This window comes from Malaclemys terrapin, chromosome 1, assembly GCF_027887155.1.
Source record: "Malaclemys terrapin pileata isolate rMalTer1 chromosome 1, rMalTer1.hap1, whole genome shotgun sequence".
Taxonomy (NCBI): Eukaryota; Metazoa; Chordata; order Testudines; family Emydidae; genus Malaclemys; species Malaclemys terrapin.
Window position 1 is genome coordinate 238,970,466 of NC_071505.1, and position 144,179 is coordinate 239,114,644.

General features: G+C 43.3%; 2 protein-coding genes and 1 long non-coding RNA gene across 5 annotated transcripts; 2 read left to right on the forward strand and 1 right to left on the reverse strand.

The window, feature by feature from the left end:
• The first annotated feature begins 7,539 nt into the window (after nt 1-7,539).
• C1H2orf49 (chromosome 1 C2orf49 homolog) lies at nt 7,540-24,771 on the forward strand. The gene is made up of 4 exons (XM_054010410.1): nt 7,540-7,668; nt 9,492-9,658; nt 14,477-14,846; nt 23,165-24,771. Exons 1-4 carry the CDS (start codon nt 7,543-7,545, stop codon nt 23,219-23,221), a joined length of 720 nt encoding a protein of 239 aa, XP_053866385.1. The 5' UTR covers nt 7,540-7,542; the 3' UTR covers nt 23,222-24,771.
• A 9,111-nt stretch (nt 24,772-33,882) lies between these two features.
• Nucleotides 33,883-87,006, reverse strand: FHL2 (four and a half LIM domains 2). 3 transcript variants are annotated; one of them, XM_054010439.1, is made up of 7 exons: nt 86,898-86,993; nt 70,804-70,924; nt 54,140-54,316; nt 41,136-41,310; nt 38,083-38,252; nt 36,698-36,884; nt 33,883-34,779 (listed from the first exon to the last, which is right to left on the reverse strand). In XM_054010439.1, the coding sequence occupies exons 3-7, from the start codon at nt 54,293-54,295 to the stop codon at nt 34,628-34,630; spliced, it is 840 nt and encodes a 279-aa protein (XP_053866414.1). In that variant the 5' UTR covers nt 54,296-54,316; nt 70,804-70,924; nt 86,898-86,993; the 3' UTR covers nt 33,883-34,627. The 3 variants fall into 3 exon arrangements, with proteins under 3 accessions (XP_053866414.1, XP_053866396.1, XP_053866404.1); XM_054010421.1 differs by lacking the exon at nt 70,804-70,924 and having other exon boundaries at nt 86,898-87,006; XM_054010429.1 differs by lacking the exons at nt 70,804-70,924; nt 86,898-86,993 and adding an exon at nt 67,662-67,850.
• A 13,779-nt stretch (nt 87,007-100,785) lies between these two features.
• LOC128830672 (uncharacterized) lies at nt 100,786-107,034 on the forward strand. The gene is made up of 3 exons (XR_008443641.1): nt 100,786-101,078; nt 102,778-102,884; nt 106,353-107,034. It is a non-coding gene; the product is annotated as an uncharacterized LOC128830672 (long non-coding RNA).
• The last annotated feature ends 37,145 nt before the right edge of the window (nt 107,035-144,179 follow it).

Genomic DNA, 144,179 nt, shown 5'->3' on the forward strand with positions numbered 1-144,179 from the left:
CCTTAGAAATTTATTTCCCAAACCTGGGAGCCTTCCTGAGGATGCTACAAACAGACTCAGAATCATGACTGCTATAACACTACAGGGGCATGTGACCAGATCACCTGGTACTAGACTCCATCTTGGAATACCCAGTGTTTTTCCACTGAAAGACATGGGAACCAAGCTTGGAGACAAGGGGTTCCCACCATATGCAAAAGCTATTTAAGGCAGGAGAGTGACATCATCATGGTTCTTCACTGACTCCCCACCCAAAGAGACTCCTGGAAACACCTGAGAAACAAGGACTGGACCCAGGCTAGAGGGATTTCTAGGCCAGGCTAGAGGGATTTCTAGGGTTTTAAGCCGCAAGCAAGTGCAGTTTGCCCTTTAAGAGCCTGCAGCCAGCTTAAATCATCATTTAGGGTGAGAATTTGCTACTCATATCCAATCTCTTTAGTATATTAATTTTAGATTGCGTTTTTGTTTATTTGCTAGGTAACCTGCTTCGATCTGTTTGCTATTCCTTATAATCACTTAAGATCTATCTTTTGTAGTTAATCAATTCATTTTTGCTTTATCACAAACCAGTGCATGGAAGTTATAACTTGGGGTAAAAAGCTGTTGTATATTTCCTCTCCACATGGAGGGATGGGGGCGATTTTTATGAGCTTACGCTATACAGTTCCCTGTGCAGCGCAAGATGGTATAATTTTGGGTTTACACTCCAAAGGAGGGTGCATGCCTAGGTGGCTGGGAAGTTCCTTAGCTGAAGCCTTCCCATGCAGAGCTGATCATATCATCTGTATGTTTCTGCAGCTGGGTATGTCCCTGCCTGTATGTGTGCTGGTGAAGGTGCAGACTGGAGCCTGGAAGAGGTCTTGGCAGGCTGGTCACAGCAGTACAATGTAAAGGGAATCCAAGCTAGTAGGTTAGGTGGGCTCAGTGGTACCCCAGTTCCAGGTGGCACCCATCACATACCCATTTTTAGTATTTTCCATATTGATATATATGGTGTAGGGACCACCCTTCCTGACAGTCACACTAAAAGCTAATTACACCTGCCTACTGAGAGTGTCAACTCCACTTCTGGATTGGTCAGAAAAGGTTGCTTAAAAATGACGTGAGGTACAGCCCCTGTCAGGATTAAACTTAAAATAGGCAGAATATTTCACTGTTTTGACTGTCAGCCTGGCCAGAATACAATTATACTAAATAGCAACATTTAACATAGTGATATAAACTGAAAAATAACTCTTCACCACACCACTATTATTTTTGTAGGTTTTGCTATGCAAGTAGGCATAGCAGTGGCTGTATTATTGCTCTCTATGGACTACTTAATATATTATGATGAAGTATTCCTGTATATGTTCTTCCCCATTGTGCATTGCATCTTTGTGCTTAAGATGTTCATTCACTACATATAATTAGGCCTGACAGTTCAGCTTCAGTCCACTTTATTTCCCAAATGTTAGAGGACAGAAAACTGTACCCTCCCACTATCTGTACATATTTGGAGCATGTTTGTGTGACATACTTGTTCTTCCACAGCTAGAGAAGATAAGTTCCTTTTCAGAAATATGTCTTTACCTTCTCCATAACCGAATATCCATTTTTCATATCAGGACCTCTATCCCCACATCCCCAACTAGTTGAGATCTAGCCAGGAAACTCCTCTCCCATTTAGCAATTTGGAAAGGGAAAGGGGGTTGAGATCATAGGCACTGACTCCGTGGGTGCTCCGGGGCTGGAACACCCATGGGGAAAAATTAGTGAGTGCTCTGCACCCATTGGCAGCCAAGCTCCCTGCCCCCCCCCCGCCCCATCTCACCTCACCTCCTCCTCCGCCTCCTCCCCTGAGTGCGCCACGTCCCAGCTCCTCTGCCTACCTCCCAGTTCTTGCCACTGCCAAACAGCTGTAGCAAGTTCCAGGAGGGAGCGGGGAGGAGTGGGAACATGGCGCGCTCAGGGGAGGAGGCGGGGCTGGAGTGGGGATTTGGGGAAGGAGTTGAATGGGGCAGGGAGGGGGCAGAATTGGGGCAGGGACTTTGGGGAAGGGGTTGGAATGAGGACTGCAGGGGGCAGGGCAGGGGTGGAGTCGGGGTGGGACTGGGGGCAGAGGCGGATTAAGCACCCACCGACACCATTAAAATTGGCACCTATGGTTGAAATCCATATGTTGAAAAGCCCTGCTGCAATGCACTATTGTCACTTGCATATGCAACAATATGAGTTATCAAACACATAAAGATATAATTTGTGATTCAAGAGAAGTATTGATAATAAATATGGTAATATAAACTGAAAGGACCTAATGGGTCTACACTATTCCTTATTTTGTTTTTTAATATATTAAAATACTCTGAAGTTTAAACTTTTTTACACTAGGAACCGAAGGTACTTTGACAAATGCCTGGAAAGATTGGTTTGATTTCACTTAGTGTGTAGGTAGGAGAAATACAAACAGTGACTTAAAAGAATATGGTATCTATCTTAAGGTTTGATAAAACACAGCAAACTTATTTAAAATGGTTACAAATACAGTGAAAGATATTTGGTATTTTTATAAGTAACAAATACTTAATATGTAAATGTTATGTGTCCTTTCTTAGACCCTGATTCTGCAAACATTTATGCACGTGCTTCATTTTGCTACTATAATTCCACTGATTTAAATGAGACTACTCACAGAGTTAAGCACATGCATAAGTGTTAGAAGTAGGATCTTAAAATGGTACATGGATGCAACTGCAAAGAAGGAATGACTTCTAATATTTGAGAAGTGCCTATCTCATTTATTATTGTTTATATAATACCAAAGATGAGCATGGTGTTTACAATATAAAGATGGATTCGTTGACCTAAAGGACATACACAAGATTTCCATTCAGCTACAGTGGTAACATGGGCTGCTAGAAAGTTTTAGAAATGACTGTATGAGTCCATAATGGTCAGACACCAGTAACCAGTAAAACTAAGCCCCGAGATCGTTATTATCTTGTCCAAGATGTTAGCACTGTAGCATGAGAATTGGTCTTTTATTCTTTTTCTTGTGTTATGTACACCACTGCCCTCTGCTGGATACACTGTGTCAGACCACATATCTATTCAAGTGACATCATCATAGGACCTAATCACATCAGCCATACCATCAGGGGCTCGTTCACCTGCACATCTACCAATGTGATATATGCCATCATGTGCCAGCAATGCCCCACTGCCATGTACATTGGCCAAACCGGACAGTCTCTACGCAAAAGAATTAATGGACACAAATCTGACATCAGGAATCATAATACTCAAAAACCAGTGGGAGAACACTTTAACCTGTTTGGCCATTCAATGACAGACCTGCGGGTGGCTATCTTACAACAGAAATACTTCAAAAACAGACTCCAACGAGAGACTGCTGAGCTGGAATTGATATGTAAACTAGATACAATCAACTCTGGATTGAATAAAGACTGGGAATGGCTGAGCCATTACAAACATTGAATCTATCGGCCCTTGTAAGTATTCTCACACTTCTTATCAAACTGTCTGTACTGGGCTATCTTGATTATCACTTCAAAAGTTTTTTTTTTTCTCTTACTTAATTGGCCTCTCAGAGTTGGTAAGACAACTCCCACCTGTTCATGCTCTCTGTATGTGTGTATATATATCTCCTCAATATATATTTCACTCTATATGCATCCGAAGAAGTGGGCTGTAGTCCACGAAAGCTTATGCTCTAATAAATTTGTTAGTCTCTAAGGTGCCACAAGTACTCCTGTTCTTTTTGCGGATACAGACTAACACGGCTGCTACTCTGAAATGTGTCAGACCTGTTCAATTGTTTGTACAGTAGAACCTCAAAGCAAGCACAGAAACAGTTTCTTTACTTTGTTAAATCTTTTTTTAAACTTGTTTTTACTAGTTTACATTTAACTCAGTACTGTTCAGCACAGTATTTGCTTTTTTTTTTTTTGGTCTCTGCTGTTTGCGTACTTCTAGTTCCAAATGAGCTACGTGGTTGACCTGTCAGTTCTAAACTCTGAGGTTCTACTCTAAATGACAACAGACACAGAGTATCTTGTATGCAGTGTAGTTTACTCCTCGGAGAATTATGCAATCAAAAATTAAACATTCTTTGCACAATATTTTATTTGTCAAAATAATACAATATAATCATGCCAGTTTCAATTATTTTGATAATTTATTTCAAAATACCTGTCAGCAAGTACCGTATATACTCATTCATAAGCCAAATTTTTTTTAGTAAAAAAGGGAGGCATGAGAGAAGGGGGTCGGCTTATGAACGGGTATAGAGAGGGAGAGGTGGGACACAGCCCCTCCCCCCAACAGAGGGAGCAAGGAGAGGCAGCACAGCCAGCAGAGACAGAAGGGAAGAGGCAGGGCCAGAGTCTCTCCGCTTCTGGCCACGCTGCTCTCCCCCCAGCCTCCAAAGCAGCTGCAGCTCTGAGGCTGGCAGGCTGTGGCCGTGCTGCCCAGTCCCGCCTGCTGGAGTATGCTGCGGCCGCACCGCTTGGCCCTGCCCTCCAGAGCACGCTGTGGCCGTGTCGCCCAGTCTGGCCCGCCGGAGCAGGCTGCGCCCGTGCTGCCCAGCCTGCCGGAGCAGCTCCAGCCAGGCCAGAGACATCCTCACCCTGCCCACCCCAGCTAAGGTGGAAAGGGATGGGTTTGGGAGAGTGTGAGGGGCGTGGGCTAGGGGTGGGGTCATGTGGGGGGTGATCCCTGACCCCCAGCTTCTCCCCCCCCCCCAAATTTTCCCACCAGTTGCTGTCCCGGACCATCAGGGTAACCCGCTGGCAGGCCGGGACACTTTGTTTACTTAGGTTTACATCCATGCCTGCGAACACTCAAGGTAAACAAACCATCTCGGCCCGCCAGCGTGATGGCCCGGGAGCCAAAGTTTGCCGACCCCTGAATTATAGGGTCAGCTTATGAATGGGTCATAAAAAAATTCCATTTTTACTTATCCATCTTGGGGGGGTCAGCTTATAAACAAACCGGCTTATGATTGAGCATATACGGTATGTCTAACAATACAGGAAACAAAAAAATTCAGGAAATGTTTTTTGACAAATAGATTACTTATTAGGCATATTAATACCGGCAGATCACCTGCAGAAACACTGCCGAATCCGCATGACCAGCAGACCGCCCACAGGCGTGCCGCCGAAGGCCGCCTGACTGCCGTGCTTGGGGTGGCAAAAAACATAGAGCCGCCCCTGAATAGAAATCAAGGGTAGATGCTAAGTGTATTTGTCTGTTTACCTATATCTTGTTAGAAGTTTAACAATGTAACCAGATTAGCTTGTAGATGCTAATTCCCTTTCATGTCTTAATTGCCTTATATTATGCACGCACATGGTTCTGTTAACCTTAAGATCGAATATGTAAGATACTACAGGAAACTAATAATATTATCTATGTTGTCTTCAGCTTAACTATCTATGCTATAATGAAGTACTGACTAATCAGCTTTATGTGAATGAGTGCAACTAGTTTACCTGTGTATGCATAGGAAATAGAAGATTAGCTTGAAAGCAATGATCCACTGACAATCTACACTGTCTATTCTTCCTGGGGGGAAGGTCCTGCTTTGACAAGAGACTTCTCAGCTTGCTAGAGAGCTATAAAGGGCCTGATCCTGCCATCTCTAGTCTGCTTAAACTTTGAACAGGGAAAGTATAAGTCATAAGATGGAGATCTTCCAAATAATTATTTGGAATATCCTGGAAAATGCATGGAAAAACTTTAACAAACATTACATCTAAGCTGCCTTTGGATTTGGACCTGAATCCAGAAAGACTTTTATGAATCATCTCTGCTATGAAACTGTCCTGAGGACTTGACACATATTGGTATGTATATTGATCTTTTAACCATTTGCAACTGTCATTCTTTTTCCTTTTATTATTAAACCTTTAATTTTAGTTACTAAAGTACTGGCATCAGCATAATTATTGGGTAAGAACTGAGACTCATATTGGCCTGGGGCTAAGTGTCCGATCCTTTGGGATTGATGAACCTCACATATGATGAATCAGGTTTTCAGTAACCCCTCACTATATTAGATTAAGCGTAAGTTTCATGGGCTACAGTAGGGCAAGGCTGGCGGGGAGGCTGGCTGGGGCTGGGTCCCTGCACTTCCGCCACCCTGCTGCACTCCTCAGGGGTGGGAAGAGGTGGGGCTGGAGCGGAGCAGGGGCAGGAAGAGGCGGGGCTGAGGCAGGACGGAGGTGGGGGGCCTGGGGAAGGGGCAGGGCAGGGGCTGGAGCAGCAAGCAGCTGCACAGGACACCAGGAAATTTGCGTATGGGTAAGGACAGCCCTGACTATAATGATAGTTGAGTACTGGAATAGGCTTCGAAGGGAGGTTGCGGAATCCCCTTCATTGGATGATTTTAAGACCAGACTGTACAAACACCTGTCAACGATGATCTAGATTTACTTCAAGGAGTCCGCTGGCACCTTAAAGACTAACAGATTTATTTGGGCATAAGCTTTTGTGGGTAAAAAACCTCACTTCTTCAGACCCACTTACTGAAGAAGTGGGTTTTTTACCCACAAAAGCCTATGCCCAAATAAATCTGTTAGTCTTTAAGGTGCCACCAGACTCATTGTTTTTGTGGATACAGACTAAAACAGCTACCCCTCTGATACTTCTGTTTACTTTCTCCTGACTCTGCTCAGGGGGCTGAATGTGATCACTAAGTCCCTTTCAGCGCTGCATTTCTATGATTCTGTGATCCTCTGCTTAAAATTAAGAACAGGGTCAGCTCTAGGCACCAGCGAAGGAAGCAGGTGCTTGGGGCGGCCAATGGAAAGGGGCGGCATGTCCGGGTCTTTGGTGGCAATTCGGCGGCGCGTCCCTCAGTCCCTCTCTTCCTCTTAGAGCTGCCGCTGAAGTGCCGCCAAAGAGGCAGAGAGGGATCGAAGGACCCGCCGCCAAATTGCTGCAGAATGGAGCAGCACGATTGAACTGCCGCCCAAGTGTCACCGATGGTGGCTTCCCCCCCGCTTCGCTGCTTGGGGCAGCGAAAAAGCTGGAGCCGGCCCTGATTAAGAATGTGCTTAAATACTTTACTAGCTAGCAATTAAAGTAGGTAGCGCCCTGCAGGATCCTGTTCCATGGGGGGCGGGGGGTGCTGCTGCAAGGCATTAATGCTGTGGACAGCTACAGGCAGCACAACACCCCAGCAAGGCAGCACAACACCCCTACAAGGCAGCTCCGATGCGCCTCGTGGGCGACTCAAGTGAAGCTCAGCGGAGCGGAGCTCAGCCCCAGCGGCGCGCAGGGCAGGGGTGGGAGTTCTGGCGCTTCGCGCACTGGGGCAACGCTCGCGTGAAGCAGGCGCGGCGAGCTGAGCGCGCGGCCCCACCCCCGGCTGAAGCCGCCTTTTTTGGAACGTGTAACGCTCACTCACGCGCCTCCCGGCGCCGGCCTGGGCGGGGTTTGACATGCCTCCCCTCAGTCCGTATTGCGTCACTTCCTGCTCACGCACCACCCTGCAGCATTGTGGGAGCGGCAACGGGAAGGAATCGGCGCGGGAAAATGGCGGCGCGGGGAGGAGGCGGGGGCGCAGTAAGGGAGGGCGGCGGCGGCAGGCGGATGGACTCGGACCTGTTGCTGCACCCGGAGCTGCTGTCGCAGGAGTTCCTGCGGCTCACCCTGGAGCAGGTGCGGCCGGGGGGGGACCCCCCTCACCAAGCCCCAGAGAGGCCGCGGGGCGCCCGGCACCGCCTGGGGTCCCTGGGCCAGGAGAGCGGAGTTGGAAGATCCCTGCCCGGGCAGTGAGTCTCTCCCCGGGAGCCATCCGGCCCCGCGCGGCCCGGGTCCTGCCGCGTGCCAGCCTGAGCCGGGCTCGGTGCCGGCGCAGGGGCAGCGCAGAGAGCCGGGGAGGTCGCTGCTGTAACCCAGCTCCTGTCCCTGCTCTGGTTGTACCCGTGCCTGTTCGAGCCCGTTTCACGCGGATCGATGCTTCCCTGTGAAACGGTCTTTGAAAATAGCAGGCCGGCGCTGGAGAGGCGCTGGCCTCCTCCACGCCAGGATAGAGTCAGCTTCCATTATAGCGCTTTATTTTAGCAACGCCTTGTCGCTTCGGTTTGGATAACTTGTTCGCCTTGAAAGCTGGCAGATTTGCCAGAAAGTAAAAGAACATTTGCACGAAGTTAAAAGGGAATTCGTCAAACTGTTGGGTTATTTTAAACCTACATTATTAAAATGCCCTGATCTGACAGTAACTTTAAATACATTTATTAATATACATTGTTGCTGACAGTTTGAGTTCACCTCCTGCTCTAGCAGCAAAGAGTCCTGTGGCACCTTATAGACTAACAGACATATTGGAGCATGAGCTTTCGTGGGTGAATGCCCACTTCGTCGGATGCATGTCCTCAGGATTTTTTGCTGCTTTTACAGATCCAGACTAACACGGCTATCCCTCTGATACTTGCCCTCCTACTCTAGTTGATGTCATAGTGGTTTATTTGTCATCAGTTTAACTGGAAATATGATTTAGTACTGTTATCTTTAACTTGTTAAATCTTACCTGTGTGAGTAGTTACCTTGAATTTTAATATGCTCTCACGTATAGAGTTACAGGCATAAAAGTTTACAGATTCAAGGCCCATATGTGTGGGAGGGTATGTTTTCTTCTCTTGGCCCTGGTCTACACTGGGAGAGAGGGAGGTCAACCTTAGATACACAACTTCAGCTACACGAATAGCATAGCCGAAAGTCGGCATATCTTAGGTCGACTTACCTGGCCGTGAGGACGATGGCGAGTTGACTGCTACCGCTCCCCCATCGATTCCGCTTCTGCCTCTCACGAGCTGGAGTTCCGAAGTCGCCGGGGAGCGTGTTCAAGGATCAATTTATCTGTATCTAGACGAGACGCGATAAATTGATCCCCAATATATCGATCTCCAACCAAGGGCAGTGAAGACCTGCTCTTGGTTGGTTGTATCTTAGAAAATCGGCATTCGACTATAGATAGCTAATGGAGATCTGCCTTCTGCTCAGATGGTAGAAGCTTGTGTTTTGGAAGCTGGGGAATCAGGACTCCAGATCTAGGGACTTGATAGACCACCTGTGTGTGATTTTTATGAAGAGATCGTAGCTTCTCTGCAGATAAGGTGGAAAACCCATTAAAGTTGGTTTGATCCCTTCTGTGATTCAGAGAAATCTTCATAATTTAAAATGTTTTGCATTGAGTTTAATTGAACTAGAATGTGCTCTGAGAATTATTTAAACCCATTTTTTCAGATGAGCTAACAAGGGCTGTGATCCTGCTGTTGGGTCCATGCAGGTACATCCTTATACCTGCGTGGAGTCTCACGAATGTATGTATTGATCTGCAGTGTTCTGTAAATCACCTATTTCATTACTTGTTTAAAATGTTAGTTACGTTAAATTAACTGTTAAAAAAGTGAAGTGCCATTAAAGTTATTTGTGTTTGAAAGTTTCTCCTGTTAATAGTGGCTATGTTCCTTTTCCCACAGAAGAACATACTAGTTGAAAATAATGCAAAGCTCGACAAAGATGGCCTCACTAATCTCTATGTTCAACATGCCATACCATTGCCTCAGCGGGACTTACCCAAAAGTAGATGGGGGAAAATGATGGAAAAGAAAAGGGAGCTAAATGAAACAAAAAATGAGAGTAAAAGGTAATTCAGTTGTGCTTGTAACTCCTGGATAGCCGTTGGCACATTTTGGAAAACATAATTAGGTTGATCTTTTTCTAATCAGTTCATAAAATGTGTAAATTACAGTTTTTGTACATGTTGCTAGTACTTTCAGGGGATGCTGTGTGAGATATCAGAATGTATTCCCATAATGGTGACCCAGAAGGGGAAGAAGTTCAATTGTAGCAATAGAACGCTGATGATAATAATACCTAGTTCTTATACAGTGCTTTTCATCAGTAGATCTCAAAGCATCTTGCAAAGGAGGTAAGCATCATTATCCTCATTTTACAGACAGAGCTAGATAAGGGATGAAAAGCTTAGCACTTGTCATTGTTAATAGTAACAGTTAATGACAAGTAATAATAGTAACATTACTATTACTAATTGTAGTTGTTAGTTACTATTAACATGTCTCAAAAATCAATATCAAGGCATAATATAATTATCCGACTGTGTATGATATAGGGTATGTCTATACAGAGACTATATTATTTTACAGAGACTATATACATGTAGGTACATTGCTGTAGCTGTGCTGGCATAACACTGTTGTGTTGGTGCAGCATTGATGGAGGGGGTTTTTCCATCAGCAGAGGAATACCACTTCCCTGAGCAATGGTAGTTACGTTGACAAAAGCATTCTTTCATTGATGTAGCTTCATCTACATTGGTTGTTAGTTCAACATAGTTATACCAGTCAGGGGTGTGGATTTTTCATACCCCCTGTCTAATGTAGCTGTGTTGACCAGATTTTTAAACAGTAGACCAGGCCATAGTAATTTATGCTTGCTTGTGTGCTAGGAATTGAGTAAGGGGCATTGGCACCAGTCTGCAACAAAAGTGTGTTTATTGTACCTGCCAGTAATTCAATACCAATTTTTTAGTTAAATGGCTCTTCTCTCATATAAGGCCTTAAACTCAATTTTGATCAGAAAATAAAGTGGTCTGAAAACTTTATTTTATTTGTATTTAGTTCCACACTATGGTCCAAATTCTGTAATGCGATGTTCATGGAAAGATCTCTATATCCATGTCAAATCCCTGTGATTTTAAAGGGTTTCCCTCTGCTTCACATTAAAGGTTCAGGGCCTCAGTTTCTGACAGCTTTATGTGAGTGTATTAGATGTATTCATAAAGAAACTATCTAGCTGTCTGTCTGTATTTATGCACTCCACAGTACTTCAGCCAGTGAGCAGACATAAGCCTGCGATAACTGATCTCATACATCAGCAGCGTTTTGAAATAGCTGAACAGGAATTGAGTTTTTGGTACAGGCATGCAGATGAGCAACCAAGAAATCTATATTTCTTAAGAATTCCTGTACCCAATTTTACACTACATATAGATCTCATACTTGAGCAGAGTTTGCGTTTGCACATTAGAAATAATTATGCTGGTACAAATAAAACTTGTTTATAGTTAAACACATTTTATGATAAAAAGTAATGAATATATGGAGACCAAAGAATAGAAATAGGCCCATTTAGACAGCCACTTTGTGTTTTTTGTAAGGGTTGCATTAAGATTATTTTATTGGTGTTTAATATATTGTATGTTGAAAGTGCCAATTACAGTTTAAGTGCTTCCTACTGAATAGCCCAGGGGTGGGCAAACTACAGCCCACGGGCCCAATCCAGCCCCTCAGGGCTTTGGATCCGGCCCACGGGATTGCCCCCCGTGGCGCCATGCGCCACTCTGCAGAAGCGGCTGGCACCACTTCCCTGCAGCCCCCGGGTGGGGGGGCAGAGGGCTCCGTGCATTGCCCATGTCTCCAGGCATCGCCCCCCGCAGCTCCCATTTGGCCTGGAACAGGGAACCACAGCCAATGGGAGCTTCAGGGGATGTACCTGGAGGTGCAGCAAGGGCAACGCACGCGGAGCCCTCTGCCCACCCTACACCCCTCCTGTACCCCTGCCCTGAGCCTCCTCCTGCATCCCAACCCCCTTCCCTGAGCCCCCTCATACACTCGGCACCCCTCCTCTGCCCCAATCCTTTGCCCTGAGTCCCTTCCTGCACACTGCACCACCTCCCACACCCCGCACTCCCTTACGCACCCCAACCCCCTGCCCCGGCCCTGCATACAATTTCCCCACCCAGATGTGGCCCTCGGCCCAAAAAGTTTGCCCATCCCTGGATTAGCCACTATTAGGCAACTTCAAGACTTTTCAGTAGTTAATCTGCTGTTCATATTCAATGCTTAAAAAATAATTTTGTCTAGCTAGTATTTTATTGGGTTATCTTTTTACTGCCAGCATTCATGATGCACACAGTGTGGAGAGGGTAGGAGACAGGCTGCTGAAGGCTTTTTAAAGTTCTAGACTTACAGCAGTTTTGGTAAGCAAAACTAAAACGGACATAGAGAAACTTGAGTTATTGTAACACCCTAGTGAGATGAATCAAAGTAGTTCGCACACCTTTTAGGAGTGTATACTGTCCCCTCCATGGCTGTTGATGACCTTTTAGTAGAACCAATATGGTTCTTCTCTGCATGAGATGGAGCAGAATTTGGGGAGCTTCATAACCATCCTCTGTGTACTGTAGAGTTCAACTCCCCCAGGCTGCCTGAGTGTTGCTGGGAAGAAGGGTTTTGTGAGTGTGGGGAATTAATCTACCGGTTATACCCCGTAACACAGTATGGAAGCTGCTTCAGTGATAAAGCTGTGTTGCTGCCAAAGAGTAGCTTGCCTGCTGTGGAGTTTGGAGTGAAGGATTCTTGTATCATCCTGCCAGACCTTGAAGAACTCCCCAGAGCACAGCACAACTGTCTAGACTGTGTGCTGGGGCTCGGAGTTGGGTCTTAGACAGTTTATACCTCTCTGTTGTTTCAGGATATCTGTCTGCAGGCTCAGGAAGACAACACTACATCAGTTTGCATTTTGTTCACATTCAGCAGGTAATCTTCACAACTTTAAAGATTACAAATTGAATTGTTTTTGAATGGAAACTGAAATTCTGTAGAAACAGAGTTCCCTGATTGCCAGGAGAAGTTTCCTGCTTTAGTGGCTTCCTTAGGAATATGTTATTTATAAGATATCAGTCTGTCATTTGTGATAACAAAGGTGCTGTTACTCCTCAAAAATACAACATGAGTGATCCCCACAATAATAAATACCAAATATCCTACCTAAACATATATGTAGCTCCTGAGTGTCAGTATCCACAACATGGAGTATTTAAAGAGCAATTCTTAACTAAGGAATATCTGCTACATCTTTAGGCATGTTAAGGAAGGAGACTGAAACAGATAGTATAGCTTTATATTGTGGTATATTGGGAGTGGACATTGAAGATAACTGTTATGGAGTGCATTCAAGATTAGGGTGCTGTTGTCAGGAATAAAAGTTGTAAGGAAAAATCCAAAGTGAGTGGTAGAGATTAACTCACTTCATTTGTGTGTGTGTGTAGGTTGCTTTTATTAGGCTCTTTAAGTATTTTGCTCATTTAAGTGTTAAATTAATGGATTCATTAAGCACAATTGCTGTATAATAAAAGGCAAACCTGATGGCCAGCTTTGATGCACTGTCAGTTAATGTTGTCTTGTGAGCATGGATGCATGTGCACTCTTCAACTATTGTTCCTTTCATTTTTAAAGAAACGTTGGTAAGTGCTATCATCCAGCAGATCTCTGGAATTACTTTTATTTTTGCATTTAAAGGCTACCAGCAACTCCATGTTTAGTGGCTGTTCTAATGATGTTGTAATTGAATCATATGGGTGTCATGACGTAGTTATTAAACATGTATGGTATTAAATATGTAAAGTATATTGATTATTTACATTTAAATAATCATGTATATCTAAACCACTCATGTGTATAGCCACCTCAGTGGTACTTGTTATAAAGTAACACTTTATTTGAACAACTTCTGTGGAGTATATCACAAATATAAGGTATTGTCACAAATGAAAAATCAGCAAACTGAATGGTTGACACTGAATTAATTTCATTAATTTACAGATATTCAGGTTTCCTGGTGATTGTCTTATCCATGTCCCTGAGGTTTAGAATTCTTTTAGTCCTTACTTCAGTATGTGTAAAAGGATAGTTATGTTAAAATCATATGTAAACTTTTTTTGCCACTTAGACTGTTTGTTTGCCTTTTGAATTATCTTTTGGATCTACACAATTTTACAGTGTTCCTCTATTTATAAATAAAATATTTAATTAGCCTGACCTGATTGCATGTAGATTGAAAAGCATGAGCAGTTCCAACAAAAAATAAATTAGACCCACTATTTTGGCTCAGGAACAACTTATTTTGGAAATAGGGATTTATTTATTTATGTTTGTTTTTATTTTTTTGTGAAATATTTTCACTAATAGTCTGTCTAGCCCCTATTTGGGCTTTCTCACCGTAAGAATCATGAACAAATGCAGATGTTAGGAGCAGTGATTTTTATAAAATTTCAAACTGTCAGTGAATCTTAACTTAAATGAAAAAGGCAATTCACAGCTCCTCAAATATTTGCCTTATATCTGGAATAAACTGTATCTGTTCTGATACAGTCGAATCCTAAAATAACTGTAAAGAACAATATTAAGGCTCTGCTAAATTTGACAGTTGTATTGTTTGGAATGAGTTTAAATTGGCTAGCTTGATATTTTTGAAGCAATTGCTTTAATTTAAATTGGAATGAGTAGAACAGTTTAAGGAAAACTACATTGACAAATATTGCCAGGTTGGGCTAGATTAATTTTTTGAATTGTCTATTTACATTGCTTATATCTTGAGTTACTAACGGAACTCTTGATAATCTAGTTTGTATTTCTGAGAACTTTAAAACTTGTATTTTCAGTGTTACAACTGTGGAAGGCTTACGGAAACGGCCACTAATTGTATTTGATGGCAGTTCAACAAGTACAAGTATAAAAGTGAAAAAGACAGAAAACGGAGCTACTGATCGCCTAAAACCTCCTCCAGCTGGAATCACTGCCGATACTTTTAGGAGATTATCTGTTCCTTCAAACGCCTCAACACACATTTCAGCCTCCAGTTTATCACAGGAGGTTAAACTGGAAACTAGGAAGAATGAGGCTAAACAGAACAGTGTTCCAGTGACTAATAGCATATTGGCTAATCTGAAGGTGCCACCTTTGACCCCTGTAGCAGGAGCTGCTGTTGTGAAATTAAAGAGAGCAGCTCCAAAAGAAGAATCTGAATCAGCGGTATGTATGTTTACACCACTGTATAGTTTTTTGCACATCTTTTCCTTGAGCCTATGAAGGAGCAGGTAGGTCCTCAGATCCCTATATTGAGAATCCTTTTATAACATTATAACTGTTATATTTTAGTTTTATCTTGAAAGTCATTTTATATAATGATTTGGTATATGCTTTACTGTAGTACGTGCAGTATGGTTGGTAGTATGCAAACACATAGCAAGAGACAGTGATTCCCCTGAAAAGTTTATAGTGTAAAGAAACCAAACAGCCAGAAGGTGGGAGGATAAACAGAGGTGCAGAGAGATGAAGTGACTTGCCTAAAATTGCATAAGAGCTGGGATTAGAACTCTGGTCTCTTGATTCCCTGTCCTGTATCTTATCCATTAGACTGCCCTCTCAGTAAAATACTAATTCTTTAGCACTCATCACTCATGTTAATAACTAGTGTTGCAGAATCACCTAAGAGTCCCAGTCATGGACCAGGATCCCATTGTCTGGGTACCGTTCAAACAAAACAAAATGATGATTCTTGTCCCAAAGATCTTACAGTCTAAGTACAAGACATGAGACACAGGTGATTAGATGAATGAGCACAAGGCAACGATGAGATAATACTGTTCAGTATAATAGTCAGCTCTCTCAGCACATCAGCTGTCTAACTGTTATCAAGTTGCTTTTGTAGGCATTGTTACCCAAGGTTTTCAGAATCCAAAGCTGTGGATTAACTGTTTCACTCCAGGTGGTCTCAGGAATAAATCAATGGGAACACAATGCTTCCGTCCTATGAAAGATTGATACAAGGAAGTGTGCTCTTATCTAAAACAATTATTTATTAGATTTAAGCGTGCACACACACGAGCAATACGTTTAGGACATCCGAAATAATTACCTAAAATCTGAGATGGTATTGAGTAATTAGCAGCAGGTCAGCAATGGCTGGTCGCTTCCCTGCCGGGGAGTATGGTGTCAGGAAAAAGTCTCTCAGGATAGCTTCAGCAAACTGCTCCAGAGTACGCTTTAAATCTAGTCTTTTTATAACTAAATTTTTACAGAACACATAGCTCATAACGACCCCCAGTGGGTCATTACTTTCTCTAATTTCAGTCAACTAGTCATCAACAAAACATTCCTAGCAATCTTAGCCATAATAAACTTCTATATCAAAGGCACCCAAGCTCAAAGTCTTCATCCACTTATTTTCTTTCAGACTTATAATTTGTTGAATCTTTTCCCCCTCCTCCTATTCTGATTAGCAGAAACTGCAAGCCTGCAGCTAGTATTTGACCTTCTCTCAAAAGCCTTCCTTGTCCAAATAAACCCTTAACTATGTGGTGTTCTATTTTATTAATTCATGGTGACTGAATGCACACAATATGGCTGCAATTAGTTTGATCAAAATCTGGTGTAACAGACCCCTCAATTCCGGGGTAACAGCATCACAGCAAAGAAGAAGGGATTTGAAGGAGTACAATGAGGTGGTTTTATGGATGTTGGGGAGCTCCTCGTGCATGAGGAGCAGCATGGGAGAAAGCATGAAGATGCTTGAAAACTTAACAAGTGGGCAGTCAAGGTTGGTGTCATTGGCAGAGCAGAGGCAGGAGTTAGCGTTGCAATAGCGTATGAGAGATGATAGGTTGGGGAACAGGGTGTGAAGGGCCTTGACATACGTGTCTTCACTTTCATGTTTGGTGCACTGGAGAAGTAGGACCCAGTGCAGTGATACAAAGAGAGGTTTCAAGTGACAAGCTGAGGAAGTGATCTTTGCAGCAGCATTTTGAGTGGCTATGAATGGGGCAAGAGAAAAGGCCACTCAAGAAAAGGATGTTGCAGGAATCAAGACACACATTGTTGAGGGTCTGGATGAGAATTATAGCTGTGTGGAGGGAGAAGAGGCTATATTTTTAGAGATGTTGTGTAGTACGCTTCGGCAGCACATATACTAGAATTGGCAAGATGAGGACCTAGAGAAGGCAATGCTCAAGATAATACTCAGGTTACAAGGGTTGAGTGACAGGGGAAGAGGGTCGTATTGTCCACAGTGATTGAGGAGGAGGATGGCAGGAGGGTTTGAGAAGGAAAAGACCAAGAACTTAAGTTTGGACTGGGGGAGGGGGGCAGGCATATTCGAGTGTTGTAAGCATAGAGATAGATGCTAGTGAATTTGTATACAAATAAGATTACCCAAGGACAAGGTATAAAGGGAGAAGAGGAAGGGACCACGGATGGGACCCTGTGAAACCCCCACAGAAAATTTGAGAGTGGATAAGGAGGATCCTGCAAATGACACACTGAAGAAGAGAGGTAGAAGAAGAACCAGGAGAGGACTGAGTCCCAAAAACTGAGGGAGGGCAAGATCTTGAGAAGATAAGCATAGGCAACAGTGCTGAAGGTAGCCAACAGGTAGAGGCAGATGGAATGCTGGTTCTAAGCATTGACCAAAAAGCGATCATTAGAATCTTTGAGAACTGGTGCAGTGGAGCACAAAGGGCAGAAACTAGAATGAAAAGAGTACTTTACATCTATTTTTTTAGAGCACTATTGTGAGGTAGGTATAGCTTATGTAACTTTTATCCCAAAAGAACCTAATTTAAATCCTTTGAGATAAGGGCCAACATACAGGGATATTGGCTGACATCAAAGAATTACTTACCACTCTAATGTGACTACATTTGGGTGAAACAGCAACGTTTCATGGGAGTTCAGGGAAGGAATGAAAAAAAATAATCTCAGATTTGAAGTGCAGAAGGAATTTTAGGTAGGCAGAATGTAATTACTGAATTAAAATGTTCTCAGGAAGCCACTTCTCTACTCTTAAATAATGCTAATCTCTTAGGGATACGTGTTTACTTTTCAGTCTGGGTGTGTGATTCCCAGCTCGAGGAGACATACATTCGCTCTGATTGAGCCAGTGCGCTAAAAACAGAATGTAGCTGAGTGAGAGGGGCTAGTTGCCCCAAGTACGTGCCTGTGGTCTCTGACGCTGCTGTGGCTACATTCTATTTGTAGTGTGTTAAGTCATTCAGAGTTAGCGTGACTGTCTCCTTGTGCTGAGAATCTCACTCCCAACTCAGAGATTAGATTTAGCCTTAAAGCAATTTTCATCCACTTAGCTAAAAAAATCTTTCTAATGGGAGGCCAAATAGAATTGGGCATCTCCATTTTACAGATGGGGAAGTTGATTTCTGTGGAAAATGCCATGTAATTTCTGAGTGCTCAGGTACTCATTTGTATGTTTTTAATCTCAAAGGCAGCTCTTCCAGCAACACTTCAAAGCCATGCTTAAGCACTAGATCAATACTGACCCAGCAGGAAGAGTACCACCTATTGAAAACATCACTAAACTACTGCAGTGTTCTTTAGAGATCTTTTAGATACTGCCCATGTCCAAACTTAAGTGGTTTTGGAATTTGTTTGGTTCACAGCACAAAGGTGCTGTATGGTATGTCTACAGGTTTTGTTCACCTATTAAATATTTAATAGAGCTGTCCATTAATTGCAGTTAATTCACACGATTAACTCAAAAAATTAATCACCGTTTTAATCGCACTGTTAAATAGAATACCAATTGAAATGTATTAAATATTTGCGGATGTTTTTCTACATTTTCAAATATATTGATTTCTATTACAACGCAGAATACAAAGTGTACACTGCTCACTTTATAATATTTTTATTACAAATATTTGCACTGTAAAAATTATAAACAAAAAAAATAGTATTTTTCAATTCACCTTATACAATACGGTAATGCAATCTCTTTATTATGAAAGTGCAACTTACAAATGTAGATTTTTAGTTTTATTTTTTTGGTTACATAACTGCACTCAAAACCAAAACTTCAGAGCCTACAAGTCCACTCATTCCTACTTCGTGTTCAGCCAATCACTAATACAAACAAGTTTGTTTACATTTAAGGGAGATAATGCTGCCGGCTTCTTATTTACAATGTCACGTGAAAGTGAGAACAGGCATTCGCCATGGCACTTTTGTAGCCAGCCTTGCAAGGTATTTACGTGCTAGATTCGCTAAATATTCGAGTGCCTCTTCATGCTTCGGCCACCATTCCGGAGGACATGCTTCCATGCTAATGACACTTGTTAAAAAAAAAATACATTAATTAAATTTATGACTGAACTCCTTGGGGAAGAATAGTATGTCTCCTGCTCTGATTTACCTGCATTCTGCCATATATTTCATGTTATAGCCGTCCAGGATGATGACCCAACACATATTCGTTTTAAGAACACTTTGCAGATTTGACAGAACAGAAAGAAGGCATCAATATGAGATTTCTAAATATAGCTATAGTACTCGAACCAAGGTTTAAGAATCTGAAGTGCCTTCCAAAATCTGAGAGGGACGAGGTGTGGAGCATGCTTTCAGAAGTCTTAAAAGAGCAAAACACTGATGTGGAAACTACAGGACCCGAACCACCAACAAAGAAAATCAACCTTCTTCTGGAGGCATCTGACTCAGATGATGAAAGTGAGCATGTGTCTGTCTGCTCTGCTTTCAATTGTTATTAAGCAGAACCCCTCGTTAGCATGGATGCATGTCCTCTAGAATGGTGGTTGAAGCATGAAAGGGCATATGAATCTTTAGGGCATCTGGCACGTAAATAGCTTGCAACGCTGGCTACAACAGTGCCATATGAACACCTGTTCTCACTTTCAGGTGACATTGTAAACAAGCAGGCAGCATTATCTCCTGCAAATGTAAACAGACTTGTTTATCTGAGTGACTGAACAAGTAGGACGGAGTGGACTTGTAGGCTCTAAAGCAGGCCTGCACAACATGCGGCCCGGGGGCCACATGCGGCCCGCGTGGGCTCATTGTGCCGCCCGCGGGGGTTGAGTAGATGGGCTCACTGTGCGGCCCGTGGGCGGAGGGGGGGGTGAGTAGACAAGCGGTGGGTGAGGGAGGGGGGCTGAGTAGGTGAGCGGGCAGTGGCAGGGAATGAGTAGGCGATCCGGGAGGGTGGAGGGCTGAGGAGGCGAGTGGGCGGGCAGTGGCGGGGGGTGAGTAGGAGAGCCGGGGCAAGGGAGCTGAGGAGGCGAGTGGTGAGTCGGTTGCTGACCTGTTCTACTGATCTGGTCTTGCTTCCATCCCCTCTCCCAGGGCCGGCTCCAGGCACCAGCAAAACAAGCAGGTGCTTGGGGTGGCACATTTCTAGGGGCGGCATTCTGGCGCCGGCCATCATAGATGCCGACTCCGGGGCATGGGAAAAAAGTGCCCTCGCTGCCCCAGCTCGCCTCCGCTCCGCCTCCATCCGCTCCCCTGAGCGCGCCGCCACCACTCCGCTTCTTCTCCCTCCCTACCAGGCTTGCTGCGCGCGAAACAGCTGTTTTGCGCAGCAAGGCTGGGAGGGAGGAGAAGCCAAGCGGCGGGGCGCTCAGGGGAGGCGGCGGAGGTGAGCTGGAGCGGGGAGTGGTTCCTCTACCCCCCCCGTTACTTCCTGCACCCCCCCCACCTTAGCTCACCTCCGCTCCGCCTACTCCCCTGAACGCTCTGCTGCTCCGCTTCTCCGCTCTCCCTCGCCTGAGAGGGACGGGGGAGAAGCAGAGCGGCAACATGCCCGGGGGAGCAGGCGGAGTGGAGGTGAGCTAGGGCGGGACGTCACGGGGGGCCCATAGGAAGCAATGGGGGCGAGAAATGCAGCACGCCAGGGGAGGAGGAGGTGCTGGGGATTTGGGGAAGGGGTTCAGAAGGGGTGGAGTTGGGGTGGGGCCAGGGGCACGAAAAAGAAAGGGGAGGCGGCCAAAAATTATTTTGCTTGGGGCGGCAAAAATCCTAGAGCTGGCCCTGCCCTCTCCAAGCGTTGCAGCTGTCCAGAGGTGCCTGCCTTCCACGCCTTCCTCATTCACACCTCATTCATTCAACAGGGCAATCGATTACAAAGTGGGGGGGAAGATCTTCTTCTACTTCTAGCAAAAAGACATTTTTCTTTTACCTTAATTATACTACCTTAAGGGCCGCTATAACATATTACCGAAGTTCAATACTGCTGTTTCGGTGGGGCGGCGCTGGGGAAGAGGGTTTAATTCCGTGGAGCAGATGGCGCGCGGAGGGGGGGGAGGGAGTTCGGCGGCGCTGGGGAGGTTGTTTCCGTGGGGTGGGCGGTGCTGGGGGGGGGTGTTGTGTTTTGGGGGGCTGGGTGGTGCTGGGGGAGGGGGGGGTTGGCAGCGCTTGGGGGGTTTCGGCCCTCAGTTGTTTTCTTTGGAGTAATATGGCCCTCGCCGCTTTACGAGTTGTGCAGGCCTGCTCTAAAGTTTTCCATTGTTTTATTTTTGAATGCAGTTATTTTTGTACATAATTCTACATTTGTAAGTTTAACTTTCATGATAAAGAGATTGTATTACAGTATTTGTATGAGGTGAATTGAAAATATTTCTTTTGTTTTTATAGCACAAATATTTGTAATCAAAAATAAATATGAAGTGAGCATTGTACACTTTGTTCTGTGTTGTAATTGAAATCAATATATTTGAAAATGTAGAAAACATCCACAAATATTTAAATAAATGGTATTCTATTATTTAACAGTGCAATTAATTGTGATTAATTTTTTTAAATCAGTTGGCAGCCCTAATTTAAATAAGTTTATGTTCAGAATTGATTACCGTTGACATCCTTGAAATCAAAATCTTTACTGCATCTTATATTATTTTGTAGCCTAACAAAAATAATTTAGGTCCCAGTTTAGCAAGATACAGTTAAGCATGCGCTTAAATTTAAACATGAGACATCGGTGTGAGTATTCATGCTTAAAGTTAGTTATACCTTTAAGTATCTTGCTGAATCAGGCAGAAAGGAATGAGCAAATGGTTTAATTAACGTTACTATTCATTAATCAGTGGCTTCAGAGTTCCTAGAAGAAAAGTATAAAATATGAGTTAATATTGCTTGGTCCCTGGATTTGCACGTTCTGCCAATACAGCCCAAATTCCTCCTGCAATTTTAATTTGGTAATACTGTTTACTTCCTGTCCTAAACTCTTTGGTAGTGTTGGTTGTACGGGAAGTGATTCCTGTGTGCATATTTGAAGGATGGTATCTAAATGGAAGATCAATCTTAATTGATCATTTTAAGAGGGGTGTATTTTCTTTTGAATAAGTGACTTCCTGTTTTGGTGCACAGGTTGTTGGTTATGAGCAGACTTTTTTTCCATAATTAAAGAAAACCATGTACATAATAAGGTAGTAAAGAATCTTTACCCTACGAGACACATTGTCGGTGGGAATGTTACTGTGCAGCATTAAACTAGCAAAACAGTTTTAACATTGGTCCTTGTTGAGACTTAGTGGCAGATTGTTCCACTAGTACGAAACTCAGCAGACTTCTTGCATAGTGGCGCTCGCCATTTCAGGCGTGCTGCTACTTGTTTTTAAGAACCACTCATGGTGTTAATTTGTAAAGTGTCTGGTCTGTGTCCTGATTACCTTAAAGACCATCTCTCTTTGCAACTTCCCAGTGGCTGAGATTAGCTCAATTGCTGCTCACAATACCCAGATTTGCACTCTCAAAGTTTGGTGTCAGCGTCTGTGTTGAACTGTACTTGTCTGGATCCTGCTCCCCTATTTGGTCTGCCAGAGCTGGTTTGACCTTCAGAGTATGGTGCAAAGTCCATCTGTTTATCCAGGCGTTTGCCTGTCTAACCAACTGGAGACTGTTTCGTGGTTCCTTCTTATTTTTGATGACTGTTAGAGATTGATTTGGAGGTTGTCTACTTGCTGCCAATTCTTATGAACTTTTTATTTTTAAATTTGCAAGTGCACACAGAGGCTTAAGCAATGTGTTCCTCATTTATACGTGGTAGTGTAAAGAAATACTTTTTTTTTTCTCTAGTTGTAATTTTTCAGCAGTTTTATGCAGGTAGTCTAATTGTTTTTAGAACAGCAGCATTTTTAAGATTCTTTAATTTTTAAAAATTAGATTTAATTATATTGGATTTTTAAGAGTAGATTATATTCCTGTATTTGCTTTAAAACATTCTTCATGGATCAGACTTTAGACTAAAGTTCTTATGTGGATGTATTTCTAAATTACTCATGTTTTCCTAGTGAGAGGGATACTTTTGGTAAACCTGCTCACCACAACAAAAAATGGATGAGTTTGCCTTTATAGTTCTCCTGCTTCCTTTTTACTTTCTGGGTAAGCCTGACATTTTAACTTCCTCCAGAAGATGGCATCAGGAAGTTACTATAATGATGCATATAGTGCTAAAGTGCTCAGCTAACCCTCTCTGGATATTGTACGATAATTACTAAATACTGTCTAGTGCAGCACATCTAATATTAGTTGTATACTTTCTTCTATTCCAGAATGACCTAAAACCTACAGAAGCAAAGAAGAAAATCCAGCATGTAACATGGCCATGAATTAGTGGGGGTCCTGGAAATGTAAATATATCATTCCTGTAGTTCAGAACAGTTGAAGTACATTTCTCTTTAAAGTATACAGGGATTCACATTGTTGTGGAGTTTTCTTAAATTTGAAAGTTCCCTAATATAAAGCTGGAATCATAGTCTCACCAATCACCTTAAAAGTGTCTATCTTCTTGCATTGAGACCCTTCCAAAGGTGGTGTTCTTACAAGATACTAAAAAACCTGCTTTTGAATTTTCAAGTATACTGTAGTTCATCTCCTGTGTGTCTCTACAAAAAACCTTTGTGGGCTTAAAAATGTTCATATTTTATGCTATACAGCTAAATTCAGTTTAGTAGGTCATGTCCTACCTAAATACCCAACGCAATTCTTGAAGTTCCAGGTGGTATGAAAGATTGTGCATCCAAACCCTGTTTGGGTTTCAGAATCTAGTTAAACAATATAGTATAAAATCATCCCATTGACAGATTTTATTCTAGAGAAAAAAATATTTTTGTTATACAGAACAAAACTACAGACTTGTATTTGTATTTAAAATACAAATACAAGTTAGTAATAACACATGAACTATATAACATTCTTGCTTCAAATTGAAGCTTCTATAGTCATTTGAGATAAAAAAATGCACATGGAAGCACATTATTAGAATCTATATTCAGTATGAATCTGAGGAAAAATAATAAATGGATTAGTGCAATGTTCTTATATACACACATCTGTATACGTGTGTGCAGCAAGTTTCTTTTGTTATCCCAGTTATAATAATGCTTGTTAAAATAAAGTGGGAAATCCTAGAATGTGGGCCAACACTCTCCTCTCATCAACATGTAAAGAAGCAACAATCACTGCACTGGGTTAGAATAGTATACTCTTAACAATGTCTAGCCTCTTCCCTACCTGTGACAGTTTTAAAATAAGATTGTTGGTTTTTCTTTGAATCCCAGTGGATTTCATTTGGATTATTACTTGTGTGGTGTAACACACTGGATCTGGTCCTATGTCCATTAAAATCAATGGCAAAACTATTGATTTTGGTGGTTAAGTGGGCCTGATCCTGCACCTACTTTGGGTGTATATGGTAAATAGTAAAGCTTCTATATGCAAAAACTAATATGAAATTTGTATTCCTCCCATATGAAAGCCTGTCACCACTGAATTTAAACATGCAGGAAATCCTTTTTCTGGCTTTAAGCCAGTTGAAAATGCTGTCAGCAGCGATCTGAAAGCTTACTTAGAATTTTTTAAAATGTATATGTATTGAAAATATGAACAGTAGTCTACGTCGGATATGGCTGAGACAGGAGTTTCCCATTCATTATTGTGGAATCAAAGGCACTTCTGAATGCTGTAAAATAGTAAGAATGATGTGTGTTGTTTTTTTTCTAAATATTGTGTGCTTGTCTCCTTTTACTAAACACTAAAACCTCTGTGCAGGTTTTACACTTCAGTACAGAAAAGTTTCACATGTTAATGTACATTTTGTATGTAAAGAGTGGTCTTTTAAGTAGTTTTATCCTATTTAAATAAACTGAATTAAAAGTAATCTTTGCAGTAGTATAGATCTATTTTGTAATGTAATTAAACCTGTTCAATTGAAATAGTGATGTTGAAGTGTACTCAAAGTCACTGAGACTACTCCTTAAAGTTAAGTATGTGCATAAGTGTTTGCAATATTGCGGTTGTAATTTTGGTAAATGTTACACCTTTTTTACTAAATCATCCCATAAACCTAATTTAATTTTAGAAACCTGTCACAATAATTATTGTGATATCTTACTCAGGATAACCAGAATTGTGAGCCACCATGTTACCACTCTGCCTCAGGAAGAGTGAGCGTTGCTGCTGCTGAGCTATGTTTCAGCTCCCTGACACACCAGCTTGACAAGCTTGACACACCTGCCTTGCCAACAAATGCTTCAAAACTCTGCCAGTCCAAACCTTGCGTTGAAGGTAACGGTCAGTGAACCCAAGTTCTCTGGAGATGTCCTCCTGCAGTGTTCAGTCCCTCTCAGTGGACACTCACAGAAGTTGTTTGTTGCCTTCAAAGAGACAGAGCACACATCAGTGTTACAATAGCTGAAGACTTACACTTCACTTCAGTATAACAGCACTGAGATAGTTTTGTAACAAAACAATAAGTTTATTAACAAAGAGCATAGGTTTGAATGATTTCAAGCAAGAGTTGGAGATATGAAAGGTAGGTTACAAACAAAACACGCTTTCTAGTGACTAAAATAACTTCAGAAAGTTAGTCTTTGTCTAAGCAGGTTTCCCACCTATAGCCAGTTCCCAGAGACATCAGCCCCCTTAGCTGAAGGGATCCACTTTTCTCAGATTTCAAGAGGTCTGGCTTCTTGTGTGATGGATGCCAAAATGGCTTTCTGTTTCTGCTTATATTTCCCAAAGGCCATTGTCTGTTTTAAGAGCCTGGAGGTACAGCCTCCATCCCCAGTTGTGATGGTTAAATGGTCCTCTCCCTCACATGATATTTTGATGGCTTTATTTATCTTGTATATAAATATACTTTCCATTGTTTTTGGCCTGGCTTTGCTCAATTTACATTGGAGACACATCATAGTCCAGCAAGCGAAACAATATTCCTTTGTCTCGGACAGGTTGGGCTTATGCACTGCTTGCAAAACACATTTTAAGAATATTTCCAGCACATACCTATAAGTTTTTATACACCACCCATCCATGCATCATGCAATAATATTAATGACCAGCATGTTACCAGTTTGCATACAATACCTGCGTGACTCCTTTTATATACAGATTATGATAGCAATAAGTTTGTCCATGTAAGGCACACTTTCTAGCTATTCCCTAATTAGAGCTCCTTGAATATAAATTGTTTGCTCTTGGAAGAAAGATTATGCAGTCTAGGAAATTATTTGAAAGGCAGATGTTTTCCAAATATTTGAGATGCATACATTTTCAAACAAAATATTACATTAAAAGGAATAAATTGGCAAGACCGTTAAAACTAACTTTTTTCATATTAGTGTCATTTTCAAAATTTTTAACTATTTTATTATCATATATATGTACATTTTACAAACCACCGCAATATTTAAAATAGCTTAAAGAATGAAAGTGATCGACAAATATCTTTAACCAAATACCCAGCTCTATAGAAGAAATATACCAATGACAGATAGCTGCAGTTATTTGTTCAAGTATCCCTTCCTGCAGTCTCTATGGTTCTGTGATAAGAGGTCATATTTACATAAAGATTGTTTTTTGTTAAGGCCAGAGGGCACCATTAAACACCTCTACCCGGACATAATGCTGTCCTTGGGAGCCAAAAAATCTTACCGCGTTACAGGTGAAACCACATTACAACTAACTTGCTTTGATCCGCTGGAGTGTGCAGCCGCGCCTCCCCCCGATTGTGCTTTACCGTGTTATATCGGGTCGCGTTATATCAGGGTAGAGGTGTATCTGGTTTGACGACCTCAACTATGCTTCAGGGAAGAACTGGCTTTGTGTACCTTGGGTGATGCTAGATTTTAAGTTGAGTCTTCTCCCCTCCCTCCCTCCCTGATTGTGTATCTCGAAGTAAGTATAGATCACTGCATGTTTAATCTGAACAGCATTTTTTAAATGTTTAATTTTACGCAGATGAATTTTCTGAAATTTCCCCCACAAAATAAATGGCCACATGTCTGCATGCTACTCATTTAAAAAGCAAATCAAAGAACATCAGGGGGTTTGTTTTGTTTTTAACTATACAAGATAATGGAAAAACTCTAGGCCAGATCTAGCTTTTTCACTGCTCACAGTAAAATCTGGAGAGAAGGGAGTTTAGGGAAGAAAAATCTTCAAGATTCCCCTTGCAAAATTTTCCATTCTGTCTTGGCTTCAGTTTTGGCTCCTTGAGGGATAAGTCAAGGGGATTCATAGAAGGCTAGGGTAGTGCCTCCATACTTGTTTTGGGAAACCAGCATTCTCGTCTGCTTTCTTGAAACTATATTGCTAAGGCAGTTCCTGTCCGTGGCTGTTCAGAGGCTTCATTCATCACCCTTTTTAAAATGGGTTCTTTAGGGCTTGCCCTCTCCTACATCTATATATCCTAACTCACAAAGGGGGCTGCAGAAGTCACTGCTCTCTTCCCTTCTGTACAGGGCAGGGGAGATTTGGACATGAATTCCAGGTTTTCATTTGATCCGGTTATGCCTGGTCCAGCTCTCTGCTGTAGAAATGAGCTTCACTGCTGTATCTTGGTTCACCTTCAGAATTTTTCATCCAGATGTTGATTGCTTTTTGCAGCAGTAGCTTCTGATGCACACCTAATTTGCAAAGTTTAATAACTGCAAAAATAATTCTAATAAAATCACTTGTGTTATTGGAAGTGAGACAGTAATTCCACGTCCGTGTAATAATCTAAGAATACTGAGAGATGATACCTTTTATGAAAAATGTGAGAGCTGATCAGTGAGAGGAAGTTAATGTATATTGGGTTATAAGACTTTCCTGTATGAATGCATTGTTCTAGCTCAGGGGTAGGCAACCTATGGCACGCGTGCCGAAGATGGCACACAAGCTGATTTTCAGTGGCACTCTCACTGCCTGGGTCCTGGCCACTAGTCTGGGGGGCTCTGCATTTTAATTTAATTTTAGATGAAGCTTCTTAAATAAGGATTTTAAAATGTTTACTTTACATACAATAGTTTAGTTATATATTATAGACTTATAGAAAGAGACCTTCTAAAAACGTTAAAATGTATTACTGGCACGCAAAACCTTAAATTAGAGTGAATAAATGAAGACTCGGCACCCCACTTCTGATAGGTTGCCAAACCCTGTTCTAGCTTAATAGGGGGCTGTGAGGGAAAATAAGCAAGGAAGCAACACAGGCTCCTGACAAGCAACCTCCAAACCAACCTTGAGGGGCAGTTACAAGCTGGTGGGAGAAAAGATTGTCTCCAGCCAAAATACAAGCCTTGTTTTGCCAGGGTGGGATCCCGGAGATCAAAAGAACAATTAAAAAGCCCTTTCTGGGGGGTCCGTTTGCAGGGGGACAGGTTGACACAGAAAGAGGCTCTGCAGAAGACGCTGAAAGATTTGGGTCTTTCCCCAGATCCAGGAAACGGTAAGTCTTAGGGAAAGGCAGATGTGCCTATAGGCTGGTTCATTGTTTTTTAAGATGTTTTTTCTCTGAAATGCTGTTCTAAATAAAAACTACTTTTCTTTAAGAATGCTGTTTGTTTCACTGGTTGCCACTGCTATTACTCCTGTAGGGAACAGGTATGCAGGGAACTGAGCCTCTGTCACACCTGCTGAGGTAATTGCTGTTAGCACCTGTAACTACAGCCCAAGGCTTGGTCTGAGAGTGAGAGAATCATGTGATTCCACCTAAAGAGACAGATGATGGTTTAAGACCTGAGAGAAGGGGATGCACTCGAAGTGACTAGGAGGGGTCAAAGGTATGGTTAACCGGGTAACTGTGACAGTGACTTCTGGGTTATTCTATATTGTGCACAACATAGATACCTGGTGTACTAGTTGGTTTTTCAGGTCCTCACCTATTTTTAAAAAAAAATTATTTTAAAGAACACTGGGAAGAAGTTCAGGTCCCAAGCGTGACCTCTTTAAAACTATTGTTTGATCCCAGATACATTGCCAAGCTAGCATGAAATTAGAAAAACATTGACAGGACATCACATATAAAATGATGTTTTATGTTCTCCTGGCTATTTTTTTATCAAACACTGTTTCTAGAGTTGTGCTGACATTGTGAAGGTTACTGGTACACGATGATGATGAATATATTGGGGTTTTGTTTTTTTTAAAGTTAAATTTGAAATTTTGGCCTGTCTCCCCAAACCCACCTGGTAGATGTCTTGAAGAGATTGCTAGGGAGCTATGCCCTGCAGTGTGCAGGATCTATGGTAATCTGTGTGTAGCTCTTTGCCTTGACCCTTTCCACTCTGGTTCTGCTGCATGCAGGACATTCCAGAGCCTTTCCTTAGAGGGCTAATTCCTGCAGTCAGAAGCTCAGCAAATGGGAAAAAACCAATTGATCAGGTTATAGCTTCCTGTAGGAGGCACTCAGGAAAGAAAAGCTACAGGAGGCTCCCATCTTGGAATATCCTGAGGAAGAACGCCTTTGTGTGGTTTGACAATGCTTTTTTTTCAGAAGTATAAGAGGAATTTCTTATTCACTGTGATTCAACTTTTAACTAGAATTAAACCTAAAGTAACAGTATTTCATAAGAAAATTACACTTTATTTTCTGCTTCCACATTTAGTTTTTGAGTACTGTTATTTCTGAGTTTGTTTTAAATGAAGGAATTAATTTTGTGTGGAAGGTAGAAGAACATAATTACAGTTCATTTGAGGGTCACATGATGCCCAAATAGTTTGCCGAGAGCATAACAAAGGGCATGTGCAACAATTATAGTAGAATCAAAATGGACTACATTAGGACTTCAAAAATCCATTGGCTTCAGAGTAATAGCTGAAGGGTGAGAGAGGTTTCCAACATACAACTTACAAGCATGTTTTTCTCTCAGTCTTAGTGCACCAGCTTGCACTGCTGATGACATCACATGAACTCTGCTGGAGCATGAAATTGGCCTGTCAGAACTTTTCAGTGTATTGTACAGTTTTTCAAAATTTAATTTTCTGACCTTGCACTGAATGATGTAAAGGTAAAACAGATCTAGGATACTAGAAAACAGCACTTACTTTTACTCCTGAGGCCACCTGTGTGCTTTAGCAGACAAATTCAATTCTAAATATACTGCTTCTCATTGTTGGGCCAACCAGCATACTAATCTAAAACTGATGGATTTAAACAACAAACATGACAAACAGGGTAGGTGAATCTGACTTTAATTCTCTGTGGATGACCAGTTTGGAAGTCTGTTTCATGCCTAAATGAGTGGAATTTGGTCTATACCCCAAGTACCCTTTGAAACTGGCTTGATATCTTAGGAATCCCATAGAACTTCTATGGACCAGCAGTGAAGAGATTAATTTGGCCTGGCTACAACCTGCTCATTGGGGTTTTCAGCATATAACTTGCAACATTATTATTTTCTAATCTTTATTCCCAATATAACCAAGAACTTGACATTGCTCCTTAAAATAAAAATGAACTTTTCTGGTAATCAACAACATGGAAACATTTGGAAGGTTTAGAGTGGCCCAAGGGTTGGCAACCTTTCAGAAGTGGTGTGCCGAGTCTTCATTTTTTCACTCTAATTTAAGGTTTTGTGTGCCAGTTATACATTTAAACATTTTTAGAAGGTCTCTTTCTATAAGTCTACATACAACAATAGTTTAGTTATATATTATAAAGTAAAAAAGGTTTTTAAAATGGTTAAGAAGCTTCATTTACAATTAAATTAAAATGCAGAGCCCCCCTGGACGAGTGGCCAGGACCCGGGCAGTCTGAGTGCCACTGAAAATCAGCTCACATGCCGCCTTCGGCATGCGTGCCATAGGTTGCCTACCCCTGGACTAGCTGATAGTACCCTGTCGTATATGGGAACAATCTTGTCAACAGATGTCTCAGATGCAAACATGGATACAGAAACCAAGTGACGTATTCTGAAAGTATGTAGAAAAAGTATATCATCTGAGCTTAAGGTTTCCATACATCCAGGCATACAGTTCAAGGACAACTGCTACTGTATTTTGGAATAATTTATTTACAGTGGTTAGAATATCACTTTTCTGGCATGCTGCTTGGAGAGCCTCCTGAATGCAATCAGTACCATGATCAGATACCATGGTGATAGATGCAGTATAAGGACCTAGGTGGGTAGTATTGTATATGTTAAGTGCATTTTTGCTCACATAGAAAGTGATGATAAAAATGATAGTGTTCACTTATCTGATATTGTAAAACCAAAATTGTTTGGGACTGGATGGCTTTTTTTTAATCTTCATTAAATAATGTGATTGTGCAAACAGAACTGTGAACTAATTGTATATATGAGAGTTACCTGCACAAACTGCATTGCTATACTAATTTTAGTTTTTAAAGGAGATTCATTGCAGGTAATAAGTAACCCATGTTGGGTACAAAGATTTCCAAAGTTGCTTTTTCTCTCTTTATTCTGAAAGCTGATTTGCATCCGTAACTATGACAGGGAAATTCTTCTATTTTGAAAGTACGTCAGGTATAATTAACTGACTGATCTTCTCCAACTCCTGCTGAATACAAATTACTTCCATCTGGAAAGTGCATAAAGAGGGTATTCACTGTCTGACATGGCCATCATCCTTGAAGTTTGTGCCAGGAGTCTCCTTCAATGGATTGTTTTTCATGATATTATTCCACTGCCAGCACATTCTATCACCCACAATTTTCTCTGTAGCAAATCTAAACTAGAAATGGTGCCAGACGAAAAGGTGTTGGACATGAATACACGTGTTGCAATAGTAGCTATGCAAAGTTAAAATTAACATTTGTCATGGCAGGTATGTTACTTTGTGACTTCTGTACAAATAAATCTCTCATGTGTTCTCTTGAGCTCTTAAATTGTTTGAGTTTAGACCTAGAAATAATTATGTAAATTACAAATAAACAACATGACTGGATTAAAGTCATGCCTTCCCTGGTGAGGCTAAACCACCCCAAAAAATTCATATACCAGTCAACAGTTAAAGTCCATTCATGAATACATTTTGAGATGTTAATTTGTTTTTTCTCTAGCAGTAATGTTCATTACACATTCATACCACTTGTAGCAGAGTGAGTGGCCTGTTCAGAAGTTGTCTTGTACCGAGCAAGCACAGTAACTAAACTGAAATATTTGTAGGTAACATGAAGACTTTGGAAGGTATGACTGAATAAAATACAAGCTTGATAAATTGGAGAAACTGGCTGATATCATTGAAGTAAGATTAAATACAAAGACAAAGAGATTAATCTCTGAGGAATAATCAAATTCACAAATATGGCATAGAAAAATTGATAGGTAGATGATAAAAATAGCTGTAGAGACAGCTCTCCCATTTTATAAAACCATTGTATAAACTTCAGGGATGTAAATATTATCTCAGTGTTACAGGTGGGGAAATGGAGCTATGAATTGAATTACCCAGTGCTGCATGCACAGACTCAGAAAAGTCGCTATTCCTCAGCTCTAATTTCAGTCCATGAAACCACACCAGTAATAACAGAAGGATCTGTAGAGCCCTGCAAATCTGCTTTATAGCTGTGGACCATGTTTGCGGATTGGATGCAGATACAGATTTTGTATCCGTGCAGAGCTCTAAGGGGCTGAAGGCAAAAAATAATGGAAACAGTGTCAGCAATGGTATATAAAAAAAAATTAAATTAGGTTGTACTTAAAAAGTAATATGTAAAACAAGCCAAGTAACTATTACACTGTATCCAGCTCTGGGTGAGGTTGCAGCAGACAACTGCATTTAGCTGTGAGAACTATATTAACAAAAAAAAAAAAAAATGGAGAGGGGAGAGGGAAGGACAAATTATATTTTTCAGTGTTAACTAGGCTCCTACTGTGTGCAATTCTGGTCTCCCATGTTTTAGAATGGATTCTTAAACTGGGGGGTTGGGACCCCTCAGGCTGTTGCAAGGTTATTACATGTGGGGGGGAGGTCGCGAGCTGTCAGCTTCCACTCCAAACCCTGCTTTGCATCCAGCATTTATAATGGTGTTAAATATATAAACAAGTGTTTTGAATTTATAAGGGGGGTCGCACTCAGAGGCTTGCTACGTGAAAGGGGTCACCAGTAAAAAAAGTTTGAGAACCACTGTTTTAGAAAGATGAATTAAAACTGAATAGGGGTAGGGAAGGGCTACTAGGATGATCAGAGGAATGGAAAAGTAACCTTATGAGAGGAGACTCGAGCTCGGCTTGTTTAACCTAACCAAAAGAAGGCTGAGGAGAGAGATGATTATTCTCTATAAATACATCAGAGGGATAAATACTAGGGAGGGGGAGGAGTTATTTAAGTTAAGCACCAGTGTTGACACAAGAACAAATGGATATAAACTGGCCATCAAAAAGTTTAGTCTTGAAACTAGATGAAGGTTTCTAACCAATAAAGGAGTAAAGTTCTGGAACAGCCTAACTGACTTCAAGACTGAGCCTGATAAGTTTATGGAAGGTATGATCTGATGAGACTGCCTACTGTGGCATGTGGCCCATCTGTGACTGCTAGTAGCAAATATCTCCAATAGTTGGTGATCAGACACATTTTTTCTCTCCAATTGCTGTGTTTTACCCATAAAATCACACAATGTTTTGGACATGGTCAGCATTTTTATATAAGGCCATATGGATTCTAAATTGACCAACTACCTCAAATTGTAGTTGATGTTAAAACTTTATTTTCAGAAGAATACTTTTTACCAGTTTTTAAATACAGCAATTGAGCATACATTAATTATTGTAGTGGGTGATATTTCTTTGGTCTTTTTGCACATTTTAGTTACTATTCATTTCTGTTTGGAATCAATGGGAGATTACCTGCTATTTTGGTGCGTCCATTTGAGGATAATTATCAGAACCTTGCAAATTCAGTATTACCGGTACTTTGGGGAAGTGGGTTGTATTTATATGGTTTATGTTGTATTTTTTTAAACTTTGGAAGCGTTCTACACACACTGTACTTTAGAAAATGTTGACACATTAAAAGTAATAAAAAAATCAAAATCACAAAAAAATTGTATTTATTAAATGATTTTATTATTTTAAGAAATACACTATGCAGTGTAGTTTCAATTGATACAACAGAATTTGTATTTCACACAATGATCATCTAGTCATGCAATAAAATATTTGTTACAGAACACTCCCGCTTAAATGATTGATTAATCATTTTTTCCTAGTTAAGGCATGGCACAGATCGTTTAACACTGATACACATGCTACATTCTCATCTTTCTACACACTTGACAGCACACTGCAATTACACATTCCAAGAACACTAGGCTTGAATTCCTGGCCTATTGAAGTCAAATGGAGTTTTGCCATTTACTTCAGTGGGTCAAGATTTCACCCTGAATCTCTATCTATGAAGTTATAGCACATAGTCATTGTAATCCTTCAAACATATCACTCTCTTAAAGACTAAGGTTTGTAAATTCAAATATTAGGTGAAGAAAAGAAAATGTCAATAACAGTCAAAACATTTCATATATCAAGTCTTGCACTTATCTTGATTAACTGTGTAAATTCTTAACCATCAACAACCCATCTAGAGATTCTGAGATCATTTGTTGCCCCCCTCCCAATCCGCCTTTGGATTTAGACAGTCTGGAGGAAAAAAAGGTTACGTGGTGTGAACGGTACTGAGAAACACAGAAGAGTAAAGTCTTCATATGGTTGACTAAAGCTAGTACACAACATCGCATGTTTCAAAAAATATGTATTGCAAGCACAACTCTGCTTTCCTCCTTGTTTTAAACTTTAAATATCTTTCCCACACTCGGGGCAAAGGATGTCATCCCTTTCTGTGAGGAAGCCGCGGCCCACTAATGAAAGAGAACACTTCTTACAGTTAAAGCAGTCATTATGCCACTGCCGTTCTTCAAAGGAGATATACTTGGTTCCTCCGAGTCCTATTTAAAAACCAAAAGTAATAAGGAAAAACAATAGAGTACCAGTCATCAGGTGGCTTAGTGTAAGAAAGCTATTTGGGGACTCCTACTGATATCGGATATAAGGCAATGAAAGACACTTTGTGACAGAGAATTCCATTCCTGCTTTGTTTTAGTCTAATTTTGCCATCCTTACATGTGGTGAGTAGTATCCTAGGGATTATCTACAATTAAAACACTACAGCTGCACTTCTGTAGAGCTTCAGTGTAGACACTTCCTTTGTCAACGGGAGGGGTTGTCCCATTGGCGTAGATAATCCACCTCCCAGAGAGGCAATAGCTAGATGAATGGAAGAATTCTTCTATTGACCTAGTGCTGTCTACATGGGGATTTAGGTCAGCTTAACTATGTCACTCAAGGGTGTGGATTTTTCACATCCCTGAATGGCATTGCTGGTTTGATGTAATTTTCTAGCATAGAGCAGCCTTTAATCTTCATGCTACTCAGTGTGAATAGGAACTGGACCTTAAGTGATGAACTTGAGCCTTAACTGATGGATTTGACAGAGAAATGGGCTATAATGTACACCAAGGAGTCAGAACAGAGAGGAAAGATACGGGTTAAAGAAATAAGATAACATGGTTATTCAGTACAGGGATACATATGTCTTGAAAGATTAGGGTCTTTAAAAAAAAAAATTTAATGTTAACTTGCTCAATTGTGAAGGTAACATTGCAGAACTGGGATTGAGTGACCTGAGTAGAGCAAAGGCAATGGTTTGATAGTTTTGAGGAGGGTGTGTCAAGAAAGTGGAAGCATGCGAAGAAAGTGCAAAAATATTTGAGAGAGAGAGGTGAAGGGGCCATTGAGGATGGCCTCATTGGTGAAGCAGAAGTTTGGAGGAAGGTGAAAGGGGACAAGGGCCCAGATTTCAATATGAGTTATGTGTTGCAAGAACAAGCTGTTTGAACCTGTTGCCGAGGGGCAGTACAGTCCCAGCCAGTGAAGAGACTGAAAGGATGTGTGCAACGTGGTTGAATTGACAAGTGAGAGATGATTTTGGCAAGAGTATTTTGGACAGTTGGGAGGGAAGTAGGGTGATCAGACAGCAAATGTGAAAAAGCAGGACAGGGGTGGGGGGTAATAGGAGCCTATATAAGAAAAAGACCCAAAAATTGGGATATCTGATCACTCTAGAGCGAAGTGAAGTTAGTATCAAAAAGCTCAAAGGGGGAGATTGCAGCATAAAGATAGACAGAAAATGTTGAATTTCCATGATGACAAAGAAGTGCTAAGTGTGCCATCCAAAGTGGACTATTACTAATGGCAGGAGAGGTGTAAGCAGACAGGCAATGAGTTGTGGCTCAGAACCTCAGTCTTGGACTGTATAACTCGCATGTCTAAAGCACTGATCACCTCACTTGGAGGGTGATATTTTTATGCTTAGTCATACAGCACTATATAATTGTTCTCTTTAATATTTTTATATTGAAGGGCAGTGCCTCAAAGCCTTGTGATTTCTAAGCACCTATCTTGAAAATCAGGAAAACCCCATTGCAGTCAAATATGAGACATAATTAAATGTACTTTCTATTGGGAGGGAAACTATTGTTGGTGAATACAGTAGTGTCTCAGAAATAAAAGTAGGTTGAATACCATATGGGGTATGTATGTTATACGGTATGCATAGCTGTTTTAGGATATGTCTACATGTTCCCTGGAAATCAAATGAAAAGGAGAAAAATTCAAAGTAAGGACTCATTCCAATTTTTCCAAGACTCCAAAGATTGCACAAATAAAAGTGCTCAAATTCAGGATATGATATGACTGGGATATTTGTTGGGTCTCTTAAATTAACCTGACCACTGCATTTCTAACAAATATTTTTAAAATTAATTGCTTCTACATTTCTGAAGATCATGGTAGTAAGACACCTACCACTGATGGGGTTGGTGCATCCAGCACACTTTTTGGCATAGAGATTGCAGAAGCAGCTGAGGCAATATGCAAACTCATCCCGGGAGGTAAAGCGCTGTCCAGACAACTGCTTCTTGCATCCAGTACAAACAAAGCACTCCTTGTGCCAGGGCTGCTCCCGGTAAGTTACACCTCCTGTAGTGATAGCCTGTGGTTTGTGGGGTTTTTTTTTTTCAAGAATAAAAGAGGTTTTGTGAGGTCACCTTCTTACTGAGGATGACTTCTTTTTAAAACCAGGAATAACATTGATGCTTACTGGCAGGAACTGACCTTGAGAGGGAAGCCTTGGTTTGGGATTGTCGTGCCCAATTATGCAAAGTCTCATCTTTAAACAACTCATTTGCTCCCTTTTCATCTTGTAATCTTGCTCAAAATTGTCCTCTTTGTATATAAAACCCTTACACCATCCTGGTTCATTACCATGTTTTCCTCTACTCCTTTCCTTGTGCTCACCTCAGCATTGGCCTCCTTTCCATGCTCTCACATAATCCCATCCCAGGTGGTGAAATAATTTATCTCTGCAGCTTCTGCTGTCTGAAACAGCCTCCTTTTATTTTTCCTCCTCATCAACAGACCATTTAATTTCAAATCTCTGCTGAAAATGTATCTCTTCTCCTTTGCTTGCATTTCTTTGACCCAGTCCCGGACATCCATCACATAACGAGTCATTCAAACCATCCCACTGAAGTCAGTGATACTAAATTATGTTAGCAAGGAATCAGCCACAAGACTCTGAGTTGCAGGATCAAGTCATTCATTTATTTCTTCCTCTGATATTTTTTAATTCTAATTCACTAAGAATGATGGTGTATGAATTATAGGAAATATGTTGTGCAAATAATTGACCTGATCCTGCAAACGCCTGTGACCTATAACTGAGTAATGACTTCAGAAATGTTGATTTCAGAAAATATATGCTATAAACATGGCAACTCTTTCTTTTTTCCTCTTGATCTTTATGGCTGGAATTTCCAAAAGGACTCAGCATTAGCCTAACTCAACTCCTGTTTAAGTCAATGAGAAAATATTATTGATTTCAGTGGGAGCTGGGTTGGATCACTGCTGAGTGCTTTAATTTGAAAATTTCATGCTGCATGCCTTTCCCACACTCAGAGCTAAAGATGTCATCCCCTTGTAGGAAACATCTCATGGTAATAAGCATTGAGCTTGTTAATAAGGGTTTGCAGGATTGCACCCTAAAGTTGTACTGCATATCCTAAGGTCAGTTGATTTTATCATTGTTTTCATAACAATTTATCTCACACACAGAAAAACAAAAAACCCTCCACCAATTTAGTAGGTATGACAAATTTGTAAATTTGAGATACATAAATTAAGAATAATACCTTCTTACACTGGACACACTGCATGGCAAACTGCTTTTCATAGCAGGGTACGCAGAAGTTTTGATTATCTTTGGGGATGAAGCTCTTTGTTCCAATTGGTTGTTGACAACGATGGCAGATAAAGCAGGTCTCATGCCAGCTATTGCCCTTATACTCCATCTTGCGTGTACCTGTCATGAGATCAAAGCACAAAATGAAGTCCTTCATGCTGACAATTATAGCAGTTTTAACCATTGTAGTTTTGAATTGGTTCTACTGATGGCTAGAACCTGTGTAGTGATTAGTTAGCATAGCAAGGAGTTGGGTGTTGTTCATAGAGGAAGTTTCCAGAGTGTGCGAGTTATTGTAAGGAGAGAGGAGTAGCTACAGAAAGCCTCAGGCTTCCTTCAGATGGCACTGTGAGAATTCATTCATTAGGAATTCTTGTGAAATCTGCAGTATTAGCCTTACCTTCGCTCTGTTCCACACCTTTTATTAAAGTCCTACAGTTATTTCTTCATTTAGTTTCTGCTTTGTGTTTGTGCCTCAGATACAAGCACAAGGACGAGTCTGATGGAAATGCCAGTTATGTTAGTCCCTGACCCTTTTACATAAGAACAGTCGTACTGGGTCAGACCAAAGGTCCATCTAGCCCAGTATCCTGTCTACCGACAGTGGCCAATGCCGGGTGCCCCAGAGGGAATGAACAGAACAGGTAATCATCGAGTGATCCATCCCAGTGCCCATTCCCAGCTTCTGGCAAACAGAGGCTAGGGACACCATCCCTGCCCATCCTGGTTAATAGCCATTGATGGACCTATCCTCCATGAATTTATCTAGTTCTTTTTTGAAGCCTGTTATAGTCTTGGCCTTCACAACATCCTCTTGCTAGGAGTTCCACAGGTTGACTGTGCGTTGTGTGAAGAAATACTTCCTTTTATTTGTTTTAATCTTGTTGCCTATTAATTTCATTTGGTGACCCCTAGTTCTTGTGTAATGAGAAGGAGTAAATAACACTTCCTTATTTACTTTCTCCACATCAGTCATGATTTTATAGACCTCAATCATATCCCCCCTTAGCCGTCTCTTTTCCAAGCTGAAACGTCCCAGTCTTATTAATCGCTCCTCATACAGAATCTGTTCTATACCCCCAATAATTTTTGTTGCCCTTTTCTGAACCTTTTCCAATTCCAATATATCTTTTTTGAACCACATCGACCACATCTGCAGGAGGTACAGGAGGGGCTCTGGGTTTGCGGAGGCTCAGGGCAGGGGCAGAGGTTGGGGAGCAGGAGGGGGTCAGGGCAGGGGCAGCGCACCGAGCCCCGTGGCCCCCCTGCCTAGAAGCCAGACCCACTGCTGGCTGCTTCCGGGGCATTGCGTGGTATTGGAAAAGGTAGGCACTAGCCTGCCTTGGCTGGGCAGCACCACCGACAGGACTTTTAACGTCCCGGTCAGTGGTGCTGACCAGAGTGATCCAGTGCCTTACATGCCGTGACCGACTTGAACTTTGAAAAACACTGGTGTAGAGCAGCCTGATTACCAAGTGTGATGATGGCTTTAGTTGCATACATTAGGCAGGGATGTGGTTGCAAAATGTTTGGTTAATTGATTTCCTGTCTGGATTGTAAGCTTAAAATAAATGGAGCACACCAAACACTAGGAGATGACTAAATTAAAATAATGTTCATGAACACTCCGTCTCACAATTAAAAATGACACAATTAGCTATACTTCTCAACTAATAAAACACAAGTAATGTATCTATACCCCTGAAAAGGGGAAAGAGAGTGCAAATGTGGAACCCTGAGCAATTTTGGCCATCTGCTTTTAAACACATTTGCATGATTTCTATTTATACATCCTATTTTATATCCCAAGCCCCTGCAATTTTTATGTCACGGCCTGTGAGGCACCCATGCCAATTTTTACATGGTTGACATGAAAGTGCCAATTCAGAAAGGATTCAGCTGGAATAACATCATATCACTGATCATTACCAGGCGGGTATATGGATTCCTGAATTTTAAGAGTAAAAACTGTTTTCATTATCTATTTCTAGACCCAGCCCCAACCTCTGGCCTTTTAAGCCTTCAAATTGTTATGGAATGCTATGGCACTGTAAACTACAGAGCACGTTTCAATGGTCTGTTACCATATACCCAAGTTTTAGGCTGTTGAGAGGCAGCTATTTCTTGGATAGCCGAGCTTGAAAGGGAAACGGTTCTATCTTTTCAGATTCAGTACTCAACAGCACTTTGGAGGTAGCCTGGCTGCTTTTTTCACATTTTGTTAAAAAGCTAAACTGGGAGCATTTAGCTCCCAATTTAGCTATTTAAGTAAAAAGTTAAACTTTAAAAGCACCCTGTTGCTCTTCAAATGGTAGCAGCCAGTCAAGATGGTGTACAAGAAAGAAAGACAAAACTAGACAGACACGGTGTATAAGAATTTTGTCTGTCCAGGCTGCATAAAACTTTCATATATAGTGTACAAATTGATTATGGCACGATGTGAATGCTTATCAAAAATGGAATTAAAAATAGAACTGAACTTACTTTTCCCTCTTTCTTTGTATTAATCCATCTCATTTGTATAATGGATGTGTGGAGATCTATTATGTGAATTAGGTGATCTGGATAACTTAAAACATAGGTTATAACATCCCCAACTGGCCCATCAGATTATGAATTAGGATATTCAGTATTGTAAAGATGTTTGTTACAAGGGATGCTGGGGTTAGTTTTGATATTTGACCCAGCCTTTATTTTTTGGTCTCATCCAGTTTCCTGCCATTGCCGCAATCTTGGCATTTGGACACCTTCCTCTCTCCCGCTGTTTCCCAGTGGCACATAGTTTAATTTCCTGAGGACTGAAATGCTTTAGTATAACTAAAGTATTTGAGCTTAATATAGGGGCATCGGGATGAAAATGAATAGCCTGTGATATACAGAAAATGGTTCCTTCTGGCCTTTAAACCATATAAAATGAAATGAAGTTGAGAGACTGTCAATTACTTCAGTGGGCTTTGGGGCAGGCCTTTAAAGTACAGACAAATGAAAGTGGTATATCCTAACCTGGCATGATAGTCTTCTTGCACTCATTGCATTTGGAAGAGTATTCATTGGAATAGCATTCAGTACAAAGTAGATGCTCCTCTTTTGCAGCAAAAGGTTTGTCCACCAATGAGTTCTTGCATTGGAAGCAGTGGAAACAGGTTTCATGCCAGTGCCGGTCCTTGTAGGACAGATCCTGTAGAAATCCAAAACCACAGAATAAACAGAATGAATAATTTGCACAATTGTAAATTGGGAGACTATCCACGTGTAAGCAGAGTCAGAATGAGCTCTACCCTAAGATCTGGTGGTGAGCTGTGGAAAAGGACTTCAGAGGCTGATCTCATTTGCATGGGCACACCCACCCACCCACTGTTTGCCCAAATAGTCACTTTGTCTGCTATGGGATCCCCAGTCTCTTTGTTATTGGAGCAGGAGTAATAAAGTAGTGTTATCCTGGTTATTTGAATCAAGGACAGTAGAACTGTACTTGGCATTTTATGATGGAGGAACTCGCCCTCAACTAAGTAGCACTCGCTAGGCAAGGGACATGGGTTCCAAAGCCCAGTGAATTGAGAGAGGCTGGGGATAGGTATATGTATCTGGTAGTATGGGCTCTCTGGACCTCTTAATGGTGTAGTTAGGAGTCTTGTTAGGTGCTGCAGAGCTGACATCACTGATTACTAGGTCTAAGCATTAGACATACTTTAGGCTAGTGGTTCTGAGTGTGCTAGTACTGAGGGCCCCCTACTAACAGCTGAAATCACTGAGAGCTGTGTTAAATAGGGGAAGGGCCTGAAGACAAGTTGATGAGTGGCTAGCAGGATGGCTTGCAGAGAGGAGCAGCCAGCAGGATGGCTGGTGGAGTGATGCGGCTGGCGATTAAGACTACAGCAGAACCCCGCGGAGAGGCGTGGCAATTGGCTGTTGACCTGAGCAGAGGAGCACGTAAGGTGCCCCCATATCTCCCCCTCCTTCCACTCAGTCTGGGTGGTGAACTCTGCAGATGAACTTCTGAACTCTGGGGTTGCACTGACCAAGGACACAAACTGTGGGTGGGGTGACTGTTGGGTTGCTGGACTTAAGACCCTGAGTGGGAAAAGGACACTGACAAGCTTACTTGGGGGTGGGTCTTTTGCTCATAGTTTGTGTTATGAATCCTGTTTGTCATGTTTCCCCACATAATGCCACATTGTTTCCCTCCTTTATTAAGAGGTTTTTGCTACACTCAGACTCTGTGCTTGCACGAGGGGAAGTATTGCCTCCTGGGGCGGCAGTATGTAATTGTCCCAGGTCACTGGATGGGGGCTCAAGCCGGTTTTCCATTGTGTTATTGAAAAGGGACCCCTAGATACTGAACCTGGCCCTTGTTGTTGCTAACTCTGATGGGCAGAAGGGTTACACAAAGATATAAATAAATATAAATATAAATATAATGGAGATATCCCATCTCCTAGAACTGGAAGGGACCTTGAAAGGTCATTGAGTCCAGCCCCCTGCCTTCACTAGCAGGACCAAGTACTGATTTTGCCCCAGATCCCCAAGTGGCCCCCTCAAGGATTGAACTCACAACCCTGGGTTTAGCAGGCCAATGCTCAAACCACTGAGCTATCCCTCCCCCCAAGTCTGAATCACATATCCAAGTCTGAATCACATAGCCAGGTTTTGAGGCTTATTCATACAGCTCAGGAAAACAAATTGTCCTGCTTGACGATGAACTGATTTGCTGTGGTTACTCAAAAAGGCAAAAGACAATTCTATCTCCTTTACAATAGGCTTTAAACAAAACCCCAAAAGCAATGTAACCTTTGCTTTTTGTAATACCACAGAGAAACAAGTAGTCTCATTTATGTATTTCCCCTAACAATTAAATCATTAACAGAAATATAATAAATTTTCGACCTCCTTCTTGGCCATTGCTGTCTTCTAGGTCGTTCCCCCTTAACATGGGTCTTGGCAGACATCTCTGTTCCACATTCATCTCTGGTATTAATTCCATTTGTTAATGGTTTTACACTAAGGATTGAACTGGCCATGTATCTCTCCATTTTTTAAGACTAGCTTTAGTTCAGTTTTACTTAGATGCTAAATATGGGTCAGAACTGTCACTACCACTTTGCTGCTACTTACGTTGCTGCTTTGCCATGGGCACCCCAAATAGATGTGATGTCACATAATTTCTGTAGGTGCCACTCTAGAACTGTCTGATACTAGGATTGGCATCACAGTTCCAAACAATATTTCTTCCACTGAAATGTCAGTGCTGAAAATGATTTTAAAGGACTGTTCTTTTAGGAATGATTAAAAACCCACGTCCACTGTAACTCCCAAAGTCTTTGGTGTTTCAGACAAAACCCAGATCCAAACCATCCTGATTTTACAAAATAAATCTCAACTAAAAGGGTTTTTGGGAAAAAATAAAAGAAAAAAGAAGACCGCAACCCATTGCATTTTTGCATAGGTTGAATAATCCGAAATATTTGACTTACCCAAGGGCCTCTTAAATGTATAGGTTCTCAGAGTTTGCATTGATTCCTGTATCATGAAAAGGCAATTTTTAAAACACACTGGAAAAACTAACCTTTCACTTTCCATTTAAAAACTTACCTATAATTTGGACAAACTGCTTGCACTAAATTATATTTGTGAACAGAAGAGAGAAGAATGAACCAAGGAATGTCAGCATTTTACTATCATCAGTGAGACAGATCATTAACAGTGGCACAGTGAGAAAATCTTGTTTGAATACCTGCCCTGCTCACCTCAACTCCCTCAAAATCTCTTTTCAAGTAGTAATTGAGGATGTTCTTGTTGTTCCTACTCTGAGGTCACACAAAGTGTAATACCCATAGAGGTTCCTATTTCACTGTTTTCAAAGAGTTATTCATACCACTTGCTCTGTCCACGTCAGACACAACCTTCTGAAAGAAACCAGTTTCTGATCCTTAAATATCAGATTTTCTAACATAAAAATGAAAAAAAAAAAAACCTCTTTTGTTGAAGAGATTGATATTTACATTTATTTCTTGAAAGGAAGTTGAACAACTTAATCATGATCTCCAAGGAATAATATTTTTCCTGGAAAAGTGCAACCTAGAGCCAACAGAGAGCTTTCCAAAATGTGAAATTTCATTGGTGGAAAATGGAATGACTGCAAATCTATTTTCTTTATTGTTGTCTTTTGTGAAACTGGAGGCATTTTTAAACTTAGGAAACCACCTCTTTTTTTTTTTTTTTTTGCTGTGTTCTTCAAAATATTTTTTACCTCCAAAGTTGGTAAAGTGGGTATCTGTTAACTGCTTTTTTTTTTTTTTCCTTTTTGCTTATATAATCCTCACCAAAAATGTAACTTGCACTTTTTAAAGTTGGAAATAATGAAGCCTATTGTAACGGGTTGGATCACAGAAACCCCCTTGGGAGCTGCCACCTGACGTACCAAGACTACCCCTGCTTCTGTTTTCCCTGCCAGCTCAGGACTCCAGGACCCTGTCTTGCTGAGCCAGACACTCCTGTCTGCTCCAACACAGATCCAGGATCTGAATAACTTGCCCCAAAGCTGCAAGTTTACCTGAAAACAGCTCACAGAAGTGTGCTTGTCTCTAGCACTCAGATGCCCAACTCCCAATGGGGTCTAAACACAAATAAACCCGTTTTACCCTGTATAAAGCTTATACAGGGTAAACTCATAAATTGTTCGCCCTCTATAACACTGATAGAGAGGTATGCACAGCTGTTTGCTCCCCCAGGTATTAATACATACTCTGAGTTAATTACTAAGTAGAAAGTGATTTTATTAAATACAGATAGTAGGATTAAAGTGGTTCCAAGTAGTAACAGACAGAACAAAGTAAGTCACCAAGCAAAATAAAATAAAATGCGCAAATCTATGTCTAATCAAACTGAACACAGATAATCTCACCCTCAGAGATGCTTCAGTAAGTTTTTTCTCAGACTGGACACCTTCCAGGCCTGGGCACAATTCTTTCCCCTGGTACAGCTCTTGTTCCAGCTCAGGTGATAGCTAGGGGATTCTTCATGATGGCTCCTCTGTCCCTCTGTTCTCTTCCACCCCTTTATATATCTTTTGCATGAGGCGGGAACCCTTTGTCCCTCTGGGTTTCCACCCCCCACCCCCACTGGAAAAGCACCCAGGTTAAAGATGGATTCCAGTTCAGGTGACATGATCACATGTCACTGCAAGACTTCGTTACCCACTTGCCGGCACACACACATACAGGGAAGACTAACAGGTAAACACAGCCATCTACAGACAATGGTCCTGGTTAATAGGAGTCATCAAGATTCCAAACCACCATTAATGGCCCACACTTTGCATAATTACAATAGGCCCTCAGAGTTATATTTCATATTTCTAGTTTCAGATACAAGAGTGATACATTTATACAAATCGGATGATCACACTCAGTAGATTATAAGCTTTATAATGATACCTTACAAGAGACCTTTTGCATGAAGCATATTCCAGTTACATTATATTCACTTCTTATTATGTTTTTTTAAAACCATATAGACTGCACAACGTCACACCTATGCCTTTCCCTTTTCTTTAACAATGAAATGTTTTTTGTCCAGAAACCTCTAGAGTCATCAAAGCTAACCAAAGCTAGGTTAAATCTTGAAGTGTAATGTAGACATATTGACTTTGCGAAATTGCTGTGCTGCGGTTGAGTTGCATGTGCAATGGTGACTTGAAGCCAAATTATGTCCTACCACTGGACCAGTCTCCAGTGCAAGCTAGAGCACCTCAGACCTCCTCTAATTTGCATTGGCTGCTCACAACTGCGAGGAGTTGTTCCAGCAGCAGCAGGGATCATGGCTATAAAGACACTCGATCCATCCTCTCTACATGTATGAGGTCAGGAGGGAGTGACATAAAGCCATTATCATGGTAGAATGACATCCAAGGATCCCCCAGCATTAGAAAGCATCCTCAAGAGACTGGTTAAGCTGGCTTCATAGCAGCTTTGTGCAACCAGAGTGGAGCAAAGCAGCCCGAGTGCAGATAAGGATCTGGCCCAACGTATCCATTGACCCTGATTTTTAAACCAGTATTATGGGTGCAACTTTCGAGGCTGTTTTTGAAAATGTATGTTTTAGCTTGTGCCAACTGATGTACAGGTGAGAGATTCTGTTATCCTATTGATATGGGAAGCAAGCACAGGTGAGAAATGTAGAAGGGTTACCTTAGATGGATCATGGGTCTCTGACCAAAGTAAGGAAGTTGAAACTGTGTGTGTGTGTGTGTGTACACATGCACATTTGTTTATGGTATGAATGTTCTATAGCCTACACAAAGAAAGAGTGCTCTAGACAAATCTCAGGGATATGTGTTACTGGTTAAAGCAGAGGGGGGGAATTGCATCCTTCTGCAGAGCTTTAAAAAAGCCTGTAGCAGAATCTACAGGAAAAATATTTAGCACTTAAGTAAGTTACTTTTCTTCTGAGCTCAAAAAATAATTTCCCTCCCCTAGCTAGTTTCATTTGATGATTAAAAACCCCCTAATTTAATAAACTTGTATGAATTAGAAACAGGATGGGGGGGATGCTTCTCAGCCTGATCTTTCTACAAAGGTCAATCCTGTATTACATAATATTGTCCTCAAAGCAAACTTCTCCAAATCAAACCTTCTTAAGTGAGGGTGAGATTGTATTTTTTCCATAATTCTTCCATAATTTACACATTCAGGATACAATATATTTTTCCTCTTCTGTGATATAACTGTAGGTGAATAACTTTTTTTAAAAACTGAACAGAACCATAAGATTAGAGTTACCAAGTTTTATAAGCATAAATCCCTTATTGCCCTGAAACAGTATTGTTTTTTAGTTAGGCTTTACTACTCAAGCCATTGTGTTTTCCACTGAACTTGGTCTCCTCAGAGACCACAATAGGAAGAAGGAGATTAGAGAGGTTATGAACAGGAAAGTAACCAAATATATTTGTGTTCATGAATTAGTGAAAACATCAGCATTTTTACTAGAAACAATGTTCTCCTTAGAATCTAAGGCAGGAAGAGTAGGATACAATTTCAAAGTGTGTAAATTTTTGGGGTGCAGGTCCTGTGACTGATTGATGCACTGTGAAAACCAGTGCTTAGAAAATGTACAGGTGAAGGTCCTTGGTGTCTCTTCCTCCTCACAACACAACACAGGATATCAGACAAGTCAGATTTTCAGTGCCAAAGCAAAATAAGAATTGCAGCTCAGCAAAGGATTGAGATTTAATTAAAGTGTTGTTAAGATAACCTTCCTGTTCCATATATTACTGGTGGCTCCATTTTCTGTTTGCAGTGCATATTTAAGATTGACCCTTTTGATTATTTTTTGGCCCATATGCTGCTACAGTAGCCTCCCACAACAATCCTCTTTTAATTTTTTTCTCAAATTTTGCAAAAACAGATTTTTTCATTCCTTTATATGTTGCCTTATGGTATGCATTAGAAAGGTGAGTTGTTGTGGGTATTTCCTGTATTGGTGATGTTCTCTGTGCCAAAGAGACTGCAAAGAAACTATTTTTAAAAAAATTGAAAAAAGTGCTGAAATCAACTCAAAAGTCAAATTTAAGCCGTTAAGCAAATGTGAACATCTGAGTTTTTGAAAATGGAAGAGGAATTTCCAGAAAGAATGTTCAGTGTTTCAAGCAAGCAAGAGTGGGAAACAATAGCTGTAGCACAAGTTCACCAGTGACTTGGGCTTTGAAATGTAAATCTATTTTTTTTTTTAAATACAAATTCATTCTTTCTTAAGAGACAATCTTAGGAAGCTGTTGGCATAGAAATAATGTGCAATGGCTGTGAAAGCAACACGGAGATATTTTTTTAATGTCTATCGGTGCCTCCTGCCATTCAATACACAACATTTTTAATCTGCCTGTCAGAGTTTTATAAATATTAGCTAGAAATGTTTACAGTTAACATGATGGCCTCAGGCCAGATATATTATTAACATAACATGTTGTCATTTAGTTATCTGTGTTTCTGTGAAAACCAACATTTTAAATAAAGTATCAGTCTGTATAATTTGTGAATTATATTCAGAGTCATCCATGAAAGTAGTATAAAGAGATTGCAAGATTAAAAAAAAAAAAAAACCCTTTAGATTTAAGTCAAAAAAAGTTTTTTTTTTTCAGCGTAGGGCCATGTCTACACTACCCCACTTATGTCAGCAAAATGTATGTCGCTCATGGGTGTGAAAAAACACTCCCGAGTGACATAAATTTCACCAGCATACGTGGTAGTGTGCACAGTGCTCTGTCAGCAGGAGAAATTCTCCTGCTGACACAGCTACCACCACTCAATAGAGGTGGTTTTATTACGTTGATGGAAGAGCTCTCTCCCATCCGCACAGAGCGGCTACACAAGTGATTTTGCAGCGGCACAGCTGCATTGGTACAGCTGTAAACTCGCTGGTGTGGACATGGCCTTGATGCCTTAAAGAGAAGGTTTAGTGGATTGTGTTCTGCATTGCTGTGTTGGAGACCCGGAGTCTGCCTCTCCTGTCGTCTCACTTGCACCTATTTTACGCCGCTTTGACTCCATAGATGTTACTCCTGACTTACATTGGTGTAATTCAAAGGAGGATCAGGCCCCTATTGCCTTGAACGTTGGGTGTTCATTTACACCTGTGCGCAGTGGATATGAAGTGTTACCAAAGCAAATATGTCAACCGTACTTGTGGTCATATTTTACACCCACTTTCCACAATTGAAGAAGACCCCTCAAGGTAAAAAGCAGTGGAGAATGAGACACCCAAATCCTAATCCCAGTTCTGGCCTCTTGCTAACTGGCTATTGGGTAGTAGGAATATGAGGAAGCAGTGAACTGAGCCACTTGCCATTGATAACAGAAAAGTGCCATGCAGGACTGAATTACCCCATCACTGGCCCCTTGGCAAGCATACACTTCTGGGCCACTACCTTCTAATATGACCCCCTGCAGCAGGTCACAACATCACTCACTCCAATTTAGCCCAGCTGCCACTCCATAATTTGAGTGAGTGGCATTGTGACCTGGTGCACAAAATCCCACTCATATTTGGCCCACCTGCCCTTTCATTAGCCAAATTGCCCCTGCTCACCGCTTCCCCAAATTTGGGCTCTAAACACATGCCTAATTTGCCTATACGTTAATCCGGCTCTGTGCATGAGGCAAAAATGAACGCTTTGCCAGCTGCGGAGGGACGACTTGGTTTAGAAGCCTACCAGTGGCTATGACAAAGGGCCTACAGGGAGTATCAGAAGTCCATAAACAAATGGAGATCCTCAGGGCTCCATCAGTGACATTGAGGACTGGAAAAAAAATATAGGTCTTGCTTCTACTCTCACTTATACCAGTGTAACTTCAGTGAAGTTACTCTTCATTTAAACTGGCATAAGTGTGAGGAGAATCAGGCCCATAGGGTGGTTTCTTAAATGTATCAAATTCTAGTTTGAAAATTTTCAGCTGTATAGAAGCTATACATAAACAAGAAAATAAATACAGATCCTTCATTGGCCTTCGGTTTTTATTTTACATGCAGTAGATAAAATGATTAAAATCAGCTTCATTCTAAATTCACATTACAATGCTTGTCAATATTGTTATTTTTTTGGTGGGGGAGGTTGGGGAGAGGGTTGTTTTAAGATCTGTGAGATAGATCCATCTTGCAGTAAAAAGAACACTACAATAGTAGATATGATTTATCTATTTTGTTATTCTTTCCAATAACTTTTAACAAATCTTCACTGAAAAACTCTCATTTTCATTTGCAATACTGCAGTTACATTCTTCACACAGACAGTTTTGTGTCTTTTCTTTACACTTAGAAACCCCCCCAATCATCTGAAATATTAAAATGTTACTACCTACCTTTATCAGCCATTAAAGAGTGTCTAGTTTAAAAACACAGAAGATAAGTATATTGGATAACACCCACACTCTCTAAATCCATAAATCTGGGTTGAAAAGTTCAGCCTGAAAAATTCCTGAATACTTGGTCTGAGATTTGTTGAACTCAGTCCAAGTTTTGGGATTCTTGAATGTCAACACATGGAAATATCTTCTCAGGGTATTAGAAAGAGACGTTAGAACAAAAGTGCATTCTAGAGAAGGGCAGAAATATGATTTCAGTTTATCAGGTCTGTCAGAGACTCTCCCTTCCCTGTTTTGTGTGTTTATGAGCTATAGGAAAGTTGGCACTGAATTTACCATTTCACAGATTATTGCCTGTTTCCTGCCATGGGTAGCAAAACCTTCTCACCTATGTAAAGTCTCCTAAAGGGGTCCTTCCAGCGACTTTTCAGTTGGGCTGGGTGTGACACAGAGGCCCACTGAGGGCTCACTACTTTGTGTCAGCAACTCTTGTCAGGCCTGACATACTCACTACACCTCACACGCTGGTGTCATAATCTGGATCTAGAAGTGTCATATAATATATAATTTGAGAACTAATGACACACTGGTGATTAATTTCATTGTGAAATGTGTGTGTTAACACTCTGTGAGGAATTATGGATGTTCACTGAGTCTGTGACCAAAGGGAGAAAAAAGTTTTCTCCCAGACAGGAGGGAAGGCAGCTATCTACCTGTCTCCAATGTAAATTAAGCAAGGTGTGACCAAAGACAGACAAAAGCACATTTACATGCAAGGTAAACAAAGCCACCAGGTGATCCCTAACTACTTAACAATCTCAATGGGGGTTGGAGATTGCAGCCCCAGGAAGCCTTCCTGCCTCTTGAAGCAGGGCCAATGAACTTTGGGAAGATATAAGCAGGGAGAAAAGGCCATTTTGGCATCTATCACTTGAGGGATTAAAGGGGTCAGAGCTCTTGAAATCACAGAATGTTGGATCCTTCAGCCAAGGGGTTGATGTCTCTGGGAATTGAGCACAGGTGAGAAACATGCTGAAATTAAGTTTTAGTCTTAAAAGCATATTTTTACTTTTGTTTGCTTGTAACCCCTTCTAGCTTTATACTTGTATCACTTAAATGGAGGACTTCTTGTTTAATAAACTTGTGTTACTTTTATGATAAACCAATTTGGTGCTGTGATTAAAATAGTGTTTGTCAAACCCCAGTTAAATGAATGAGCTGCTGTTCACTGTCTCATTAATGGAGCAATGAACTTAACTCAGTGGTTTTCAAACTGGGGCCGCCGCTTGTGCAGGGAAAGCCCCTGGTGGGCTGGGCCGGTTTGTTTACCTGCCCCGTCCACAGGTCCGGCCGATCACGGCTCCCACTGGCCGCGGTTTGCTGCTCTAGGCCAATGGGAGCTGCTGGAAGCGGCGCAGGTCGAGGGACTTACTGGTTGCCGCTTTCAGCAGCCCCCATTGGCCTGCAGCGGCGAACCGCGGCCAGTGACAGCTGCGATCGGCCGGACCTGCGGACGGGGCAGGTAAACAAACCGGCCCAGCCCGCCAGGGACTTTCCTTACACAAGCGGCGGCCCCAGTTTGAGAACCACTGACTTAACTTCTGTGTGTGTTCCAGGAAAGGGCTGGACACAGCAGGGCAGAGAGTTTTGGGGAAATGCGTGACGTGGGGAGCATTGGGGTCACCCTGCAAAAAGGAGCTGGAAGCCATGGTGTGATCTTCATGCTTGCATGCTGTCTGTTGGTGTTAGGGCCACAGTACCATGGCATTAAAAGCACGCAGAGTTGCAGGACAGGTGGTGACATAACCCCTTACTGGTCTGCATTGAACCCTAAAATGTCACAGTGGGTGAATGAATTGGGAAGAGAAGAACTGGCATTTGTACCTGACCACACCCCTTAATAGGTGCCTAACCCTTAGACCCCCAGTTCACTTCCATGCCCCCCCAAATTACGTTTCCACCACCCTAGCTCAACTTTCCATTGTAATTCCACCAGGACAATCATAGTTGTGCAAACTGCTTATTGTCAGTGGTTAGATTGTTACATGAGCAATTTGGACATGGAAAATGTATGGATGAATGTCTGAGATAAGTGGCTTAACTATTACATTCTAAACTGGACTAGGAAGGTTTTGAGATTATTTCTGGGGTCCTATACATAGACTGCAGGATTGTACCCTATTTAATGTGGTTTTGAAAATACAGGCCACCACTCCTGGGTTCAGCTGAGCCATGCTCAGTGCAGAATCTGAGGGGAATGGGCAAATATGAACTTATCCCATGTTTGCAGCTCTCTGATTCTAGGGTCAGACAGGGATAAATTTGGCCTCCAGTGTAAGTTAGAGGAGAGCAGCCTCAAAGCTGCTTTAACCCATGTCCAGCTGCCTGTGGCCTGAAGGTGTCATTTTCCGCCATTTCCGCCACCAGAGAGCTGGAACAGAGGAGCACTCTAGCCAATCCCTTGCCCTGACCACATCTGCTAACCTGGGGGGTGGAGTGTAGAGCTGGTGTTCCTGAGAGGATATATTTATGCAGGGGTGCAATGGGAGTGTTTACCTCACACGTGTGGTGAAAGGGTTAGTGTGGGTCTGAGAGGCCCATTAACTAATTTGGTTGCATAACGCCCAGATGGGGAGATGCTAGGTGGTGCTATAAAGCAAGGAAGTCTGGAGCTGCAGGGAGAGAGGTAAGAGCTTTGTTATCACTCTCTGAGAACTATAGGGTAGAGAGACTTGCAGGAAGCCCAGGGAGGGAAGATGGTTGGAAGACACAGTACTGGAGTAAGGTCCTGTGGCTGACCCCGACACAAGGGCAGGAACTGGACCTGTGGGAAGGAGCTGCTCATTACAAAGAGCCTGGGAAAAGGCTGGGAGAAAGGCCAGAGGAAAGGCAAATAGTAGGAAGGAATCCAGGGAGGCTGTGATCAGGTATCTGGCAAAGCAGATCCTGACTGCTGATCCTAGGGTCCCAGGACTAGAAGCCAGCACAGTTCCTGAGCTTGGGTTCTTCTACCAACCTTGAGAAGGTGGCATGAAGCTCCCCTGACATAAGAGAATAAGGATGATTTAAAACCCTAATTGAAGAATGTAAGGACCATCGGGCCCAGGGTCAGGGGCCAGAGACCTGGTCTTGGAATTACTTATTAGACATTCTGTTACCCCAGAAGAGGATGGGACTAAAATGAGACCTGGCCAGACGGCTGAGTCACGAGATGAGGCAGACTACCACAGCACCATAGGGACCATTGCCAGAGGGGACTAGAGAGGAAACAGCTGCTACATCATGCTCAGCTGCAAAGAGATCTGTCAGTGGTGAGTCCCCTACTATGGGGGGAATTCCTGGGTAGCCAGTTAAGTTAGTTCTATGGACACTTTCTGCTGCAAGAGTGTATGAGACATGCATATTGTCTTTTCATAGCTCCCCTTCCTTCCCATGTTACTTGGGTAGTGTTCTTATTGTTAAACGAACAGCTAAAATATTATCATTTATCACTTGGAGAGAAACTCAATAACATTTTTAACCTATTAAACACAAGGCTGGTGTTCTAAGTTTCCCCTAGATGGCAAAAAATACTCTCCAGTTTTCACCTGAAGCACTTCACTTGCATTCAAATAATCCTAACACCAGCTGTGTAAACCAGGTAATTATTAATAGCCTCTTTTAACCCATAGAGAAACTGAGGCAGAGAGGTTAAACCCCAAGTTTTCAAAAGTGACCCTATAATTTGGGGTATTTCACTCTTTGGGTGCCCAGCATTAGAACCCTAGAGCCTCATGTTCAGAGGTGCTGAGCATCCGCAACACCAGTCAATGGGAGCTGTGATTACTCAGCACCTTGGAAAAGTGGGCCTGGCCATAATCAAGTTAGGCACCCAAAATTACTGGATATTCTTGGAAATCTGGACTGAAGCACTTCCTGACAGGTGTTGAGAACCTTCAATTCCTCTGGCTCTCCAACGAGGTGCATAGCACTTCAGAATGTCAGGTTCTTAATTAGCTAGTTAATAAGATGTTATGGAGAAGACATCTTCCACCCAGATCCCTTTGTAATGTTGTGGGGATCCCTTGTGGGGAGGGTGCATGCTTTATGCAGGGAATGGACCTAGCCAATCTATTTTGACAGAAGTGATGTCAATGAAACACAAGTCCAAGGTACCTTGCAATCACAGCCAATTGGCTTTTTGCATTCCTCACAAGTGTTGGAGTACAGGCTCTCATAACACTTCACACAATAGGGGCTCTCCTCTCTCAGGATGTACTTCTTGCCAAACAGGGACTCCTTGCAGTAGTGACAGTCAAAGCGTTCAGTCATTTTGTTGTCTAGAATCCTGACCTGTCATGAAGAAGAAAACAAGTAAGTTCAGACGTATGACTTATTATCTTGAACTCCAATGAAAGACACATGATATATATCCCCTTCAGACCTATTGCATGGTACCACACCTATACTTAATTTAATGCCAAGTAAGTTCAACACCTTTTTATTAATTAATGAATTAAATCCTCATGTGAGGGGAAATTGGGAACATAAGGATGGCTGTGCTGGGTCAGACCAGTGGTCTTTTGACAGTGGCTAGTACCAGATGTCTCACAGGAAGGTGCAAGCATCCTCATAATGGACAGTAATGAAATAATCTGCCCACGGGAAGCTTTCTTCTGCAATAATGCTTACGAAGTTTAATTCAGCAGAATGGTCTTGCTTGGGGAACAGCCTGATTAATCTGAGCTGTTGCATCCAGTGTGAGAGTTGAGCATTTCTTGCTGTGAGGAGTTTTCATGCTATTTTGTGGATTATGTCACTCAGATTTGACGTGAGCTTTCTGCACATGTAGAGATAGTTGAGTCAAGTATGATGGGGAGACAGCGTGCTTTCTGTGTGAGGTGTGGCCAGTGCCACTGCCAAAGGTTCTGGGAATGCTGTGCAAACTGCAACCTGGGAATTCAGTTATGCTCCTCTAGCTGTACAGTAATTATAGCAGTAATCCTAAAATAAAGGACTAAGGAATTGATAGCACAAATGCGAGATCTGTAGTATTTTTTGAAGAAAGATTGCAGATGCCTAACCACAGGTAACCATAGTAATTCAATTGACGTATGTTAATAACCTTTGCTTAATTAATATACTAGCCTATAGGATAAGGATGCTCAAATATTATGAGGGCGAGGAAGTTAAGGTATGGTAAAAAAGGGAAGAGCTATGCATACATATGCATGAGGACCATCAAGGTCTATAAAACATCTGGTCTCAGGTACAGCGATTGGGAGTTCTTCGTCGGCGAGCCAGAATCAGATTAGGATCTGTCTCAACTTCTAGAGCTCTCCCCAAGAATAGAGTGAGTATGTGTCTGTAATGGTGCTGCCACCTTAACAGTGTTCTGTTACATCACTTTGCTCGTCTGGGTTTACTTATTGGATTAATTATTTTAATAATAACAATTTTATAATCGCAGAAGATCTTCCAGGAGTGTGAGTGGTGTTGTCACTGGCATGCCCTAGGGGGCTCTCAAAGCAGTAATTCTGATAATACTGGGCCTGATCTTGGGACAAGAACCTACCGAATTTCAGAGTGTGAATTGGATTCTAAATCAGTAACCTGGTCAATAGATCTGCAATACTTGTTTTGGATGCTGAAAGCTAGCGAGGATCTGCTGGGGCCATTATTAGAGAATGAATCTTGCCATCCCACAGGAAGGCATTGACAGCCAGTCTTCTTTTAAAGAAGTGATTATTAGGAATTTGTTAAAAAACCACCTTTTGACCCTGACAATCACTCCAATTCTCAACTAGACTCCAATCTTCCTCATAAAAGAATGATTATTCAGAAGGTTGTAGGGAAGGGAACTCAAATGAGATCCAGAGTCCTCGGGTCATCTTGGCATCTAATGAATTTGATTGAGGCCTCGCTATTGTACAGACACTATACTGATTGTGTTGCTTTATGCATCCTTCTGGAGAAGTGGGTGAAGACCAGGTGTCTATGCTGAGTCTTTTCGCTCTGTCAGTGGGATTTTGTACCACTGAGTTGTTGACACACCTATGGCATAGGCTTAGCGGGGTCACTCTTGAACGCTTCCATTCCTTCTTTTGGAGAAATCCCAGTGAGTAGTGCTGTGCAATTGCTAACCTGCACTGAGCCATGGGGTGGCTTCAGTGGCTATTTCTATTCAGCTTGTTTATGGGCCATTAGATGCGTTAGAAAGGAGGTATGAGCGCATCTGTAGATAACACCCATTCCCATATCTATTCCTCTGATCCTATCCAATGCAGTTGATTGATTTATCCAGTGTCTGAGAGGTTTGGACATAAAGGAGAGTTAGCTATCTGAGATTCAGTTCAGATAAGATTGAATTAATGCGTATAGACTGGAAAAGCAACTGGAAGAAATGGCAGAGATTATGTCAGCTTCCCTGCATGAGGAATACTTACTGTTTTATTCAGGTTCACAACCTGGGAGTCTTATTGAACCGCACCACTCATTCTGGATATGCAGGTAGCAGCCGTTTTTATTATTTGCCTTTGGTTAGAAGGCTGAGAGTTCCTTTTAGGTGGACTTTGTTACAATTATCAACATCTTTGCAAATTAATTGCTGCATTGTGAGCTGTATGCAACTACACCTTAAAACCATTCAAAAATTACTGCAGAGTGGGTAAATGTCTGCCTATGAAATGGTTTCCCATGTGGACTGTTTACCTGTGCACCATACTTGAACTGTTTGCTAGTTGGTTTCCAGATGAAGATTTAAACTGCTTTTGGTCTATAAAGCCTTAAATGGTTTGGGTCCTAATAACTGAAGTGATCATCTTTCTTATTTGTGACTCCAGGGCAGCTGTATTCAGCTGAGGTTCTCAAGCTCACAGCCCTCTGGTTTAAAGAGAAGAAGGCTAATTGCAAAATCTCCCAAAGTTTGGGCCTCTAGGTTCAGAACTCAAGTTTTGGTTCAGACAGGATTCAATCATGAAGTTGGGATCGAGATCAAAACTTCCTAAAAGTTCAGGGATGTTTAGATTTGAGGATTTGGTTGGATCCCATCTCTATTCTATAGTGCTATGGGCACACTTGCAGCCTCTTCTGCAGGAGGAAAAAATTAAAAGTAAGCTCATAAGAACTGCCATACTGGGTCAGACCAATAGTCTGTCCAGGTCCGTATCCTGTCTCCGACAATGGCCGGTACCAGAGCTTCAGGGGGGGTGTAGAGAACAGGCCAGTTGGAGTGACCCATCCCTGTCTTCCATTCCCCACTTCTGGCATTCAGAGATTTAGGGCTGTCCCAAGTTTGGACATGCATCCCTGACCATCTTGGCTAATAGCAATTGATGAATCTCTCGTCCATGAACATATTTAGTTCTTTTTTTGAACCCACTTATATTTCTGGCTATCACAACATACCAAAGTAAGGAGTTCCACAAGTTAACTGTGCATTGTGTAAAAAAGTACATCCTCTCTTTTGTATTAAACCTGCTGTCTATTAATTTAATCAGATGACCCCTGGTTTTTTTTATTGTGGGAATAACACTTCTCTAACTTTTTCCATCCATTAATGCTTCGCTAGACCTCTGCCATATCATATCACATATCAGCATAATAGGGCCTATCTAATGAGAAGTGAGAATGGTGAAATCAATCATTTTATTTGTTTTAGATTTATAAAAGATGCTCACAACTCAACAGGCACCTGTCCTGTGCACCGGCATTAAGCTGGGAGAGGGGCCTAGACAGTGGGTGAATGATACTGCTATTTAGGGCTTGTCTATGCTTAAAACGCTGCAGTGGTGCAGCTGTAGCACTTCAGTGAAGATGCTACCTATGCCAACAGGAGGGGTTCTCCCATTGGTTCACCTCCCCGAGAGGCAGTAGCTAGGTCCCATTGATCTAGCGCTGTCTACACCAGGGGTTAGGTCAGTTTAACTGCATCACTCAGGAGTGTGGATTTTTTTCACACCCCTGAGCGACATAGTTATTCCGACCTAATTTCCTTGTGTAGACCAGGCCTTAATAAACCAATCAGATTGCTTCACTCTTTATCTAGAACTCCCTCTTCTTGTCTGGTATCATGGATAGAGCATAAGCTCTTTGGGTCAGGAACGGTCTTTTTATTCTGTTTCTTCAGTGCCTAACACAACAAAGCCTCCAGGTGCTACCATACACAGGCGCCAGCTTCTTCTGGGCCCCAGGGATGCTCAATCCCCAGACCCGCCCCTTCCTGCCCAGTTCTGCCCCCTCCCCCGACCATGTCCCGTCCCCACTCCTCCTCCTCCCCGCCAGCGCCTCCTGCATGCTGCAGAATAGCTGATTGTGGTGGGCGGAAGGCACTGGGAGAGGGAGGAGTTGATCAGCGGGGCCACTGGCAGATGGTAGGTGCTGGAGGGGAGGGCTGCTGGTGAGTACTAAGCGTCCACTAATTTTTTACTGTGGGTGCTCCAGGACATGGAGTCGGCGCCTATGCTACCATAATGTAAATAACAACAGTATTATTAATTTGTAACAGTTAATTATAGTCTCATCAAAATCCTAGCAATAAACAAGCCTATACCATCATAAAATCTCACTTCTACAATGATCCACATCATAAATAAAGCTCCAAAGGAATACAGAAATTCTTAGGCAACCGTTTCTTCATAGGCCTGGAAAAAAAGATGGACACTTCAGCATGCCCAGAATGTTAATATGTCCAGGTCCTGCTGTGCCAAGTAGGTCAGTGATTATAAGACAATAATCAAAGAATAATTTAATATATTAACTTTACAATGTGCTTCCTTTCCTTTTTCCCGTGAATTAGCTCATTAGAAGAGAAGTGGTTACTAAAATGTACACTGCCACACTGACAAACACTAAAAAGAAAAACAATGGTAAAAGCAAGGGAGAAATATCCTCACTATAAAATGTAGGAGACCAATTATATTAAGAGACTGAAAGCTGTAATGGCATACTGAGATATGGAATGAAATCCAGGCACTGTTGAAATCAATGGCAACTTTGTCATTGATTTCAGTGGGGCCAGGATTTCACCCATAGTCTGTGCTCCTGTGAGCATGAGATTCTGCTAACCCTCTGTTTAGAAATTAAGTGCTCCTCGGAGGTGTTCACACACTTCCCACACATGTGATTCTTGGGAAAAAAAACAACCAAAAAAACAAACAAACAAAAAAAAAACCACGCTGTGTGCATGTAGGATTTTTCAAACTTTTATTTTCCTTCCTTCAAGAAAGGAAGATTTCTGTCTGGCAACTCCACTGACATAGTCCATGCAGACATGGAGCATTTGGAAACTATTTATGTTAATGTTCCAAAGGCTAAAGTGTAAAGATTTATGATGTCCTTTGTAGTTATGATCTACCAGTCTGAACTATACAACAGATTTACTGGCAAGAGATGATCTTTCCCGTAACTTAGCAGTTATGGGCACAATTGTTATCAATCATCTTGTTGCATCGTCTGCAGGTGAATTTTCCAAGAGCTAATAATTTTTCTGACCAAGACCATAATTCCATGCAGGCAACAGAGGCTAATGTTATTTCTTTTTGTTTTGTTTTCTTTATTTGAAAAAGAGACTAAATGAACATTTGCCAGAAACATTAGTTGGAAAAGAAGGTGTAAAGGGTATATGTATGGAGCCTAATATGGAATAGCTATTGTACAACAAACTAGGGTGATTCTATGGACGGACTGGCTGGCTGATGAGGAGAAGGAGGTAAGATCACCCACCTTTGAGGGCCTATTTGAGTTCTAAGTAGCCATTGGGCAAGGAGTGTTCGCTTATGGTGAGTGATATGCCTGATTCTCAGGAAGAGGCATTGACTGTCTTGCTGTAACATGTTCTGGGCCAGATGGAGCTATGCCGATTTGCACGGGCTGAGGAGCTGGACTTCCGTGTTTGCTGGGCTTTGTCTTGGCACAACATTGCTTTTTTAAAGTCTATTTTAGGGCTTTCGGTAGCACCCACGTGGCGCTCAGGAGGGTTTGTGGTTCCTCAGACTGAAGACCAGACTAATGGCTAAAATATGTCGAAGTTGAACACATATTGGGCTACGCATCTTTAGTTAAAGATCTCAGTTCTCTGCATGTGCTCCTGTGTGTTGTCTCAGAGATGGCTGATTTTGTGGCATTTTTGGCAATTAACTGTCCGTGTTTCTAGTATGTGGCAGTGTCACTTCCATGTGATTCTTCTCTTTCCTGGCATACAGTGCTCTAAAGTTTTCCAGATTTAATCTGCTCTACAGAGCTAATAAAGACATCAGGAGCAGGGGCGGCTCCAGGCAGCAGTGCAGCAAGCACATGTCTGGGGCGGCAAGCCGCGGGGGGCAGCCTGCCGGTCGCTGTGAGGGCGGCAGGCAGGCAGCATGCCTGCGGGAGGTCCGCCAGTCCCGCAGCTTCGGCGGCAATTCGCTGGCAGGGACACCGATGGCGCAGCACCGGCAGACCTCCCACAGGCATGCCACCGAATCCATGTGACCAGCGGCCCGCCCGCAGGCTCGCCGCCAAAAGCCGCCTGCCTGCCGTGCTTGGGGCAGCAAAAAAACATAGAGCCACCCCTGATCAGGAGAGTTAAAATACTTGGGGTTAGATTGTACCTAGTCCAGTGTGGAAAGAGGGCAGAATGGGCTTTTCCTGTTTTCTGCTCCTGGGCAAGGGCTAGGTATAGTCCTGGACCTTGCACCCCTAACATGCAAGTACCAAGGAAGTCTAGGCCTGGCAATGACACTAGAATCCCAAATGGATCAATGCAGGGGCAGTGGTCTGTGCTGCACCCTGGGAATAGGTGCAGTAGTAGGCACTGCTGTGTGTATTTCACAAGCACAGTGTCTCAAAGGGACTGGTGTTGTACTTCTCCTCTATGAAGGTGCACATTTCCCTTCCTTGGGTAAGGGGGAGGGGAAAAGCAGAAGAACTTTTCAAGGATACTTTGATGTTAACCTGTGATCTGAATACCAACACCCCCATGCCAAGCATAGAGACACCCCATCTTTCTGAAGGTCCCTGAAATGGAAACTCCTAGAGGGGAGTGGGCAGAAGCTCCCTCTTCTGCACTTCCTTTCATCATGGGGAAGCATGACTTCAACAATCTCTTCCATTTGGCGACACGTGTATCCTGTATAGTGGCAGCTGTACTAACTCTGTTAACGGGTGCTTAACCATTCTCTTTGTGTAAACTTTGCTGCTAACTCTCTTTCTCAATTGGCTGGTTGTCCACCTCTTCTTTCTTTGGTCATTTCTTTGAAGGGGAAGGGAGGGAAGCCTCCTAATACTATGGTACAGTGATCTTACTCTAAGCAGGACCCAAGGGCTTAGTGGGGGAATTCAGTACTGTGCCTTTAAGAAACCAAAGCATTTTAAGATAGGCTGTTGCTCTCTTTCAGAACATGCCCAGCCTCATACCCCATGACTGTAGTCAGAGAGGGATCTTGACCAGTAAGTGCTGATAGAAAAAAGCAATTCTTTTAATTGTAGATTTGTTCCTTGCTTCATGCGTGGGTGGGAGTGTGTTTTCAAGAACAAAACAGAGTTTGGAGCTTGCAAAAAGCATTCCTAAGACCTCCCAGAAGTCATTCAGCAAAACCAGGAAAAGCCAGACTTGACATTTCTGCTTTTCTACGCTTAAAAAATAGCAGTAAAGAAACTTCATTAACAAATCCCTTTCAGGCCTTGCTGGCACATGATATGGAATAAAAGGTTACACGCCCAATTGATTTAAAAAACCCACCTCTTTGAAAGGTGATCTGTAATTATACTTCTGAACCATGAATTAGTTCTTTCCAGCCATTCAGTCCCCTCTTACAAACCCCACCACATTTTTGCCTATTGTGTGGCATTCTGATATCTGATCTCAGGTCTAAGACAGCAACCTGTATTAGCATGTATACTCATGAGCAAAGTATACATGCTACCTAGGTTCATAGCTGGATTGCACAGTCTCTATCATGAACTGGAAAGTTTATTTAATATTACTTTTTTTAAAGGCACTTAATTGTTTCTTGTGTGGGAAAGTTTCTGTTGGGCCTGGCTAGAGGAGCACCAGTAATAGTAGGGGTAAGTGGACACTCTAGCAATTGTGGCTTGTTCTGCAACCAGCCAGCATCTTCCCCAATTTAGAATTTTAAAGTAATTCCAACAGTTGTAAAGTAAGTGCCAGTGGCAGTGTAAGTACAGAAGGCACAGTAGGCATGAGCACTGACAGTTCAACAGCATACCCAGCACACCTTACATTGTGATTAACTGAAATTGTCATTGAAATGACTGGAGTACATATGTATTTACATATGCCTGTGTACATTTTCACTACAAAAGAAACCTATTTAAATAACCTTCCGTGTGATTCTTAAATCTATAACAGCAAGGAAATTCACAATTAAAGCTAAAAGCCTCTAACTAATTCAATACCTCTTGCTGTTGATGTCTGCCTTCGTTCCCTTTCAGAATAAATAGTAAGGCATAAGGCTGTGACCTGTTTAAGGTAGGGGTATCAAATGCTCACCATTACAAACATAGAAACTCAACTTCCTAATGGTAGCATTTTTAAACAGTTAATGGGAGGAAAACTGGTGCAAAGTTAATAAAGGTATCATCTGTGGCAGATATAATACAGTACATCAGCCCAAGACTGAACGGTCACAGAGACTAAGCTACTTTCTTACCAACAGATGTAGATCCAGTCAGAAAAGAGTTAATTTCTTTTATTGGTTTGCACACAGCCAGTACAATGCCCAGAACAGCCAGCCACAAAGATATAACCAGGCAATGGGAGAACATCATGTGATGCTATACAGTGAAAATTCCTGCCTCTCCCATTGTACAGAAATCCTGCATAAAACAATCCATACAGCAGCACCATGACAATGGCCCAAATAGTCCATGCTGCATCTCTTCCAGAAAAGCGTGGAAGGGTGCATCCCTCTACCTCTCCTACAGATAAATAGAAGGGTTTCTCAGTTTGGTACTTTACACAAACCTTAAATAACAATGATCTATCTATATATCAAAGTATTTATATAGCCCCCCAATATCACAATATCTGAGCACCTCACAATTGTTAATGTAGTTACTTTCTCTGGGCCTCAGTTCCCCACCTGTAAAATGGGGATAATAGTACTTCTCTACTTCATAGAGTGTTGAGACTATTAGTAACTTGCCCATGGTCACATCAGATGTCTATTAGACCAGGGTCTTTGAACCCAGTCTCCTAAGATCTAGGCTGTAAGTCGAATGACATTTCTGCTGGATGTCTAGATCCCAATTGAGTCTTTGTATGGGTTTTTTATCTCAATGCAAGTTATTTAAAAAAGTTACAATCCATTTAACCCCTCAAGGAATTTTTATCTGCTTTCAAAATTATAAGGCTTTGAAAATAATGGATCATCTATTCTGCTGAACAAAAATGTTTAAGAATTAAACACATAACGAAGAAGACTTTGGGATGAGATGATACTTAAAAAAAAAAGAGAGAGAGTGACTTGTTCCATTCATGGTGATGCAGCATTAATGTTGCAAATTCACATAAGCCCTGAAATGAAGACGTTTACATTCTTATTGCAGTGTTAAACTCACTCAAGTTGCTTGTACTATGTATTGGTGTATACGTTACTACTTAGCAGCCTAATTATTATGATAAACTATTCTATAGAGAGGGGCACGTGCAAATTAACAATGAAATAAGAACCATAACTTTTTATCTTCCTGACAGGGGTACTTGAATATTCAGCTTTGAAGGAATCAGTGTTTCCTGATCAAACCTTTTTCTATATACTTACTCACATACATAGCTAAATATTTTTGATATTCTGATTTCTCTGTGGCTGTTGGTATACCTCTGATTTATTCCCCAGAGGCTGCCAATATCCTACTATCTTGGGGGTAAAATTGCATCACAAATAACTAAGTATATGTAAATGCAACATTAAAATTGCACAATTAAAATTAATCAGGCAAAATATGTAAATAAGGTCCCCAGTCCTTAGGGCTGACTGAGCTGCCACCTTTCTATATTCCACCCATTCTCTAAAGCTACCCGGGACCAGTTTATTCCCCAGCATTAGGTGAAACAGCCTCATGCCTGCTCTAACCTACATGAGCTTGTAACCAGCCTCTGGGTGTTGGAGGAATGGCATGGAGCTGACCTTACACTGGGGGCATTAGGCTGACCCCCCCAGCATGGGGGAATCCCCAGCTGCTATTAAGGCAGCTTTATGGCTCATTTGCAGGGAAGAAAAATAAAGGACCTTTTCTTAAATGGTCCCAGTTGAACTTCAAAGCCTACCACCTTCCACCAGGTGTAAGTATTTACATCAGCGTGAGCAGGAGATAGCATGCTTCAAATACAATAGTGTTTCACACCCAGCTTACACAGGAGTAAATGACTACACAAGGTTCAGCTTGTTTAGTGGAGAATTGAGCCAAATGGACTTACTCATGTGGGTCTGGGTTTTGGAACTGGATCTTAATTTTTTTCTGAATTTAAAGCTTGACTTTACAGAATGCAACAAAATTTGTCATGAGGTCTTATAATTGCAAAACCTATAACTTTAGTCCTAATCCTGATTTTCTCCGGCTCCTGATGTTCAAACCTAGTGTTTTTGTTTGTTTGTTTTTTAGGACAGTATCATGCAAGTTTCTATGAGCCATTTAAAATCGTCCTCATATAAACTGTTCCAGCTACAGTCCCTGTGCTTGTGTGCCTGACTCTGTGGGTGGGGAAAACGTGCATGTTGATTTCAGAAAAGGGGACCAGGCTTCATTGAGCTCTCTTAGAAATCATAACACCCTAGTTAGGAAGCTGGAAAGCCAGAGAGCACGAGCCCTGTCTAGGTCCAGTATCCTTGATAGCGTCCTGGCTGTAAACTCTTCAGTCAGAGCTAACCTAGGTCTCCTGCTGCCAGAGGTAGAAAATGTGTTCAGTGCTTCCCACTCACCCGAAAGGTGCTGCAAGCACCAGAAAAAAAAGCCCCCTCTCCCCAAACAAACAAACAAACAAAAAACCCAAGCAGAACTGTCGAGCACCCACTCTGTACCTGCCCCCCAAATGGGGATTTGGCACCTCCAAATGTTGGCATCCAAGACAGTCACCCTGATTGCCTGACCCTGTCTTCAGGACAGGAACTGTGTTTTGGGAACTGCATCTATGTACATTCTACTAGCGAATAAGTAGCAAGCAGTGATAATCAACCAAAAAAATCATAGCAGTGGTGGGACTGAGCTTGTATATGGTGGCATGAACACTGCTAATTGTCTGGTGACCACACCATGTTCTGCAGAATGTAAGTCTACATTTAAACAAAAAATCTAGTCCTATGGTTGCTAAAATATGCAAGCCCATAGTGACCTTGGACGATTTGAATGTTCAGTAGGGTTACCATAGGTCCGGATTTTCCCGGACATGTCTGGCTTTTTGGGCCTCAAATCCCTGTCCGGGAGGAAATCCCAAAAAGCCGGACATGTCCAGGAAAATAGGGAGGGAGAGGTCGTGGGGCTTGGGTCCGGGCCGGGGCCACTGGGGCTGGTGGTGCTCGGCCGGGGGCTGGGGCTGCTGGGGCCGGCGGTGCTCGGCCGGGGGCTGGGGCTGCTGGGGCCGGCGGAGCCAGGGCAGGCCGGAGCCGCTCAGCTGGAACCAGGGCCAGCGCCCCGGGGCCCAAGCCGAGCCGGGCGGGAGACGCCAGGGCCAGAGCCTCTTGGCCTGGACCAGCCGGCCGCCAAACGGAGCCGCTCAGCCGGGGGGGCCGGACTGGGCCGCGCCCTGCCCCAGCCCTAGCCCCAGCCCCAGCTTACCTGCTGCCTCCCTGTTTCAGGCTTCCCGCGAACATTTGATTCGCGGGGAGTGGGAGGAGCAGCAGGGTGGAGTGTTCAGGGGAAGGGGCAGGGCTGGAGTGGGGAAGGGGCGGAGTTGGGGTGGGGCCGGAGTGTCCTCCTTTTTTTAAATTAAAATATGGTAACCCTAATGTTCAGTAACAGCTGAATCATCTGAGTTGCCCTATTCATCTCAATGAAGTGTTAATTCTCAACCTAATGATAACAATGTAAATACTAACATTGTTAGCTGTTTCACTGCTAATAAGTTTAGTATAAAACATCCAGATGTTGTGGGATTATGGTAAAGTACTCCCACTTTTTTCTCCACTATGACACCTGCTCAACAGCAATTCCCCCTTCCCTCCCCCCAATCATTTATAATTTTATTAGTATCCAGCTAATTGTTTTTCAAACTTGGTCAAGGCTATACAGAACTCTAAAATGAGCTCTACTTACAAGCCAACTTTCAAAGCCCACCCTTTTTCAGTTATCTGCCTGGGACAGGGAAACAGATGATAATTTTTATACAGTGAGAAAAGTGAGTGTGTGTGTGTGTGGGGGGGGGGCGGGAGAGTGGGTGCCGATGGGGGTTTCAAATCCAAATGGCTGAATCAATTTTTCTCAAACTTCCAGGAACCAAAAAGTCATCATTTGGCTAAGGAAAAATAAATCAAAGATGTTAGCCCCAAAGGAGAGAGCTTCTGAAATGTAGAAACAAATGAAAATAAGGGATCATAATAGAAATGTATCTGCAAACTTAATTACAAAATTCCTTACCAATTGGATGCAATAAGCTATTCGATGGTCCTTATTCTTCCTTTGATATGCCTAAGCCAGCTCCAGTTGAAGTCAATGGGAATTGCATATGCATATCCAAGGGAAGATTTTTGTCACATTATCATTACTTAATCCAAATTTACTAGTTATAACACTTATTATTTGTAATCAATCCTCTTAATCAACATACCTCTAGATAGCAGTTGATGAACAACAAAATGACATTTCTTGTGTATATTTCTATTATTGGTTTCCCTCTTTTGTAATTGTGACTGGATCCTGGTATGAATCTACATGGAAATAGGATGCTGTCTTGTGAACAATGTATCAAAACCCAAATATTACCTCTTGGTTTGAGGGTGGGGGAAGGGATTAGAAAAATAATGAAAGCAGAAAAATGAAAGTTAGCATTATTTATTGAAATGATCTTTCCTCTATTATGCATACAGAAAAGTCCATGATAATCCACCTTCGTGATTGTGGTTTCACACACACACACACACACACACACACACACATTGGCAAAAGGAAAAAATTCAGAGCTATTTATTCCTTTTCATTCCAATTAAATCTCTCCAAATAAAAAAGTACACCCTTTTCCTGTGTACATTTTGTACCCTGGTGTGGAATAGCAAATAGGAAGCTACCTTTGTTGTATGTGTATCAGCTATTGCTACAGTGCAAAAATAATCAGCTCTTTTGTTGGGCTAGGAAATATTAATGGAGGTGTTTTTTAAACAAAAAAACCCAAAACCTGAGCTCCTACTTTTACGACTTCTCCTGTGGATCAGATAAACATACAATAGCCTGTAGAGTAGTAAAAATAGCAACACAATGAAATGGCTCAATGCCTCATCTCCTTGCTTAAGATATCACTTACAGAGGGACATACAGAAAGATGTGCTTTTATGAAAAACCCTTCTTCCTATCCTCTTCACAGCCCTAGCTGTGTTTTTTAGGGGGGATTAAATATCTCCCCCTCCTCTTATTCTTATCCAACACAGAACACTTTTTAGGATCAAACATCTCTCACTCTGCACGCTTTGTTATTTAAATCAATAACTCCTAAGGTATAGTCAGTGGTACTGTGCGGGGGGGGGGGGGGGGGGGAGGGATATCTACTTACAGAGCAGTAGCGGGCAGTCAGTGTTTCTCCCTGGACCAGGCAGGACAGGGAGTCGCATCCATTACAAATATGTAAGGAGAGCACCTGGCCCTACTTGTAGAGTAGCGCTGCACAGCTAACCAGGGATTTCTACAGCCTGTGAAGGGCAGCTCTTCTGATTTCTTCTCTGCAGCCGGTATTGTGTGGAAACAGGCTGCTGCCTTCACAGCCTAGTGAAACCCCTCTGTATCATTTTACCATATAAGGAGACAAAAGCATCAGAAACACTGGTTCTTTTAGGCTCTGTGCAGCTGGCATTCAACACTTTTTCTTCCAAGGATGTAGATTTTTTTTTTTCTCTCCCCCTTCCTAGTCACACTGTCTTTGTTGGCCCTCTTCCGAAAATGCCTCCCCCTCCCCACACTTTTGCTTTTTTAACCCCTTGATGTTTGTTAGTAATGGAGCTTTGTTTAAAGCCCAGTGAGCTCAGCTTGCAGAAAGAAAGCCTGAGAGCCGTTCAAGCACAAACCCTTCACTGATTTTCTCCTCACCTGGCTGGGAGAATGAAGAACTTGGTTAGAATTAGTATGAGAATCTGTTTGCACTGGCTCTTCTGACAGCTGTGTCACTCTTCTCTAAACAATGGATTGATTTACATGGTCTCTCTTTCTAGGTACTTGATGTATAAGGTGCCTTGTGTTCTGGGGGGCATGTGTGTATAATGGGTGCTTGTGTCCATGTAGTCATAGTCCTTCCTGCTTTTTTTACCCCCTGGGGAGAGGGGAGAGTGGAGGGAGGAAAGGTGAAGCAACTGAAATTCAAAATCCCCCTTGTGTAGTTGGAAGCTAAAGAAGCAGATTGTCTCAGTGCACACTTAGGGAACCACACAGAGAACCCTTCCAATGGCCGCATGTTAAATAAAGGGGAAACCATTAATTCCAACATGACCAGGAAATGATTTCTTTACTGTTAAGTCTAGTTTCATATTTCAACCCTTATAACAGAAACATATTAACTTAAAAATAGTGTGTGTGCGGGTGGGTGGGGGGATAGGGGGGTCCTCAGAAACCTCCCGGGGAGAAAAGAATTTGGATCCAAAGCACATTAGAAATGTTTGATCTCTACCCTTGTGTGCAGTTCAAGTTGCTAATATTTCAGTAATGATGGACACACTCCAAGAAGGGTAAGTTGTTCAACTTAAAGAAAAATTACCAGGATGAATATAAACCCCATAAACTTCCCGGTGGGAGCTACTGTTCATGGCGCTGCAGCCCTTCCCTATGGATGACACATAGGTTTGTAGAAAAACAACTGAAGTGCTTTGTTTTGAATAGCATCGGTGTGTACGTGTGTTAAGAAGACTTCTCCCATGTACAGTAAGGGATTCACAATCTTGTTGCTGCAGGTGCATCCTCCCCGTGAACTTGTACAGTTCTCTGCTCCATGCCGGAGATGAAACGTATCAGTAACATCTCTCTCTCCCTTCTTTTTTTAAACAAAATCTACAAAGAGCCTGATCCTGCAGTCCTCATGCAGGCAAAATACCCACTGCATAAAATGAGTGAGCCTTACACTGCTCTTAGGAATAAAACCTACTTCTTAAATGTTGTTTGATTCATAGAAATGCTAAAAGGGTTGCCTAACCATATGCTCTTGGGACCTTTAACATACCTTAAAGACACAGGCAATGTGGCCTAGTGCATAGAGCACTGGACTGGGACTCAGAAGATTCCCAGCTCTGCCACTGACCAGTTGGATGACTTTGGGCAAGTCACTTTGCTTCTCTGTAGATTAATTTCCCAATCTGTAAAATGGGGATAATGATGTTGGCTTCCTTTGCAAATTACCTTGAGATCTATGGATGAAAAGAGCTAAGAATTCCTTCTTATTATCCTATGTGCAGCAGTTTAAGATAACCCACTACAAATCCTCTTTGAACAATCCCCGATCCCTAGAGTTACAATTCCCAACCCAGTTCCCATTTTCAAATGCCTGGGTAAAAAGATGAGCTGGACATAAGCCCTGAAGGTGATCAGATTTGGGCTGAATGAGATGTATTTATGGGCCTCTCTTGAGGTAGCATTTTACTTGCTTTCCTCTCTTTCCACTAGTTTTATTTCCCTCCATCACCCTCATCCACTCACAGCAACCGCAGTGCCAGCCATCTTTTAATGGTATTTCTGACTTGCTGCAAATTAATGTAATGTTTATAATTCTAAGCTATAATGTATACTGGCTGTAGCTGAGCTATGGGAATGAAATATGTGGGGGTGGAGGGCCACATGCTGCCCTTTAGATGATAAAAGAGCTTTGGCCAAGTATTTAATTAGCTTTCCAAGTTAGAAGGGCAGAAAAACTTCTATTGGCTTAGGCCCTGGTTGACTTTTTGGAGGCTTTGTGCTTGCAGAAGGACACTAGCAATGAATGGTCACATCCCTGCTTTGTTTTATTGGTAATTATTTTTTAATGGGACAGCGGAATCACACACCCCTTCTCTTCTACCACACCAAACCCATTGGCTCCCCCTCCCCCGACATTCCTAATTCTCATTCCTTTTCCGGGGGAAATTTGTCGTGATTTTGATTTCCACAAAGCTAGTCTGAGTTGTACCCATACTATTTTCTTGATATGTGTCTTTATTGTGATTTTTTTTTTTTTTAACACAGCACTCACTACAAAGTAAATGACAAAACCACAGAATGATGCTATTATCATGTGGGATGTTGCAGTTCACTTCAAGAATATTCCTGGGGCCATTTTGCAACTTAAACTAGATATTCTTGTAGTTTTACATTTAAAAAATGATTTTGCAAAGCAGGGAAATTGAGGTCCAGGCCTGCTCCCTCTAAAGCCAATGGAGTTTTGCCTTGGACTTCAATGGAAGGAGGACTGGACTCATCACCAATATTCTCACAGATACTTTGCTTTAATAATTTAGTAAAGAGGTGGGGGGGGAGAAAGCCTAGTGCAGAATTTCTTATTAGGCCAGGGACTCAACTGAGTAATTATAATCAGAATTTGCTTAAAATCTAATAGTTGTGTCAAATCCTGAGAGGTGTGCCCCTAAAACTCCTTTGGCCCAGCATGATTGATTAAGTATACACTAAGAACTGACTGTATAATGAGAAACATATTGCTTATGGAAGGGTACAACTTTACTTACACTTTACTATACCGAACAGTTTGCTTGGTGTGGATTTTTTAACACTGTTTTTCCCATTGCTTCTCTATCGCGAGAGTGTCCTGACCAGAGGTGTCTGCCTGACCTTCAGCGTAGCCTTAGTCTGCAGTGAGAAAGGTCTGCTTTAGTCTCATATAAACTTGTGAATGGTCCACTTCTCACCTCAACACATGGGATAAATTTAGCCGCTCAGACTCTGTCTTCTACAATGAAATTTCAAACCAAGTTAGCATCTTTTTAGAGAACCATATTTAAACATTTTTCTTGTAAGAAAGGCACAATGACCCTGATTCAGCAAAGCATCTAAACATGTGCTTAAATCAGGGCCTACCCCAGGTTCCCTGGCTAGTTTGGATAAGGCCTATATTAATTATAAAATAGTTTGTAGAATTTGCAGGGCGCTGCGCTATAACCTGATGTCTGTATGGCATTGGTTAGCATGGCAAGTGGGCCAGGCCAGGATCTGAAATCTGTCTATCAAGAATCTCCATATAGGCAGGAATTAAATATCCAGATCATTTTCAAAATGCAAACTCCTCATTTTTTGAAATCAATATTTGCATGACTTAGGAAATGCAAAGCAGCAGTGCTTCAAAGACATGGTCGTTCTGATGTAACAGCAATGAGCAGTCCTTCAAAAGGGAGGCAAGAGGTCCATGTACTATTTTATTTATTTATTTGGACTAATAATACATATGCAAATTAAGCAGCTCTCGTACCGGCAGAGTAACTAATAACTATAAAATAACTAATTAATAAAATAACTTAATCAAGAACTTAAATATCCACTTTCCTCCCCAAACACTTTGACCTCCAGGCCTCTCCTCTTTTCCCCATAAATCTGACGTCAGAGATGCGCCTTGCAGCGTGTTCTGAAGTTTAAAAGACACCAGCTATTTTGTGCTTGAGGAGGAGGATTTCCAGCATCAAGAAGCCCTCACAGAGAAAAGCTCTGCCAGAAGCTCCCTTTCCTTTAAATCAGAGGGGCTCAGGCCAAATGCTTCTGGTGATCATAACTGCAGCAGTATACTATGTGGAACAGGCAACTTCTCACATAGGCCTTTAAGGGAAACTTACATTTGCATATCAAGTTAATACGACAGACATCTCTGCTGCTGATGGTGCTTTTGGTGCTTAAATAGCCATCTGCGATGCAGTCACCCAACTGGTAGAGTCCATCGCGCAAATGTAGACATTCAATTGCAAATGCATTTTTCTGCACAGATCTGATGAAAGTCTTCTAAAAATATTAGAAGTAACTGGCTTACCATACGGATTAATTAAGGTGCAGAACTGTAGCAGCTGAGCGGAGGAGGTTCAAAGTATTCGGTCTGACTTAGCTGTAGGAAGAATTCCTCAGGTGCCCTGGGTGAGCATGATGAACAGCTCCCCTTCTTGAGAGGTGCAATATGTGCTCCCTACCCCGTCTGCCTTTGGGCATCAAGAGGTACACAAGGGCCAGAGTCCTGGCCATTTCCTTGGCCTTACTGGTCACACTCCTGATGAAGCATGAAGTGCCATAGGGCGCACTAGCCTGTCTCTTGATACACTCAGGGACTACTACAGGCAGTATTCCGACTGGTTCTTTCCTGGTTGTGTTGTGAGGGGTTGGGAAAGTGGTTCTTTCCCATGGGCTGGAACACTTGGGTGGGGAAAACAGAACTTAGTCCTGAAAGTATAAGTAGCATTAATTTCCATTCCATTGATTGTAAACATTTTATGTAACTTATATGTAGCTTTATATCGAATTGTATTAGTTTGGGTTTTCTCAGTGGTATGTGTATTGTAGCAGTTTCCCAGTTCTTGAAGTTGACAGTCATATTGGCAATTTTCTCCACTTTGGTTGAAAAAGCAAACAAAACAAAGTTTGAAAAAGGGGGCGGGTGGTGGGTAGTTATATGCCATTCTCATTTCCCCCCGCTAGAGCCATGAAATAGCTTTAATTGAAAGGCCTGTGAAAATAAAAACGCAACGCTGCAAAGTTTGAAAACTGCTTAGTTTCTGGCTGATCCCATGAACTGCTGCTATATTCTGGAAAGTTTTGTGCTATGAAATTTTAATCAAAATTCAGCAAATCCCAGGATCCATTTAAGAAAACTCCTATTTTTGGCGTTAATGCTCAGAGAGTAATATGGAATCATGCAAACCTTACATTTTAGTCAAATAAGATTAAAACGGTCAAGCAATATTTAAATATTTCTGAAATTTCATCCTCATGTGGGAGGTTTCAGATGTTTAACATTCCTCGAACAGATTTGGAATACAGATTCATAGACTTTAAGACAGAAGGGACCATCATGATCATCTAGTTTAACCTTCTGCACATCACAGGCCACAGAACCTCACCCACCCAATACTGTAATAGACCCCTAACTTCTGGCTGTGTTACTGAAGTCCTCAAATCTTGATATTAAACACTTCAAGTTACAGAGAATCCACCATTTACTCTAGTTCAAACCAGCAAGTGACCCATGGCCCACGCTGCAGAGGAAGGTGAAAAACCCCTAGGGTCTCTGCCAATCTGGCATGGGGGGAAATTCCTCTCTGACCTCCTCCCCTGAATTCCTAGTTTAAAGCTCTTTTAATCAGTTGTGCCAGTCTCAATCCCACAAGTCTGTTTCCCTCCTTACTCAGGTGGAGTCCATCCCATGAGAATAGTCCTCTTTTCTTGAATGCCTCCCAGTGGTCACACATCCTAAGTCCTCCGTATAGCACCACTGCCTGAGCCAGGTGTTCATCATCATCATCTTGTCTCCCCTTTCACTCCCCTTCTTTAGAGATGGGTAGAATCCCACCAAAGATCACTGGAGCCTCCATTTCTTTAAGCATCTTCCCTAGCTAGGCATAGTCTTCCTTGATGCATTCCATCGAGAATCTAGCAGTATCATTTGTTCACACATGAAAGACAATCAGTGGATTCTTTCCTGCTCAATTAGGATCCTCTTTATTCTCAGATCCACATCCCGTATCTTAGCTCCTTGCAGACAGCACACACACCCTTCTGTTCTCCAGATCAGCTCTGTTGACAGGCCGGTCTGGTCTTCTTAGTAGGGAGTCGTCAATCATGTAGACCTGCCTCTTCCTGGTGTTGGTGCACTTCTCCAGCCTTCCTCCTTCTAATCTTTCTGGTTGCAAGTCGTCTTGTCTTCTGTTCACACTTGCAATCTTCTGCAAGTCATCCTCTATCCTTCTGGATCTCCAAACTTTGGCGATCTCAGTTGTCTCTTCTTTTCTTGTAGGACTAACTACTCTTTTCTTCTTCCTTGCCTTTCTGTTACTGCCTGCCTCTCCCCTTCATTTTACAACTCGGCAAACCTGTTCCTCAGCTCCATTTCTCCTTCGCTAGCCAGTCTTTTCCTCAGCCTTATTGTCACTGTCACATGCTTGCACTGGCTACTTTCTTCTTCTAGCAGTCTATCCTCATCGTTCTCTGGTCCAGTTTGCATCTGCAAGTCTTGAGTTTTCCTTTCAACCTCCTCTCTCCTTCCCTCCATCATCTGCTCAAATCTCCTTCGAAACTCAATCATATTTTCTAGCTGCATCTCCAAACCTCACATCTTCTCTTCTATCAGGCGGCACTTCATACAAAAAAGCATCTTTGAGGTACCCCCTCCAGGATAATGTACATCCCGTAACTTCCACATCCCAGCTATCTCCCTTGTCTCTTCCATTCCTTGGATCCTTACCACTGCTGTTTCAGTAGCTGTTCTAGCCTTCCCTCCTAAGCTTCTGTCCAAAAAACCCAACTCACCTCCCCCCAAAACCCAAACAGAACACCACACTCACCCTCCCCAAACTTCCCAGACATACTATCATTCAGATTCCCCTGTTTTCAGCTCTGCTTGCTGGCTCCTCTGCCACTGCTCCCGTATATGCAATATATAAACAGATTTTTCACTGTATTTCTCATCTTCCCTCCTCCTCTTCAAATCCCCAGTTGCAACTCCTATTTGCAGTAATCTGAATTTTTCCCACTGAGTTGATATAGAGCCTCTGGGGTAAGCCCTTGGCTGGTGTAAATCGTCATAGCTTGATTTCAATAGACAGCTGAGGATCTGACTTCTGAAAGACCCAAGACTTTTTCTTCTGCTGGGAGGAAACCGTGCTGCAATTTATTCCTAAACCAATCTGAAAGGGGTTGTATTTTTAGGAACTCTGGGCAAACTTGGAGAAATCATATTTCCATTCAATAAAGTTCGTTTTCTTAACGTGTTGGAATAGTTTTCACATATGGTCTTTAACAGTTACTCCTTTGTTTCAGTGAAAAATAAGAGAAAGGTACTCCTGGCTTGGTAGCTTTCAAGAATGCTTATTTCAATATAGAGGGGAGAATCAGTCATCTCACTGGGCTATTTCTGAAATGTCAACTATTTCCTCAGAATATCTGTGCATCGTTACTATGTTATAAGATAGGCAATATCAAGATTAGGACATTAGGAAAAAGTTCCTAACTGTCAGGGTGGTTAAACACTGGAATAAATTGCCTAGAGAGGTTGTGGAATCTCCATCTCTGGAGATATTTAAGAGTAGGTTAGATAAATGTCTATCAGGGATGGTCTAGACAGTATTTGGTCCTGCCATGCGGGCAGGGGACTGGACTTGATGACCTCTCGAGGTCCCTTCCAGTCCTAGAATCTATGAATCTATAAAACAGTAATAGTTTAATTCATGATAACCAATCTCCAGTGGAGACTGAAAGTGAGCAGGCCAATGTGACACAGTTCAATATGTTGTTTCTGGGGGTGTATGAAATTACACATGTTGCCGTTCATCCTCATGGGTCATGAGGCTCTGCAGAGGGTCTGCGACAGATGAAGCAAGAAGGAAGACAGAGAACGGCTGGTGGAAATCTCATTCCAAGTCTCGCTGACTGTGTCATAAAGATCTCTCCATATTGAAAAGCAGAGGGGCTGGGGTTGTGGTGCTGCTGTGAACGGAGCAGGTCAGAGGAGGCGATAGTGTTAGGGCAGATGAGGAAGCTGAAGGGTAACTGTTAGTGAGAGTGATGAGGGGCCTGGGATCTCCCAACTAATGACAAATTCCTATTTTGATGATGCTCTGAGTCTTGGGCAGCCAGTGAGGCTGAGGCACCGAATTAAAGCAGCTAACCGGTCCCATACTAGGCGAACAGTGCTGCCAGAAGAGACCCGCTCTTCTGCATGGAGCAAAGTCCTCATGGTTCCAACTTACATCTGAGCCATAGTGGTGAGTGGAAGGAGTGACAAAAAATTCCCTAAGCAGTGAGTGTTCAGTGCAGGCTCCATGCTTCTCTCTTTATATGCTGAAGGAGGAGAGCCTGATCCTATGGAATAGGGCCAATGCATGGAGGGGAGGAGGGAAGAAATGTCATTTCCAACACATGCTCTCTTCACTGCCCCTCTGTGGCACGTCCTCTGGGTACCAGCTTTGCTGCTATTAGAGGGCACTGAGTTGCATCAGCAGGTTTGCACTGGATTCATACATCCCTGATCCCCAGGAAAGCCAAGTTACCGGAGACAGAGTTTGCAGCAATTACTGCTATTGTAAATTTGAAAATATTGCCCCTTGATTTATTAAATAGTAATTCATTTTAAATAACTTCTGAAACACAAATAGGACTTGTCAGCATTTCTTCCTTCTTTTCAGTCTCAGATTCTCTGTGGCTGCTACCTCTTGAAGATGGGAGTTGGAGCAACCCCTTATTGCCCTTAATAGTGTTGACTTATCCCTGGAACTCATACAAGTCCTGAAGAGTAAATTTTTGGCTTAGGAATGCACTGAATGTCAGATTTTATTTTGAAATCCCTCCCCCCAGATTTCTTTATGTTGGTTAGGCTACATTTAGCAGGTACAATTTTATCTCTAACCTGCTCTGTGGATCTTGTATCTGCACTCCAGATCTCTATTGCATATTCTGTACTTGATTCATCTGTCAAACACCCATTGATATCAGTGAAAGTTGTCCATGTTGAGAGAGCATTTAACACTAGTTATGCCGGTTGTGCCACAAGAGAGCTGAACAATGGCTAAGAGAGCTGAACAAGAGTTCTATGGAGTGGGTTCCAGAGCAGAATTTCACAGTAATTGTACATTCAATCTCTTACTCAGGTTTGGAGATGAAAATGTATAATGTTCACTTCAGCTCTGGTTCAGATTCTTGGCAGAAATAGAACTGCACAGAAAGAAAATCTGAGGGGGAAAAAATAGAAAGAAAAACTATAGAATGAGTCAGAGGGTGAAGAACTATAAAATAAGTGAAGGAAACTGAGTGAAAACAAGGAAACTAGAAAGACATTATCAGAAACATAACTGTAAAGCTAAAATGGCAAAAGAAACTAAGGAAAGAGAATCACAGGTCAATATTACAGTCAAAAGTACAGCAAAACTTGCACTGAGTTCAAAGGGGGAGTTTTTCCTCTATAAGGACTGCAGAATCATATCCCAGTTTTCCTCTCTGGATGCTACTATTTTTGAAGACATGGTTTAAGAAGTACTACTCTATCTCCCTGAACCTGAAGATAGTTGGGGGGCTTCCTGTTTTTTATAAAGATTCTTTTGTGTGGTGGTAATTTATTTCTGCCCAGTGACATGGTTTGTCTATTCCACATATAGCACGAGAGGCTCAGAGACTGAGTTTCAGACATATGTTATGATTAAAAATATTAACTCAAGCCATGCACTTTGAAATAGCAGCCTTACCATTGATCCTTCTAGCCCCATGTTCTTTTTGAACTCTATAAATGTCCAGTCCCTTTGAAATAATAGGATTAAATACATTAGTTTGTTGCTGATGTTGATTTTGATCTCTGGGCCACAGATACATAACATTAACCCACAACAAGTCCACTCAATTATAAATGAAAAAATGCATCTTAAAATTACTATACACACATCATGCATTTCTTCCTATAATATTTTCCATAAACGGGCTGCCTATGTGTGTTTTGAACTTCATGGGAATGGCTTTGTTTTAAAATAAAAATGAAGTTTGATGAAGCAGAGAGCTTTACAGTAAATAACATGATCTGCCTTGAAAGCTGAGGAGACTCTGATGCCAAAGAATGTCACTTTTGAAACTATTACTGAAATGGTAGAAAATGTAATTGTGTGAAGTATTCAGGCCTGGGGTGGGACGAAAGGGAGCCAGGCACTCAACTGCTATTAAAAGTTAAGGGGAGTTGGGCGCACAACTTCTCTAGATGTTCTTAAAAACCCCACCTATAATATTATGACGAGTCTGTCCTATTTTGGTTTTCATTCATTTTCTGTTCTATACAATAATCTAAGCTGTTATATTTTAGAATGATGGTGTGCTAGGTTCAGGTTCCATTCTCTTTTTAGAATGTGGCTTTCTTGTAATTAATACATAGATATTTGTCAGTATAGCAGTACTCTCTTCTCTTCTTCAAACAGCTAATCCATCACCAATCTTCTCCCACCACTTGTTTTCAAAATATTAAATAAAGGCATTTGAAGCTGATGGTAAATAACTGAAAAGATTTATGCTCAAATTTATTTTTCATATTCCGAACCAACATTCAGGATTTTATTCAGGTTGGAAGGACTTCTTGGTACAGCAAATAGTAAGTGTAAGGTGCATGTGTGTGTTTGTCTGTCTGTATCTGCTTGTACTGTTACTCCACTGAGGACAAAACATCCTATGTGACTGTAACAAAGGTGGGAAGGAGACAAGAGAATGGTGAAAATATTTATATACCCAAGGCCTTATGGAAAAATGAGTGCAACAAAATTAGGTCAAGAAAATACATGTTTCTAAGCAGATGTCGTCAGTAAGAAACAAAAAGGAAAGAACACAGCGAATAAAACTTTTGACTGTGATAAAATGTTAGTCACAGGAGTATTGCCGTTTGTCCAAGAAGAAAAGTCACAACTTCATACCTCAGTAATTTTTGTTACAAGCACACACTTATTTTCATTGTGGAAGTGCATGAAGAACCTCTTTCAAGATTGGGTGCACACTGTGCTTGGTGCTGCAAAAGCACACAGGAAGAAGGTCCTTGCCCACAAAGCTTACAATTTAAATAGATAAGAGACAATAATAGACAAATGACATTAATACAAAAGGTTAAAGGCGTATTTGTTGTGACCAGGGCCGGATTAATTTTTTGTGGGCCTGGCTCCAAACATATTTGTGGGCCCCCCGGGGAGTGATTGTAAAAAGGGGCCGGGGGCAAAAGCACAGTGAGGCGGGAGCTAGGGTTGGTCCCTGGAGCAAGGGAGGGGCCAGGGGTAAACTGCAAGCGCAGCAGGGCTGGGGAGGGGGTAAACAGGATCCCTCCCACCCCTGCCCACATAGAGCAGGTACCTACTTCTCCCTGGTTCTAGCCCATTTTCTTCGTTTCTCTCTGCACTGAGCTGCCCCTCCTCCAGTGTGACAAAGTGGGAATGTTCGTAATGTTTTCTCTGAATACTGTGTGGGTGCCTCAGTTTCCCCTATACATTTCTTAAGTATCTAGGTGGTGGGATAAGGCTGTGTGATTGTTGCAGAGCCCTAGAGGGCAGGTGTGATGCTGTCTGCACAGAGAATGGCTGACACACTGTCTCCTGGCAACTGATGGCCTGGGCCCCTCCCCTGCAAAGTGCCAACTGAAGGTGTTGGAGAACAAAGAGATCAGGTGGCCTCCTGGGAAAGAGACAAAGGACAAAGGAGGGGCTAGAGGAGGTTGCAGTTTGGAGTTGGCTGGGGAAACGGAGTCCAAGCGCGTAAAAGCAGAAGATGAGGAGGAGAAGAAAGATGAGAAAGAAGAGGAAAAAGCCAAAGAGGAGAAAGCAGAACCCAAAAGGGTAAAGGAAGAGACTAAATCAGCCTAAGATGACTGCAGCTGGACAATACCTTTCAGTACATAGTTATACATTTGCTTCTCTGGTAGCCTCCCATTCCACAGGATTTATATTTTATATGTTTCTGTATATATTTATATATAAATATATAAATGACTTAAGAACTGTAAATTATTCCTTGCTGCATTCCACTGAGAGCAGATGGGGAGGGTTCTGAGTAGACAGACCTGCACTACTCAGAATTCACTCTTGCCTTCCATTGCCTCTCTGTTGTGTTTTTTAAACAGAGGGAGGCCCAGCACTGGTGTCTGGGCTCCGTACCCCACAAGACGGACCTGACTGAGGGGTCCTGTTTTCCATACCTACAAGCTCTGCTTTGACTGTGTTCCTGTCGTCTAATAAACCTTCTGTTCTACTGGCTGGCTGAGAGTCACGGTGAATTGCAGGAAGTGGGGGGTGCAGGACCCTGACTCCCCCACACTCCGTGATATCCAGCAGCAGCAGGACAGGTTCTCTTCCAGCCCTCTGGGGTGGGTGTTGGGAGTGGGAGGAGCGGAGGGTAATGTGGTTACTCCTATAACTGGACTTTTAGTTTCCAGTCAGCACTGCTAACCGGACACCCAGGTCCCATTTTCTACTGGAGTTTCCAGTCTAAAACTGGATACCTGGCAACAGGGGTGCCAGAAAAGCCTGAGGGGGGGAGGAGGGGTAAAAATGGAGGGCCTTGGGATGTGTCCTAATTAGGAACCCCAAGGTCTCTGATGTTAGAATATCATTTTGGCTGGGGTTTTTTCCCTTTGAATACCTTGTTACCAGACTTAGTTAACAAAGTTCTATCTGCAGAGACAAAGTCTGCTCTCATTACACATTTATAACCCTGTAGAAGATTGAGGGCAGAATCTGATGAAACACAGTTGCACAAATAATTGAAGAGATATTCTATTCCTGGTGGTGATCCCTGAGCTAGAAAAAAAGCAGCTTGACATTCAGATCCCAGGTTGACCTTGCAAGGCTGACAGTAAATCCATCATTATCTATGTAAACTGAGCATGCTTAGTATAGAAACCACTGAGAAGTGATAAATGTGGAACTCTGCTAGGCCACTTTTACAGTCTCTTTTCGGAAGAGAACTGGATTTTCAGCCTGGGTGCAGTGGGGAAGAGTTAAGACTGAGCGTGGGAATGCAAAGGAACAGAGGTGTCTTGTGAGGACAAAGCTGATGGCAAAATGTTTTAAAAGATCAGAAACCACATCCTACCTTTAGCAGGAAAATGGCTTCTTTTTAATGTTAATTTTAAAAAAAATCATTACTACTTTAACAAACAAAGAAAGGAAGTTGGAAAAAAAAGTGTAAAATGACAGAATCCTATGTTCTAGGTGGTCAACAGCCATTGTCACTGGAGCCTCTTTGATGTGTTTGAAAAGTGGTTCAGTAAAAACGTATTGTAGTTCCAGTTCATGGCATCAAGCCATCATAGCACCAATGATCAGGCAAAATCCCATTCAAATTGTCTGTTTAGAAAACCTATCAACACTTCCAGCACAAATTCATTTGTGCAAAAATATATAACTTGGCATAAACGTGCAGAGGCCTGAAACTTATTCTAGAAGTTTTGGCCCAAAAGTACATTGCTCTTACAAGTTTAAAATAAATGTGTCTGTTCTTATGAGGAGATTGTCTATATCTATTCTATTTTAAAATTAGCCAAATGGAAAATAACATTTTATATATATTTACATTTGCTAGTTTAAAATGTTATTTTCCATTTGGCTAATTTTAAAATTATTTCTGTTTTAAATAATGAATCTGGTTGGTGATTAGTGCATAAATATTGTTTTATGACTTTTTGGTTTTTGGAAGAGGGAAATTATGAAGAACACCCTGATGTAAGTTTCTACTGAATCACATAGTGCATAAAACAAAGAAAATATAGTGCTAGATTGCCAACCTCAAAGACGGCTACCACCGTTTTCCCCCAAAGAACAGGTGCAGGTACCTCCCTGAACTGAAGGGGTCACCTGTAGCAGGATAAAGTAGTCCAGGCTGTCTGCCCATTTAGTCCTTTGCCTTTGGTGAGATGGCCAACAAGGTTGCCAGTGTTTGATGGTGGTTGTCATGAGATGGACACCAGCCCAGTAGGAAATGAACTGAGTTGTCACGTGTAGTTGGTCACGGAGCAAACATCAGATACAGCTTTCAGTCACTGGGCTGGATCTGGGCTGGATACAAACCTGAGGTGATTTAGAGGTTAGGGGTTTTGTATTCCATTGCCAAGCTCTTGAGTCACCAAGACCTTTAAACACAGATAAAGTGGGGTAGGGATAGCTCAGAGGTTTGAGCATTGGCCTGCTAAACCCAGGCTTGTGAGTTCAATCCTTGCGGGTATCACTTACAGATCTGGGGCAAAATCAGTACTTGGTCCTGCTAGTGAAGGCAGGGGACTGGACTCAATGATCTTTCAGGGTCCCTTCCAGTTTTAGGAGATAGGATATCTCCATATATATTATTACTAACAGGGCCCTACATGTAACAGGGAAGCCTGCCTCAGGCACCCTCTCTCTTGAATCTTTTCTCTGTGTTTCACTTCCTTTTCACATATAAGGGGTAATTGTTTCTGCAGAGTATTGCTTCCTATTGCAGCAACAATCTTCCTCCAGCTGAGAAGGAAGAATTCATTACTGAGTGTTTCTCCCACCAACACCACCTTCTTTTGACACAACCTGCTCATTTCTGCACTCCCAGACCCTGACCTGCAGATTGGAACCTGCCTTGAAGAGTTGAAAACAGAGCAATAAGGAAGACCCAGTTCACCTCGCACAGAAACAGAATAATCACAAGACAAAGAAGACAAAAGGAAACAATAAGAGGGAAGTGGGTCACATCTGTGTTATTACAAGGACTCCATATTGCATCAGTTTTGCAATATGTTCCTTGAGATGTCACTTGCTGTCCTCATCCTCAGAATTCAGGAAAGCCTCCTGGTTCACAAAAGGAGAAGGATGGAGGAGTGACTAGGGTACTAGCCTGGGACATAGAAGAGCTGGGTTTAATTCCCTGCTCTGCTACAGTTGTCCTGCGTGATCCTGGGCAAATCACATAGTCTCTCTCCATTCCCTATTTGTAAAATGGTGATAACAATACTTCTCTATCTTACAGGCAGAGACGACTGATACTTGCTGATGGGGGGGTACAATTTAAAGGTTCACCCCACACACACCGTTTGAGTCATGCCCCTCCCTCTTACCCTCTGGCCCCTCCCTGCGGCTGTTTGCTGCTGCCTCTCTCTCTAAAACTTTGTTCTGCACCATTAGTGCCAGACAACAGAACTTCACTAGGGCTTTCCTGTTGACTCCTATTGGGCCCTACGCAGCCTCCAAACCCTTCTCAGCTCCTGGAGCTAACAGTTATTTCAGAAGGTGAGTCTCATGCCCCTTCATTTTCCCATCTTGCCACAGCACCGGTGGAAACAGATAGATAGAACTTCATTGTGATAATGTCCTTTGTACTTCTGGAGTTAAAGTGCTCAGGGCTAGATAAATGTGATAAATGGCAGAATAGTGGGTTACTGGGTGGTGATATTCATTAGTAGGGCTACGATTTTGTCACCCAGGTCATGGAGATCGCGAATTGAATAAAGTCTGTGAAACCAAGTGGATTTGCAACCTGGCATACGGGCTTGCAGTGCCACACAGGTTTGGCCCATCTGCCCCTCCATCAACAGGGAGCAGATGGGCCAGACCTAAGTGGTGCTGTGACCATATGTGCCAGGTTGCAATGCCCAGAGCGGGGAGCCAGGCTCAGACCTGCAACACACACACACACACACCAGGGCCGGCGCTTCCATTTAGGCGACCCAAGCGGTCGCATAGGGCGCCAGGATTTGGGGGGGTGGCATTTTGCTGCCCTTGGCGGCAATTCAGCGGCGGGGGGAGCCTTCCGCGCTCCAGGTCTTCGGCGGCAATTCTGCGGCGGGTCCTTCACTCGCTCTGGGACCCGCCGCCGAAGTGCCCCGAAGACCAGGAGTGCAGAAGGACCTCCCCGCCGCAGAATTGCTGACGATGACTGGGAGCGCGGAAGGACCCCCGTGTAGGGCGCCAAAAACCCTGGTGCCGCTTCTGACACACACACATACACACACACACACCTACCTACCTTTCAGCACCTTCTGGCCACTGGAGTGAAACTGCGGTGAAAAAATGTCAACAAGTGCAAGCAAGGTGGGAAATATTTGGTGACCTTTCTGTGACGTATCTATTTTTTCCTGCACCTTTGATATGAAATTTACTAAAAATTTCCAAGCCAGAATTGTAGTCTTATCCATTAGTAATGTAGGAACTCAAATGAGATACATCTGATTTTTGCTACAGTCCTGTGGAGGAGTTTGATTTTGCTTGGTTAGCTGCAAACTGCCAATCAGAAGCATGCCATCTACTTTACACTGAAATCCTAGCTTCCTACAAGGGAAGGTGTGCAAATTTAAATTAAAAAAAAAAGTTAAAATTCAGTAGTTAGAATTCAGTATCAGTCTTAAAGGGAAAGTTCTAACCTGAACTCCAGATATATATGTGTGTGTATAGATATTTGTAATGTTAGAAGTAGTTTCAGACTTTACTTCTGTCCCCCTTGTATGCACATGACAATGTGGTTTGGAAAATCATATTTTCTTATTTTTAAAAAATCCTTTACTCTCCCCTGTTGCCATCTGAAAGAGCAGCACAGGGAAAACTGACCATAAGGAGAAATATGTAAAATTGATTACACTTAAAATGCTGTCAAAGGCATAAAGTAAACAAACTGAAAAATAGAGGAAAAATACTTTTTCGTCTAATCACTTTCAGTTTTAGTAATCTTAGGTAATAATTGTAACTGTAATCAGCCAATCAATTTCCAACAGAAGTGTGGTTTGTATTTTTAATTATTTTTTTAAAATTCACAGTATCCCTTTAAAATATATATTGTTTAACTGTTGTTCCTTCCATGTTTGTGTAGAGAAATAGTCTATAGAAAATATGTAAAGTTGGTCACACAACTTTTTTTTTTAAAGTAGGGACTATGTATAATATGCAGCCAAACTTCCTAAAAATAATCAGTCTTGCATGATGAACTGACATTGTTGAAATCACCCTAGATTTATCATCATCAAACTGAACTCACCAGGATACAAAGCTAAAGATAAAAATATTACAGCCAGTAATAATTCATCTAATGTAAAAACAACTGTCTGAGGCAGTTCAGATACTACTAACTTCCTATGGTCTGATTAGACTTTTTTCATTTAGCTACGAAGAAGAAAGAACAGAAGAGAAAAATATGAACATTTTGTACTGTTTCACACCTATGCAAGCTCAGTGCCATTTAAAATAAAAGGAAAAGGGTGAAATCCTGAACTCAGTGAAATCAATGGGAGATTTAAGCAAAATTCCCAATGATTTCAATGGGACCAGGATTTCACCCAAACTATGGCTCTGTTTAATTTTTTTCCTTATAAAACAGCCCTTTTGAGTTTCTATATTGAACAACTGTTTTAATGGATTTACTCTCACCACACCTCTTGCCAGCTGCTGTCAAAGGTTTGCCTTGTTCTGATTAGTTGGATATTTGGAAGGGAAAAACAAAGTTATTCATCCATTAGTCATATTTTTCAAATGCTAGTTATTAACAAAGAATTATTGTTAAGGCTGCTTTTAAAATGGATTCATTTTTGGTTTCTCTTTTTCTCTCTCTGTATATACAAATTTCACGTTTAAAATCAAAAGCAATGAAAAGCACTAAATTCCCTTTTAAAATATCCCTGCATCACACTAGCATTTTTTTTCAAAGTAACATAAAATGTAAATTCATCTTTGGGCCAGACACTTATAGAAAGCATCTGTAAAATTAAACTTCCAATTCTTCATTGTGGATCCTTGCACTTCTTGCTTGTTAAGGGCAAATAAAAATCCCAAGGAAGTGTCAATATGCAAAGCTGATGACATATTAACAATAATTGCCTGGCAAGAATGATTGTTTTATTTCTCTCTGTTTCTGCCTAGAGGTTAGAACCAGGAACTGGGAATTTGAAGATCAGGGCAAGACACTAGTACGGTGAAAGGAAGTGGAGCTGTTCTTTAGTATGAATACTGTATTGTAACTTGGTTACTGGATGTTTACTGTAGGATTATGTTGTTTTAGTTTTTGTTGGAAAAAACACACAGGAAGTCAACTGAACTATTCCTATGGACTTCTGTGGGCTTTGGATCAGGTCCTAAATGGCCTGATCTCCAGAAGTGCTGAGAATTTACAATGCTGATGAAATATCCGGGAGCTGTGGATGCTTGGAACGTTGAAAATCAGCCTACATTAATTTCAGTCCCTCAATAATAGTGTGGTAAATAACCTTGGGGTACAAAACTTGTAAGTGTTGGCTTTTATCCCTAGATGTACAGTCCGGATAATAATTCTTACTCGTCCATGTAAAGCACTTTGAGATCCTTGGTTGAAAGGTCCTCTCAATAAAAGCATTATTCTATATAAAACTGTGAGTATGTAACTGAAAATACACACAATCTACTATACACCTATGCAAACAATCTTATTTTTCCAAAGAGGTTTCCTTGTATAGACTTCACTTGAAAATTAGCACTCTCATGAGATCAGGATAAAGATAATTGAATGTAACATTAAACTGATGACTGATGTTTGGCAGGTATTGCTAATGCTATTTCACTTGTTAGTTATGAAGAATTCCTGCTTTATACTAAGTAACACAGCAGTGTTTTTCACTTTCTTCTTTTGCACAGTTGCCATAATCCATAAGTAATTGTTTAAACATGTAATCAGCATCATTTGTCATTTGCCCCAGGCCATTAGGAAATGGTGTCAAGGAGAAAAAGCTGAACAGCAATATGGTCCTTCTTTGGATTTTGTATCCAGTTTCCAAATATTCATCAGTAAAGGAGAAGATGCTGACAGAGAAAAATGTATCAAGAGCTTTCTGCCTAAAGTCATTCAATTTCCTATTCCAGTGCAGGAAAGTGGCTATACTTACAGATGGGTGTATTCTTTCACAACACGAAAACATGACACTATATTATCAGTGCTGAAATGTAAAGAGCAGCGGTTATTTAGCACCTGGCTCCCACCAGCAGGCTGACAACTCAGAGAAATGAAAATGGTACATAAACAAGCTACTCAATATCCACTCCCTGTAAGAGGGAAGTATCTAGCTCACAATCTATACATAGAATGCTGACAATCTACTTCCCCTCTGGGGGCGAGGAGGAAGGACAGTAAACAAACTGTTATTTGCGCTTACCTTGCTGCAACCTGGTGATGCTTCTGCTGTCTAGTCTGAGAATGAGAGTACAGGAACCAGTGCAGCGGCTTATTGCTGCATTGGATTACTCAAACTATGTATTTAGTAATTAGACAGTCAGGCATTTGTTAGCTAGATGAGCTATAAATACCCTATCTCCAAAGAACCAGCCATCTACAGGAGATAAGAACCACAACACCTCAGTGCAGCCAGCCTTTTAAGGCAGCGTAATTACAGTAGCACAAGACCTGTAATGGAAAGGAACTGCCCTGCTCTTAGCAACCCCCATCCCTTTGTTCTGTTTAATTTGGGGACAGCTGAGCTTTATATATACTTACCCATCTGTGTAAAGTGCTTTGAGATCCTCAGGACGTTACACTATTTAACTATTAGTATTTTATTATAAATATCTGAACAATTAAAAAGCCTAATTAAGTTTTTATTTATCACATGAGATCTTAAGGCTTATTAAAGACATTTAGGAAGTTTCTATTGGTCTATGTATATAAAGGAACTGAAATTCTGTTAAGTAATCTAGCTAGGGTATATGGCCCCACTGCCATAGAATCTGAGCACCTCACAGTCTATAATAGATTTACCTTCATAACACCTCTGTAGCTAGGAAACTGCTATATGCCCCACTTTACAAATGGGAAACGGAGATCAAGTTATTATGCAGGCGAGTTAGTATGCAGCAGCTGGGGTGTAAATCTAAAGTGCACTAGCCTGCTGTGAACTAACTGGCCGTGTGACCCCTACTATCATGCACTAAAAGTCCATGGTGCACAGCAGCTCTAAGCACACTACGATCAGGAATTCGGATCGACATGGACAGTTAGTATGCAGCAGGCTAGTACACCGTGCACTGTAGATTTATATCTTAGCTTGCCAGGTACTAACAACTCTCTGTATAAACAAGCTTTAAGTGACTTGCTCAAGGTCACACAGTAAGTCTGTGCCAGAGTTGAATTGAACTGAACCAAATCCCAGCTAGCTCCCTAACCACTGGATTATCCTTCCTTTCTAATGAAGTTGTTACATCAGTTGAAAGAAATATCATGCATTTAGGGAACTAAAGACCTATTGTATAATCACAGAGATTAGAGATGGAAACCATTAGGTAGGCCTCAGTCAGGGTAAAGCCCTGAGCCTGTTCAGAGCCTCGTTGACTTCAGTAGGGGCTGTGTACAGGTGCCGGGATCTGCCCATGCAGTTCTCAGGGCAGGCCGGACACTATAGCCCATCCCGTTGCCAATGCAATATACCTACATCACTGTGATGATAGGACAGTTGCCCCAGAGTTCATAGATTCCAAGGCCAGAAGGGGTCATTGTGATCATCTAGTCTAGTCTAATGCAGAGCTTTTAGGAAAAATATATCCGATCTTGATTTAAAAATGATCAGTGATGGAAAATCTACCGCAACCCTTAGTAAATTGTTCTGAAGATTAATTACTCTCACCATTAAAAATGTATGCCTCAGTTCTAGTCTGAATTTGTCTAGCTTCAACTTCCAGCCATTGGATCATGTTATACCTTTCTCTGCTAAATTAAAAAGCACATTATTCAATATTTGTTCCCCATGTAGGTACTTATAGACTGTAATCAAGTCACCCCTTAACCTTCTCTTTTTTAAGCTAAATAGACGGAGCTCCTTGAGTCTATCGCATGTTTTCTAATCCTTTAATCATTCTTGTGGCTCGTCCCTTAACCCCTTCCAATTAATCAACATCCTTCTTGAGTTGTGGGCACCAGAACTGGGCACAACATTCAAGCAGCAGTTGCCAAATACAGAAGTAAAATAACCTCTCTACTCCTACTCAAGATTGTCCTGTTTATGCATCCCAGGATCACATTAGCTCTTTTGGACACAGAGTCACACTGGCAGATCCTGTTCAGCTGATTATCCACCTCCGCAAATCTTTTTCAAAGTCACTGCTTCCAGGATAGAGTCCCTCATCCTGTAAGTATGGCCTACATTCTTGGTTCTTAGTTAAATATGTTTACATTTAGCCGTATTAAAACACATATTGTTTGCTTGCGCCCTGTTTACCAAGTGATCCAAATTGTTCTGAATCAGTGATCTGTTCTCGTCATGATTTACCACTCTCCCAATTTTTGTGTCATCTGCAAATTTTATCAGTGACGATTTTATGTTTTCTTCAGGTCATTGGTAATAATGTTAAATAGCATAGGGCCAAGAACCCATTCCTGTGGAATCCCACTGGAAATGCACCCACTCGATGACGATTCCCCATTTACAACTACATTTTGAGACCAAAGTTGAAGTTAGCTTCCCATATTAAGCTCGATTTTGAAAGCTCACCATAACTTCCAGTCACAGGATGACACTGGCCCTTTAAGAGGGAAGAGGCCAGTGTCCTGGGGTACGTCTTCACTACCCGCCGTATCGGCGGGTAGCAATCGATTTATCTGGGATCGATATATTGTGTCTCGTTAAGACGCAATATATCGATCCCCGAACGCGCTCACCGTCGACTCCGGAACTCCACCAGATCGACGGGGGAGCCGCGGCCGTCGATCCCGCGCTGTCTGGACCCCAGGTAATTCGAAGTTGCGTATCTTGGATCGATTTCTCCCCCCCCCCCAGTGTAGATCAGCCCCTGGACTAGTAAACTGACCCCAGTTGGTCTTAAAAGCCACTGAGCAATTGAGGGGAGAGATCAGAACGTGAGAGCTGCCAGAGACCAGAAGACAGTAGGCAGTCCTGAAGGAAGCTGTAAGTGTGGGGGAAGGCAGGAGAACAATAAGAGGGATTGCCTGCTGACCTCCCCAAGCCAGAGATCCAGGGCCTGATAGCTGGTGAGGGCAGAAGGCAGCAGAAAGAGTCGCCTGCTGACTTTGATGCCAAAGCAGAGGGTTGAAGAAAGAGGGAGCAGTGAAGGGCTTGCCTGCTGATGTCTCCATGCTGGAGCCAGGTGGAGCCAGGGACCAGTGGAAAGGACTGCCTGTTGGCCCACCTGAGACAAAAGGTTAATGGAACCGGAAGTTAATGGATGGTCTCCTGGGAAGGAGGCACTATCAGCAGAGGTTCCAGCTGGGAAGAGCAGGGTTTCACTTGGGGTTGGCTGTCCTGGCAGAAGGAGACCAAAGAGGAGCCCAGATGTGGCACGAGACACCAGAACTACAGGCACTGGGTGTGATAAATAGAGTCTCATTTGGGGCTTTTGGCAGTGAAATAAACTGGCCCAAAGGAGGGGAATTCCTGAAGCGAGAGAGCTTGCATGGAGTTACTGGGGACTGGGAAGGAGGGAAAATTAGGTAGATGCACCTCTTCTGCCACAAGAGGCTGCTCCAGGAGGAGTCACCCTGTAACACATCCCCCCAAAATAAACCAGTTTGGGGATTTGATAATATCACAAACCACGTGCCAGGTTTTCTGAAAAGTTGAACCTAAACTGAGTTTTGAGCAAGAGGGGGCAAGTTAAGGTTTGGATGGAACTATGCTAGGCGGTATGGTTTTGACCCCAAACCAATCAAAGCTTGGTATTCTGGGTTTCATTCTAACACAAGAGCTCAAAACAAAATATTCTCTAGCATGCCAAGTAATGCAAATTGTCACACGAATAAAGTTTGCTGGAACTTTCGCACAGCTGTTTCCTGGGAGTTGTCCATATAAATCCCCCACTTTCAGGCATCATGACAAGGAGCATGATCTGAAAACTTAGATTAGGGATGGGAGAACTATCCCATGGCTTCCTAATGAAAACATTCTTCATCACAGAGTTAGCAGCCTTGTGCCACATGTTACTGTAGCTACTGTGTAAACAGTCCTTTCTCATTTCCCAGAACAATAAACAGTTATGAAAAGCTGTATAAGCATCAAGAATGCAGCAGTTAGGACATGTTTTTGGACAGCTCTGGAAAGCCTCAACCTTTCACATTAGCCAATTTTTTGTTTTAGTTATTCAAAGGTCCCAGCTACACTATAAAAATAAGCTGGATGAAACATGTATGCAGTGTTGATTATAGCCATGTTGGGCCCAGGATATTAGACCTGAAGAAGAGCTCTGTGTAAGCTCAAAAGCTTGTCTCTCTCTCTCCCTCCAACAGAAGCTTGGCCAATAAAAGATATTACCTCATCCATTCTGTCTCTGGTTGTCCCCAACACAGTTTCATCTTTCAGTGTGTTTTCATGATGCTCCTGAATCACATTAAATTCCCAGGCTTTAGCGTGATTTACAGGGCACACTTAGGTCCCATGTATACTACAAGATGGAACCATGCTGGCGACAAGCATGCTGTAATTTAGTCTCCTGAACCAGTTCATCTGATAGCACAGACAAGACCTAAGATGCAATGGTAAAATTGAAATACAAACATACCAGTCTCTGTAAAAAATGTAAATCATGCATCTTTTCTCATGACTATTAGTAATAACTGGGGGAAAATATATTTTACTAACCTGTCAAAGTATTTTTCCAACTAGAATTTTGTGGTTGGCACCCCTGGTTTAAACTAATTCTGCTTCATTTTGGGGTATTCCATGATGAATCATTAGAGAATACTGGAGGAAAAAAGGGTTTTTTTTTGACAGAGTGCTAAAACATCTATATAACCTCAAGGATCTGGGCCTGATTCTCCTCTCACTAATGCTGATAAAAATGGAGTGACGTCACTGAATAGGAGTGGGAGGCGACTCAGAGACGTCTTCACGAGCAATGTTAAAGCGCTGCCGCAGCCAGGGCCGGCTCCAAGCACCAGCCCACCAAGCTTGTGCTTGGGGCGGCACCTGATGGGGGGCGGCACGGCGAGGCGCGGTGCTCTGGCTCCGGCCGCCGGGGAGAGCGGAGCCGCAGTGGGCTCGCTGCCCTCCCCCGGCGCTCTGGCCACCGGGGAGAGCGGAGCCCCGGCCGGCTCGCCGCCAGGGAAAGCGGAGCCGCGGCGGGCTCACCGCCCTTCTCCCGGCCGGGCTCTCCGCCCTGCCCCCGGTGCTCTGGCCGCCAGGGAGAACGAAGCCCCGGCCGGTGCTCCACCCTCCTCCAGGCGCTCTGGCCGCCGGGGAGAGCGGAGCCCCGGCCGGGCTCTCTGCCCTCCTCCTGGCGCTCTGGCCGCCGGGGAGAGCGGAGCCCCCGCCGGGCTCTCCGCCCTCCTCCCAGGGCTCCGGCCGCCAGCGGAGCCGCGACGGGCTCGCCGCCCTCCCCCCAGCTCTCCGGCCGGTCGGGGAGAGCGGACCGCAGCCGGACTCGGCGCCCTCCCCTGCCGCGCTCCGGGGGCGGAGGGGGAGGCTTTTTTTTGCCTTGGGCGGCAAAAAAGCCAGAGCCGGCCCTGGCCGCAGCAGCACTTTCACATGGCTGTGTAGTCGCAGCACCAGCGCTGGGAGTTAGCTGTAAAAAACCCACCTCCACGAGGGGAGTAGCTACCAGCCACTTGTCTACACGGCCACTTTACAGTGCTGAAACTTGCAGGGCTCTGGGGGGTGTTTTTTCACACCCCTGAGCAAGAAAGTTGCAGCACTGTAAAGTGCCAGTGTAGACAAAGCCTCAGACTCATGAGCTACTTTGCCTGAGTTCGAGCGCAAAATGATCACATGTTAATGATGTAGAACGGCAACCTTTCAGAAGTGATGTGCCGAGTCTTCATTTATTCACTCTAATTTAAGGTTTCGCGTGCCAGTCATACATTTTAACGTTTTTAGAAGGTCTCTTTCTATAAGTCTATAATATATAGCTAAACTATTGTATGTAAAGTAAAAAAGGTTTTTAAAATGTTTAAGAAGCTTCATTTAAAATTAATTAAAATGCAGAGCCCCCTGGACTGGTGGCCAGGACCCGGGCAGTGTGAGTGCCACTGAAAATCAACTTGTGTGCTGCCTTCGGCATGCCATAGGTTGCCTACCCCTGATGTAGAAGATGTATCTGAATGTGTATTTTTAGGAGGCAAGCACTACAGGAAAACAAACTCCAATATGCATGTCAACTATCAAGGACGTGTCCAGGCAACAGCAGGTGTTGGTATTAGAATTTCTCTGCTGTTTAACTAAAGAAACAAATTGCAACTTAAAGCACAGTAACCCTGCTGCAAACAGTGGACCTGTGCAGTCTAACCTCATTGTAAATCTCAAGGCTCTACTGCGCATCTATTAAAGAGAACTGGAAGTTTTGTCACAGACATCAGTAGAAGCAGGCTCTGGCCCTCATTTTGTGCAAGTCAAGGAAGCCTATAGAGCTGAGGCATATAGGAAGAATGTAAATCTGAAATAAGGTCAGCTCTGTGTAAGCTCGTAAGCTTGTCTATCTCACCAACAGAAGTTGGTCCAATAAAAAATATTAACGCAGCCACCTTGTCTCTCTAATACCCTGGGACCGACATGGCTACAACAACATGGCATAAATCTGAAATAAGCAGCTTTAACAAACAAAGTCACATTAAACTGCATTGATACTACATTTCCCAAAGGAAGAGCTTTTCTGAAAGATATTCATGGGAATTTGACCTCACTGTCCTGACATTTGTGTTCAGAGTAGGTAGCACAGAGGATTAAAAACTGCATTGTGATGTTGCTGAGCCCTTAATCTAATTTTGCGGATTTAAAGATAGGCAGTGTACATGCGATATGGACTGTTCGGGACTTGATGGCAGAGCTAGTCATGAAGAGGGAAGCTATGGAGATTTCACTGGTAATCAATATATTTTGAACACTTTTCATTCAGTTACATGAATGATGGGATTAGAATTTTCTGAGACAAACTAGGGATTCAGATGTGTTAGAAAGCCCTCAGCGTTGGCCCTTGTTGGTTTGTTCTTATCTTTTGTAATCATATCGCTAGTGCTTTGCTATCAGTATTTCAATTTCAGATAAAAAAATCTGCATTAGAAACATCACAAACAGCTCCTTGCAACTGGAGTCAGAATGTTAACACAGACTGACTGCCACACCCCCTGATTTTCACGTGGCCTTTTCCTATGTTACAAATATTGATTTAAGTAAAACTGCATCTATGTGAGGCCAGCTCACTCCCATCTATGGGCAGGGTGACCAGGTGTCCGGTTTTCGACCAGAACACCAGGTTGAAAAGAGACCCCGGCAGCTCTGCTCAGCACCACCGACCGGGCTGTTAAAAGTCCCTACCTGTCCTGGCTCCGGAAGCAGCCACAGGTCCGGCTCCTAGGCAGGAGGGGAGGGGGAGCACGGGGATCCATGTGCTGCCCCCGCCCCAAACACTGGCTCTGCACTCCCATTGGCTGGTTCCCAGAGCTGTTGGCTGTTTCCAGGGTGCACGCAGCATGGTGCCAGGACAGGCAGGCGGTCTGCCTTAGCCCCCTCCTCTGCGCCACTGACTGGGAGCCGCACAAAGTAAGCCCATGCCCCAACCTTGAGCCCCAACCACCTGCCTCAGCCCTGAGCCCCTCCCCAAACCCGGAGCACCCTCCTGCATTCCGAATCCCTCGGCTCCACCTCCCAACCTGGAGCCCCCTCCTGTACCCCAAACTCCTCATTCCCAGCCCCACTCCAGAGCCCACACCTCCAGCTGGAGCTCTCACCCCCTCCCGCACCCCAATTCCCTGCCCCAGCCCAGAGACCCCTACCGCAGCCCTGAACTCCTCATTTCTGGCCCCCCCCAGACCCGCACCCCCAATTAGAGCCCTCACCCCGTCCCGCACCCCAATCCTCTGTCCCAGCCCACTGAAAATGATTGACAGTGGGGGAGAGCAAGCCACCGAGGGAAGGGGCGGGGCAGTGGCCTGGGCGGAAAGGGCGGGGCTAGGGTGTTCAGTTTTGTTCGACTAGAAAGTTGGCAACCCTACCTCTGAGTAAACCTGTGGCAGGCAGGATTCAGTCTCCAAAGCCTATGGCTCTCAGGGCCATCTGTACTGAGGGCCTGGGCCTATACACTGTCTCTAAGGGTCTGGATCAGGCTCCCTTTTTGCTCCTCCGGGTGCTGCTTTCCCTACAGCCCATCACCACTTCACATGGGTTCTATGGAACAGAGGGGCTGCATGGAAAGTGTGAAGCACCATTCTATGAAACAATAAATGTCTGTGATTTTGGAGCCATTCCTTTAGGCTCCCCTGTCCTGCTCCAGAGTTTGTGTACACAAGAATCCAGGGGCCAAATATTTTCTGAACATAAACAAAGATGGAAGGGCAGGCATAATTTCTTCTTCACTGCTAGATTTATCTACCCAGCAAATGCCATAACTTATAAAGGCCCCTGCTCAGCAACTGTCCCCTGGCCCTGGCCTTTACTGTGGTGGCTGAAATGCTTGCTTGTTCTGGTGTAGTTGCTGTTTTTGGATCATGCTAATACTTCTTCAATCCAAATCTAAATCCATCCTCATAATCCACCAGACTAAATCCCGATTAATCTAAACAGGTTTCATTTAACAGCATGTTTAGATATAATTATCTGCTGGTTCCAACAGCAAAAGTATCCAGGTAACTGACTGAATCCTAAATACAGAGGGGAAGTTAATTCGAATGGTCCATTTACACTCCTATGCTGCAAGACACCAGCCTGCTTACATTAATTTGCACATATTTCAGTAGCTAATTCTGCTGGTGAGCATGAGTGTGCACACACCGGAAAATTTCTGCTTTTAGGACTCCTTAAGAGAATATTCAATTTATCAGCTAGTAAATTTAATTGAGGGATGCATAGCTCAGTATGATGGGCATAGGACCAAGAGTCAGGAATTCCTAATTTCTAAACCAAATTATCTTAGTTTGCAAATTCAGCCAGACAGAGAGCTGTCTTACTTTACCCATGTAAAGCACAATACACACTTAAGGCAATATATAGAGAATTTTAGCCTAAATGATTAAACTTTGGCTGTTACAAAACAGAGTCTTATAATGGAAAGTGTTAGGCAACCTTAACCACAGCAAAATATTTGTGAGACTTTATCAGATTTGTATTAGCAGTTCTGTCTGCCCTAGACAATAATCATCCTATTTACAAATATTGCACTGTAGTGACTTTGTTATCCTACCTAGGGACATAGTCGATAAGAATTAATCTTCAGTTGTAAAGTTAATATGACATTTATTACCTTCAAAGATATTTCACAAAATGATGCTTTACTGGAAACTACAAAGCACAGGAGGGAGTCATGGTGACTTAGCTTACCATAAATATTCACCGAAACTTCTCAACAAAATGTGTAAGGACAGTATCATCTCCACACAGAATGAAACAGAACAATAAAATCTCTAAGCTCAGTGCTGCCATAGCCTGGATGTATATGCAGTGGTTCAGTTTTGCTTGCTGCAAACACATGTATGTGATTTGAAACAAGCATGGGAATATTAAAAAGTTCTGTCTGAAAGAAGCAACTGTTGCCTTTATGTCCAATTTTGTTTTATATGCTCCCCATGGAGACACAATCAACCACATAACTGGTAACCCAATCCCTGGCAGTGGTTTGCTCCAGTGTTGTTAGAAGTGTGGTCCAGCCTGTGCTCATAGTGCTATGCCCCTTTTAGTCCAGTTAGCACAATGTGTGGAATTTCACTTGAGAGCCTAACTTAGATATGTAAGTGCGATAAATAAAGTGTGGGGGGAGCTCCCTTTTATGGACACCCAAACAGCCAATTAGCTATAAAGTCCCTCTTGGTGGCTGCTTGCTTTACCTGTAAAGGGTTAAAAGGTCCCCAGGTAAAGGAAAGGGAGTGGGCACCTGACCAAAAGAGCCAATGGGAAGGCTAGAACTTTTTAAAATGGGAAAAAAGCTTTCCCTTTGTCTTTCCATTGTTCTCTCTGGGCTGGAAGGACAGAGCAGCAATGTTGTAAGCAGCTTTAAGCCAGGTATGATCATAAATCATCAGATCATGCCTAGAACTACATATCTGAACTCCAAATGTATAAGTAGATCAGAATGTTTAGCTAGATGCAATCAGGTTTATTTCTGTTTATTTTTTAAGGCTTGTGGATCTCCTCTGTGCTAACCCCAGATACTTTTGTTTGCTTGTAACCTTTAAGCAGAACCCCCAAGAAAACTATTTTGAATGCTTAATTTTTGGAATTGCTCTTTTAAAATCTAGCAAAATCCTAAATTCCAAATGTATTTTCTTTCTTTTTTGTTTTTAATAAAATTTACCTTTTTAAAGAACTGGATTGGATTTTTGGTATCCTAAGAGTTAGTTGGGGGCAACAGCTAATTTCCTTCGTTTTCTTTCTCCGCTCTTCCCTAGAGAGGGTGGGGCGGGTGAAAGGGCTTGAGGGTACCCCTCAGGGAGGAATTCCCAAGTGTTCCTTCCCGAGTCCTAGGGGTTTTTTTTGCATTTAGGGAGTGGCAGCATTTACCAAGCCAAGGTCAGAGAAGAGCTGTAACCTTGGAAGTTTAATACAAGCCTGGAGAGGCCAGTATTAATTTTTAGAATCCTTGAGGGCCCCCACCTTCTGTACTCCGTGACAGAGTGGGGATTCAGCCTTGACAGTAAATAAGAGACATAATGCGTGACAAACTTCACGCTCAGGGCATATCCCTTCTTGGCTCCCACAAGTTACCATGATGAGGCTCAAACTTTTTTGTAAAAATCCCAGCTTTTTTTCTTTTCTCATACACAAAATAGAGGAGTCTTTCATTTTTATGGCATTTTTGCTATTTCGAGGTTTTTCTTTGAATAGGGCACAACATTTTTGATCTTTGGTGTTCAGAGGTGTGTACATCATCAAAAATGTCATGCTGCCCATAAGACCTCATTCATTTCTAGTATTTTGGAAAGAAAACTATTCCTTGCACTTCTCATACGACAGTTAATCCACAAATATATTTTCATGCTTATAACTCCTTAGAAAGGTTTTTTTAAAAATAAAAAGATTTAGTAGTTTCTAAATAGGTCTGTGATCTAGCTTTCATTTAAGAACCATGATGGATTTATTCAGCTTATTCAGTGTTGAAAAACATCAACATATAGCACAATGGCTATAACACAACATATAGCACAATGGCTCCTAGGAGCTCCAGTTCTGAATAATAGAAAATAATAATAATTAACAATAACAAAAGTAGCATCTAGAACAAATAACTTTGACACCCCTCTGCTACTTCTGTCCTGTTATCTGAAAGCAAAGCACACAGCTAAGAATATTCAAATAGCTTTCTGGTTTTCACATTGCTGGGAAGATAACATATTGCTTGTTTTTCCACTCTTCTAAGTCTATATTATGGGGCTTGTCAACACAAACATTTAGCTCATGGCAAACTGGGGTGTGAATCTACCCTGTCCTAGCCTGCCACAGTCTAAGTGTGCTTGTGGACCCTCCTGATGCACACTAACCGTTTATTGGTGCACATTAGTCTACTCCCGCTTCAAGGCAGAGTAGATCAAAGTGCAATAATGAACTGTCAGTGCATGTCAGCAGGGTCTATTGGATACAGTGCATGACAGGCTAGTGCAGGATAGATTCACTCTCCAGCCTGCTGTGATCTAAATGTTCACATAGACAAGCCCATAATGTAAAAAGAAAGTAACTGGAGCTCCATGTTTGAGGAGGGTGGTGCACTAGGTTTTTTCTCACTCAAGACTTGTATTCCAATTCCGAGTAGGTCACAAATTCATATGAATGTGGTGGCCGTATCCTAATTCCCATTTATGTACATCACAAAACCATCAGTCATCAACATCCAACTTAAACTAATCTATAGGCTGCTTTAGCCTATAATAATAATTCTTTCTTTGAGGATTTTCAGGGTCCATCACCACTGTGTTCCTCTCATCACATCCTGTCCCTTGGGCTCTCAACAACCCACAGCGATAAGCCCTGCAGTCACCTTTCCTCTAACTTCCTTTCCATCCTGGACACTCTAGATGTCTCGCAGTCAGTCAACTCGCCCATCTACTCCAGGGTCACATACTCAACCCACTCCTCTCAATCTCTTCCTAGCCTTGCCATCATTGTTTCTAATCTGGCTATTAACAAACATTCCCTCATCAGAGCTGCACTTCTTTTCTTAGCCTAATGCCTCCCCCCCACATCTGTCTCATTTTTACTATAGCTCCCTAAAACACCTTAGACCTCTCACTTTTCAATCTAGTTGGCATGGGCCCACAAACCCAAACTAGAATTTATTATCTCTTGCAGCTGTTTAACAGCTCTCAGTGATGCTGGAACATTTCTGTGTCATCCTAGCAGACATCCTATGGAACATCCATTCAAATCAATAAATCTCCAAGGCACACCAGGTATGGCGAACACCCAAAGCTAAGGGCAATTGCCTAACCTCGCTGGAATAACTGTCCACAAAAATGCAGAAAATTTGCAAGGGCATTTAATTTTTGAACATAACCATTTAATACTTCAGTTATGCTAGAGAGTAGAAGTTCTCTCTCTGAGCTGTTATTTTGCTGTCTGGCTCCATTCTCAACAAGAGGGCAATGCCTCGGTTTAACTTGTAAAGGTCAAATTCACAACCAGAAGAGGATCATTTTTTCAGAAAGAAAACTTAAATTCCGTACATTTCTGAAAAAAAAAAATCACCTCAGTACTGTGGCTCCATAGCCCCAATTCTGTGCTGTGGCTGAGCTGAGCGTGACCCAGCTCCGGGGAAGAGGCAAATGTGGCTCTGTGCAGACCATCCACAGCAGCCGAAACAGTGCAGAAGCCTCTGAAGTAGAGATATGAGGTTCTCCCTGTTTTTCTAGCTGCCAGGAGACACTGCTCGATAGCTCTAGCCTTTACCTCCAGTGCCCTTTGAGAAGACAGGAATGTAAAGCAGAGGCTAGATCTGATGCTGTCTCCCCTCTGGACAAGCAGCAGCTTCTGCACTCCGTCCCTGGCATAGCGCAATGCCAGATCTATGCTGAGCCGATGGCAGCTGGCAGGTGGGCAACCAGGCGCAGAGATCCCTTTGCCTTACAGAAAAGTTATATGGAATTCATAAGGATAAAATCCTTGGGGGTTTTAGAGCAATTTAATGTGGTTCTACAGCAGTTACTCTAAACACCACTAAAACTGAATAGAGTGATGTTGGGGATATAGGTTTGTCAAAACATCTTACAGAGTTCTAGAGAAGAGATGTAGCTCTGCGTTCACTTCCACCAGATGGTTCCAAAAGCCCACAGAAAGTTATCATTTTCTATCATATCTGATAGGACCTTGCTCCCTTTGACCAAAATAAGAGCCTTGGTAAGTGGTCATCTGAAGCAGTCAGTTAGCTCAGGGGCTCTTTCCATTTTCAGTGTTTTACCAGGTTTCCTCAAGTTGCTATGATGGATTTTCTTGGTAACAGGAAAACAGGCAGGCCTGATGCTTCCCCACTCAGTTTTTCCATCTGCTTCCTCTCAGCTTTGGCCTCCACCAATAATCAAGGTCTCTTTAGAAAAAAGACACTCATGTTTAAGAATTAAGCAGAGAAGCCAACAAAATTGTCTCCCTCCAAGCATTTACCCCGTTGCTCATGTCAAGGGAAATTTATAACAAACTGCACTATCTCACCAGTGTTACTCTGGCTTACACAGGGTTTCCAGAGTGAGTTTCCTCCCTAACTTCCAAAATTCTTGAAAAGCTAGCAGATCTGATTGCTCAGGCTTTAGTCACAGTTTTATGGATTTTACAGCCAGAAGACAATGTGATTATCTAGACTGACTTCCTGTGTAACATAGGCTGTAGAACACCATCCAGTAATTCCTGCATCCAACCCCCATAACTTGTGGTTCCAAATCACAGATTGATTTGTGGACTCACTTGACGCAAGACAAACTAGCTCACTGGAGTGAAAGCAGGCACCAAACAACCAAGGGCATCCCAAATGACACTATAATAAACATGCCAACTGTTAAGATAATGCCACTGGGATCAGTGCTGGGTCCCAGGCTATATCTTTACATTCCTTATATAAAAAATTGGCTAGTGACACTGAAAGTTACACGTTCATGCCTGCTGTTGGTACCAAATTTAGAAAAACTGCAACCCGTGATGAACACTACAGTCATACAGAACTACTGTGATTTAATTGAAAGGGCTGCTAAATGGCAATTGTAGCGTGAACACAGATACTGAACCCAGAGCAATGAACTAGAAAGAATAAAACTTTAAGAGAATTTCCAGTCAGAGAAGTTATTTTGGATTTATTACTTTGCTAAAGACTTTCACTGTTGCTTGGAATAAAAGCAAATGGGACTGTAGACTGGATTGTAGTAAACGCCTATGTAAACTAAACCCTTTGCACTAGAAGACAGCATGCATGGCAGCAAAGGAGTCAAGTGATTAAAGCAGGTTGGTATATTACTTTATAACTATTGCACTCCTACATTGTATACGAATGTTTGGATTTCCATTCCTCCTAAAGAGTGTAAGCCAAGATTTACAAAAGTGACTAATGATTTTGGTTGCCCCAATTTTTGGGTGCTCACTTTGAGACACATTAAAGGTGCCTGTCAGAGGGTTGGCATTTTCTAAAATGTTAGCCCCTTTCAAGTATCTGAAGGTAGGCCCCCCCCAAAAAAAAAACTAAAAAAAGGGAGGAACCCAAAGGCTACATTAATGACAAATATCTAAAAATATCCATGGACTAGAAATAAGCCAAGTGGCTATAATTTAATTAAACGATCAGTTTAAACTGTCCGAGTGCAGCTTTTAGGCTTTGTGGAAAATATGAGCACAGATACTTGCATTAGCTGAGAATAATGAGCCAAATAGCAATGTAAGACTAGAAAGGCAGAATGTCCAGTATAATCCAAACTGCCAAATCCTGGGATTATGGCCCTTTGCTGTCCTATCATGGACGGCTGAAGAATTCAAACCATAAATGTTTATTTTAAAATGGGCATCCAAAGGCACTTCTTGGATCATTTGTTGCTGTTTAATATAATTGTGTCTGTTCCCTTAATACTCACTGATATTAGTCAAACCAGCATTTTATATTCCTTGAACAGAAGCCATTTGCAAGAGAAGAAAGAGTGCAAAACCTGGACTTTCTATTAACAAAATCTAGGTGATTTTACGTACACTTCAGGGCTATTCCAGGACAAAGAGACCTGGCACATTTTACCTACTCTCAGCTGATTTTTTTCCCCCACTGACATTGTGTATATTAGAAGATTGCTCAAAATTAAAAGATCTCTTGTGAGAAAGCAAGCTCTGCCTCTGAAATGACTGAAAGATTGGGCCCCAAATAGGCTCGTTGAGAGTTAGATTGTAAGAGTACAATATGTTCTGAGTAATGCATAACATAATAATATATAGAGCTATAATTATCTCATAGAGCTGAAAGGTCATTGAGTCCAGCTCCCTGCCTTCACTAGCAGGACCAAATACTGATTTTTTGCCCCAGATCCCTACGTGGCCCCCTCAAGGATTGAATTTATAACCCTGGGTTTACCAAGCCAATGCTCAAACCACTGAGCTATCCTTCCCCCCATGTAGCTATGCTGCCCCAGGAGCAGACCAGAGAATGAATTGTGGCTGTCCGATGCACACAATACCCTCCATTGTTCCCACCTTCACTCCAGTGTGGGGAGTAACATACTACAATCTATATCAGTAGCCAATTACTGTTTCCTCCTTGCTGGTTCAGCAATGCTGACTGGCATGTTGCAGGTACAGGTGGAGCCAGGGCGCTTTCCATTCCAATCCCAACCTGTTCACACCTGTGTGGATGGAGGGTGGGGAGTAGCAGCTCCATTAGGCCTGCTCTCCCCCTGCTCTTGGCAGATGTGAGCAGCCTCTATAGGGGAGAACAGTGGCATCTTTATGTTCCCTTACTTCCCTATTCACTTGTGTGTAGAGACAATCTTGTCTTCGGTTTTAGTGGTGGTGAAGAAAGGTATATTTTAAGCAGTGGGATGATATGAAGGGAGCACTGGAGAGATTCTGTAGATCATCTGTTTAGTAGAACAGTCATTTGTGAAATAGGAAAATACATTTTTTTAAAAAAGTAGTGATATATGAAAACTATTTTTCAAATATATTGAAGGGGCAAAATCAATCCTGAAAGAGGATCATACAAAAGCAGATGGAGGCACATCCCATTGTTGTATGAGGAAATCCTACCCAGGAAAATAGAAAGGGACGTACAGTCTGGTAAGTCAAGTGTAAAAAGTGTAATTAGCCAGGCCAAAAAGGAATTTGAAGAGCAACTAGCAAAATACTCAAAAACTAACAGCAAGCAATTTTTTTAAGTACATCAGAAGCAGGAAGCTGCCAAACAATCAGTGGGGGCACTGGACAATCGAGGTGCTAAAGGAGCACTCAAGGAAGACAAGGCCACTGCGGAGAAGCTATAAGTTTCATGGGTCCATCAATGGCTATTACCGAGGATAGTCAGGGATGCAACTTTATGCTAGGTGTCCCTGAACTCTGACTACTAGAAGCAAGGAGTGTACGACAGGCAGGGCCTACTCTAGGTTTTTTGCTGCCCCAAGCAAAAAAAAATGTGGCCGCCCCCCTTCCCCGCCCCTTTTTTGGCTTTTACACATGTTTGCACTTTGCAATGTTTTTGTTTGTTTGTTTGTTTGTTTGTTCTGGGTTTTTTTGACTGTTTAAAATTAAAAAAACAATGAAAACAGAGAATTTGTAGTTAGTGAAATATAACAATTTCCTACGCGTGTACTCATTTCATTTTAACAAAATCACAATTACAAACACTGATACTGGTAATGTTAAAAGAATGCGTAATGCTATAGCAGTGTTTGGAGTGAAAAAATCATTTCTTGCTATAAATTCTAATACTTTTAGAGGAGAAGTTTTAGGACTTAGCTCAGATAAAGCTATGTCTGGTTCAGACACAAGCAGCTGCCAGCAACTCCGGACCCAGAGAGGCAGCAGCACACACAGATTCCCTCTGTCCCATCACCCCAGCTTAGTGGAAATTGGGTACACGGGTGAGGGTGAGGGGGACACCCTGCCATTAATCAGCGCCCCCCCCCCCCTTTCAGAGCAGACAGGAGAACACATCCAGTCTGGAGTGGTCAGGGGTGACTCCAGGGATGAACGGAGGGCTGGGGGGGATGGGGACAGGAACAGCAGCAGTTGCACACGTGGAGCAGGGTGAAGGAGGGGCTCCCCCTGCTCCAGAGCAGTCACCTGGCTCTGATGGCTGGTCGTCCAATTGCCCCCTGCAGCTCAGGTCTTTCCCCCTCCCCCACGCTGCTGCTCGCCTGCCTCCCTCAGCCAAGCAAGCCTCTCGGCAGCAGGTCAGGTGGGAATGCAAACCCTCTGCATGGCAGAATGCTGCCCCTGCAAATGTAACGCCCCAAGCACGTGCTTGCTTTGCTGGTGCCTAGAGCTGGTCCTTATGACAGGGGATGAATCACTTCATAATTGCCCTGTTCTGTTCATTCCCTCTGGGGCACCTGGCACTGGCCTCTGTTGGAGGACAGGATTCTGGGCTAGATGGACCATTGGTATGACCCAGTACGGCTGTTCTGATTTTCTTAAATTAAAATATGTATTTTTCAATTGTTTTTAAAAGTCATTGTGTGGTCTCTGTTAAATTTGGCTGTATGGCTCTAACGGGAGAAAACTCTCCATATGTGAAAGGGAACAAATTTTTTATTTTTCAAACATCAGTGGGCCAGTTTATATGGCCATTATTCACACCAGGAATCTGCACTATGGGATTTATTCCAAATAGAAAAACAAGGCTTACTACAGCCAGAACTCAGGTTAATACAACTTGCTTAGGCTGGGTCCAAACTAAACAACGATAAGTCTTCTCTTAGAGAGAAGGCAGCTCAGAGAAGCTCTCCTGCCTGCTCTCCCCCTTCCCCATTGCCCTTTTATTTCCCTCACACCCCTGGGGGAACTGGCTGTAGACTGCCAGTTAGGTCATTAATAGCATTCCCCTGCAGGAACTCCTGCTGCTCATTTTGGATATCTGCTGGACTTCAGTAGTCAAAGCTCCCGCAGGCTGTTCCTCTCAGAAATCACAATGATAAGAAAAACATAATGTTAAAAATAATCCAGGCATTAGATTATGAGTTGCTGTGGAAGAAAACATGCTCCCACTTCTCTCCACCTAGCTACTTTCCTGGCTGTCTATTTGTAGGTGGAGAAATCAATGTATTTATTTTGCCAAGATGGAGGTGGAGAAATCAATGTATTTATTTTTCCTCCTGCAGCTTATATGATAAAACATTCCTGAAACAAGAGTCTGAAGATAGGAGTTGCCCAGCAGTTTTACCGTGTGATCCAAAACTCATTAAAGTCAATGGAAAGACCTACACTGACTTAAAAAAACAACAAAAAACCCACCTTTGAATCAGGCCCTTACTGTGGCCATGTGCCAAACTAGTGACCCTTTCTAATTTCTATCTCCAGTGAGTGCTCAGATGCAGTATTTGAGATGAAACTTAGGTTTTCTTAGAAAAGCTGCATTGCACTATAATTGTTTTCCCTGCTGGTAGAAATATGATTTATTACCTTCTCTTCATTGCAAGGGGGAACACACAAGCAGTAGTCATTATCTGGGAAGAGAAAGGGGCTGGCTTTCTTCCATAGGTTTTGGAGGATTTTGTTTTGTTTTTTTACTACCAGTGCGGAGCCTTCCACATGCCTTTGATTTTAATTTTAAAAGGTTAAAAATGCCTAGAACCTAAACAAAACTTATTTTTCAACCCATTTTTTAAAATTTATTTATTTACCTTTTTCCATTTGTTGAAAATTCTGAAAAATGTCATTTTCAGTTTGGATGGAATTGATTTGGTTTTTTGTTTATTTGTTTGTTTGTTTTACTTTCCAGTGAACCAAAAAATCAATTACTCTTCCAGTTCTACATAAGACCGCTATTGTTCACTGCCTTGAGCCTTTTTTTAGGTCTTAAGATTTTCATACATGTAAAGTTAAATGAAGTCAACTGGCCACTTGAAGTTACAGAGGTTCTTGTGGGCATTTCATGTTGCATAGATTCAAAAGACAATTGTGGCTGCAAGGGTTATAAAAGTACCAAAGATTTATTTGTTGGAGTGTATTGCATTGTTCAACCCATTACAGGACATGCATCACAGCTGCACAATTCATCTATTTTGCAGCTCACTTTGCACTGATCAACCGGCATTATAAATGAGAATTCTAGGCAAAAAGAGGTCTAGTTTGGCATGTACCTGACAAGGTGATGCTGCCTTCCAGGGGCTGCCCATCTGGGTAGTGTTTCCCTTCCATTCCAGCAATAGTTCAGGGGCCACCATCTTGGCAAGTAGCAATGTTGCATATCTCCCCGATTGTCTTTTTGCCTTTCTGAACAGGACCCTTCTCTGTCTCGGAGTAATATCCTCCAGTGCAGGGATGGCCTGCAGGGGTGCAATCAATAAGCTGCCTATTGGGAAAGTCTCCCACTCCCTCACTCCCATCCCCCTAAAATATTGTATAAGGGTAATTTAAGGGGTATTATTTCATGGTGCAGGTAGCCCCACTTAAGGGGCAATAACTCAAAATGCCTCCAAGTGCACCCGAGGCTGAAAAGAGTACAAGGGAATGGAATTCCAAAAGGGAGCATATTTGGAGAGAAGTAACATTCTAGCATTGTTGACATGGTGGCTAATATTGCTACAGGTTCCCCTGTTCTCCTAGCACCTGGCGTGGCATGGCCAACATGGACAGGAAGGTTATCAGTAGCCAAGTGCCTGGCCAACCTTCCAGAGGAGAGAAGGCAAGGGAGGAGATGTTTGCTCATCTCATGAATGGGTCCCACCAGAAGGCAAAAATCCCAAAGGAATGGAGAGAAGCATTTATCCTGCAAGACAAAAAAGAGAGAGAGGAGGACAAAGAGCCTGCCAAGAAGCTGTTAAAGGAGCACATGGATCAACTGGCCACAAAAAGGGACTTGCAGGGAAGGATGTTGGACATGATGCAAACACAGACAAGTTTCCTGGAGAACGTGGTTGCACTGTGCTCATGTGTAACACTCCAACATAGTCCTCTCCTGCAGCCAGATGAGAACACAGGGCATTGAGAACCTCCTTTCAGTCATACAGCTGCAGGACACAGACCGTTCCCAAGCCATCCCACCCTGCAAGACAAGGTGAACAGCTACCATCGCACCTATGGATCTTTTGTGCACAAACATGTTAGCTCTGCACTTCGGCTATTTCTGCACCATTTTAGTCGGTTTTGAGTTTGCACTGTCTTGTTAGGTGTCACAGCAATTTTTTTTTATTATTTACAATTGCACTCAGTTGAAAACTGTCATTAAGATAAGATTCATCTCTCCCCAATACCACCTGTTCTTAATAAAATCAATTCATTACATTGTAATCATTTCATTCATTTACATTCCTTTCATTCATCACATTGCATTGATTTGCCTCCCATACATCCTGCTCTCAAAATACAAACACAACACTTCTGGCCACTGGAACATTTGATAGAGGCCTCCTCTCCACCTCTGCCTCCCACCCCTCAGTGAGGCTCCCTCCCTTGCTGTCAGACCAGTTGTGTAACACAAGCACCTGTAACACTAGGGTTACCATACGTCCGGATTTTCCCGGAAATGTCCAGCTTTTTGGGCTCCAAATTCCCGTCCGGGGGGAAATCCCAAAAAGCCAGACATGTCCGGGAAAATCGGGACATGTGGGGCCGGCGGTGCTGGGTGGGGGTCCGGGGGCCGGGACGGCGGTGCCGAGCCGGGGGCCGGGGACCGGGCCGGTGGTGCCAAGCCGGGGGCCAGAGGCTGGGGGCCGGGCTGGTGGTGCGGGGCTGGGGCCTGGGGGCCGGGCCGGCGGTGCTGAGCCAAGGGCCAGGGGCCGGGACGGCGGTGCCAAGCCGGGGGCCGGGGACTGGGCCGGTGGTGCCGAGCCGGGGGCCAGAACCTGGGGGCTGGGCTGGTGGTGCCGGGCCAGGGCCTGGGGGCCGGGCCGGCGGTGCTGAGCCGGGGGCCGGGGACCGGGCCGGCGGTGCCGAGCCGGGGGCCGGGGCCCGGGCCGGGGGTGCTGAGCCGGGGTCCGGGCCGGGGACCGGCAGTGCTGGGCGGGCCGGCAGTGCTGGGCAGGCCGGGGGCTGGCCCGGGGCCGGCACCCCAGGGCCCGAGCTGACCCAGGCTGGAGACACCGGGGGGGCCAGACTGGGCCGCGCCTCCTCCCCCCACCCCCCCCCTTACCTGCTTCAGGCTTCCCGCGAATCAAATGTTTGCGGGAAGCAGGGGAGGGGGCGGAGTTGGGGTGGGGACTTTGGGGAAGGGGTGGAGTTGGGGCAGGGGCGGGGCCCCGTGGAGTGTCCTCCTTTTGGACACTCAAAATATGGTAACCCTATGTAACACAAACCAGAGCTCTCTTAGAAGCCTCCATATTTGTCATGAGACACTGCCATCTTCCTTTCTGTCTTCCAAATCCACACTCCCCAGTTAATCTACAGCCACTCTATGGACAGTTAAACAGTTCCTGTCCCCAAGTGTCCGGTAAAAGGGCCCCTAAGCCAGGGAAGACTGAGGTAAGTTGGGTCTGCCAGAGTAACGACTGGAACCACAACCCCATTAACGTCTCTAGTGGGTTTGGGGAAGCTAAAGTTCCATTTTTCATTGCATAAAAAAGGGACGAGTTTCTAAAGAGCCTGGCATCCTGGCTCTTTCCAGGCCAGCCCACAGGAATGTTAGTGAAGCTGCCATGGAGGTAAACCAGGCCTTGCATGAACATGAAGAAATTACACTTTCTGTTGATGAATGCCAAGGCCTGGGGGCAATGGAGGGCAAATACTAGGCTCGTGGATCCCATCCATGGTTCCTATATAATCCCGAGCATTCAACCCTATCAATAATAGAGGGGGAGGGATAGCTCAGTGGTTTGAGCATTGGCCTGCTAAACCCAGGGTTGTGAGTTGATTCCTTAAGGGGGCCACCAAGAGGGATCTGGGGCAAAATCAGTACTTGGTCCTGCTAGTGAAGGCAGGGGGCTGGACTCAATGACCTTTCAGGGTCCCTTCCAGTTCTATGAGATAGGCATATCTCCATATTATTATTTTATTTATATGGCAACAACAATTCTCTCAACAGCAGCACCCACCTCCATGAAAACAGCCCCAACAGCTGATTTACCAGCACAAAACTGGTTAGCTACTGAGCATTAGCAATAAAGGGTGAGCAGCTTCCAGCTGGCAATTACCACACACTTCTCCACACTGCAGGAGGAGGGGACTCTCCAGCTGGTGCTCCAGCTCCAGTGTGAGCTCTGTGCAGATTTCCAGGAACGTAGCCACTCACATCCTGAAGTTCTGCGGACACTGCTGGTCATCCCAGGTCTGCAGCCCTAACCTGTCCCACCAGTCAGCGCTGCTTGGCCAGACCCAGAAGCAGCGCTCCATGGAAGCTGCTTCAGTAAAATGTCATGCAGGAGTAACTGTGTCCTCCGCCAGCGGTATCCATGTGGCCTCTTGGTGGTTATGGCGATGGCGATCTTCCATGTTCTCCAAAGCCACTCGCCTGCACGACTGCCACAACATCTGGTACCTCCTATTCGTATTAACACTGGTCAGAATCTCTACCGCTCAGCAGTGCTTCCCCCAGGCTGCCTGACAGCAGCTTGAAAATTTATTTGCCCATGAAATAATGTGAAAATGACTGGCTAGTGAAAAACCAGACCAGTGTTGGGATATCATAGAAGGACCCCTGGGAGTTTGACCCCAAGCCCCACAATTCCATTATGTTCCAATAAGTATCCTACAATCCACTGAAATAAATAACCCATCAGGCCTTGCACTTAGTGACAGTATATTGCACTCTGGGATACCTGTCCAAAATGCTGTGCATTTATTTTGAAAAAGCACAGTGCTGTGTGGACACCATGATTCACAAGGGAAGTAAGTCATTTTAAACAAAGCAGCATGGACATATTTGTTCGGTTTAGTTACAGCTGTATAATTACAAACAACAACAACAACAAAAACAATCTTTCCCATGTACGCAAGACCAAAGAGGAGAATTCTGCAGCACCCTCTGAAAGTGCTTAGACACTGGATTAGTTTGACCTCCCCTGGAAGCTGGCTGTATTGTACAGGGTCTCGTTTGAATAAACATTCCATGATCATAAGTAATTTTTGGTGTATACATAATCTTCAGAACAAAAACACTGTGTCAGCATGTGGGTACAGAAAACCAGAAACAATATGTCAGCTACGAGACTGTAGGCCTATTGAGGAAAGAGCCATGTTTCTTTCTGGAGCCTTCCAGCAGAAAGCCGCCTGTTCCAAATATTGCGGCTGGCTTTATGTTTAATTATCATCATGTATTTAAGGCGACATTCTTTTTAGCTATTTTTGGCATGCATACTTTCTTAGCCAACATATCTATTGCAGTGGACCTACGAATATGCAACGATGTGCATTTGCGCAGGGAAGTTTTAAAAACATGCAGTAAGTTTTAGAAATCTGCATGCTGCCCAGCACTGTAAACAAACCTGCGGGGCCCCAGTGTATTGAGTCTGCTGCTGGTGTCCAGCCCTGCATTCTTTGGTATATGCAACATCTTACTGGAATTGTGATAGCACTGATTTACAGCAGAAGCATAATAAATAGCAGCTGTTTTAAGTTAGAGCATATCAGTATCTCTTCTGATGTAGCAAGACCCTTGCTAAACTGATTCCTGATGCAAAAACTAATTCCTAAACACTTCGTCCATCATTCTTAGAGAAGACTTTCCAGATATCCCAGGCTCTACTTGAAAATGTTTGATGTTTCTTTTGTCAAGATCTTCTGTTTTCAACTATAGATTTGTACTCCAAACAAATATTTGGCAAGTCTGCAGATGTTGCCAACGGGATTCCAGCTTCTTTGGAAAGTAATGAAATTTATGGGCATTGGTGGTGTTGGGGTGGACAGAATCAGCATTGTAAAAACCAGACCTTGTGGTTTTAGTGACGCACAGATTATAATCACAAACAGCAGTGGCTGCATTCCAGTAGCCATGACGGGGGTAAAAGCAATGGTGAAGATTTGTAACACTAATTATTTATGGAAGCATGCTGTCCACCTGCCCAAAGCTGTCATCGTGAAATTGCCTTTAAAGAGCACCACAATAGTAGTTGCCCTACAAATGTTCATTCAGCTATGTTTACACAGATGAATGGTGACATCAAAAATATTAGTTGTCAGGCAGTGTTCCTACTCAAATGTAATAGAAGTTGATATAGCTCTGAGTTTGGGACCGCTTTATGTTTCAGTATAGCTATTGTGTTACCTCGTTTAGCGCTCGACTAAGTCATTAAGCTCAACCTAGAGTAAAGACTGACACACAGCAGTCCTGCCTCAAAAAGAACGCCAGGAGAGAATTGTGCCTCAAACAGGTACAAGTCTTCACCTGCCTCCCACTTGTTTTGGGGAAGAAAGTAGCTTCACAATTGTTCAAGTGCAATTTATTTTGCCCTGTGAGCAGAGGGTGGAGCCAAAGCTCCTCCCACTTCCCACCTGTCTCCACCCGCTGACTATCAGCAGGGCGTATCAGGTAATCAGCTCATTATCTCCCCCAAACCCTAGCACCTAGAGCTGCAATCTAAGCTGTCCTTACTCAACTGAGCAAAGGAACATGTTTGAGCCCCTTCTCACTCCAACACTGACGATTAAGGGCAAGGAACAATGTAGCCCTTAATCATTTCAAATGCAAAAATTTTCACTAGCTTCTGGATAAGGTACGTACTGCGTCACCAGATGGTCAAGTGGACATCTATGTTCTTTTGCTCTAATGTATCATCACATATACATATGCAAGCAGAGGCAGTGTTAGCCCATTGGGGGCCTTATGCAGGAATATTTTTGCTTCCGCCCCCAACAAATAATAAAAAACGAATAGGGGGCCTCCATGAGTGGCTCGGGGTCCTAAGCAATTGCTTAGTCTGCTTATGCCTTGCGCCAGCTCTGCATGCAGGCATGTCTGTTCCTTATGCTGTATACTTAGAAATGTGTAGCAAATATCATTGTTTGTTTATATTCGATTCTCTATAATTGTAATAGGGGACCCAATCTATTCCTCCCTCTCCAATGAAATACTGTAGGCTAATCTGGGTACATATAGATACATTCCTGTTTATCTATCTGTCTTATGTATGGTTGCCCACACTATGGATGGGAGTTGGGGAGGGAACTTGGGATGTGTAGAATTGAGAGGGTTATAGGAGGTCTAAAATATATGTATATTTTTAAACAATACAATACATATAAAGTGGATACTCTACATAAACCTTGCAGTGGTTTGTGCTCCTAAGGACATGTTTTAACCTGAGAAACACAGCTAGAGTCTCTGCTAGGTACACAATACTGAACTACAGCTGTGGTGTATGGGCACTTGGATCTACCTTATACAAACAGTGTACATTCTACTAAAAACATTTTTGTCTGTACAACACAAAGTTCAAGTAGCCACGTGTAAGCTATTGTTCAGTGAACGCTATGCAGCCTCCTTTATGCCTGAGCCGCAGTAGATACCAACCTGTTAGGGTCCTAGCTTCGGCTTGTTAGCTCAAGGTGTAAAGACTTAGCATTCAGCTGTGGGAAATCTTAGTTCAGTCTCCAGTACTGGTTAAGATGGTGGCTCTCACACAGATTAAAGGTGGAACTGACTTTCAACACCAGACCTCAAATTACATATTAAGAAAAAAATATGATTTTTCAACACTCACTTATTTAAACAGCGAGCAGTGGGTTTTTGTTTGTTTGTTTTAAATGCAGCTTTAATTGCCAGATCAGAAAAACCAAAAATGGGAGGCATCCTGGGCCACATTTCCTTCTCCTGTTCTTTGCTTTTTTATTATGATTATGAAGCTTACCAGTGGAATGGAGATTATCTGTATGTATCAGAAAACATTCCTTATTAAGAGCATCAGCTGGGAGTCCTGAGCATGCCCAAGCATGCTCTTCATGCCCAAAAAATGTTACCGTCAAGCATGTGAAAAATTCACTACTGTCCTCCACATAGCAGACGATTCATTGAAATGGAAAGCAATTATTACAACTAAACATTTGGCCCAGAATCATTAACTGTATTTTAATAACCGGCCAAGTGATATATCTTTATTGGCAATCAGTTAAACAATTTTTAGTGAAACCACAAAACCATCTTTTGCAACTATATTAGATTGGCAACCAGGCACTGTAACACACATTAGAGTTATACTGGATATGAATATCTGGGTCAATGTAAAGGAGCCTTAAAGTGGGTGTAAATATAATTTGGGGTACCATACGATACGCCCCCAGAATGGTGTCAAGGGGCCTTAGAGTAGAGGAGAATCTGGCTCTCTATATTGAAATAGCACAAAGCATCTATCTTAAAAAGGTATTCTAGCAAGTCACTTCAAAGTTAACACCCACATTTTAATTTGCAGCAGCGGAAAAAAATTAATGGTCAACATGAAGTTTCTGGCATTTGCTAGTTTAAGTCTGATCTAAAGTATGCTATTTTAAAATAGTCTTTATTTTAAATAAATTGATTTTTTTAAAGAAAAGTATTAGAAAGAAAGGTTATAAAGCATATGATCTACCTGATCTTCCAGGATGAGACCTGGTATGTGATATGTTAGCCTAGACTAAACTTTTACAGCCAAATTATTAAATGGGAGTTTAATACGGAAAGTGCTGACACAACCTCAACTGGACTGGCTGGCACAGCACATCTAGAGTAAGTTCTTCCTTTCTATCCTCTTATCACTGCTGTCCCGAAGAAGGTGATCTCATTAACCAAATAATGGACTCATTCAAACTCAGCTGCATTCATCCAGTGGATTTCCAACGGTTTATCTTTCAAGCAATGTTGCTTCTGACTCAGTGAATTGCTCAATCAAATACCATCGGTCAGATGATACTGCCTGTGTCTGATGCCAGTTCTAGAACCACCCTGAATGCTTTTACACCTGGTGCACACCAGCCTGTGGCTTGCACACTCACCATGCGCTTCAGAAACTTGACATTTCCTGGTGTGTCTGTGCACACCAGCAGCACCTCCGTTCATTTCTTTAGAGATTAACTCCTTTCCCCCCAGCACACGAACTAGATTAGCTACTATGAAATGCATTTAGCCAGGTATTACGGGTCTGTTTTAGGGGATGAACTCTGGTCCTTGAATTCTAAACTCCTCTACCATAGTCCCCAATTCAGCAAAGTATCCCAATTCAGGACAGCACTTAAACGTGTGCTCAACTTTAAGCATTGGCTCAAAGTTAAGTGGGTGTTTAAGTGCTATCCTGAATAGGATGGACATAAGCATGTGTTTAAATGTTTTCATGAGTCAGAGCTTTAATATGGGACCTTTGGTCTATCTCCCAGTCCTGCAGAATGAGTTTAGTAATCCATTCCAAAAAACGCTTTCATAATTTAGACAGTGTTCCCTAAGATAATTTTAATGTTTGGGTTTGACATGACACCAGACATGCCACACCCATGAAAAAAAGCTTGTTTTTGCTTAAACTGGCTTGTGAGTTGCTTGTTGGCTAGTTTTTGGCTTGTAGCTTGTTTGGCTTGTAGTTTGTTGCTTGTTGTAGCTTGTTGCTTCTTTTTTTTTTTTTTTTTTTTGATTGGCTCCTGGCAAGCAGGGGCAAGAGGGGGAGAGAGTTGGGGTGCACAGGGGCCCACCATAGTCCCAGACTGCACGCCAGGGGGATCTAGTCCCATAGAGTGTTGGGGTTCTTAGGGATTGGCTTGCTTTGGCCTTGTTTTGAAATAGATTAGCTTGATTTTTGGCTTATTGTGAAAGTCGGGGAGCTTATTTACTGCGTGAAAGTTGGCAACTGTGGCGTACACCTCCCATATTTTTGATACACAGAACTGAGATATTGGGCTGAAAGACATACAAAAGGTAAACTCGGCGGCCTCCTTTGCTATTTTTAGATTTTATGTACTCTCTCCCCCTCCATTCATCATTTAAAGACAAGATTCTGATCTCCTTATGTTCTTTGGTAGAAAATGCCCATGTTCTTCAACAGGACAACTTATGTAGCAGGTGCTACTCAATGTGAGTGAGGGTGGCAGAATTTTGCCTAGTGTCAGACATTTTCAGATAGCAATGGTGTTCATGGGATACATTGTTTGTTAGACTAGAATGGAAAGTGCTCCCTGGGTTTTAACAAGACTTGGACCTGTGCTAGGAACTCTTACTCTTTGATTTGGTATTTGCGGCATCTTTTCAATAAGTTTTATATTGCACTAAATTACAGCTGGTGGAAAAATTTCCAGATTTAGCCTGAAAAAAATGTTTCACAAAATTTTCAAATTTTTGTGGGTGCTGTTTTTCAAATAGCTGATGGAGCAATCACAATTTTTCAAAATTCAGTATTTTGACAGAATACTTTCTGCCTTTTTTAAACCAGCTTTGCACTCAATACTGTTTGACTGACATTTAAAGCTTTTAGAAAAATCTTATACATAGAGTGTGACGAAGTGGGGGATTTTCTTGTTTTTTCTGTGGTTTTCCAATGGTTTGCATGCAGAGGGGGTGAGACTCAGTGTCCCTGGGTGTTACTGGTTTAACGAGGTGAGGGGAGAGGGAGTTTGTTGTTACAGAGAACTGGAGAGCCCGGCCAATGGCCTGGAGGATGGATACCCCAGCGACTGGTGACCTGATGACCCAGAGACCCAGCTCAGGAGTCGCAGCCGGTCCTGGCCAGTGGGAGGACAATGGGTTGCAAAGAGAGGACCCCACTGACCTAACCAGCCGGTTCCAGTCAGAGGACAGAAGCGAGGAGAGGAGGTCCGGGCGACCGTTTTACGACCCTGTTTACCTGGAGAGAAGACAATGGACAGAGGCGGGGCTTGGGGCCAGTGATGTCAGATGCCCGGCTGGGAAGCAGGGGGACTCTGGGCTGGAGAGGGGGAGCAGGCAGAACCCATCTGGATGCAGGGAGACTGGGATGTGCTGTGCTGAGGGAGGCCAGGCCTGAGATCCTGAGAGTTTCCTGTGCTGTGTTCAACGCTCAATAAACCCTCCTGTTTTACATTGGCTGAGAGTCACTCTGGTCTAGAGAACAGGGTTGCATCATCCCCTTCGGGGGTGGAGGCCCCGGGGGTCCAGAGCGCGTGGACTTCCCGAGGGGGCCCATGGCAGAGACAGGTGTGCTAAGGCTCAGAGAGATGCAGCTCCAGGAGGTGGAGGGGCCTAACCCTGAGAGAGAGTGGATCCCCAAGAAGGGCTGTCTCACTGAAAGGGGCATCCCCCACGGACCGCACGGGGCCAAGAGTGGGCAGCACCTGTGAGTCTGTGACATAGAGCAATACTGAAAGGCCCAATCTTGCAAAAAGAACCATATGAGGAAACTACTTGTGGCCATCCAGTGCCTCTTTGGTCTCACTGAGGCTGCACGTGGGCACAAGTGGCTGTCTTTGCCAGATCAGGGTATTAGTGACCTCATGACACAGAGTGGAATTCATGTATCCTTTAGTACCTTGCTTGTCTACACTGCAGAAAGTGAACAGGCAGCATGCTTTTCAGTCATGCCCTTGCAAAGAACCCAGCCTCCTGCATGTGTGTGATTGCTGGTGAGGTTTGGTATTGTTTGTGAGATTTCAGCTATGCAGCAACATTTGCTTGGAGAGCTCATTGGCTTTTCCTTTCTTTTTTCTCTCTATAAAATTAGAACAGTTAAAAAGGCAGGTTTCATTTTGGCTTTGCCTATCTGTGTATGGGACTTATTTGCCCCCTCACCATAGTATCTGAGCACAGTCTTTAATGTTCCTATCCTCACCACACCCCTGTGAAGAAGAGAAACACTATTATCCCCATTTTATACGATGGGAAACTGAGGCACAAATTTTATTTCAATGGGAGTGAGTTAGGTGCCTAAATACCTTTGAGGATCTGTGCCTAGAAATCATTGGGAATGAGGCACCTAAATATCTTTGAGGATCTGGGCCTAAAACACTTTTTTGGAGGCAAACAGGATTTTTGTGACAGGAGGAACTGAACCCAGATCTTCAGCTAGTGCTCCAACCAATGCACCATTTTTCCTTTGAAGACTAGCCCTTTTCATAGCCTTCAATAAATATAACTATCCAAATTAGCTACCCCCCACTCACCGAATGAAGCAATGCTGTAGCACCTTGCTAATGTGCACTAGTGATTGAGACACAAATGACATAGGGCTGAGTTTTGCGCATGGGCAGGTAAGCAAACATATACCGTATACACCAAAAACAGAATCCCACAGGACAAAATAGCTTGTCCTGCTTTGTTTAATAAGTGTGATTGAAACATATTTACTTCATGAGTAAATGTTCCCTCGTATTTTAAGGGGTGGACAAACACTACGGTATTGTTAGGCAAGACTGTGGTTGAAGCTTCACCAGGAAAAGCTGCCTGAGAGGCCAGATCCCTGCAGCTGAGTTTTGTGAGGCACCTATTATAAAAGTGAGGTCTGGGTTAATCTGGAGAGTTTACAAGCTGAGATGACTGAGTGGGAGGAGAGGCTAAGGAGGCTGACTCTGTCCTGAACACTGGCTCTGAAACCCTAACAGTATTGTAGACTGATCCTTAGGTAATAAGAGCCATACCACCCACTAGAATGGGGAAGACTTAATTTTCCCTTTGAAGTCTCTTGACCAATTAGTAAGCAGGCCCAACTTTCATGAAGTTATAAGCTCTAATAGGAACACAGCTGCAGTTGATTGATGAGAACCAGCAACCTGTGGACTCTAGCTGTGCTAGAGGGATTGATTCACATGGCTGTCTCCCTTGTACTGTGGGAGATTCTCCCCTCCCCCAGGGTAACATTCAGTTACCGTAGAGGGTTTTACGTAGGCACGTACAAGGGTCTGTTTTACTACCCTTCTAATTCACTCTGTTTATGGGGTTGTTGTGTGGGAGGGATAGGAGGGGGGAGTGAAGAAAAATGAGCTCCAATAGTTCAGTTTGTGGATGACTTCTGTATTTTCATCTTGTCTGAGGTAATTAGTGCAGCTGAGTGACTTATTGCAGCCTTTCATGAAGGGCCTGGTTTAAGAGGGTAGTGATCATTAGTCCTCAAATAAAAGGCTAAGTTAAAACTAGTACTAGGATATTGACTTATTCTGTAAACTTTGTACCTGTTCTATTGTAGTGGACTTCAAGGGAAGAATAGGCATGTTTATACAAACATAAAGGCTCTTTCCATCAGTCAAGTGACACTTCTGAAACTAGTGAAACCTGGAAAGGGATGTAAGACTACCTAAAAGGTAAGGAACGTAATATGTCAGGAGAGCATGCCTCTTAGAATGTCAGTTTTGATTATGGCGCATGGTCAAAAAGATCAACATAACCTAAAATATTGATATTGCGTTCCTGTAGGATTTGAACATCAGCAGTGTGTTTAGCACTGTATAGAACATAATGGAATATAAATTCCTCAAGGCAGGGACTACAAAGTGTGCTATGAAGTGCTTCCTTAACTGTTAAGGTTGAACAAAATGCCTTCCACTTGCATGGTCGCAGATTTCAAAATATTCCTAAGTTCAGCAATAAATAATTAAGTATGGTTTGGATCTCTTCAATGGAGGCTTTGAGCACTAACATCTTCCTTGACTTAAACTGTGCTTTGCTGTGTGACCATTGTGACTTCCTCCAGAAGGGGGTTTATCAAGCCACACCAGGAGACATCCTGGAGAGAGAAGTTAAAAAAAAAAAAAAGCTGTGTCTGGACTAGGGATCGGCAACCTTTGGCACGTGGCTCACCAGGGTAAGCACCCTGGTGGGCCGGGCCAGTTTTTTTACCTGCCACGTCCAAAGGTTTGGCCGATCGCGGCTCTTACTGGCCGGGGTTCGCCACTCCAGGCCAATGGGGGCTACGGGAAGTGGCGCGGGCCAAGGGATGTGCTGGCTGCCGCTTCCCGCAGCCCCCATTGGCCTGGAGCGGTGAACCCTGGCTAGTGGGAGTCATGATCAGCCGAACCTGTGGACGCGGCAGGTAAACAAACTGGCCCGGCCGGCCAGGGTGCTTACCCTGATGAGCCGCGAGCCAGAGGTTGCTGATCCCTGGTCTGGACGTTAGAGATCTGTATCAGAAGCAGTGGAAGTGTTGGGCCTGTGTCATTTGTAGCCACTTGAGTCCTCACCAAAAACCCAACCCAATAGCTAGTGTCATCTCTGATTTCCACATTTGAGGTCCTGTTTGTGTCTGGTGGCAGTAGACTATGATAATGACTGAATACGCTAAAGGTCCCTACCCCCTGCTTAGAGAGTTGATTTCTGTGTCCCCAGTTCATTTAGACAGCACATAAAATCTAAAGCATGTGAGTTGAATGTGGGCCATAACAGTTTTAAGGAGGGAGGACATATCTCAGGCAGGATATGCGTGCAACACAAAAACCTATGAATAAATAGCTTAAGAGCACATAACAGGGTACTGGGCCCTAAGGCACACACACACCTCCCAGTGCACCTTTTACAGCACTGAGAGTTGTCATCACCGGCACATGACTAGGAGCAAGCATGTGACCTATGGGAAGTTAGTTATAAGGTTTCCTCCCTCTCGGGCAGGAGCAGTAGAAAGGAGAGACCCAGTATCAGGCTAACCCTAGTGTCAGTTTCTCCAAAGTATCAGGAAAGGCAACTAAAAGGAAAAAATGCATTTACTCATCTAGCTGAAACTCACAAGGCCTTGGGTGATGGTTGGTATCTGTTCTTTGACTTGGTTTGTGCTGGTTTTGAGCTTTGGAAATAAAGCAAGCCCTGAAGAAAGGGATGCAAAGACACCTGTAGTTGGGATTTTACTTTTCCATCTCTAGCTGGAGAGACTTCACACCTGCCTACAGGCCCTGCTGCAAATTAATATGGGTAGGAAGAAGGCTGGATCAGGCCCTGTGCCTTTTAACTTGCACGGGGCCATTTGTTATCTCTTTAGAGGCTTTTCTGTGTTTGGTCATTATTATCATCTTAGTGCCCCACAAATATAATTGAATTTATTTTCACAATGCCAGGAATATAGCCTAGTTCTGAGTCCCAGTCTAGTTCCTTAATGGCAAGGCCGTCCTTTCTCTCCCCATAATTTAAGGCTGGATCTGAAAGTTTTTTATTGGTCATTGGTCTTTTCACCTCTTATTTGTAGGATAGTACAGTTACTGGCACATTGACAATGCAGGCTCATCCTCTTCCGCATATGTTCTTATATCTTGTGCAGTTCAGCATGCACAGAGGAAAGGGCTGCCTGCCTGTGGGAGGTCGAAATTGTGTGTCATGGTTACAGGGCGAGCTACAACTCTGGTCTCTCTGAGTGCATCTCCTCAGGCATCAAGCCTTGGGCTTTTACTTCTTCTTTACTTCTAATGTAATTCTCCCACTCATAGACTAGGCCCTGGGCTACAGGATTCAGTATTGATTATGCTTTCCCAGCAAGTCCAACTGGGTTCAATGTCTGGTGTTCTACCCTTCAGGAGCTTGTGACCAGATAGGATAGGGTTACCATATTTCAGCAAGAAAAAAAGAGGATGGGAGGAGCCCCGCCCTAGCCCCGCCCCTGCCCCTCCCACTTCCCGCCCCCCCAGAACCCCCAACCCTCCCCCCGTTCCTTGTCCCCTGACTGCCCCCTCCTGGGACCCCTGCCCCTAACTGCCCCCCAGGACTCCACTCCCTATCTAAGCCTCCCTGCCTCTTGTCCCCTGACTGCCCCAACCCTTATCCACACCCCCACCCCCAGACAGACCCCTGGGACTCCCACGCCCCATCCAACCACTCCCCACCCCCTGACAGCCCCCCCCGAACTCCCAACCCATCTAAACCCCTCTGCTCCCTGTCCCCTGACTGCTCCGATCCATCTCCCCACCCCTGCCACCTGACAGCCCCCCCCAGAACTCCCAAACACTCCCCCCCTGCTCCTTGTCCCCTGACTGCCCCCTCCTGGGACCCCTGCTCCTAACTGCCCCCCAGGACTCCACTCCCTATCTAAGCCTCCCTGCCTCTTGTCCCCTGACTGCCCCAACCCTTATCCACACCCCCACCCCCAGACAGACCCCTGGGACTCCCACGCCCCATCCAACCACTCCCCACCCCCTCCCCAGAACTCCCAACCCATCTAAACCCCTCTGCTCCCTGTCCCCTGACTGCTCCGATCCATCTCCCCACCCCTGCCACCTGACAGCCCCCCCCAGAACTCCCAAACACCCCCCCCTGCTCCTTGTCCCCTGACTGCCCCCTCCTGGGACCCCTGCTCCTAACTGCCCTCCAGAACCCCACCCCCTACCTAAGACTCCCTGTTCCTTGTCCCCTAACTGCCCCCTCCTAAGACCCCCCCCCAACTGCCCCCCAGGACCCTACCCCCTACCTGTACCCTGACTGCCCAAAACTTTCTCCACTCCCCCCAAAAAGCCCCCCCCCGTTTCTTGACTGCCACCTCCAGAACCTTCCTGCCCCCGGTCCCCCTTACCCTGCTGCTCAGAACAGAGTGTTGGGCTCTGTGCAGCCGAGCCGGACACGTGGCTGAGCTCCCCAGCACAACAAAACCCGGTTTGGCCCTGCACAACAAAACCCGGTCTGGCCCTGCACAGTGCTGCTGGACTGGGCTGCAAGGGAGCTGCCGGCTCAGAATGCAGGGCGGCTCCGGCTCCTCTACAGCTGCTCCTGAGTCCAGCCCGGGACTTCCCTGCAGCCCTCCCAGCAGCTCGCTCTGCTAATCCCGGACATTGTGAGTGCTTTACAAATTCCCCCCGGACGCTATTTTTAGCACACAAAAGGAGGACATGTCCGGGTAAATCCGGACGAATGGTAACCCTAAATAGGATTAAACAATACTTTGGTTTAAACAGGCTAACAGTAGGAATAAAGCATAACATGAGAGGTGTGTGTGGGGGGGGGGTTTAAAACAAAAAAATCTATGCACGTAGATTCTTCCCTAGAATCTTTCCAACCCTTGGTAGAGACCCTGGGCAGGCCTCCCTTTTAGTCACCCAGCCCCCAGAGGTTCAGGAGATCAGTCTTTTCCCCTCAACTGTGTGTCTTCTCTGCCAGAGGCAATGTTTTTATTTAATAGTAGTCAAGGTCTCTGTTCTCCTGTGTTCACAAAGTTGGACCCTGCTGCCCAAAGCGTTTGGTGAGTGATGTCTGGGGACCGAGGTAGAACATAAGAGACAATGCAAGAGCCGTTTTTTCTTTGAAGTGTTGGCAGATGGCTGGTTATCTTAAGCTATTGTCTCATTTCCTGCTTGTTTTTCCATCAGCCTGCTTTTGGACTAAACATATTCATAAAATAAACAGCCAAGTAATCAGGTCCCAATACAATATTTGTAAGTTCCAGAGCTGCCCCACTTCTGCCACAATGTTAATCTAAAATTAAAAAAAAGATTGGGGAGTGTGATACAGAGACTCCTGGGCAAAGGGTCTCCTGTTCTTTGCAAAGAACTCACCTCTGACTTGACAAACTCATTACACCAAGCACAGGTCTTACAAGATATTTACCCATAAAGAGTATCATGTAAAATATCCACAGAAAGCTCATAACTTGTCAGCATTCATAATCATTGTATGGGTAATATTTATGGAATAATGTATTTATATTGAAAGTATGCGTTGTGGACGTGGAGTAGAAATTACTCACCGGGAGGTAATGTGTCCCAGTGATGACCCCTTGTAGCAAGAGGGAGTAGTGACCCCCTGCCTAGTCAGCTGGTGAAGTAATGCAGGGTTGTATTATCTGGTCTCGGCACAGCCCAGAACAGTCAATGAAAAACTATCAAAGGCAACTGCAAATGATTGAGACCACTTGGAGGTCAACAGGAACATTCTAGCAGGCAGAAGGTCGCCCTGGCTATGAATAAAGACAAAAGACTTAATACAGTTCAGGGAAAGGTACTCTGGACCCATTCCCTGAGGAAACACCTTAAGGAACAGGGGACTTTCATGTACATTTGGTTCCTGGTTCTTCTGAATCCAGCCAGCTCTTCAATGGACTGAACGTTGTGTGGAAAGCCTACTTTATTACACAGGAAGGTAACTATTGATAAGGATAGACCCAGGTTTGCATTTTTGTTTTGTGTTGTAGCCAGTTGTTTCCATCACTTTCTTTTGCTTCTGGTTAACACTTCAATAAAACAAAAAGTAGGTTTAAGTGCTCACGAGTGCTGTGTGCTATACGGGAATGTTGGCATAGGCACCTACTCTGTGGGTGCTCCCGGGCTGGAGCACCCCGGGGAAAAAAATGGTGGGTCCTGAGCACCCACCAGCAGCCCCCCAATCAGAGCCTCCCCATCCCCCCCAGCGCCTCCTGCCCGTCAGCGGACCCCACCAATCAGCACCTTCCCCTCCCTCCCTGCGCCTCCTGCCTACTGCAATCAGCTGTTTCGCGGCATGCAGGAGGCTTGGGGGGAAGGGTACAGGAGCAAGGACACGGCATGCTCAGGGGAGGGGCAGAATGGGGTGGGAAGAGGCAGGTGGGAAGAAGTGGGGCCTTGGGGGAAAGGGTGGGGGTCAAGCACCTCCGGCACATTGGTAAGTTGGTGCCTGAGAGTGCTGGTTAAGGAAAAACTGGCAAACTGGGGTGCAGAGGATCTAGAATTTCTTTCAGAACCAGTGTCGGTGAGCTTACCCCATATACTGGGGGGCGGGGGGGAATGCTCAGAAGCTTATTTCGAACAGCACATGCAGAGTCTAACACTTACATCTCAGATCAGTCTTATCTGAAATTGGAAGGTGGCCAAATGACTAAAATAAGCACTAGTCATCAGTAGAGCTCAACAGAAGCCTACTACCACATTTGGGTTGTCGTAGGGTCCCTATTTCTCCTTCTTGTATTGATAAGAGGCTTGTAATCTGTTCACAAGACTAAAATGACAAGGAGAGTTCAATTTTGTGATTAAAGGGCAACAAAACTTTGGCGCACGGGGGAACAATACTATTTTTGGCCTGGCTTGGAGAGCACTTGCTCCAGTAAATACATATTTCAGTGTACAAGGATTCAGTCCCATCGCTGATATGCTCTTCAAAAAGCTTAAATTCCCTTCTACCCACCCCACATGCCTGACTATATCTCAATACTGGGTTTTTTCTCTAAAGCATATGCCTTTCACTCATCATTTTAAGCCAAGAAAAGCAACATAATGAAACATTCCTTAAAATGAATGAAAACCAAACACTTACTATATAAAGTTAGCCACTGATTAGGAATGATTTAAAATGGGGGGAGGGAACCTAGCTGAAGATGTCCTTACATTGTAATCCCTTTGGGGCAGGGACTGTCTTTTTGTTCTGTTTGTACAACACCTAGCACAGTGGGGTCCTGGTCCATGGATGGCTCCTATTCCATTATTAATAGCTTTAAAACGGTGGCTATCCCCTCAGAACAAGAGTCTTCTTCTTATAGACAGCAATTTCTGCATATTTATATGTATCTCACAGCAATGGATATCTAAAAAGGTCCTGAATGGACTTCAAAAGCTTCACAGGGCACCCCCAGTCAAGAACTGGGTTGTAGGCTGAGAAATAATTACAAGACCTTTTTTTAAAAAAGGTGAGAATTCCTGCTTAGAAACAATGCTACAAAACAGACTATGCTTTTCACTTTGTGTCTATAAAATTGAGTCCTGCTACATGTAGCAGGAATCTGTATGATGCTCCTCATATACTTAATTCAATACAAAAATATTTGTCTAAAAACCAGAAGCTAAAAGACCAGGTTCTAGCTAGCACACCCATTAAAAGAGTGGAATGCATGGCAATGCACAATTAAGGTACACCAAACAGACTTGACTTAAAGCCCTTGAACCTAGGGCACTCTGTACAGCCTTCAGGTAAAAGAGGCAGGTGTCATGTTAGTAGTCCGGGAACTCTGGCAACTAGGAACTCCATATCCCCTTCCACTTCCCCCCTAGTTAAGTCTGGGAAAACTGCAACTCAGATTTCAGTCTATTATTTTGATTAGTTGCTGTGGTATCTGAGCAGCTGGGTGTCACTTTCCCATTTTCATTTTCCAGTCTCTTAATTTTTCCAGAAAATCCAGAAGTAAAGACATAATATTAATGTGAAAGAAGAAAGATTCTTAAACAAAATGTCTGTCTTCCTTTCTGATTCTAAAACATCAGAAAGGAGCAATAAAGGGTAATATGATTTCTTTTCATTACAGATCATCTTTAAGGAAGACTTTGCTGTGCAATTCCTGCCCATTTTAAGTCAATGTAAAGCACTGTTCTTATCAGGATGACATTTGGGTTTTTGCCTACCACAGGAATGTCTCCTGGTAGCTAATACTGTTATTCAAGCTGTTGCTTTCATATGTCCACACTTTCCCAAGAAATGAGATTCAGCGAATTTTCTGTGCTACTGCTTGTGGATGCACCTTTAGAAGTAATGAATTGCCATTCACAATCCTTTTCAAGTGAACCAAATAGCCTGCGAGGAGTTAGTTGTGTAGCATTCAGGCATTCATGCAAGGTTCTCAATATTTATCCACAATCACGTGTATGTAATCAGGCTATTAAAATGAACAGTGGCTTGGGGTGTAACATCAGAGAGTTACCAATTATTCTTATAGTCTATTTGTATTGTCTCGCCTTGCAGTGAAATGAGTGAAATGACCCTTAATTTCACTAGCTATATGTGTCATCACAAGCATTCTTTGTTAATTTTAGATACCATTAGTGGCACTCTACTTCTGGCATGGCAGCATAGCATGAAATCTTATAGCATGCCCAACTTTTAGTAACCTGTACATTGTCAGCATTCACTAATGACAGCAAGCAAAGCTGCCTGAAAGCACCATCTGAGGGTCTGACAAAGATTTCCAGACCATAAGATCTTTCTGTTGAAATTTAGTTTCATTAGGTAAGTGAAATTGTGACACTTTTCTGCACTCTAATTTTCCTCCAAGAAAACTTAATATGTATCATGGCTGGGGTTTGGACCTTGTGCTTCTGTGTACACTGGTTCAACCCCTCATCAGTGGCCCTTTACTCCTAGAGATGAGGCAGGTTTCTATATACTGACCTTGCTGTTACTGTAAAAGGCTGAGACAGAAGATATGTCCAGAGGAGGAGAATCTTTAGCCTCAAAAGCAGAAACATCTGCTGCTAGTCTCTTGCTTTCTATGAACTTCTGTCGTCAAACTCAGAAGGCATTAGGTTGGATTTAGGTTGTCTCTTTGACAAACAAGTTCTTGGAAAATCCAAATATGCAGAATTCCTAGAAAATATTATATGTAAGGGAACTAGCAATCACTTTAAGATGATAAAATTATTCCTATAAGAGACAGCTGCTACATTCCTTAGAAACCAACAGAGGACAATCCATTAAAAAAAAAAACTTAGTTATTCCAGGTAGAGGAGGATTCTGTTGCATCCAGAATACCATAACGGACATTTGTAATGATGCATTAAATAAAAGAGCATTTCTTCCAGTTTCATCTGTGTGCATTTTCCCTTCCCACTTCATTTCCCTATTGATTGTTTTCTAAATTGTCATCACAACAATTCCTTTGTCCCAGTGGAAATGCTAAACAAGATTCTTGCTCTTCAGTGCTCATTTTTACATCCCCATTACTTGGATACTTTTACATAATAAACACTGAGGAATAGTTAGCCAAAACTATTTTTTTAAACAAAGAAAAATCTTCTCATCTTGAATTTGGAGGCTTTGTGGGTTGTTGCTTCTGGAATTCTGGGGGATTCAAGACAGGCTGGCCACACTCATTGCAAGGTCTCTCCTACACCCATTCTGCTCTAGGAAAGCTCTCTTTCACCTCAGAACAAGAATGAGTATGGATCAAGTGGAATGTGTTACTCACTCTATAGGATTGAGCTGAATTTTCTTGGGCTTTAGCTTCTAATCTCCATTGGCTCTCTGCTAGACTTTTATAACCCCCATTCACTGTACAAGCACGTCTAGCTGTAATCTAATGCTGCAGTAGCAATATGCAGCTCTCACATAGAAGACCCTGTAGTTGGAAGAGTACTTGCTCAAGAAGGCTAAACAGCACTGAGTAATTTTACAGAGACAGCAGAAGTTGTAAGGCCTGGTCTCACTACAAAGTTAGGTGACATAAGTCACCTTCCATTGACCTAGTTGTGCATATGTCTACATTTAAACTTGTCTCCTGCTCCCCATTACACTGACATTGTAACACCAGCTCCCAGTAGTGTTGAGCCTTCTTTATGCCCCCCTCTGCCCCCGGGTGCCTGACCAGCAGCTGCCACTCTCTGGCTGCCCAGCTCTGAAGGCAGCACCACCTCCAGCAGCAGCACAGAAGTAAGGGTGGCTTGTGCTGTTGCTGACAGTGGTGCTGCCTTCAGAGCTGGGCACCCAGCCAGCAGCCACCACTCTCCAGCCACCCAGCTCTGAAGGTATGGGGTTTTTCTTTTTTCCCCCCAAAGTTTTTCTCACACACCCCACCCCCAGAATACATTCTGTGACCCCTCCCCCTCCAGTTTGAGAACCTCTGCTCTAGGCTAGAGTTCTTCAGTTACTTATGTTGAACCTAACAACTCTCCAGCAGCTATCCCACAATGCCCAACACTGACTGCTCTGGTCACAGTTGAGCCCCACTGTCCAGGGGTTATGTAGACTAGAAGGACCCCTCCCCTTTAAAGCCCCACACGTTTTTGAAATGCCTTCTACTGACTGCACAGCTTGGTGAGCACACCTAGCAGCTCTCCATTGTTGTGTGCTGACCACGCCAGCTACGTGCTCCAGCTTGGAGTAGACAGGGGATATTCGATCTCCTGGGCCTGTGGGGAGAAGAAGCTGTGCAAGCACAGCTCTGGCCCAGGTGAAGAAATGTCGACATCTACAAGCAGATTGCTCAGAGGATGCAGGAGAAGGGGTACATCAGGAACCAAGAGCTGTGCTGCGTGAAAGCAAAGGAACTGTGGCAGGCATACCAGGAGGCCATGGAGGTTAACAGTCAATCTAGTGCCAAGCTACAGATCTGCTGCTTTTACAGAAAGCTGCATGCCATACGTGGCAGAAACCTCACCACCACCCTGCAGGCCAGTGTTGATACCACTGAGGAGCCCAAGCCACGGGCCCCTGACGAGGAGGAAGTGGAGGATGGGGGACATGCGATCAGGCGGTCGGCTATGCCACGAACCAGGACTGTTTTTGACTCCACCACAGTCCAGTCAGTCCCGGCAGTCGAACACTGATGAGCCCAATGCAGGGAGAGGATCCTCCCGTGAGTGCATACATTTATTTCCCATTACAGTGATAGTGCCCCCAACTCAACAGGAAACAGTGATTGAATTTCATTATATTACTCCTACTAGAAGAGGCAGCAGGACAGCAAAGAGAGATAGCATGTTATCTGCTTTTCAGCCCCCTGTAGAGTTAGGCAAGGGGGAGGGGAGCTGTGGAGCAGTTTGTTTACATACCCAGGGATGTCCCTTGAATCCTCCTGAGATCTCAGTGAAACTTCCATGGAGGTACTTTGCAGTCCTCTCCTGCAGGTTTGCCCTGTTCTGATAGTTTCATGCAATTGAGCAATTCCCTCCTCATTTCCCTCACCCCTGGTGGGCCATGCTCACCGCTACTGGTGCTGTGAGTAGTGCTGTGCACAAGTACTCCCAAGCAGAAGTGTCAATAAGCGTGCCTCGTTTAAAACTTGAGGGAAGGGAGTTTTATCGATAGCTGCCATTGCGGCCTTGAGGGGTTTCCCCCTCCACATCCACGTAATGCCTGAGCCAGATAAGGAGGAGAAAGAAGAGGACTCAGGAAGACTTGCTCAATAAGATCCTGCAAGCCAGTGCTGCATCAGACCACGAGCACAGGGCCAGGAGGGTGAACGTTGCAGACAGCCTGGAGAAGGGAAGAGTGGACAGGAGAGAGGCCCAGGAGCCCCAGCAGGAAAAGGAGCGGGAGATGTACCAGGACTTAATGGGGCTTTTCTGGCAGCAAACTCGGATACTGCAGACTCTTATGGACCTACAGTTTCAACAATCAGGCTCGCGTCCCACTGCACTCCATAGAGAACTCCATTGCAGCAACTCCCTACACTCTCTTAACATTCCACGTGGCATCAGTGGCTACTAACCTACTCTGACCACTCCACCCCAGGGGACATTAGACAACCACAGCTTCACATACCCTGACCTGTGAAAGCCACAGTTGGTGTGATGTATCTAAAATGGACATGAATGGTCTTTCCCCTTAAGTTCTGTTACATTAAAAACTTTATAAATTAATGTATTTGCTTTTTTTAAAATTGCATAGATTTTTCTTTTCACTGATTTTGTTACAGAATAAAATTCTATTTGAAATATAATTCATCTTTATTAGTTCATAACATATGCTGCAGAGTGCTTAGCAGTTCTGAAAGCAAGAAATTACTTGTAACTGTACAGTGTGACACAAGTTCTTGGAATAGTGAAAAATAGTGTAGTAATCATAAATGTACAGCTAGCACTGCAAAATGAACAGGTGCATTGACAGTGTTTTATTCATATATGTACACCAAGCACCATACAGTTCCTAGCAGGGTCAGGTACAGCACAGTACACCACAATGCAGCACTATGGCTCACGGTTAAAGTGCGCTTTCAAAGCCTCCCAGAGCCATGTAGCTCTGCATAGAGCTCTTCTAATAGCCCTTGTGTCTGTTCAAATTCAGCAGACAGTTGCTCCACCTCCACCCTAGCAGCAACTTTCCCCCCTTATATTCGCAGATATTAGGCAGGATACAGCGGGCAGCTATAACCAGTGAGATGTGGTTTGTTTGTTTTTTCTCTCTGGGATCCAATTTTGTGAGTAAACAATGTCATCATCACTTCTATCTACCAAAAGCACCTTCAACTATCATTCTGCACTTGCTAAACTGGTAGTTGAATCTTTCTTTGTCAAGGTGGCCAGGGTACAGGTTCATGAGCAAGGGGTAGGATCACTATTGGCATTTCACAACACCAACCGTAATCTGCAGGTCGGGAAAGAAAGTCCCTGCATGTAGCTTTCTGAACAGTCCTGTGTTCTTAAAGATGAAAGCATCATGCACCTTCCCTGACCAGTCAACACTGATGCTGGTGAAATGTCCCTGGGGATTCACCAGCACTTGTATAACCATAGAAAAGTTGCCCTTTCATAGAATACCAGGGTTGAAAGGGGCCTCAGAAGGACATCTAGTCCAACCCCCTGCTCAAAGCAGGACCAATCCCCAACTGTTGATGTACTCTGTGGCAAGATGGTCACAGAGGGTTATGTGATATGCGAGCCGTCTATTGGATATGCAGGCCGTCTATGACTCCACCACAGTTCAGAAACCCCATTGCTATAAATCCATCCACTACATCCTGCCGTTGCCAAGAGTCATAGTTCTGTGTAGCAGGAGACTATTAAAGGTCCTGAACATTTTCATGACAACAGCCCTTCCACTGGATTTTTCAACTCCAAAATGATTTCTCACTGACCAGGAGTAATTCAGCATTGCAGGTTTCCACAGTATGAATCCACTTGCTCCTGGTGTCCCTGTGCTGGAGGGTTGGGGTGAGTTCGGTGCATAGATCCAGGAAATGCATGTGGAAGTTCTGCAGTCACAGCTCACCATCCCAAGACTGAGTTACAATGTGGTCCTACCACTCAATGCTCGTTTCTTGGGCCCAGAAGTAGTGCTACACCATCTGCAGCTGCTTGGTGAATGCCACCAGCAACCTTGAATTTGTTCTTGCTGTGTCCCTCAGCAATCTGTTCTCCAAGAAATCATTATGTTTCCTGCTGATTTGGTTCTTCTTGCAGCTCTGTAAATACTAGAGGATCATGAGTCTTACGCTTGCAACGCTTATGACAATAATGCAGAGCTGTGCAGGCTCCATACTTCTGTCAGAGATGGTGGTGAGACGTTATTGATATAATCTGGGACCATATAGATCATTGTTGCAACCAAGGTCCTGTAGTGGCAGGCAAATCTTGTATAAAGGGGGTCAAATGGGGTGTCTAAGACAAGGTTATGGTTTACTGGTTATGATTATGCTGTCTATATGTGTGTATCAGTTTTGTAGTTGAAGTTATAAATATTGGCTCTATACTGTCTGTATTTCAAACTTATGCTATGCTGCTGGGTGACATCCCAGACAAACTGGTGTTAGCTCTGCCGAGCCTGCTTGATGGCCCATTAAGGACCATTAGCTGTACAATGGACCCATTGAGAGAAGGCAAATATGCCTTGAGACAAAGCAAAGTATGCAGGAACTTGCCCATGTGACTCCAGACTCCATTTTGCTGTAATTTTCCACAGTAAGAACAAAGAGGTGTGCTTACACCTGGAAAAGACTATATAAGGCTGATGCCTCCTCTCCATCTTGTCTTCAATCCTGCTTCATACCTCTGGAGGAACTTTGCTACAAACTGAAGCTCTGAACAAAGGACTGAGGACCCATCCCAGCGGGGGATGTATTCCAGAGACTTGATTTGAACCTGCAGTTTATTCCATCACTGCTGCAAGCCTGAACCAAGAACTTTGCCATTACTGTATGTAATTGATTCCATTTAACCAATTCTAACTCTCATCTCTTTTTCCTTTTATGAATAAACCTTTAGATTTTAGATTCTAAAGGATTGGCAACAGCGTGATTTGTGGGTAAGATCTGCTTTGTATATTGACCTGGGTCTGGGGCTTGGTCCTTTGGGATCAGGAGAACCTTTTTCTTTTACTGGGGTATTGGTTTTCATAACCATTTGTCCCCATAACGAGTGGCACTGGTGGTAATACTGGGAAACTGTGGTGTCTAAGGAGATTGCTTGTAAGACTTGCGGTTAGCCAGTGGGGTGAGACCAAAGTCCTCTTAGTCTGTCTGGTTTGGTTTGCCTTAGAGGTGGAAAGAACCCCAGCCTTGGGCTGTAACTGCCCTATTTGAGCAATTTGTCCTGAGTTGGCACTCTCAGTTGGGTTCCACCAGAACCGCATTGTCACAGTGGCGTAGTCGTGCTTGGATCCACAGAACCAGGTCAATTAAGCTTTGGGTCAAAACCCCACATTATCCAAATTTGAATTTTGGGATTGAGAGTTTGGTTGGTTAAAGAGCAGTTGCAATGGGTGAGCAAAGAACATATGAGGGCCTTGACAAAAAAGCCCTGAAAGATTTGTGTTCAGAAAAGGGGATAAGCTTTAGAAAGAAAGCTACAAATCAAGAACTGAGAGATCTGTTAATGGCCAGTGATCAGAAGGCAGAAGCAATTGAAAAGCAAAAGGCAGCAAGTAAACTGCAACTTGAGCATGAACAAAGACTGGCAGAAATTCGATTGCAGGAACTAGAAGCTGAGGCAAAAGTGCAAAGATTTCAGCTCCAAGTCAAAAAAGCAAGGGAAGAAAAGCAGAAATTGTATCCTCTTGAAAGTCCGGTTTATAACAATGTTGGTATGTTGTATAACTCTGAGCAATTGTCTGGGTGTAACCAAATGTACCCCAATTCTGCCACCTTTTATGTAAATGCTTTTACTGTGTGTTCAGTAAAGAGTGGCTCCATAACTTGTGCCAATGCTCTGTATGGGAGTGGTAATGAAAAATTCACAGAGAATGTAAAAGTCAATGGTAAAAGCTGTTTAGGGCAAATTATGGCTTCTAACATCACTCTTGTTAAAGCAGATCTTGTCAAAGAGGAAGATTATTTACCAAATCAGAGTGTGAATGTTGTAGTCCACTATGAGTTTACTGTCCGTGTGCCTTTAGCCAGAATCCACCTTGAATGGAATGGTGCTAAGCATGAGGTTATAGCTGGTGTAAAAAAGTTATTGCCTAAGGATCTTTTGATTGGGGAAAATGTTAAAGCTTTGTTCAGTCCAGGTAGTCAGTCACAGGACAGGAATGATCTTAAACCTGTGTCTATTGTGGGCAATGATTTGCCTGGGGAGGGTTGCTCCAAAGGTTTGTCTGAGAGGAGCTATTTGTCTGTAAATGAAGTTTCTGAATGTCAGTCTAGTGTCTCAGAAGTGAATCTGGAGTTAAATCAAAAGCAGCAAAATCTTATTGGGCAGGAAAATGTTTCTCTGGAGCAGATTAAAGTGGATGGTCAAGTGGAAGCCCTAACTGAGGAAGGAAAGGGTGGATTTTTGATGGGTGATGCATTGGTGGCTAGTACAGCTTGTAAAAGTAAACCTGAAAAGGGTAACTGTGATTTGCTGGCAGTGGCTCAGTGTAGTAAGAAGAGCAGTTTATCTGTTGGGAGTGGCAAGGTGCCTGGTAAGGAAGCTGCCCCACTCTCCCAGTCTTTGTCTGTAATCAGCCCTGTGTGCTGGGACAAAGGAGAGGAAGGCAGGAAAAGTTTGGAGGAGCCAAGGCAGCCTTGTGAGCTGATGGCTTTGTCTAGTCAGCAGTTTGGGAAGGCAGGGATAGTGGAAGATGAATGTCCCTATACCTTACCTGTTTCCTGTGTGGAGAATAGTGACAGTGAAGGAAATGTGCCTGTATCTGTCAGGGGTATTGACTTGCCTATGGAGGAAGCTACCTCTGTCTCCAAGCAGTTGTCTATGAACAGCCCTGTGTGCTGGGACAAGGGAAATGAAATCCCGAGCTATGTGTCTGGTAAAAAAGGTGTCTCCAGCTCTTCTTTGTCTGTGGAGCAGACAGAAGGTGCCTTTCGGCCTGTGATGGTTGAGAATAGTGCAGTTATCTCAGAATTGGTTCTAAATTCAACTAAAGCCCAGGAAGGGAATGGTCCTAAGTCTGTGTCTGCTGGGGAGAATGGCACTGTAACTAGGTTGCATCCAGTTAGTGTCTTAGCAAAATCCCAGAGACCAGACAATTCTGGTGCTTATATTTTGCCTGTTGCTAGTGTGTGGTTGGTAAAGGGTGTGGCAACTCTGTCTAATCAGGGTAATACCCTAGCCAGGGCACTAGGAGAGCATGAAGGTGATTTGGTTGTGTTATCTACTAATGGTGTGGAAACTTGTAGCAAGAAGAAAAGGATTCCTGAACTTGTGTGTGGCAAAGGGAAGTGAAATGTTTCTAACCTTTTATCTAGGAAGACTATGGGTTTGCCTGAAAGGGGATTGTGTAGAGATCTGCCTGATGGGCCAAAGGTGATCCTGGATGTAAGTAAGACCCAGAAAAAGTCTGTTGTTGCTCAGGAAAGTGTTCCTTTAGAGCAAGCCCTAGGTGAAGAGGGTAAGGGCAAAATTTCTGTGAGGGGTGATTTGCTGCTTAGAAAAGCTCCTGGGGAAAGGAATCCTCATGGTAATCTGTGCAAGCAGTTCACTGCAACTGAAGGGTGTAAGAGTGATTTAATCAAGGAAGTTTCAGTTCCTAACAGCCAGAAATTTTCTGTTGTGAATGAATCCACTGACTTTCCTTTCGAAAGATCCAGTGTGGGTAGCTTTGAGAAGGTCTCAGATGGAGTAAGAGCTGTTAAGAAAGTTAAGCAACCCTATAACCAAGTGGCTGTGTGTGGCCAGCTTGTTGGGAAGACAATGGTGTTGGGACAGAACTGTCTCCATGCTAATTCTTTAAGTGAGCAGTCTGTGCTTCAGGGTCTGAGGACAGATTTGGTTACTGGTGTGTCAGAGCAGAACAGTTTTATGGCTAAATGCTTGAGGATGCAGGGGAGAGCAAGCAAACTCTCACCCTCAAACTCTTTGTATTTGTGTGGTATTTCTTTAAGACAGAGTCCAGCCTTGGAAATGATAGCAGTTAAGGATATGAAAATTGGTGGACTGGCTTCTGTCTGTGGTAATGCAAATTACTTGTCTGGCTGGGAGGGAAAGGACTTGCTAATAGCTGTTAGCACAGAGAGACCACCCTGTAGGGAGCCAGGGTGGCTTCCCTCCGAACCTGAGGGTAAAGTGCCTGTCCCTCAGCCTGAGTGGGCGGGGCCAGCCCAAGCTCGCTCCACCCCCCGGAAGGGGAGGGGTGGAACAGGAAGTATAAAGGGCGGGGCCCTTAGCTCAGTTAGGGCAGCACCAGGGAGGGAGACAGACAGACAGACAGACAGACAGACAGACAGACAGACAGACAGACAGACAGACAGACAGACAGACAGACAGACAGACAGACAGACAGACAGACAGACAGACAGACAGACAGACAGACACAGAGACTGTGGGCTGCTCCCGTCAGAGCCTGCTGCCACACCAGGGGAGGCCCTGGGCCAGTGGAGACCTCACCTGGAGGACGGACTGGGGCTGCCAGGACTGCCCGCTGCCGAGTACCCAGAGGAACTGGAGGAGTCGGAGGGGGAGCGGGAGCTGCCAGCAGCCGAGTACCCAGAGGAGCTGGAGGAGCCTGAGCCTGAGGGGGAGCCGGAGCTGCCAGCAGCGGACTACCCCGACGCACTCACGGGACCAGAGGGATTCGGGGAAAACTGTCGGGTAGGAAGTAGCCCAGGGACAGAGCTGCACAGTGGTGAGTCTATGTAGCGGGACGACCCCGCTGACCCAGTGGTGGGACCCTCGTTCTGCCACTGTCAGGGCCCTGGGCTGGAGCGCAGTGGTGTAGGGTGGGCCTGCGCTCCCCTACCCGGCAGAGCCACGCCGGGACCTTTGCCGGCGCGCCCCTGCCTGAGGGGCGCGCCACTGACCTTTGCCGGCGCGCCCCTCAGGCAGGCTACTGACTCTGGCTGGCGGCCGCCCCGCCGCTAATTCCCCGCTGACGGACGCGTGACCCAGGCCGGCCAGTGACCTCATAGCTCCCCACCGCCCCCTAGCGGGTAGGTGGGCCAACGCCGATCACACACCCCATCAGCCAGTAAATTCTGGTAAGCAAGAAAAATCAGGGTTTGATCCTGCAGGACAAGGAGGAAAGAGAAAACTGCATTTTGCAAAGGGAAGCAACAGGTTAACCCTAAAATGTCCAAACTCCAATGGTATTGAGCCAAAGGTGTGGCATGACAACCATAATTGTAGATGGACACTTGCAATGGATTTGTTGTTAATGCTAATGGTGATTTTGTAACTAAGGTGTTGCTATTACCAAGAACTGTAAGAATGTACAATGTTCCTAATCTGTTGGAAAATCCTTTAAACATGTTAAAAGGAATACATGAGAACACACTTTATGTTAAAAGGCCTTTTTGTTAGTCTCTAAGGTGCCACAAGTACTCCTGTTCTTTTTGCGGATAGAGACTAACACGGCTGCTACTCTAAAACTTGTTATACTGATGTTTCACAGTTGATGCCTATAAACAGTATTGAAACTTTTCACAGGAGAAAAGACATTCCAGACCTAATGTGCTGTATGAGAAGGGAAACTAAGGCACACTACCATATTGCTTTCACGGCTAAATGCCAAGATTCCTGTACTATGAACATCATTAATATCTGCATTTATTTAATGTTAATTGGGTTCCAAACATTTGCCCGAGCTCGTGTGGATAAAGTAGCTGTTTTCTTTAGCTCTTGGCAAGGTCACATGAGACATACAGGAACCATGCTGCAAGAGCAGATCCAATCCACTATTGTTCTAACCAAGTTTTACCTTGAGTTTTTAAAGAGGTTCAATCATGTTGTTAAACACAATTTTGATAAACCATTTCTGTTGTTCTTTAGCCAGCTAAGCCATAGTGCCTAACCCCAATACTAGCCGTAGTGAGAGAAACCCAAGGATGGGAAGCTCTTGGGATGCAGTCAGTGATGTTTGTGTCATCCCTTCCTGCATCAATTTTGCGTTGGGGGTGTGACGTTATTGATATAATCTGGGACCATATAGATCATTGTTGCAACCAAGGTCCTATAGTGGCAGGCAAATCTTGTATAAAGGGGGTCAAATGGGGTGTCTAAGACAAGGTTATGGTTTACTGGTTATGATTATGCTGTCTATATGTGTATCAGTTTTGTAGTTGAAGTTATAAATATTGGCTCTATACTGTCTGTATTTCAAACTTATGCTATGCTGCTGGGTGACATCCCAGACAAACTGGTGTTAGCTCTGCCTAGCCTGCTTGATGGCCCATTAAGGACCATCAGCTGTACAATGGACCCATTGAGAGAAGGCAAATATGCCTTGAGACAAAGCAAAGTATGCAGGAACTTGCCCATGTGACTCCAGACTCCATTTTGCTGTAATTTTCCACAGTAAAAACAAAGAGGTGTTCTTACACCTGGAAAAGACTATATAATGCTGATGCCTCATCTCCATCTTGTCTTCAATCCTGCTTCATACCTCTGGAGGAACTTTGCTACAAACTGAAGCTCTGAACAAAGGACTGAGGACCCATCCCAGCGGGGGATGTATTCCAGAGACTTGATTTGAACCTGCAATTTATTCCATCGCTGCTGCAAGCCTGAACCAAGAACTTTGCCATTACTGTATGTAATTAATTCCATTTAACCAATTCTAACTCTCATCTCTTTTTCCTTTTATGAATAAACCTTTAGATTTTAGATTCTAAAGGATTGGCAACAGCGTGATTTGTGGGTAAGATCTGCTTTGTATATTGACCTGGGTCTGGGGCTTGGTCCTTTGGGATCAGGAGAACCTTTTTCTTTTACTGGGGTATTGGTTTTCATAACCATTTGTCCCCATAACGAGTGGCACTGGTGGTAATACTGGGAAACTGGGGTGTCTAAGGAGATTGCTTGTAAGACTTGCGGTTAGCCAGTGGGGTGAGACCAAAGTCCTCTTAGTCTGTCTGGTTTGGTTTGCCTTAGAGGTGGAAAAACCCCCAGCCTTGGGCTGTAACTGCCCTATTTGAGCAATTTGTCCTGAGTTGGCACTCTCAGTTGGGTTCCACCAGAACCGCATTGTCACAGGTGGATTTGTGGGATTTTGAAAAAAAGTAATGAAAAATATGGAATATACATGACATGGATGGAGACAATTGCCCACTGGGAAGTTGCACCCTTGCTCCCAGTCACCCTGCACAACTTGTTTCTGCCTCACCATGCATTGCCAAAACTTCCCAAATGACAGTGCACTGGATGTTGGCAAGTTGCACGCTGGGATACCTACCCATGGTGCACTGCACTTTGTATCGATACAAGCATTCCTAGTGAGTATGCTCACCGCCAACACAAGCAGCCAACTAAGCAAGAGCACAAGCAATATAGTAACTGCGGTGGCTTTATGCTGATGTAACTTGCATCAACCAGTTTGTAGTGTAGTCATGGCCTAAGTTAGAACTGAATGAATTTTAGAATTTTTGAAGTTATGTCAAGTTACATCACTTTAAAAATGTTCCCCTGTTACTAATAACACCATGGAGTATGAAAATGGAAAGGTTGTTAATCATCTAAATTCATTTCTGATATTTTACTCAGTTTAAACAGAGAAAATAGACTTATTAACCAATATTTGTGGGTTTTATGCACATCACAATGCTATTAGATTTACCCTAATCAGCATGAATCATGTTAGACTGGCTTAAACAACACCTTCTGCACTCTTTTCTGGTGAGAGTGACTTGTTTTGTACAAAGCATTTTCTTTGCAGTCAGACTGAGCAGATGGAAATAAATGCATGCTTTTAACAAGTGTGACTTTCTATAACACTTGACCTTCATGTGTGAGTGAAACAGAAATGCAAAACATTTACACCCACCACCTTCCAGTGCCTGAAGATACATTCAAATTGCATATTCTTGGGGAATATATCGGTCACAGTGTGACATGCCTCCTGGCAATGCTGCCCCTGACATGAATAACATCAAACTACAGAGTACCAGCATTCTTGTGTTGCTTTATCTATCCTAGAAGCTTCATTTGGCGGCGTGAATAATGTGAGATGAGGTATATTGGAAAGTAACTCGCTGTCTAGAAGTGTACTATGTAAGTTACCATTATTTTAGCAGTCATTAAAATCAGGGAGCTGAGAAACAAAAGAAAAATAGATGGGTAACATGCCACTACAAAGCAAAGACAGATGTAGATTCACTGATGGTTCTGAAACATAATATTTGCACATCACTTTGCTGCAGTAAATAACCTGAATAATATGATGCTCAGCTTTCTTTTTAGTATACAAGGAATATCCAGTTCCTACCACAGCTCCGTGGACTTCAGGTTTACAGGAATAGTCCCCTGCTCTTGCACTGGACTCTGTTCATGTCAATCCCTTGAACCCGTATGAAGACCTGTTGATGTCATTGTGGATCTCAGTTCAGGACTGGGGTCTTAGGAAGCATAATGAAAGGAATGTTTTGTTTTATATCATTCTGTTAGCTGGGGATTCTAATTTTAAGTCTCATTTACCAGCTACTATATAAACTAGTTGTTCAGTGGTATGCTGTGAAATTTCCAAAATCTATTCATGGACAGTTGGTATCTTTTCTGACTTCCATTGCCATGTGCTATGTAAAATGCCCAAGGTGGGGAGGCAAAGAACGTACAGAACTTTGTTAGCAATGAGAAGTAGAATCTCATTTTATTCACACTTCACAAAATGGAAGCTCAGTAGAACCATGTGATCATTTGAAATAAAATAATTCTAAATCCTTTCACTAAACTTTATTGTTTAACCAATTGTAGCCTGACAATTGATAGCAGAACCTTTGGGCTTGAACCTGGTCCCAACCGCATCAGTAGCAGAACTGCCATTGAAGTCAGGATTTGGCCATCAGACTTGTAAGTGGTATCCACACCGGGCAGTATAATATACTGATAATACCTCGTAGGAAGCAAGAGCTCACTGAAAAGCTGTTAACAGTAGACAAAGATTTGAACGTCAACTTGAAATCAGCAACAAGTCAGAGCTTGGGACAACTTAAGAGCAAACGTTGATACCATATATCTCATCTTTGCTCAGGGTTACAATGAAGTTGCCAGCTAAAACTCGTTCTCTCCTTATAGGGTACTGAAGCAGGCACTACACTATCTGCCACTTTTATTTATGTTGGGTGAACTGATCTACAAGCTGTTGAAAAGCGAAGGGAGTACTCTTCCATCCTTGGGATTGTAATAAAAATAATGGACCAGATGTCACATGTGATATGGCTTCTCTGTGCTGCTCAGGTGGCAAAAGGAGGTGGATTCTGGCAGTAAATGGCCAGCTGAGAATTCCTCCATCCGTGCACTAGCCACCTTCCCTCCATCCTCCTATAAGGGGTGTACAGGGGGCAAAAAGAGGTGTCTGAATTGAGGAGGGGCAGGTGGCGATCTGCTCTACTGCACCAATACTTAACTGATGTATGGTCATTAGGTTGCTCTAATTCAAGCCAGGTTAGTGACCAGTGCAGAATGACCCTCAGAATTGGGGAGCCGTAAACAGCTCTGACAGTCCTGTTCCAGTGTAGCAACCTGCAGGGAACTTGGAGGGAGGACCACAGTTTGCAGAAGGGAAGAGTTTGGAGGACACCACCCGGAAGCCAGTCTGTGTGCATGTGGCTCGAATGCTAGGTGCAGTTACAGCACCTCTGTACGTCATTCTCAGGACCGGATTATGACATTCTGAGGCCCTATGTTATGTCAAGTGAAAGAGTCCCCATATCATGACAAAAAAAGAATTTATTATTTTCACAGAAAGGACATTGAATATATAAACACGAAAGCTTTATGGTCTCACAGGAAAACAAGAGAGTATAAAACTATGAATAAGGAAAATTATCCTTCTTTTCACACGAATAAATGAAAAAAACATTTGATTAATTTTGTTAGGGAAGTACAAAGTTTATCCAGACTATACAAAAAATATTTTTACAAATGTTTATTCTGATTTAACTTTCACTTTGAAACAATGAATTGTTGGGATTTTTCTTTTGCCATACTATAAAAATACAGTGAAGTTTCCCAAAACTGATGGCAGGAAGCCAACACAAATTTATCCTCCTCAAGATCTACTTGACCCAAGTCCATAAAACGATCACCTGCAAACTCAGTCACGTGAAGCATGGATAGCGCATGAAGCAGAAAGCGGCATGTGCACCAAAATACATAATTGTACGTGTGTACAGATCAAAAGAAGAAAACACACTAACACTTAAGAAAAACAGGAGTGAAAGCAATATATGACTGAGCGTGCTGGACTGTAAACAAAAGATGGTGGCCTTCCAGCTATTACCAGCCAAGGGGGATGCTATACATGACGTCACTCCTAGGACGAGTCCCATACGAGTATGAGTTTGACAGGATTGCTTCATGACACTGCTGTCTCCGACCTCACATTTTTCCCGATTTTTATCAACAATGAGATTATTTATTTATTTATTTACATAAGTTATGAAGGCATGGTCAGAATTTTACCAGTAGCAGCTAGCCAACAAAATGTTGCCTTAGGAGACTGATAGCAGACTTACTCGTAGAAATATTAATTTTACAAGTGCAATTATCTTTTTTTTTTCTCACCCCTGGCCTCCTGCCTGTCAGTAATGAACAATTAGTGAAGGGTAAGGGTAGGGTAAGAGTATTTATGTAGCCAGATGTGTATATTTTTGTCATATTTGAACAAAAATGTCTATATTTAGAGAGAATCTTCTTTTTCCCATATCTCCTTTATTTATCAACCGATTTTGAAAAAATTTGAAATGGAGTCAGTTTTTTTCTTTTTTAGAGGCCTCATATTGCAAGGCCCTAAGATGTAGCTTAGTTGTTTTATGCCTTAATCCAGCACTGGTCATTCTCTTAACAAAGAGCTGAGTTAGTTTTAGGAAGATGGAATCTTCTCATGCACCACGTGCTTGGTAAATACATGAAACATCCTGTGTGCACCAAGCCGGCCTCAGTCACGGGTGAGAACCTGCCCCACGGCATCATGGGGAAAGGTCAAGTCAAACTTTTGAGCTAAATTGAGCCTCATAGCTGCATGCCTTTGGTGGGGAAAATTCTAAGCCACACTGTTCCAGGGGCACAGCGGGGTCATGCTGGTTGCAGGGCCCTCAGGGGAATGAATGCTGCCTCCAAGTATCCAGTCATACACCGTGATGGCTTGGGGGTTAGCAGCGATGACTTGTACCCTCCTATGACTCTTGGGATACCTTTTGCCCATCAGTGCAGTAGGGCAAAACAGTTCTTGCATTTAGGGAGCAGGGGACTGTAACCACAGCTGGCTGCTTTGCAGAGACAAGGTGGGTGAGGTGATACCTTTCATTGGACCCACTTCTGTTGTGGGGAGAGAGACAAGCTTTCGAGCCACACAGAGCTCTTCCTCTTGTCTACCCGGCTACAACTACACTGGCTGCTGTGTAGGCATATGTGGGGGAAGAGTCTTGCACCCTCTCCTGCACACCTAGGTAAGCAGCACTGGGTACTGCCAACACCAAATATTTAAAAATCACAACTCTGACACCCTGTGACAGGGCACACTTGCCCCGCACTGGACAGGGAATGATTAACCCTACATTGTGGGCTGAGGAAACCACACCCCGTTCACTCTACTGGGCATGCTCCAGGTGCACTGATATAAAAGGGAGCAGCTCAGCTCAGTTGTGGTGGACTGCTGGGGAGAAAGGATATATGCCACTGGCTCCAGACAAGGATCACCCGCAGCCTGAGATGCTGCAACCCAGGCAGATGCCAACGTCCCTATGGAGACCTCTCTGAGTCCTGAGTCGCAGGGGACAGTGCAGAGTGGGGATCCTGGAGATAACAGAGATGTCCAGACAGTGGCAGCAGGAACTATGGTAGGAAGCAGCCCAGTGGCCTGGTTAGTGAACTGGAATTTTAAGTCAGTGTGTTTTGATCTGAACCTCCCCCCACACACCCTGCTGACTCAGTGGCACATGTGCCTGCCATCACCAGGGCCCTGGGCTGGGGTCTGGTGGAAAGAGAGGGTCTGGACCCCCTTACCCAGGCTGCTACCCCCCATTCCTTGTGTGTAGTGGCCCCCATCCTGACTGACTTTTTGGCTGCTCAGCCTTACTGCCCTGTCTCACTGGGGTGAATTTACTGATTGTGGCCACTAAACCTTACTGCCTCTCTAAGAGGGGTGAATCTATTGACTCCAGCCATTGGACTGCACTACCCAGCTATTAGGGGCCAGTACAGTGGTGACTTTGGCCATTAGGTCTTATTACCCTGCTAAGAAGGATAAGTATATTGACTTGGGCTTAGGAGGCATAGGCGTAGGTTACATATGCCCCAATCCCTATACCCTAAGAGAGATGGGGTGCACTTGCCCTGCACTGGAAGGGATTCTTCCCAACCCTGTCTCACCCCCCCCCCCCCCCCATAGCATAAGATTTTTTTTTAAAATCAGGATTTTAGGAGCAAATTGTAGATTTTTTTTTTTTTTTTGGTCTGTCTTTTGATTGTTGCGTGCCCCCTGCTCATCCCCCATGTATTTAGTGTTGCTGACTCTTCCAGATGTATACAGTCAGGTGACTGTGATCCCTGCTGCAGGAGCTCTGGCTGGCTGCTCACCTGATAGTGCAGGGCACCCAATTTCTCCCAAAACTCCAAAATTCAAAGTAATTCTGTGTCCCTCCCACCCCTTGCCCAGCAATTAATTCTGCACCTCCCCAATCCCACGTCACCCCTAGCGAGTGTCCCCTCCTGAGCCCCCGCTAGGACTGTTGGGAGAGGAATGCAAGCCTCTGTGCTCTGTATCTCTGGGGTGTGTTTCAAAATCCTGAAGCCTGAATGGAGTCCAGCCACTACCCTCGACTTGGGGTCCCTAGATCTGCATGCTGAGAGTCTGCCTATCTGGCACCCTGTGTTGGAACCTGCAGTCCAGCTACCTTTCTGGGTGCTGTACTGATCCCCCAGATTCCCTGGTACTTCACTCTAGGGCTTTCTTTGGGCTGGGGTCCAAGTCCCTTGCGTTGTCAGTAGTCTTTGGGACCATCTGGGCTCAGGAAAGTGGGCAGGAGGTGCCTGCCCAATCAGGCTGCTATGTTCTGGGTATCCTTTCCCTCTTGTAGCCCCCTGACCCAACTTCTGTGACCCTGCTCTCTCTTGCCCAGCACACTTCCCCTTCCTATCTGGTTCCTGTGTGTTTCTTTATTTAATCCCCAGCCACATGATCTCTTTTGTTCTCCTTCTTATAAGTTTCCATTGCTCCTACCTTCTCCCCATCGTCCAGAAGAATCAGCTAATCTGGTTTTTCAAAGAATGCAGCCTATCCATTGTCCCAGATGTTTGCACCTAAACAGGGTCATTAAGTTCCAAGCACCTCCTACTGTATCTGTCTGGTGCATACCAGTTACCGGGCTCATCAGCAATGGTGGATCCTCAGACACATCGGCTTTCATGACACAGCAAATTTTCATAGTACAGGAGGCAGAGAAGGCAACCAGTAAGAAGGGGTTTCCTCCAGACATGGCTGAAATTCATGAGGACTGGAGTGTCTGTATTGGTCTAGCAAGGAAATCTCGAGTGTGTTGACAACACTGATATTGCACACCCCAGACATTCAAACATGAGGCAGGCCACAAAAAACCATGAGATTTTTTTTTAAAGGGGTGGGTTTTTTGGTGTTAGTGTTTATTTGCCTTCTGATATTTGAGCCAATAGGGCACACTTGGTCACATTTTCAAGCTCTTCTTCTCAACCATGAGAACTAGAAATTTATGGTCTGTTTTGGGGGGCGGGAGAGAATGAAAGTGGAGATTCTCAGGTAACCTCTTGTTTCTGGGAGCTGGGGCTTAAGTAAAAGATCAAATATTGTGAGACCTGCAATAAAATCATGTATGGGCAACATTGTGTAAGAGTCAGGCACCATCTGGCTTTTCTTTTCCTTTTAACTAGCTT

What these genes read in the sequence shown, in the direction of transcription:
- C1H2orf49 (XM_054010410.1), top strand. Translation starts at nt 7,543, where the DNA reads ATGGCGGCGCGGGGAGGAGGCGGGGGCGCAGTAAGGGAGGGCGGCGGC. An exon ending in TGCGGCTCACCCTGGAGCAG is followed by an intron (nt 7,669 to 9,491) that starts GTGCGGCCGGGG and finishes CTTTTCCCACAG; the next exon opens with AAGAACATACTAGTTGAAAA. An exon ending in ACAAAAAATGAGAGTAAAAG is followed by an intron (nt 9,659 to 14,476) that starts GTAATTCAGTTG and finishes TTGTATTTTCAG; the next exon opens with TGTTACAACTGTGGAAGGCT.
- FHL2 (XM_054010421.1), bottom strand. Translation starts at nt 54,295, where the DNA reads ATGACTGAACGCTTTGACTGTCACTACTGCAAGGAGTCCCTGTTTGGC. An exon ending in AGTGTGTCCAGTGTAAGAAG is followed by an intron (nt 36,885 to 38,082) that starts GTATTATTCTTA and finishes CACAAACCACAG; the next exon opens with GCTATCACTACAGGAGGTGT. An exon ending in ATGCACCAACCCCATCAGTG is followed by an intron (nt 34,780 to 36,697) that starts GTAGGTGTCTTA and finishes GTTTTTAAATAG; the next exon opens with GACTCGGAGGAACCAAGTAT.